Source organism: Erpetoichthys calabaricus, chromosome 1 (genome assembly GCF_900747795.2).
Source record: "Erpetoichthys calabaricus chromosome 1, fErpCal1.3, whole genome shotgun sequence".
Lineage (NCBI taxonomy): Eukaryota > Metazoa > Chordata > Cladistia > Polypteriformes > Polypteridae > Erpetoichthys > Erpetoichthys calabaricus.
Window position 1 is genome coordinate 65,414,065 of NC_041394.2, and position 144,179 is coordinate 65,558,243.

Here is a 144,179-nt window from a genome sequence, read left to right on the forward strand (position 1 = left end):
GTGGCTTGCACCTTGCAGTTCACCCTCTGTATTTACTTTCATGCAGTCTTCTCTTTATGGTAGACTTGGATATCGATACACTTACCCCCTGGAGAGTGTTGTTCACTTGGTTGGCTGTTGTGAAGGGGTTTCTCTTCACCATGGAAATGATTCTGCGATCATCCACCACTGTTGTCTTCCGTGGATGTCCAGGTCTTTTTGCGTTGCTGAGTTCACCAGTGCTTGCTTTCTTTCTCAGGATGTACCAAACTGTAGATTTTGCCACACGTAATATTATAGCAATTTCTCGGATGGGTTTTTTCTGTTTCAGCTTAAGGATGGCTTCTTTCACCTGCATGGAGAGCTCCTTTGACCGCATGTTGTCTGTTCACAGCAAAATCTTCCACATGCAAGCACCACACCTCAAATCAACTCCAGGCCTTTTATCTGCTTAATTGATAATGACATAACGATGGACTTGCCCACACCTGCCCATGAAATAGCATTTGAGTCAATTGTCCAATTACATTTGAGCCCCTGAAATGAAGGGATTGTGTTAAAAAAAATGCTTTAGTTGCCTCACATTTTTATGCAATCTTTTTGTTCACCCCACTGAATTAAAACTGAAAGTCTGTACTTCAACTGCATCTGAGTTGTTTCATTTAAAATTCATTGTGGTAATGTACAGAACCAAAATTAGAAAAAAGTTGTCTTCCAAGGAAAAATAGTTTTATTGTTGAACAGACAGGAACAGGCTTAAGACTTTCTTCAAAATAGGAGCTTTTACGTCAGCACACAAACACATACCATATGAGCAGCGTCAAGGGAAATCATCCTGCTTTAGCTCCTTTCTTCTGATTAACAGAACACAAAGCCTTCTCCCTCGTGAGGTTTCAGTGGCTGAGAAGCACTGACTGGGCAGATGCAGTCCAGAGAAGAGAGGAGAGACCCAAAACAGCAAGTGAGAACTCAGTTTCAATTGTTCTAAACATTGTGCGACAAGCACATTACACGGTAAATATGCAGCTGAGCTACAGAGGACAAGTTAAGAGGGTGCTTGTTTCCCATTGAATACTGTCTAAGAAGGAGTTTCCAAACAGCAGTTGTCGTAGTTTGCCGTTGGTTTACTATTTAACAGAGTGTCAGCATGCAGCTGCTGGCGGCAGCCAGGAGGAATGTGCAGCAGAACACCTAGCAAGCTTTCTTTGTGCAGCTGCCACTGTCAGAGACAGCAAATAGGTGGTGATATATGAGTAGACTGTATCTATGAGTACACTTTCATTAAGAGCTTGCTCAGATGTGATGTTTCTAGAAGGTCAGAACAGAAAAAATATCCTAAAAATAGAAGAAACTCATAAAGAACAAATGAATTTTGCTAGAGGTCATCTTAGTGTAGAACAATATGGAATAATGTGCTCAAGACAAAGTTGAATTAATCTACCAAAGTGTTTATTCTGAGGAATTCCCTGGAAATCTCAGACATAAACCCAGCGGGTTATTTACCAAGGGAGGCACCAAGTGGCATCCATACTATTATTTTAGAGAACTTTTGGTTCAATTCTGAACAGCTCCAAAAAGAGTAAGCTCATGGACTCTGTACAGGAACCACAATTTAGCCATTTGTATCTACCTTGAACCCTATTATTTTGGTCATTACAAAAACCTCATGAAAAGGTGAGGATGAGAAGTAAATTGATCAGTGAATCAAGAGCATTCTGCGGTGGGCTGGCGCCCTGCCCGGGGTTTGTTTCCTGCCTTGCACCCTGTGTTGGCTAGGACTGGCTCCAGCAGACCCCCATAACCCTGTAGTTAGGATATAGCGGGTTGGATAATGGATGGATGGATGGATCAGGAGCATTGCCTGAGGACTTTGCACCCTCTTCATCACTACTCTTCGGTACAAAACCAGAAGGGATTTCACTGTGCCCTGTTTATGTGACAATGAACTTTAAGATATATTTGAGCACTCTGACAGTTGTAGTGGTCAGTTGGTCACTTCTACCATCTTTCATGTAAAAGACCCTGAGGTTCTTGAATGCCTCAATTTGGAGATGTTGCTAATGCAACACCTTCAGGGGGCCAGTCAATCTTTTTTCTGAGAGGGGAACGTGACCTCAGATTTGAAGGTGTGCGGCTGGGATCACAAAAATGTAATTTGTAAATGAAAATGATTTCCATCATCATCATAACATTTTCACAGTCTGAATATATCTTCATTCATACAAAAATGACCAAAAATGCTTATGATGTAATCATCTGCCTACACTGGACATGTGTGCAGCATAGACATCTTAACCAAGCATAGGCTGTGCTATTTTAGCACAATTCTAAGCCTGAATGATTTTCTAAGCTGGCTTAAATTTCACCTTCATCAGCCATCATTTCATGTGCAGTATGAGAGTGGCTATGATATCCAATTGTCTGTCACGACTGGGATGTTGCATGACTGGAAGAATTTCAGTCAGCTCTCTTGTAGTGAGAGCAGTCTGAAAAGCCAATTTTTGATGTTGCCATCAAATTTCTCGAAATTCATTGTGCAGCGATCAGAGTGAGTGTGCATCATACATGTATAGTCTAAGCAACTAAGTCGTGGTGTGTCAATCAGGCTCAACATACTTGAGCAGTTTCAGCACATAAATGGCAGCTCTACCATGCAGCATGAGTACTTGCTTGACAACAATTTCTAAAAATTGCACAAAATACAATTTAGATGTATACAGGTAAGCAAATCAACAGGCACCATGAAAAGCAATTTTCTATGCCCGCTATGTTGGAATATGTTTTTCTTTCGTAAAGAGTGACCAATCAGTGAAGGAGACGCTGTAATAAAAAGGATCCAATCAGGGAAGAATCACATAATAAGCTCGGACCAATCAGAGCACAGCTTTTTCAGAAATATTTGCCTTATTCAGTTGAAAACTGTGGAGGAATGGCAAAAATAGAGACAAATATCTGCATCTTTAAATGAAAATATACTAGTGTGGGCAGGATTTTATATGCGTTAAATAGCTGTCTTTCCCTCTGCATCTTTTTTTAACTCCTTATTTATCTCCACTGTATAGTTCTCTTAATTTTTTAATGCTTCTAAAATTTGGGGTGAACTTGCCCGGCATTGCATGTAAATTGTTCTTAAACCTGTTCTGCTTCTCCTTGACTTTCCCCACATTTAGAAGTTTGTCCCATTTTTCTGTTTATAGACTTTGTCACGTCTTAATTTCTCCTATTAAAGTTTATATCAGTTACCAGTAGATGTCATCACCTGTTTTGCATCTCTGTCTGACGCACCTTCAATGGTGCCTTTTGTCCAGCTATGTAGTCATCAGTGGGCTATCATTGGTCATCGATGTTTCATCCTTAACCTAGTACATCTCCTGGTAGTGGAGCAGCTGGTCTTGTCCTGAGCCACAACCAAAAGCTGCGCTATATAAATGTAATGAATTATTATTATTATTACCCTTCTCTGTCTCTTCTGCCAGCTCTGTTCCTGCTCTCTGTTGCTTAACTCCAGTAGCTCCCATGACTTTGAACAGCAGCACATCGACATGCTGACAAATCCACAGCATCTGACCTCAACAGATGATGGATCTCCACCCAGCCTCCCTGCACTCAGCAGCCAGCTTACAGTACTTGGCCCTCTTCCTCTTATGGGTGGCATTGCCACATCTCAAAATTTCCCCTATTAAAGTTAAACTGAACACTGAAAAAACTATGACATGTATTCTTTTATGGCCACCAGATCATAATGTATTGGTCCTGTCTACCTTGTGAATTCTATACTGAATATTACAGAATTATACATCTGGACAGGTTCTGTGTGACACTAGCGTTCTGCCAGGGTTGTTTCCTGCATTGTGTCCAGTGCTACACTACTGCCCTGCAACCCTGAAAATATGATTCTGCATGTGTCTATTATCTATCAATCTTGTCAGTTTTTTAATACTTTTACATTTAAAGATGAATGTGGCCTTTCTCATCTTGAATGCAAACCTTTGAAGGATAAAAATATGGCAAGAATGTAGTGTGAACACAAGCACAAATGAAAAATGCGCACAAATATGGAATACATTTTTTCATTCACAGCTTAGTTTTAATATGCTTTTTTTTCAATAACAAACTCATAACTGCAGTGCGATTAGTAAAGAAAGACATTGAAGTTATTTATGTTTAAAAAATTCATAGTTTCTTTATAACAATATTAATCCGTGTTTTAAAAAAAAGGAAAAATAAGTCCAGCAAAGAAGAGGCATCACTCAAGATGGGAACTGAAACCATGAAATAAATGAAACAAAAAAGGTTCAGTTGGCATTTTCATTTTTGGTAAATTGGTTCAGTTTATACCTTTCAGATATCAGTAGTTTCTAGAAAAGAATTTAACTCTACTTCAAAAATATGAATATAATTTTTGTTTGAACTCATTCACACCTCATAGGAATCAAAATGGTGACCTCAGTCAAGACCCAAGTTAACAATCCTCTGTTAAACCTTGGTGACAACGGCCGCCATCATGGACCAGTCTGATGCACTTAGTAATGCCAGGCCTTTGCTGTGCACATCAAGCAGCATTGTTTATTGGAAGCAGAAAAGAGATGCTGGGACTCCATTACCCACATAAGGCACCCAACTCCCCCCAATTCTCACTCCATTCTACCCTACAATCATTTCAATTAAAATAGCCTAAGATTAAAAAAGAAGAATGTTAGAAAGTGTCAGGTTAATCACTTCACATAAATATACTGCACTGGGAACTTCTTTCAGCAGACTGTACTAGGCTCGGATCTACTGGAGTTGCTAACCTCATACACCATATCTCACACTTACACTATATTCAGATGAGTGCAGTATCTACTGTATGTATCTGTCACTTCATATGCAGGTCTGGGAGCAGGAGTGTAGTCCAGGAGCTAAGTGTAGCAGATGGCCTGGCTGACAAGAGGTTTCTAGAGCCAGAAGGGATGTGAAGTTGGAAGAAAATGAGTGAAAGATCTGACAAATACTAAAAAAAATGACACACACTAGCTATCGTAGAAAGATATCAGGGAGTGGCAGCATCCATAAATGTAAAGACCACTCCAAATCCTAATTCCCAAGGGCATTTGAAAGAGCTGTCATGGGGGAAATAGAAGAACACAACTTGAATTTGCTCCAACCTGCTTGGTGATAATAAGGAGGGGGTTCTCAGACTTCAAGGGCAGGAAGGCCATGAGTAGACCATTAAATGAGTACAAGAGACTGGGAAACAGGGACACCAGTGACCACCAAAAGTACCCTGACATCCACACTGAATGAGTTGTTTGTCCAGAAAGTAACCGCTTAAAGGCCGCTTCCTTCTAAAAATTGAAGTTATGAGGTGAATTTGGGGGAAAGGCTCACTGGGAAGGAAGAAGACAGACATACTTGGAAAGTGGATGCTATTGTATTTAGTCTGGTATTTTAGAAGTGTGAGGCAGGGTTACAATTTACACTTCACAGGTTGGACTACTGGCACCTATTGTCATGCCTCTAACCACCACCTCCTAGGACATCCCTGCCCCCCCCCCCCCCCTTTTTTTATTGGAGTACAAGGCTGAGACTTTTTCATCCTTCCACTGAATACAAAATTTTCAAAACAAGTTTGATGGAGTTGACTACAGTTCCAGCTTCCGATTGATAAGCAAAGAGCAGGAAGACAAAGTCCCTCCTAGCTTTGAGACCTCACTGCAGGCTGTGGGCACCAGGGTGTAGTCAGGCAGCTTTTGGAAAGCCTGCAAAAGAGGAAGAGAGTGCATTAAGTATTAAATTTTCATTAGGTAAGCACAAATAAAGCATGAACATGCTCTATCTGAAATCTTTAAGAGTGCTGAGCACTGAGACAGCAGCTTTGAAAAATGTTTCCAAATAAATGTCATTTCTGTCTCCCCATTAGCATCAGCTAATCCTAACATTCTTTAACTTACATTGACAGCTCCTGTATTGATACCCCATAATACAACAAAACAATTTTTTTGTAGTTCAACTTAATATTTGAGATGATTCAATAAACAAGACCCCTCATTGCCTGTGAATGTCTCCGGACTTACAGTTGCACTCTCTGGACACTCATCGGCACTTCTGTGCAACAGATAGTTGCTGTTTGATCCCACTTTGACGTAGATGCAGTTGGCTGCGGCATCATCTGGGACTGTTAGGATTTCATAGTGATGGTCCGTGAGTTGTTCCATCATCTGGTTATAAAAAGAAAAGCAAAACTACTGTACATAAAGGGGTATATTCAATATTTGCTGCTGGAGGTTTTTTATTTATACATTATGTGACCCTACAATGGATTGGTGCCTTGTCCAGGATATGTTACTGCCTTATGCTGGCTGGGATAGCCTCCATCTCCCCTCCAACAATCTGCATTAAACAGGTTAGAAAATAACATGACATGACTGTAATGGTCCACCAAATTATTAAGTTTAGATGTTTCAGCTGCATTTATTGTTAACCAGAGCATAAAATCAAGCACATAGTCATGCAATCCTCATTGACAAACACTTTAGGTAGAATGGGTCATACTGAAAAGCTCATTGAATTTAGACATGGCACTGACATGGGATGCCACCTTTGCCTCAAGTCAGTATATGAAATGCTCAAATGCTAGGTGTGCTCTGGTCAACTGTGAAGGCTATTATTCTGAAGTGGAAACATCAAAGAGCAACAACAGTTCAGCCTCAAAGTGGTAGACCATGGAAATTCACAGAGTATGACCACTGAGTGTAGAAGGACATATCATGCAAAAAAAAATCACCTACCCTCTGTTACATCACTCATAACAGAGTTCCAAACATTATCACAAGAACTGTGCAACAGGATCTTAATGATATGGGTATCCATGGCTGAGCTGCTGCACATAAGAGTAAGACCACAATGCCAAGTGACTGGAGTGGTGTAAAGCATTCAGCCATTGAACTTTGAAGCAGTGGAAATATGATCCCTGGAGTGATGAATCATGCTTCACTACCAGGCAGTCTGATGGATGAATCTGGGTTTGGTAGATGCCAGGTGAATGTTACCTGCTGGACGACATAGTGCTTACTGTGAAGTTTGGTGGAGGAACGATGGTCAAGGGTTGTTTTTCAGGGTGTAGGCCCCAGGTCCCAGGTGAGGGTATTGTTAATACTACAGCATGCAAAAACATTTTAGACAATTCTACCCTTCCAACTTTGTTATAACAGTTCAGGGAAGGCACCCTTCTGTTCCAACGGGAGTGTGCCCGCTGTACAAAGCTAGGTCCATAAAAACATGGAGGAACTTGAGTAACCTCCACATAGGTCTGCCCTCAGCAGAACACATTACACATTAACTGGAATGACGATTGTGAGCCAGGTTTTCTCATTCAACACCAACACCTGATCTCACAAATGCTTTTTTGGCTGAATGAGCACACATTCATACAGACACAGCCCAAAAACTTGTGGAGAGCCTAACAAGAAGAGTTGTGGTTGTTTTAGAAGCAGAGGCCAACTCCATATTAATGCCCATGGTTTTTGGAATGGGATGTTCAGCAAGTTCATATAACCGTCGTAGACCAGCTGTCCCCAATCTTCAGCCATATATTATATTAACCAATTAAGTCAAATTTTAAAAGCAAAAGTGTAAATTCCAAAATTAAAGTTTTATTAGATATGAAATTAAAAGAAAATGACATATATCGTATCGGGAAAAATCTGAGTTGTAACAAAAAAAAAAAAATACAGTCATGGTGCACCAAATCTACCTGACCTGAACTCTAAGGAACATGGCAAAGTTTGCCAGTTTTTGATCAATGCCAGTCTAAAGTAGGCTCTAATCAGTCAAACTCAGTAACATCAGGTTTACTTTATGAACCTTTGACCAGCCAGTTTATATTCATAGTTGCATCCAATTTTAAATGTGATATAATTGCTTATTCATTTATCAACCTGAAGAAGCTTGAGTGCAAGAACTGGGGTTGCTATAGATCAGAGGGCATTTTATACATTTGAGCAGATCAGAGAAGTTCAGAAAAAGAAGTATTGCTGCATAATAATGGCTTCACTTCTTAATAGTACAGCTATCTGAACAGACAGTGTCAAGTGCTTTTCTCACTACTCAAAGTACTTTTCATAGAGTGTGGGGAGCCACTTCAACCACCACTAATGTGTAGCATTCACTTCAATGATGCAACAGCAGCCATTTTTGAGCCGGTACGCTCACCAGACATGAGCTATTAGGTGGTGAAGTGGTGAGAGAGATAGCCAATTAGAGACAGGGGATGAATAGGGGGTGCAGAATGACTAGGCCATGGAGGGCAATTTAGCCTGGACATCAGGGACATCTGCTCTTTACAAAGGATGCCCAGGGATCTTTCATGACCACAGAGAGTCAAAACCTCAGTTTTATGCCTCTTCCAAAGGACAGAGCCATTTTACAGCACAGTGTCCCCGTCACTGCACTGGGGGATTTGGATTCAAATTCAGACCACAGGGTAAGTACTCCTGCTTGACTCACCAACATCTCTTCTAGCAGCAACCCAACTTTTTCCTAGATGGCTTCCTATCCAAGCACTGGCCAGGCCAGAAAACGCTTAGCCTTAGGAAGATGACCTCTTCTGAAGTGCATGTGGTATGGTTTCCATCAGAAGGGTAGCTGCTTGCAGCTGAATTGGCCACATAGCTTGGATTATTTGTTGTATTTTCAGCCCTGAACATTGCAAATGGCAGTAAGTACTTGTGTGAGTAAGGGCATCAGTATAGTTGAGAAGAAGCAGTAAATAATGCACTCAAATGGAAACTGTGCCATTTAAGAGAAAGTGCATGGAAGCATCAGGCACATTCAAGAATAAATTATGTGTGAGTCGTTTTAATTATGTGTAAGGCAGAAGCACAACCCCACGTTTAAATGCTATAAAAGAAACTCACAGAGTAACTCTATGTGTGCACAATAGTGAGCACTACTGGACAAGCATGGGTCTTTACGAAGCCTTAATTAAATAGTTGGTAAATGACAGTGTGGAGACACAACACCTATGGCTGGGCCTCACCAGAAAAATGCCTCTGGGGTTCAATGTAGATTGTCTATGCTAGCCCAAACTTGGAAGTGTAAGAGTACCTTGGGGTGTTAAGAATAACTTCTTATGGAAGACTCCAGGGCTTTCTTGCATTACTTGAGACCCAACAAGTAATATCCACAATGTATCTGGAAGAAATAATGGGCCAGGGTTTAAAGGCCTCTCTTAATCCACAGAAAATGAAGCATGGAGTTGAGAGGTAATTGATGACAAGGGCTCAAATGACAGGAGGATAGAGGGCCAGATTAGAGAAAAAGAGAGCAGTTATTAATGGAGGAAAGTGGAGACGTGTATATGACGGGGGATAAGAGGACTAGTCAATCCCACAGGGTATAGACCATTTATTAATTTTTAGTAGGACCATGAAGGTGTAGATTTTGTTGTTTTTACACAATTGTGTTCCCTCCAGTTATTACTCCTTCTTTAGTTAATAAACACACCTTTTTAATGTTACTTTGGTCTATTGAGATATCATATGGTTTAATATCAGCCCAAACATTGCACATGGATTGTAATAGACACTTCAGAGTATTCCCATTCATGCCATGCTGCAGGCTCTCATGGCATATCTTCTTCTCTAAGGATGTACACATAGAAGGGATTTTTATATTATCTCAAAAAATTTGAAAAAAACCTCATTCTCATTCAGACATTGGCAAACATGTATTATTGTAATTGTAAAATAAGCATGCCTAGCCTGAGCTGAATATTTTTATTTGTTTTTAATTGGATATGAAAAACCACTTTAGACAGGGTGTCAGGTTGGGGGTTGAATGTTGTGCTTTATGGACTGTTTTTAGAATATATTATTGCACACCATGGGTGTCAAACTCCAGGCATGGAGGGCCGCAGTGGCTGCAGGTTTTTATTTGAACCCTTTTTCTAATCAGTGACCAGGTTTCACTGGTAATTAACTTATTCTCCCTTCATTTTAATAGCCCCATTTTTAAGGATTCAGTCCTCTGAATTGATTCTTTTCTTCATTAAATGACAGCCAAGCAGAAATGAAATGTGAAATGAGCCAACAGATGACCAGCTAAATTGGGTCTTCAAACTCCAGCCAATTTCACTCCAACCAGTTTCTTAATGAGAAGTCGATTCTTGCAGTAAATTAAACCCGTTACCTAATTTCACGGCTTGTTGCTACTCTGATCTGCCACAGCAGACATTTCCCAAGCTGTTGGTTTTCTGTTTTTTCTAAGAACACCATCAAGATGTTTTAGTGACCTGAAAGATCAACCTTGCAGAGACCATCACCTTTCTTTATTGTCAGATATTGTGTGATGGGCACAGGTGAGCTGGTCATGTGGTGGCTTGTTTTTCGTCTCATTATTGTTTGGCTGCTAATTAAGGAAAAGGAAACAACTAAGGTGTCTGGGTCGAGTTAATTAAAACAAAGGCAAAAGAAGTTAATTGACAGAAAAAACTGGTCACTAATTAAGAAGATGGTTAGAATGAAAACCTGCAGCCACTGAAGCCCTCCAGGACTGGAGTTCTACACCCCTGTTGTACATGGAATATTTTTTATTGGACTGTGTGATGTGTTGTACTTCATGCTTAAAAAATAATAATTTAGGAGTAGCCATCCAGAACACCTTTACCATCATGTAAGAAGAACTTTATACACTCAGTGGACACTTCATTTGACCCATATGCTTGCTAACAGAAGTTGCTTGCTCCTCCAAATGGATCAATCATGTGGACATGACTCAATATACGTGCAGCATGCAGACATGCAGGTCAACAGGTTTAGTCACAATTCAACCAAATGTTAGCCTAGTCAAGACATATGACTTAAGTGACACTGAATGCGATATGACAACCACAGATAACAGCTCTTTACAGTGGTGGTGTGTAGAAGGGCAGTTCCTCACACACAATGTGTCAGACTTTGTGGAGGGGCTACAGTAGCAAAATAGTTATTTGTGTTATGAATAAGAAAATGAGGCTACAGAGAGTGTGATATACCAAAACCAGACCACAGAAGATGAGAAAATTGTCACTTGGTCAGATGAATAATGATTTCTGTTATGACATACAGATAGTAGAGTCATCATTTGGGGTAAACAGCACAACTCCTTGGATCATTCCTGCATTGTGTACAGGCTAGGGGAAATCGTGTAATGGTATGGGGATTGTTCTCTTGGTACATCACAATGCCTGGGCATCATTTGAATGTCATAATTTAACTAACCGTGTTTGGCAACCCATGTGCATCCCTTTAGCATCTACCCTTTTCCATACTGATCCCTCTAACAGTGTATTTCCCTGTGTCAGTTCAAGCTGGTTGTAAAGACATGAAGGTGACTTCAGTTTACTCCATTGACCAGCACAATGCCCAAATTTTAATCCAATAGAATTTGTGTTGCAAAAGGTGGGGAAGAAAGTTTGCAAAACAAAATTGCTGCCAAAGATTTGAAGGAACTAGATGATGTCATAAAGCCAGTGCACACCGATAAACACAAAGAATGCTTCCACCAACTTGCTGAATCCACACATAAGAAGAATTCAACCTGTTTTGGATGCAAAAAGGAGCTACACCAGGCACTAGAATGTTGTACCTGCTACCTTCTACCCCTACCCTTAAGAGCTGAAGTCTGATTTAAGTTTTGCCAATGTGTGAATGGTGAGCAAAGAGTGTAGATGCAGAAAAGGACTGAGCACGGGTAAGAACATTAATAAACCATTTAAAGACAAGGAATGAAGGACGCATTGTCTTTTAAGAAGACATTCATATTCATAATTTCAAGTTCTTTTGTGATACTGGGCTACAGAATGGAATTTCAGTCCAGAAATGTCTGGTTACCACTGACCATTGTTACTAAATACACAATGCTACATAATTTTCTTAGATAAAATGTGCTATTCTTTTACTTTACACTGTTTTATTCTTGTAGAATATCCTTAAACTACACAATGCCATTCATCCAGTCAATACAGAACTGCTGGACCTGATGGTATTAATCCTAAGGTACTGATGGAGTGCACCGGCAGCTAGCTGTGTGCAGTTTTTCATGTATCTTCAGTCTAATCCTAGAGGGTTCCAGCTGTATGGAAAACATCTTGTGGGGTACCAGTGCCCAAGATAGTGCAGTTAAAAAGTCTTAAATGACTATTGAAAGGCTCTGGCCTCACACATTATGAAGACCTTGGGAAGGCTAATATTGTCTCACTTGCAATCCCTGGTCAGAACAGCACTGCACTTTGCTTATCAGGACTACAAAGGGATGAATGACACTGTCATCTGTCTGCTGAATGGCACTTACTCTCCTCTGAGCAAACATGGTAGCATGGTACTGTTTGTGGACTTTCTAGTGCATTCAACATCATACATCCAGATTCATCTCACTTTGTGTAGATGTGCACAAAATTCATTCTCATATGCTCAGTGACTAATGAAGTGCAATCATATGAAGCAATTTAAAAGAATTTCTATTATAGTTTTCACTGGATCGTTATTCAGGCCTAAGAAAAAAATATAACTTTCACATTCAATTTCTATTCAAAACAAAGGCATTCAGTGTCAGGATACTTTCAGCTATCCTTGTCAGCTCTCTGCTTTAAGAGTGATTTTACAAAACAACTTCCATATGAAGGACAGGCACTCACCTTCAAAGCTTTTTTGGCACCATCACTGCTGCCAATAACAATGGTGTCCGAGCCTGCCATGCTGCAAAGGTTCTTGAGGTGTGTGGAGCCATGAACTGATACAGTTGAGACAGCAAAATCCTAAGTGGATCAATAAATAGAAGAGTTAGTCTCTGGTGTGATGGACCCATAGGAGTGCTTATAGGTTGCGTTGTCCAAAGGCGTAGCTATTTGCCTGATTATACTACTGTAAAACCCTCAGTTCAAGTATATAAATGTGATTATTAAGGAAGCTGAACATCTCACAGCTGAGATGCAGATAAACGACAGAAAATCACACAAGTAAATACAATTTCAAGTAAATTGAATAAAGGAAAATGTTCCTCCTGTTCTGAATTTTTCTAATATTATGAATCTGTAAGGTCCCTTGATATGGATGAATATTTTGGACATAATTAAATAAATACACAAATAAACAAAAGTACTGTGAAATGTGGTAATAAATAAATAATAATAACATGAAATGTGATTATAAATAATTTTGTATTGCTTATTTATGCATGTATTTAATTATTTCTTCATTTGTTTATTTTAGTGACACCAAATTAACATGAAATACACAATCAAATGTCACTTTCGCTCATCAAAGATGAGAGGGCAGGTTCCAGTGAGCACTCATTTTTTGATGGGCAAATCATCTGCAGAGAGGGCATATTGCGCTTTGTTTGACATTGAAAATCCTGTCGTCATGTGCATGCTCAAAGTTGTGGCAGTGCTCATTAGATACGAGTGTAAGAAAAAGTTGCCCACTACAATATAAAGCACCTACTTAAATTCAAGAAATTCCAAATTCTTGATTAGCAGCCTGCTGGAAATGTGGCTGAGATATAATAAAATATATCTTGTTGCACATTTAACTATTTATACTCACAATTCACATTATTATTTATTTATTGAGACATTCTACATTATTTATTCACTTGTGTATTTATCTTTTTAAATTTTGTCCAAATATACCTCCAACGCATATCTATCTATCTATCTATCTATCTATCTATCTATCTATCTATCTATCTATCTATCTATCTATCTCTTGAAAGTCAGAAACTTTAGAATTGAATTGGTTCTTAAAACAATATCAAATTTTGTCACACGAGGGAGCTAAAGTGCAAGAATGGCCGTCTTTTTTTGTTTGTTTTTAACAGCCAGCTGTCTTGCCCACAGATATTCTTTTTTATTATTCTTCCCAAACAGGAAAGGGCAAGTCCATATAATCCATATACAAAGTCCTTAAAGAATGAGAAAGGAATGAATCACAAAGGATAATTTAAACAAATTTTTATCGTACTCATTTCTTAGTATGATATCAAATTACAGGCGGCTTGGTTGTGCAGTGATTCATGTGGTTGGTTCACAGTTCCAGGAGATTGGGTTTGAATCTAAGAGGGTCAGAGAAGTGTTTGAATATCCCCCCCTGTGTCTGTTTTAATGTTACATCAACAGCTCAGACCTCCTCACATTTCAAAGCTGTCTGTTAGGGTAATGGTTACTCTGAATTTACATGAAATGAACAAGTGTGGCTGCACGTGTGAGTGTGCCTGGTGGTCCAGTTTTAGGTCATGCCTTCCACTCAATACTCCATGGCATAGGGTTTGTGACCTTAAAGCTGAAAATCAGTGGATAGATGATATTAAACTGAACGATTCAAGCTTTTCCATCTGACTATATTAATATCTGCTATGAATAATCAAAGAGTGAACAAAAGACCATTGTGAAAGTTAGCAAATGAACAAATCATCATTGTGCAAGTCTTTCCAAAGACTCAATGGAGTGCGGTTTATTGAGACCTACTGATAAAGAAACACTGCTTTACTACAAACATTACTTATCAATAGCCTCAGTTTGTGAAATGTCACTGCGTGACTTCCACTTAGACCCTCATTTAGTTTTTTGGCTAGTTAAAGAACTTTGGGTGTTATTCTGCGTTCATCTGGCCTTCTTCAGGCAGTTCCAATTCCCTAATGTTTCAACACACCGTCTTAGGTTGACTGCTGGCTCTAATTTGGAGCAGTGTGAGTTAGGGTGGGAGTGTATAAGCCTTGGGTGGGTCCTGTCTTGCTCACTGCTGGGATTTATTCTGCTCACCAGAAAAACTGATTAATCTGTAATGGAATATTTTGTATAAAATTGTCCAGATGGGTGTACAGCTGTAAAGACATCTAATTGTATTCCCACATTGCCTCACATAAGCTTATGATTATTCAGTTTGCAATGAGCATTTGTACAATAGAACAAGGCAATAATTCATAGTTATAATTATAAAATTATATAGGGGAAGAATTGTTTAATGAGCAGAATACAATTGGAATATTTTTTTTAGCAATAGATAAAGGAATTTGAGTGGAGCCGATATTTAATGTTGCTTGCTGCAGTATAAGCAGAGAACACTCTATTTATAATGTTCAGCTAGCCCTGACTTAGATGACAGCTACCCATTAATTTGGCACGACATCTGTGAGCCTTATCAGAACCTCTGTGTTAAGGCAGCTCCATTTTATACTCTAAGAAAGGCAACACAAGAATAAATGTTCTGATCCCAATTATTGGCTGAAAAGCTGGGATGCATTAAAAGTTTCCACTTACCAGTATGTGTCTTTAATGCAGACATATTTTAGGAGAAGAAAACAGGCCTGTGTTTCACTGTGCCATGTTAAAATCACAAGGGCAGAGCTCAATGATCATGGTTTAGAACATAAGAACATAAAAAAAATTGGAAACGAGAGGAGACCATTCAGTCCATTAAGATTGATTGCATAGCTAATAGTTAAGCTGTCCTAATATCTCATCTAGACACTTCTTAAAGGATGCCAAGGTTTCTGCTCCAACTTCATGTCTTGGTAGTTTGTTCCAGATTCCCAAAGTGCTTCCTGGCTTCAGTCCTAAATACAATTTCTGGTGATCTAAAAAAACCTAAGGTTTGATCCCCAAGTTGTTCACTATCTCTAAGGAGTTTACACCTGTTTCCATGCCCTCAGGTACTCCCCTTTTCATTGAAATCTCGCAGATGTGCAGGCTGGACAGCATGTGAGTGAGTGGGACTGAAAGTGTGTAAACACAGTATGTATATGAGAGTGGTTGGTGATGAGTGATGATTCATCCAGGGTTGCTTCCTGCCTGGTGTTCACTGATGCTAGGATAGGACCAATCTCTCTTTAACTCTTGTCATAGATGGCCGGGGCCTTGCCCGGCCAGGACACCTCTGCTATGGAGGGACCAGGGGAGATAGTGTGGACAGAACACTACCTCCCCCGAAACACTAGATGACAACCCCCCTGGATGGCAGCCGTACGTCAGACTCCCATAGGGCTTCATGGGAGACGGAGCCCTGTTGGGATCTGGGAGTGCCGCCAGGGGGCGCTGCAGCTGTTCCTGAACCAGTATGGGTGGTTCTTCCGCCACACCCAGAAGCACTTCTGGGTGCCTTATGTAAGGGACCAGTGGACAGTACTCAGTGAGCCAGAGTCAGGTGGAAGATGGACGAAGCTTGCCAAGGAGGAGTACAGGAGAAAGAGAAGAGAATTTATTATATTATGTGGTTTTGTGTTGGTGGGACTGAGTTGTGCCTGTGGGAAACAAGAAAGGCGTTTCCCACATGGTGAAGAAAAATAAAAAAACATCTTTGTTTTTATCAGTGTGCCTCTAGCGTCTGTCTGTGTCGGGTTGGGTGGCTGGCACGCCCCCTGCAGTTGTTACACCCTATGATGTAAAAATTGGGATGAGAAGGACGTGTGGAATAAAGAGGCATTTGTTCTAATAAAGTGATGTCAAACACCTTCATGAAATCACCCCTATTTACTCAAAATGATGTAAGTCAGGGTATGCAGCATCTAGGTCCTAAAAAGAAGTGCACAATAGCTAGAGATACCCAAAACAGAATATTACTGCTGGTTTGTCTGGTATGGAGCTGTATCAAATAAACATGAACAACAAATCATTTTATTATTATTGAAAGTCCTAAATGAAAGTAAAACTCTGTCCCCAAACTTCACTCACCCGGAATGTATCAGCTACCGCTTCCGCTCCTTTGTGATTGGTCCGCGATGACAGTCCCACGAAGAACTCCCTTCCTATTTATCAAAAAGAAAATTATACAGAATATCAGGGCACACATTTTATAGAGACAAATGAGGGAAGTGCTCTAAGTTGATCTATAACTAGGGAGTCCATCCGTTATTATCTGTCATAGCGATTTAATCATTCTTTAATATAGTCATTTATACATTAAAAATCTCTGTAAGGCAGTTAACAAAGCAAACAAGACTACAGCATGAACTTATATTTTGGGGAATTGATTTTTCCAACAACTTTAACGGCCATGTCATACTACGTGACTTTTTCAGCAATTTTCAGTCACAGACTTAATTGAAGGCTCTCATGCTGCCATGACCATCAGTCTTGTGGTGTGACATATCAAGAGTATCAATTCAAACAGTTTACGACTCACCCCACCACAATCAAATACGAGGGACGTTCAAAACGTTTCTGCACTTACATATTTTCATTGGAAGCGGTGAAGGTAGGAGGAGTGGTAATTGAGCATTAAAAAGTTGGTATGACGATAAGAAAATTGCATTGCAAATGAAGGTGACTACGGTATGTAGAAAAGTGGTGTCACTTGTTTTTGAAATTCTTAATGGAGTTAAAAGAAAATTGTGGAAACTTTTTGAACGTCCCTTGTAGATTTGATTTTGTCTTTAGCTGTAGAGGTGGGCTCTGTGTGCATGAGAGCTGACAATCAATGAGCACCCAGCTGGAAGTATGATGTATATAGTGCAGTTATGAAGAATGAGGAACAAGGGTGTTTTAGACCTGTCATACAGAAAAAAGTGACGTTTCTGTCTGATGTTGCATGTTTTACGTAACACAATAGAGGAAAAAAGAAAACATTGCTGAGATTGCACCTCAATTCACCATACCTGTAAAACCTTCATGCGGGTACTAGCGACGTCAGGCAGTACACCCTGTGATTTCTAGTGTAATCTGACAATCTTTGGTGACAAGATTAACAGCCACAGTTGTCTAATTTGACATTTCCTTCAACCACAAGTCATGTAAGGGCTGAAGTGTGTGCTCTTCTGCCAAAAAGAATAATTTACATTCTCTGTTGAGCTCCATGTGCACATATTGTCCATCACAGTATTTTATATAATGTCTGAACACTAAATCCTATAGTATAGAGAAGGCTTTAAAAAAACATGGAATTTGACAACAACATCATGATGCAATTAAAGCTGGATACACTACAAAAGGATCTGTTGCACATTGGTTGGACATCCAAGTAAGAATTCACTGCACTCTGTACATGTAACAATACTACTAGTATCAAGTGAGCAGAATTTAATGGGCATTTGTGAATCTGAAGTGGCAAAATGATGGGTCCAGATGTTTTGTTTTCGTTATACTCCAGTTGTCCTCTTACATCATGAAGATTGCTGTATGAGTTTAACTGACGACCATAAACTTGCCTTGCAAAAGAGAGTGTGAGTGTGTGAGTATGAGTGTACCCTGTGATGGACTAGCACCTCATTCACGTTTTGTGCTCAGTGTTGCTGTGGATGTCTTCAGCAGTCTTTGGGCATCAACGGGATAAAGTGGGCAATCAAAGAAAAATTTGAACATAGTGAACACTATAAAATGAAAAGTTGAGGAACAAGGCTGGAATCAAAATACTGAGCACTGCCTAGACTCTTCATTTTATCTTAACAGTAATCAGAGAGTAGATGTGTCCATTTTAATATGCTGTAATTCCTCACTACTCTAGACAAGGGATATCAGCAGTACTCAGTGTTATACCAGTCATTTACTTCTTTCTTTCTCAATCAGTTTTAGGGAAACTTCATTTAAAAATTGCATATCTCAGCCAGCTATTGTCGAGAACCAATGCTTGAGTATCAAACTATATTTTCAAACACATTACTTATTAAGTCCACATCTACAGTGGTGTGAAAAACTATTTGTCCCCTTCCTGATTTCTTATTCTTTTGCATGTTTGTCACACAAAATGTTTCTGATCATCAAACACATTTAACTATTAGTCAAATATAACACAAGTAAACACAAAATGCAGTTTTTAAATGATGGTGTTTATTATTTAGGGAGAAAAAAAAATCCAAACCTACATGGCCCTGTGTGAAAAAGTAATTGCCCCCTTATTAAAAAATAACCTAACTGTGGTGTATCACACCTGAGTTCAATTTCCGTAGCCACCCCCAGGCCTGATTACTGCCACACCTGTTTCAATCAAGAAATCACTTAAATAGGAGCTGCCTGACACAGAGAAGTAGACCAAAAGCACCTCAAAAGCTAGACATCATGCCAAGATCCAAAGAAATTCAGGAACAAATGAGAACAGAAGTAATTGAGATCTATCAGTCTGGTAAAGGTTATAAAGCCATTTCTAAAGCTTTGGGACTCCAGCGAACCACAGTGAGAGCCATTATCCACAAATGGCAAAAACATGGAACAGTGGTGAACCTTCCCAGGAGTGGCCGGCCGACCAAAATTACCCCAAGAGTGCAGAGACGACTCATCCGAGAGGTCACAAAAGACCCCAGGACAACGTCTAAAGAACTGCAGGCCTCACTTGCCTCAATTAAGGTCAGTGTTCACGACTCCACCATAAGAAAGAGACTGGGCAAAAACAGCCTGCATGGCAGATTTCCAAGACGCAAACCACTGTTAAGCAAAAAGAACATTAGGGCTCGTCTCAATTTTGCTAAGAAACATCTCAATGATTGCCAAGACTTTTGGGAAAATACCTTGTGGACTGATGAGTCAAAAGTTGAACTTTTTGGAAGGCAAATGTCCCGTTACATCTGGCGTAAAAGGAACACAGCATTTCAGAAAAAGAACATCATACCAACAGTAAAATATGGTGGTGGTAGTGTGATGGTCTGTGGTTGTTTTGCTGCTTCAGGACCTGGAAGGCTTGCTGTGATAGATGGAACCATGAATTCTACTGTCTACCAAAAAATCCTGAAGGAGAATGTCCGGCCATCTGTTCGTCAACTCAAGCTGAAGTGATCTTGGGTGCTGCAACAGGACAATGACCCAAAACTCACCAGCAAATCCACCTCTGAATGGCTGAAGAAAAACAAAATGAAGACTTTGGAGTGGCCTAGTCAAAGTCCTGACCTGAATCCAATTGAGATGCTATGGCATGACCTTAAAAAGGCGGTTCATGCTAGAAAACCCTCAAATAAAGCTGAATTACAACAATTTTGCAAAGATGAGTGGACCAAAATTCCTCCAGAGCGCTGTAAAAGACTCATTGCAAGTTATCGCAAACACTTGATTGCAGTTATTGCTGCTAAGGGTGGCCCAACAAGTTATTAGGTTCAGGGGGCAATTACTTTTTCACACAGGGCCATGTAGGTTTGGATTTTTTTTTCTCCCTAAATAATAAAAACCACCATTTACAAACTGCATTTTGTGTTTACTTGTGTTATATTTGACTAATGGTTAAATGTGTTTGATGATCAGAAACATTTTGTGTGACAAACATGCAAAAGAATAAGAAATCAGGAAGGGGGCAAATAGTTTTTCACACCACTGTATTTACATCATGGATGGAAGTTCTTATACATTAACCATCACTCCTTTCCATTTCTTGTACAGATTCTCACCTTGCCTACTTACTTTCCCATCTCCCAACACTTCACTTCATCTCATCACCTTACACTCTCAACTCCTGGACTTTTTCTCCCACCACAGCACCCTTTAAAATTACATCCTCAATTTGTTTTAAGGTTAACAATAACCAGGTCCGGGGTGCTCTGTACAACTCCAGGGATGTTCACTTATACTGGATTACAGTGACCCCATTAAGACCTAACTGGTCTTTGTGTTGCCATGTGGCCTGCGTCCTTGGTTCAACACTGCGCTGTCATTTGCCTTATCAGGGGATAATCTTGACTTGAAATGTCATGTTACTGTAAGTATGGCTATCCTGAGCAATCCTTATTTCCCTTAATGGGAAATTGTCACACTTCTTAATGATGAGCAGATGGATGAAAGTACAACTTAAGAAAATCCAGCTTTGATCTTTAAAACTTGATGGCTACTTTCATCCCCTTCTATAAATCAGTTGTGCAGTCACCTTTGTGATCTAAACATCATGTGCTCTTAATACTTCTTTATATCACCCACTTAACATTTTCAGAGATTAGCGTTATCTCTTCATTCCAGGCTTCAATGTTCACTGTCATGCCTTCATTGCATCCAAGATGGATTACTGTAAATCTCACTCAAATTAAGACGTATTAACAGATTATGACTGGCATGGCAAGCTACTGCTAATGTCCAGAAAGTATAAAATGCCATTACTTAATATCTTCTCTGTAGACTAGAATACACTAACGTCATGTCAGCATCATCTTCAAGAATGAAATACAGGCCTCTGGAACTAAAGCCCCTGGAAAAGCCCATCACATCAGTCTGCTTGAAAGCTGAGACCCTCTGAAGCTAGCATTATTGCTGATCCAAAGCTTTACTTTATTACTCTCTGGGAAAACTCTCTTAGCTTTGTGGAACTTCTGTCACTGGGCTGCTTTACATTTTCCACTTTTGTATTATTCTGACCTATATCTGTCTTTATAATTTTTCATTGTATCTACCAATCTAAGCACATCAGTTTTTTACATAAATGCCTGCTGCACTGCAGGACTTTGGGGTGGCAGAGCATTTTAAAGCAGTATTAATGGAAAAGTGCATTACAGCTCAGTAAGTTGCTAAAATACATTGATCATGATAAAAGATGCTATACAATGTTTAGATTGATTGACTGATTGAACGATTAATGGAGTGATGCAGAAGTGGTTAGGCTGCAATGTCACAGATCTGCTCTTCTGAGTTTAAACCTGTGTGTAGTCTGCACATCTTTATGGGGGTTTCTCTAGATTTCCTATGAGTGTGCCCCAGTGGCTCTATGATAGATTTTGGACCCAGGATTCTGAACTGGTACCCTGTCTTGCGTTCAAGTTCACATTCTAATTTGTTGTCATGCATACATAGCATGTAAAAATAATTTTCATTTGCATGTCCCTCAATAAAAGTTTACAATAATATAATGTCAACAAAATGAACACAAATGTGCAATGCTTGCATTTGAAGACCCAGAATTAGGGTTTAAAAATATTATTTGATTGATTGGTTAATGGACTAACAGTATGACAATAACGCTTAAACTCAAGTGGCAATGTGTCTGACCAACAGAATCACAAAGGCTGAAGTCACATCTCTCCAAAAAACTGAACCACATCTTTTAGGGAATTTGGAAGACTGACATTAAGAACAAATGTTGGCTGACACTCTGAGAATGTAGACAAAATGCTCAACAGTTCATAGAAACTAGAGTCTTTAAATCAGGGGTATCAAACTGAGATCCTGGGGGACCGCAGTGGCTGTAGATTTTTGTTCCTGCCACTTTAGCACAGTTAGAGCGGACAGAGATGCAAGTACCTGTGGTAAGCACAAAGGAGGAGGACTCGCTCTCTATGTTAATACACGGTGGTGTCACTCTGGACATGTTAACGTCAAAATCTCCACTTGCTGCAGGGATATCGAACTGTTGGCCATAAGTTTACGTCCCTACTATTTGCCCAGAGAGTTTGGACATGTCATTGTTGTTATTGTATACATTCCTCCTCGGGCAGACGTGGAGTCAGCGAGTGACATCATCCATTCCGCTGTTGCTAAGTTACAAACGCAGCACCCTGAGGCGCTTGTGCTAATCGCTGGAGACTTTAACCATGTGACGCTGGACAAAACATTACCTGCATTCTCCCAGTATGTGCACTGTAACACCCGGGGAAATAAGACTATTGATTTACTTTATGCAAACGTTAAAGATGCATACAGCGCCACCCCGCTGCCTGCGCTTGGGAAAGCAGATCATAACCTGGTTCTGCTTCAGCCTCACTATAAACCAAAAGTTAGAGTCCTACCTGAAACCACACGATCATTCAGGAAGTGGACTCCGGAGGCTGAGAATACTCTGAGAGAATGTTTTGGAACTACAGACTGGGATATCCTGCAGGGATCTCATAGTGAGAACATTGAGGAAGTTGTTGACTGCACTACTGACTACATCAACTTCTGTATGGACATTGTAGTTCCAGTAAGAACAGTACGCTGCTATGCTAACAACAAGCCATGGATTACAAGTGACATCAAGGGCCTTTTGAATCAGAAGAAAAGGGCTTTTAAAGACGGTGATCAGCATGAGCTCAAGCGCGTGCAGAAGGAACTCCGAGTCCAGCTCAGGGCGGCGAAGGAGCAGTACAGGAGAAAGCTGGAGCAGAAGTTGCAGAATAACAGCATGAAGGAAGTGTGGGATGGGATGAAGATCATCACTGGCTGCAGCTCGAAGCGGGGTACCACCATTGAGAGAGACGTGAAGAGAGCAAACCAAATGAACAACTTTTTTAACAGGTTTGACCACCCTAACCCACTCTCACTCTCACCTCGGAGTACTGCACCCTCCACACATCCTTCTGCTAATACCAGCATAGGAAAGACATCCCCACCCATAATTACAACAGCGCAAGTGAGCAGAGAGCTGAGGAGACTTCGTGCCAGCAAAACAGCGGGTCCAGATGGAGTATCGCCACGACTGCTGAAGGTCTGTGCATCGGAGCTGGGGGGTCCTCTACAGCGCATCTTCAACCTGAGCCTGGAACAGGGGAGAGTCCCGAGGCTTTGGAAAACATCTTGTATCACCCCAGTCCCAAAGGTATCACGTCCTAGTGAGCTGAATGACTTTCGGCCTGTTGCTCTGACATCACATGTGATGAAGACCATGGAGAGGCTGCTGCTTCACCACCTTAGGCCACAGGTTCAACACGCCCTTGACCCTCTTCAGTTTGCATATCAGGAGAAGGTGGGAGCGGAAGATGCCATCATCTATATGCTACACCGATCCCTCTCTCACTTGGACAGAGGCAGTGGTGCTGTAAGAATTATGTTTCTAGACTTCTCTAGCGCCTTCAACACAATCCAACCTCTGCTCCTTAGGGACAAGCTGACAGAGATGGGATTAGATTCATACCTAGTGGCATGGATCGTGGACTATCTTAAAGACAGACCTCAGTATGTGCGTCTTGGGAACTGCACGTCTGACATTGTGGTCAGCAACACAGGAGCGCCACAAGGGACTGTACTTTCTCCGGTCCTGTTCAGCCTATATACATCGGACTTCCAATACAACTCGGAGTCCTGCCATGTGCAAAAGTTCGCTGATGACACTGCTATCGTGGGCTGTATCAGGAATGGGCTGGAGGAGGAGTATAGGGACCTAATCAATGACTTTGTTAAATGGTCCGACTCAAACCACCTACACTTGAACACCAGCAAAACCAAGGAGCTGGTGGTGGATTTTAGGAGGCCCAGACCCCTCATAGACCCAGTGATCATCAAAGGTGACTGTGTGCAGATGGTGCAGACCTATAAATATCTGGGAGTGTAGCTGGATGATAAATTAGACTGGACTGCCAATACTGATGCGCTGTGCAAGAAAGGACAAAGCCGGTTATACTTCCTTAGAAGGCTGGCTTCCTTCAACATCTGCAATAAGATGCTGCAGATGTTCTATCAAACAGTTGTGGCGAGCGCCCTCTTCTACGCAGTGGTGTGCTGGGGAGGCAGCATTAAGAGGAAAGACGCCTCACGCCTGGACAAACTGGTGAGGAAGGCAGGCTCTATTGTTGGCATGGAGCTGGACAGTTTAACATCTGTGGCAGAGCGAAGGGCGCTCAGCAGGCTCCTATCAATTATGGAGAATCCACTGCATCCACTAAATAATGTCATCTCCAGACAGAAGAGCAGCTTGCTCCACAGACAGATTGAGGAGATCGTTCCTCCCCCAAACTATGCGACTCTTTAATTCCACCAGGGGGGGTAAACGTTAATATTTAACATTATACATAGTTATTGTCTGTTTTTTTTTCACCTGTATTATTATCATTCTTTAATTTAATATTATTTATTGTATCAGTATGCTGCTGCTGAAGAATGTGAATTTCCCATTGGGATTAATAAAGTATCTATCTATCTATCTATCTATCTATCTATCTATCTATCTATCTATCTATCTATCTATCTATCTATCTATCTATCTATCTATCTATCTATCTATCTTTCTCTATTAGTAACGTTACTGCTGCTAATTGGACAGACTGCTTTTGGTTGTTAAGACTTACATCTTTACATGCATGCTTGTCAAGAGGACCAACCTCCTGGTTTTTCGGAGGTAAATGATACCACCCCAGGTCAAGTGGGGGCACAATCACTAACATTCTTGTCTCTTCTGTCATCCACATCATCGAGAAGGCATCCACTGATGGCAATAGACTCTGCCCCTAATGGCTGGAAAACTATAAAAGAACGAATGCCCCGAAGAATGACACCTCAGATTGGACCCTCATTGCAATCAGCACGGAGCTCCTGAAGACGATTCCATTGATTTCTGATAATAGAAGATGAAGACCTTGAATCCAGCAGAGAGTGCTAGCTCCCTGGGAATTAATTCTTTCGTGATTGTGACATGTTACATAAATCTATACAGATATAAAATAAAAGGCAATACCCCTCCCTAGTGATACGGCAGTAAGAAATCACACAAGAGAAGTAACTTAGCTTTGTTTAATGTCTGCTTGCGCTGCATAACAGACGAAGGAAGCCAATGGCAAAAAACCCAGTTCGGGAGTGATATGTAGAGGCTGCCATTTTCGCTGTTGCAGTGGAAGGATTTTCAGGATCGGATGACGTTATCTCAGCTTCAAAGGTGTGCCTGGAAATGTTCCAAGGCTTTATACTCTTTCTTCACGTGCAGGCCCCCACTTAGGTGAATCATGTAATTCCAAACAAGGCAAAAGACGATACAATTTCATGCTGACTTTGACATACAAAAAACAGTATACAACAGTCCTCAGTCTGACTGCCCGTTTCCCAGTTGTCTCTATCTGTCTTGTCTTATGATGCTTGCCTTGCAGTTCTATATGCTGAGCCCCTGTGCTAAATCTGGCTCTGTGTCAACTGTGCACGTGAGTAGGAAAAGGCAGATTTATAAAATATATTTGCACAGAGCACAGTGACATATTAAACTTATACTTCTTATTACAGACTTCTTTTAGTGTATCTTGTTTTCTTGCTGCTATATAGGCCATCAAGCATTCATTTTGTTTGTCTTTACTTACATTTAGATTAAAAGGGGTGACCCAGCTGGTACCCCAATACTTTCTAGACGTGGCGAGTGTCCTTCCAATTGTCCACACCTCTATATTGTTTCTTTTTTTTATTAACTGAAAGCTATACAAAAATGAGATGCTATGCCAGCCAACATATGTCCAGCTAAGATGTGAAAATCGAAATTCAAACAATTTCTTAAATAGAAACTAATTCTTTTTGTAACTGAAACCAGTTATTTAAATTCCATGTCTTGTTGGTGCTCACATTCTGCCATACTAGACATTTTTCAAAACTGTTTATTTTCTTTTTCCTGAGGACACAACCAAAATGTTTTGTGGACCAAAACAGATACCAATTTCTCAGACTTTCACCCAATTGACAAACAGGTTCAAATCAGATCAGGTTAGTTCGCTGTGTTGGCTCAATTTGCATATCATTATTATTTGACTATTTATTAAGGAAAAATAATGAAGGGTATTGAGTCTTAAAAAGCAAGTCAATTAACATTAAGGTAAGAAGTGTTTTTGATGATGAATAGTAATTGGATAGTAGCTAGCACAGTGGCTGGAATTAAAACCTATAGCCACTGCGGCCCTCCAGGATCTGAGTTTGGCACCCCAGCTTTAAATGCTAAAGTAAAAGAAGCAAATTTTGCAAAGAATGTAGTTTACTGACAAGAAGGACTTCATACATCAAGTTGCTAAGTCCCCACATTGCAATTAAATCTACCTGTGAACAACACATCACTTCCATCCAAAGTAGCTTCTTGGTCCGTCACCTCCACTATTCTCAATTTCAACTCCTCCAGGACCTTCTTGACTGCATCCACCTGTCAAAAAATGAAAGAAACAAACAAATTTATGCGATATTGTGTCTTTCTTTAGTGAGAAACCACCACAAGGTGCTTCATTATTGTAGATATACATAACAAGTGATTATATGTATTTCTTTCTTTTTTTATAACTGGAGCACAATTAGATTAAACAACTTACTTGGGATAAAACACTGTAGTTAGACTCTTAAGCTACTATTTACAGTGGGAATAAATGAAGAGTGAGGCACTAGACAACGCTACTGTTCCCTGCCAGACTTGGAATCCATTCTTACTTATGTTTATAGATTTCCAGTCTTTGTTTTCTATATATGTAATATGTAAGTGCTCTAAGCCCTCTTCAGTGAGAATTGGATAAGACGATAGTGTTACCTATAATTAGGGTTACCAGTTGCCCTGAATTTGCTAGGGAATTTACATATTTCTTGCCCAGTTTTGGTGACCCGATTTATTTTTTAAAAATCTTCATTTGTCCCATATTTTAAAGACGACTCATTTCCAAGTTGATCAACAGAGTAGGATGTAAGTTGTTGTAGGAGGAGCATTTAGGAAAGTGCCTCCTTCAGTGCATTAAAAATCATTAATAAAACCAATTCTATTCAAATCAGGCAATTTAAGACTAGTCAGATATTTATATTTATGAAGTGAAGCTTACAAATTGAGAAATTTGCTAGTTTGATATCACAACACTTAATTATGAGATGGCTTAATTTAGTCAGATGCTTAAAATATAGGTTAGGTATTTTTCAAGTCAAAATTATTTCTTTACAAACATGGTATATATACACCTTGTGTTCTAAAATGAGCTTTCTATAAATTCTTCAGTTTTATAATGGAGGGAATGGGGCATGGAGGAAAAACTTAATTACATCCATTTTTCAAGCCAAGACAGCTGTTGAGCATTGATTTGTGTCTTTCGTGTTTCCGAAGTATGTCATTACAAACAGGACCTGGAAATAATCACTTTATCACATATCCCTGGTACTATTTTTCTCGTTTTCTATTCACTTGTGTGAATTCTCACGTAAATACAGAAGTAAATCAAAACAAATCTAAACACAATGCATACAAATTTTACTGTGGTTTGGTGTGTTGGGATGAAAAAACATGCCAGGGTGGGTGAAAAGTTGTGCCACATTAAGGCAAAATGTTTTCTTTTAAAATGGCTGAATCTCATAATATTGGTGGTTTTTTTTTGTTCAGAAATGACATGTATAAACTATTTTACACTGTGTATGTTATCACAAGATGCTGATCAATACTCGATAACTGTTTTGGCTTGAAAAATTGGCATATTTGGAACGTTTTTAAGCTTTCCTTCATAACCCATAGACTGCCATATAAAGTGCCAGTGTGGGCAAGATTTTTTTTTTTAATTTATAAAAATCAATTAACTTTAGAACACAGTTTGATGTGGCAAATGCATATATAGCATATCTGTGAAGAAACAACTTTGACTTGAAAAGTACTGAACTTATCCTTTAATTTGACGAAAAAAATTGTATTTGTAGTCATTTAACAAAGAATTTCAGTGAGGATTTGAATTTATGAATAAAGATGTATTTGTTTCCGATAACAACAAACTGATATACCAAACATGTGGAGATAGAGGTTCTATTTTTCTTAAAGGACACAGAGATGTTACTCAGCATATCAATACCAAAAATCTTCAAGGTGCCAAAAAAGAGTAAATGTGCCAGGTATGCCAAGACTTGAAGTACACACAATTTATCCAAACATAGAGCTGTCAGCATATCATTCATCAACATAAATAAAATACAATCTGAGTTGCTGTTTAGGGCTTTCTAATTCACATGAGTTTATATGTGAATTAGAAATGTAGGAATTACAAATGATTGCATGTCTGAGAAGTGACAAAGTGGTTGCACAAAAGCATTGTAACATAACAAATCCCTCCCAGTAATGAAAAGTGCACAAGTAATAAAGTACTGTACTTTATTACAGGAGTTCTTTGCAGGTTGCATTTGTTTTTCTTTATTCTTCAGGGATTTTGTGTGTATGACCAGTTTAAATGTGTTTGTATACAACATTGTACAACTGTGATAGCCTCCTGTCTAAGCTCCCCAATAACCCCCTCATTTCTCCAGAGATAACATCCCGTATTCTTTCAGGGAGTATTTGGTTGCCTTTCCTGTAATGCATCTATTAGTCACAAACTGTTACAAAGACTTCTTTTGGTATTAATCACACTTACAAAGTGGTTATTTGTCTCTGTGCGGTATGGTGTATTAAGAGCTTGTGATTTACTGGTAAAGTTACTTGTGAATATGACAGCTACATTTGGTCTTATTAAGCATTATTTAAGGATTCACAAGCCTTATTACTTGTAACTTCCTCTTATTATTACAGTACTTATTACTTATTATGTCCCACTTAAGCCACTTCACACCATTCCAAAGTGAAGTTATTTTTGTAGGCCACATTGCACTGAGACAAATAACCACTTTACTGCTGCTTTGTGTTAGTAAGATTGAAAGTAGCCTTCGATAAAGCATCAAAAATGTTATCAAGTAGGCTATATAACAACAAGCTGAACAGAGCTGAAACGAAGGCCAGCACTTGTAGGCCTGTAGGAGGTTACCTCCCAGACCTTGAATTAGTCTCATCCTCGATTCTCCCTGAGAGTTGCCACCCAGGAGGATTGAGCTTGCTGCTGTACTTCTCCACACCTGCCTTCTTGACAAATGTTGGCCTCTCATTGGCTTGTCTCATCCGCTGAATACACTGGTAGACCCTCCCTCTCAGTTCCCTCAAGGGCATTTCATTATCTCCCAAGGCTAAAGGGTAAAAAAAAAAAACCTTAAATTTGCATTTTCAAAATACCCAGCAAAGCAAACAGAATTGATGAACTGAATGTGAGTGAACTTTTTGGTATTAACGTTTCACTTACATTTACAATAACATATGATTTTTTTTCATCACTGATATGCAAATCCTGGAACTGTAGGAAATAAAATGTGTCAGATTCGAGCTGCATGCCTTATGTCACCAGCTGGGGGTGCTGCACACTGTTACTGGCTTTATGGAGAATGGACAGAGGGTGAGGAAAGGGTCATCTTCCATCTCATATAATCTATGCTTTGCAGCGGCAGGAGGTGCTGGCCAGGCCTACAGAGACTTCACCAGCTGCTGTCGGCTTGCAGCCTGCTAGTCCCACCCCCTTCCCTTTTCTCCGGCTTTAATCCACCAGGGGATTATGGGTTAAGTTTGACTAACCAATGAGAGTGATGCTCCAGCTGTTTCTACTATTTTTTATTTGGTAAGCTGCACATCACCCCTCTCCCTCTTCCTGTCAATCAACTTCTTGTTTCCTTGACAACAGGGAGCTAAGAAAGAATTGAATACATTTAGCTTGACTCTGAAGAATGGAAAGAAGCTGTGAGAGCGTTGGCTCATTGTCAGACCACACTGTTAGAAAGAATACATTAGGGTTACACAGTTTGACACCAATGGTCTAACTTTCTGCCACACTGTAAAGTTCGCTATGCACATCTCTGAATGTCTTAATGTGTGGATTAACAGCACTGGGCAGCAGTAAGACAGATCCAGCAAAGGGAAGTCCTAAAACTTTCCACTCTAAATCATAATTAAAGAACACACAAAGTGTAGCTGACCATGAATCACTTCTAGTGAAGCTTTGCACTCTCTAGATCAAAGCTTCTCAAGTTCAGCTTTGGAGACCCCTGTGGCTGCTGGCCTTTACTCCAAACAGTTTCACAATCAATGGATCAATTTACCTCCAACTGATGTCACTGATTAATCAGTTGGCCTATTCTGTTTTATTTTCTTTTGCTAAATGTCAAAAGGAACAGTAGAGAAATTTAGAAATGTGTATATTTTTGCTACAGCTTTAAATGCTTATCTCTCTTTTGTCATTTTTCTGTGGTGTTTGCACATTAATAATGACAATTAACAATGAGCGGAGTAAACACCCAGGCAAATAACACTGAATACTGAAAAGTCTGCAACTACTTCAGCCTCAGACCAGCTAGTGAGTTTAATAACAGTATACTGTAAATAACCAGAACACCTGGAAAATGGAATGAAGATCACAGTGATCTTACTTTAAAATGAGATCTTCAACAAGAACACGGGTTTACTGATTAAAAAAGTAGTCGGTAAAAGTGATGACCAGGAGAAAAGGACGTGCAGAGATTAATATCGGAAGTCAGAAGGAAAGTCTGCAAAGCCAAATCACTAACCAAAAATCAAAGTCAAAAGTACGTAGATAGTTCCTAGTGCCAGGAGCCAGAAAAAAATCAAAATCGCAGAATCACTCACTAAATTAATCTGACATTAGCTGGGGATTCAAGCAGAGATCTTTATACAGTCACAACTTGTCATGTATTCTCTGTGCATCATGGGAAAGATTGTCTCTGCAATAACCACGCAACACTCCCCAAGTGGCAATGAAAATGGCATTAAGTAATTATACATTTTTCAAAGAAGCCTCCAACAGCAAAATAAGTTGCATGATTTAATTCATTGTATCTGAGAAGTTCTAAAAATAAGTCAAAATGAATTGTATCTTTGGCAGGAGATTGAAAAAAAATTATAACAGGTGCCATCATAGCAACGGGGACACAGATGGAAATTTGTTAAGGTTAAACAACGCACAAACATTACGAAGTTTTTCTTCTCACAAAGAACCATAGACAATTGGAGTAAGTTACCATGTAGAGTGGTAGACAGTAGCACAGGGGGATCGCATCGGTGCACTGAATGGTCTGTTTTTGTCAAAATTGTTCTGATGATGATGACGAAAATCTTAAAAACCAACAAAGCACTACCTTATCCCCATGTAACACACATGTTTGTACAATGTTTCAATAATAAATTAGCAAAACCTGTTTCGTAATTTCTTAATTGACATCAAAACATAAAAGCTGGCAAATAACAGCTTGCCTTGTTAAGGTAGTAGTTCAGTTAAAAGAAGAAGTTGCTCATAATGAAATCCTGCAGCCACAAACGGTTCCAAGAAATGAACCTCAGAATCAGTGATCTAGATCAGTCAGACACCAAAAGCAAAGCAAGAACAAAGTGAACATGTTGTCTTTAATCATCCATCAGTTTATTATTCCTTTATTGTCCTCATTTTGGAAGCCAAAGGCAGGGTTCATCCCTGGATTGGATGCTGATCAGAAACAGCCACACTCAATCATGTTGAAGCCTCCAATTATCCTGGAAGCAAGTCTTTTTATGTGATGGGTGTCAAAATAGGAATTCTATAGCAACTCCACCCCACCTTTACTGTGTAGATTATATGATTTGGACAGCACAGTGTTGCTAAATCTGGACTAGTCACTACCACTGCTTAGTTTCAGGTCCTTCTTGTGTGTGAGCTTTCTTCCCATATCTGTGTGGAATGGCAGGTCCATGGCTTAACAATCAGGAGCCCGTTTTTGGGGTGATACACAACTGCACGTGAGGGTGTGGTCTGTCTCAATTGTTCCATCAGCCTTCTGTGGTACAAGACAGAATGAAGCAGGTAGATGGGAAGATGAGCCCCAGGAAGGAGCATGTGACTGGCGCTTAGGAGGAGACTGTGGGATCGCTACTGTTGAGCGACCATGTAGAAGGAATAACCATTGTGCTCAGGGTGTGGTCTCGCTGGGAGGAGCCAACGGTTGGCAATGGTGGGAGGACGGCTCGATCTCTCCGGAAGGACCCAGGTATCAGTAGTGGTGCGAGCAGAGCAGGGCTCAGTGGCACCGTAGGATTGGTGGTGGGGACATGGGCTGGAGCAAAAGGTTGTCTGCATGTGTCGGTTGATATCTCTCCGTGCTGCGAGGCCCAATCACGGCAAGATGGAGAGACATCAATTTTATTAAGGAAGGCACCAGGGCTCAGAATCGTAAAGGACAGTTTTCTGCCTGTGTTTTTAACTTCATTTTATTCTGATTATTTATGGACTTGTTTTTAAGCTCCACATGGACACTTTTCAAGATTGGAACCAAATCTTGAGTTGGTTACTGCCCCACACCCAGTTAGGAATTCATGGACCTTGGCTCCCCATAAATGACAATAAGCAGCTAAAAAATGGATGAATGGTTAATTTTGTAACATAATATTCTCAAACTTGCCTAATCCTAACCCTGACCCTGAAAGCATCAGATGCAAGGCAGGAATCAGCTTTGGACATAGTACCAGTCCATCACAGGGTCCACCCCTGAACACAGTTTAGAATATTCAATTAAACTAACGTGTGCCTGTGGGAAGATAGGAGGAAAACAGACGTACCGAGAAAAAAATCCATAAAGACACAAAGAGACCTGCAAACGTCACACAGAAAAGAACCTGGTGTAGCATTTGATCCCAAGATGTTATATCTTCGAGATGGCAGCACAAATATTTATTTAGATATGACTGTGCTAAAAACTGACATTTGTTTAACGCTTACCAGCTAGTCACTCCGTGTTTATATGCCTCAGTTTCTCTGTACTGCTAATCAATCTCCCATCTGTCACAATCGCCATTTCCCATGTCTCCCTCACTCAGACTGCACAGCCTCTCCTCTCCACCCCATGGTGCTTCACATCCACTCAGCATATATGGAGGACTAGCTAGCCGAGAGCTGCATGTCAGCACATCTCTTCATTTGTTTCTTTCTTGGCACACACACACGCACACATGCACGTACACACCCAACAGCACAGCAAGGCTCTGGAATCGCTGTTGCTGAGAGTTCCGAGTGACTTTTCAAACAGCAAGTTTATGAAAGCAGCTTTGTTACTCCTCGCAGTCGCTGAAGCAAAGGTCAAAAGTAACAAGCGTGTCCCATTTTTTTCTAGGGATTTGTAAAGGGACTTGGGATGATTTTTTCAAATGAGCAGCAGAGATTTACAGCAAAACCAGGCTGGTTAAATTTGACAAGTTTCTGTGCTACTGTGCCCCTCAGCACAAATGCCATCTCAGAATAAAATAGAACAGAATGAATCTTGATTGTGCAGGATCTAGGAAGTCAAAGGAGGATCCAGACCTGGACTGGACACCATTAAAGTCATTTTACATTCACACCCATGCATCTAGCCAATTTACATGTGCTGTTTGACAATAATAATAATGATGATGATGATTATTATTATCTTACTTGCTTTAGGCAGACAGTGATTATATTATTATTATTATTATTATTATTATTATTATCATCATACTTTAGGCAGACAGTGATTAGTGGGAGTGACTGTGGCAATGATTACTTCACAGTGTCAGGGAACTTACAGTTTCTAGCCTGGTCACAGTCAGATGGCACAAAGACTGTCTTCTTAAGTCAATGTCACTTGAAATCCATAAAATTAGAATCAGATACCATATATTATATATATTCACGGCATTCGTAGTCTGTGTCACAATCTGATTATTTGGGTGGTTACCTACCAGGTAACGCTTGTGGTTGGCCAGCAAGTCTGCTAACATCCGCCACAGTGCCCTCAGTTGTGAGAAGCAGATCATAGAATGTTTGAAATAGTTTACTGTCAAATAATGCAAAGAGTACGCGACACGTGTTTCACCCTAATTCTGGGCTCATCAGGCGTACACACTCTAATGCACTCCCTCATATATATATTGTGGGACATGGTCGGTCTTTTATCCCAGCCAATACCCCCAGGCCGCCAGGTGGAGCCCTGCCTGCAACATAGAGGTGCCCAGAGTTCCAGCAGAGCATCATGGACAATGGAGTTTTTCATCACAGCCCTGCTGGATACCATGGGAACCTCCAGGGGACGCTGCAGGAAGGCCCAGAGACTATTTTGTGCCCTATAGCCCGGAAGTACGTCATAGCGACAGGAAGAATGACATGCTTCCGGGGTGAAGAAGAAGAGTTTTTATCTGACCCAGAAGTGTTCCAGGTCACGTGGACAGAGAGGGTGAAACACTTCTGGGTCAAGGACTATAAAAGGACTATGGGAAATCCCAGACGGGGAGCTGAGCCGGGTGGAAGGGTGGCAACGCGTCTGGGAGTGTGGAGGATTGTATTAATTGATTATTGGTAATTTATGAGTATTGTGGAGTGGAGGGTGCTTTGTGCACGTTATTGTTCAAATAAAAATAATATTTGGACTTTTACCTGGTGTCTGGAGTCAAGTCAGAGGGTCCAAGAGGACGACAGTGCCCTCTGTCTGTCACAATATATATTATCATGGAAAATCACAGACTAGCAGGTCTCAGTTGCTGCCTATGTCACATTACATGACTGGCTTTATGGGAGTATGCTGCCAACTACTGTACCTCTGACTCACTAGGATAATGTAAATGACTGAAAATTACTGAAAAATCACCTAATGTGACATGGGCTTTAGGTAAATCTTTGGGTATTCCAGTTTCATCCCACCAACACGCACATTAGGGTAACTGGTATTGCTAACTTGGTCAAATTATTAGTAAGTATGCCTAGTGTTGGGCTGCCATACCACTCAGGGTTGGTTTCTGCCAGAAGCTAATATTTGTGAAGAGCCACCATAAATGACTCTATAATAGCAAAATCGATTTTATTACATGGATGGCCATTTTGTTTGGATGTTTTATTTCAGTTTCCCTTTTTTTTTTGTCTTGTCCTTCATTTACTAATTCCAAATCAGTTTATTCCGATACAGGGTGGCTTTCCTAAGTCAGAGGTATCACCAGAAGGACACCCTCAGTGTAAAGATGTGCATAGCACCTTGACCCTTACATGAGTTTAATTGCCAGGTGCATGTGGCCCCAGACATCAGCACATGTGGAAAGCTAAAAAAAATTTCAGTTAGCTGGGAAGTGAATGTAGATGACACTTCACTGATGGAAGGGGAGTGACAGGGATGACTTACTAGGAAAAGTAAGCTGATGTCCCAGGTCCAGATAATGAGTCAGCTAGGCCTTCACTATATGCCTTTCTACTTCTTCTATACCCTTAAAATAAAATATATTCACTGTTGGGAATAAGGTGGTCTGGTGCCATTTTATTCCAGTTCCTGGGCAGGACACAGGGGTACACCTAACAGCAGAGCAAATGCTTCTCATGAACACAATGAGACACAATCTTCTTACACCTGCCTCAACTAATTGAAGGTATGGGGACACAGGCAGTTAAGGCTGGGGTGAGATTTAAAGTCACAGCCTTAGTTATCAGTCTAGACCCCTCACCATTAGACCACAATGCCTGCCAAGGTGAACAATGAAGACAGCCATTCACTCTGATGAGGAATGAAAAGTCTCACATGGACTGTCTGCCCATCCTCCATTTACATTTAACATCCTGAGGTCTTTACTTTCTCTCATTTATTTTGGCCATCTGTCAACAGCATCAATGCAACTCTATGGCCAATAAAAATTTTTCCAAGAGTTCATATATATGTAAGTGCATTTTTCATCTGACAAATAATTTTTAAAAATTGTATTACTTTTTCATTTAATTTTCATATAATTTCAATTGTTTACTGTGAAGTATGCTATATAACAATGTGTGATTAGTTAATTTGTTAACCCACCTAATAGAAATCCCAGCAGCACTATGAGCAAGTCAGGACCCAACATGGGCTGAGCCATTACAGGGCCCACTCATAGTCACACCCACAAACACATTCAGAGTCACTAAGTAACTTAATACAGATATCATTGGGGATTCTGGAGAACAGCTAGAGGACCTGGAGGAAAACCCACACAGACACAGGGACAACATGCAAACTCCACATGGACAACAACCATGTCACCAACCACTCACAGGAGCAGAACCTATGACAATGGATCTGTAAAGCAGTAGTGCTAACCAGTGTACAATCCTGACACTTTGGTTGTTTTAGATTATATTATGGTAAAACATAACATTCTCAAATCCACTCAATCCAATTCAGGGTGCTAGAGCTTATCATTGTAAAGATATTTTTGGGCCCACATACACAAATCCATACACTATCACATGTCTACAGGGGTTACAAGGATATTAATGTCACACGGACAAAGTACAGTGAAATTCTTACTCACATGAGCTAATCAACATGTTTTTGGGGAAGATAAACTTGAAAGATAGAAAGAGAACATGCATACCCCTCACAGACAACAACTATGTGAAGGATGTAAACCTAGGAAGGCAAATCCATGAATACATCCATTATGTAATAAAATACTAAAGTCTATATGTCCAGTCTCTCTGAGCAATCTCATTGGTCAGTTTGGTTTTGGTTTGATTAGTCAGTTTGGCTTTGGTGACGCAACAAAAGAGGAAGTGCAAGTGTGAGAAACAGTAGGAAGAGAACCAGCATGCAAGGCATGCAAAGATTCACCTTTAACACTAGAAGTACTAGAACCTACGAAAAAACTCGTAGATCCATCCCACCTTAAATCATGTCGCACCTCTCCATCAGCATCTTTTGTCCTGTAAACGTGTCGATAAGCAGCAAGCAACCTACTATCACATCCCCACACTGCCGCACATGCATTTTGAACACATGCATTTCATGTGTGTTCCATGTCTACAACAATCTATATAAACACATTGTTAAAACAGAAACGTTTTTCATGTTTTAGTAATAATTGACAAAATGTAGACATGGCGTGTTTAATGTGTGAAGCCTGAAGTCCAAATATCAAATTAACTTTCACAAAAGGTTCAAGGAGGATAGAACAGCTTCCGTGGCGTAGCAGTAAGATTTGCTACAGGGTACCAGTCCATTGCAGATATATTATATTATATTATATTATATTATATTATATTATATTATATTATATTATATTATATTATATTATATTATATTATATTATATTATATTATATGTGCACATTCAACCAAAACTAGAGACAATGAAACTCATGCGGGTCTTTTTCTGCTCCAAAAAAAGAAGCAAATGAATTATTGAATAGCTGAATAAATGAAATAATGAGTCTGGATGAAATACACTTTGTGTGCTTGCACTGAAAAATGCCTTTAATTAGCATATAAAGAGTCTAAGGTGATGTGAAAAGACCTCAAATAAACAAAGGACAACCTTCTGTCCCACTTGGTTTTCTCACACCCACATTGACTGTGGACAACAGTTCTAAGGATTCGGACTGGCAACCACATGCTTGCAGATTCAAATCCTGTTGTTGGTCTCCTTGGTCAACCTGAGTATATCACCTGATCTGCTTTTACTTCAGCCGTGTCTATGGCAGAACATGGCATTGTGATTTGGGATGCACTTCAAGTTGAAAGGTGTTCAGTACAACAAAGAGTGGCTGTAGAGTGACTTTATAAAAATTGTCACAAAATGATTCTGTTAATACTTTTTTGCACACACTTTTTCTTCTGGTTAGTGTATATTCAGATAAGGCAGGCTCAACAGCTTTACATCAGACTAGCAGGGGTACCCAGCACTTTCCAGACTGGAATAAACCTATTATGTAGAGCACCCTTGCATACCTTTTGACCAGGTTTAGTCAAAATTTAAAATGAAACACAGCCTGTGCTCTTTACCTGTATAAATGAGAAATCTGTACAAAATGTGGATACCAGACATATAAAGATATATCCATCCATCCATCCATTTTCCAACCCGCTGAATCCTAACTACAGGGTCACGGGGGTCTACTGGAGCCAATCCCAGCCAACACAGGGCACAAGGCAGGAACCAATCCTGGGCAGGGTGCCAACCCACCACAGTATAAAGATATATTTAGTTTCATATTAGAATAAGGAGTAGTGATAAAGAGGAGGGTGGTCTGTTGGGCATTTTATATTTTGCCTGCTCAGTTTCCAGCTGATGTGATTTTTGTGAGTCTGCTTGTTCTTTCTGCCAGGAGATGCAGTCAGGACATCTCAGAAATGACCTAGTGTGAGTAATTCTGATTGAGAGGGGGACTGGGAGAAAAACAGCCGTAGAAATAAATCAGTCTGATATTCACTTAGAGGGCAAAAAGACACTAAATCAGTAGCAGGTACAATTAAGACTCTTGTTGATATAATCTGCATTTTATATTGGATTGCCGAATACAGTGAAATAAAATAGAAATACTTTTTAAAACCAGAATTCTTCACATACAGAATAATAATGCGAATGAGTTTCTGTCTCTTTGAAATGTTTTTTAGTATTCACTTCCAACGTTGAGGCCAGGACTACAAATGGTTGGTGCATAACAGAACTCAAACCATAAAATGTCCAACTCATGTCAGTGTTACTAAGCTGTTAGCAAAAGGAGAGACAATGCTCCTTGTACATTTTAGATGGTTTGGAGTTAGACAATCTCAAAGTAATTCTATGACAGAAGGACTTTGGGGACACTGGGTAATACAAAAGGAGTCCCCCAGCACAGAAAGTGTCAGAATGGAGGCCCATTGTGTTTCACATAGCTCTGTGCCAATCGTTACAATGGGTAGGTTTTCAGGGATTTCCATGGCTCACTGAGGGAAGGCTGCAGGGATATCTGGTGGAAATTTTTGAAGATGGCCCCAGGGGTTCCAAAATCCTGTCCAAACTCCAGGAATCGCTCTCAGGTTTGACTCAGAAGTAGCTTCTAACTGGGCTATACCTGGAGTCAGGATAAGATTAGGACGAGAGACCAGTTACTGTGTGAAAGAGGGATTGAAGAGGGTTATTGTGTCTTTTAAGGGTACATGTCATGTGTCAGAGAAAGAGCAATATCAGTGTTAGTTGAAGCCCATGTCACATTCAACAATTTGTCTAGCGATTTTCAGATGTTGCCTTCATTTACATAATCTTAGCTAGAGGGAGGTAGTTGGCGATGCACTCACATGAAGCCGACCATCATACCTAACAACTGAGACCACCTTAGTCTGTGTCTGGCTAGAATAAAATTAAACATGTCTGATTTTCTCACGAGGTACGTGCTGTGTACATAGAAGAATTGACAATCAAATTAACCAATGCATGCTCATCTGTACTGTGCTGAGAATGTAGTGACAAGGAATAAGGAACACGTGTTTTATGAACCTCACAAACAGAAGAGAAGCTTATCTGTTTGATGTCTAGTATTTTACATACAGTAACATAAAAGAATGGAAAAAAGAATTCAAGGGCAGAGATTGCTGCTGAACTTACTGCAGCTGTCAACCCTTCGTAAAGTGCTGCTCCGTTAGGCAACACACTATTGGCTGTTAATAAATGGGTTGAGAACAACTGCGCTGGAAGATCAGTGCCCAGTCGGTAAATCAGACATGGGCTGAGATTTTCAGTCATGTAATTTAACATGGTGCAGCAATGAGATGGGTGACTGCGATCAACAAATCTCACATGCCCATTGACAAAAATGGCTTTAGGCTCAGAAGGTGAGACCAAACTTTATTTCACCTGTTTTGCTTTGATATTTATCCCCCCATGTGTTTTTCACCTTCCTTATGTGTTAAGTCTGCAAATAAAACACCTTTTCTGACACTCTGGACTCCTTGGAATTGTTTCCCAGTATTACCCACAACACCCAAAAATATGAGAGAAGGAAAGAGAGAGATGCACAAATCGAGGTCTCCAGGAACCAAAGTACTCAATCACACAGAGATTCTGCTGTCCACAGGGCTGTCTTCTGTCAGGTGAAGTGCCTTTCCCACTTACCCACATCCCTGGTACAACCAAAAACATTCTCCCTTCATACCTCCCACCTCTCTTACATGACCATGGCTTCTTTTCCGCATGACAGGAAACCTTTCCCCTCAGCTCTACACTCTTTTTCTCTCTGACCTAAGGCATTATCCACTCCCAACAGTGTTCACGTTCAGTAAAAACTCAATTTTTCCATTAGTTTCTTCTTATTTTATGCAGGGGGCACTTAACCTGTTGTCTGTGTATGGGTCCCAATGCACCAGTGCAATGGTTGAAACACTGTGCTGTAAAAATTGGTGTTGTCCTTCAGATGAGATGTGAAATTGATGTTCTGACTCTCTGTGGTCATAAAAGATCTTGCATCTTCTGAAAAGAGTGGAATGTTCCCTAATGTCCTAGCTAAATTGCCCACCACAGCATCATCCATTCCGGCCTCTTAATCAATTCATGTCTTTTTATTGGCTAACTATCTCTCTCACTCCTTCAGTGCCTAATAGCTAATGTGTGGTGAGCAGATTGGTACAGGAATGGCTGCCATCACATCATGCAGGTGGAGGCTGAATATCGGTAGTGTTTGAAGTGGTTCCCAACTGACTATGTAAAACACTCTGAGTAGCTGTAAAAGTCCAAAATAAATGTATTTAATTAATGATTAATTAAATATTATAGCTGTGCATTATCCATAACGGAGACACAGACTCCCTTGTGCTTTTTGAATACATGAGAGAAACGTGTCAAGGAGGCAGTATTTAAAATCTGAAGCCCTGTGGCTCCTCTTCCAACCATTCAGCTCCCAGGCTGAGGCTTCAGGCATGACTACAATTCAAAAAATGAAACTCCCATTCCTGACTCATTGCGTGATCAAGTTATTGAAATTACAAACGCCTAAAATTGCTACAATATGTCTTTCCATGATTATGATGTAGTGTAGGTGGTGAAAGGTGCTTCATAAAAGAGGCGTTTTGAACTTTAAGAAAATAGAAAAAAAATCAATCAGTGAAAGATAATGACCTCTCACATTTTTTAGGAAGCCCCCTAATGTTCCACCAAACAATCAGGGGTTCTCAAGATCAAATAAATTGCAGTAAGCAGAAAGAATGATTCATGGGGAAGTTTTTGGCTTATTTTGGCAGAGATGACCCAAAAAGCTGTCAATGTGGCGGCCACGTGCAAACTTAAGTGCTACTCAGTGTCACAGGAATTCAGCCTGGAGTGTAAGCTGCTCACATCCGAGCAGATGTTTGTCTCTGGGGCAAAGGACATGAGAAGAAGGAGAGGAGCCTCTCGTGACAAACTGCTGCCGCCACTGTTTGTAGCTCATCTGCTCTAGAGATTTCGTTCCTGCCCATACAAAGCACTTTCTATAACAGGCAACTCCATGCTTGAAAAGGGAAAAAAAATTCCCTCCACTGTGTCACAGCTCGGAGTTATTTGTATTCTTTAAAGATAAATCGAGCCAGGACAACACCCATCGACTGCCGATCAACAGGCCTTTTCTCAGCATGTCACCCACGCTGTGGTAAAAGAGAAGCCCAGCCTTCGGGGCCTTTTGTGCATTTGCATGTCGCTGACGCGCTCAAAGAGACTTTGTCTGGGCAATACTGACTGTCTTTTTTTTTACAGCTTAAGAGCAGTGACGCTGCCATCGCTCATTTTCTCTTCTCTCTCTCTCTCTCTCTCTCTGGCACAATTCCAGAGCCACCCTGCTTGCATTTACAGCTGATTCTGTGCGCTCAATTTACTCCTGGAATACAACAGGAAGGGGGAGGGGAGGGGCAGAGCATGACCCCGGGTTCTGGAGGGAAGCCAGGATGTCCAAATCACATTACTACTCACTGAGCTGGGACTCGCTAGGCCCCCTGACTTTGTTATTTTAATGAGAACAAAATTCTAACTAGATATGCATTCTTAAAAATAGTAAATTACACACACTTTAAAATGCAAATTGAAGATAAGTTCTTTTTGGGGGGGGGGGGGTTAGATGATGGTAACTGCTAAAGGATGATGTATGTGTTTTTCATTCCACATCCATGAAAGGCAATAAATTGTCATTGGGCAGAGATTGGTGCAAATATTTCTTCAGACCTAATGGTGTAGGGGTGAGTGACAGAGACATTAGGGAAGAGACAAACAGCGAGAGTAGAGTGAAAAAGCAGTAACACTTAAGAACAGGAGTGACAAACCAATCCATCTGTCACATGCTACTTTGCTATAAGACCAGAAGGCTTTGCTAAGGGGTAGGGTAGGGTTAGGGCTGTTTAGTAGCCATACATGACTATAACATTATGTATGAGCAGCAGACAGCAACACAAAGGGCACGTACCTTCTTTTCTCTTTTAAACAAGATTACACTTTGCAAAAAGATAACATTGCACCTATTGTCATAACATAACATGGTGACACTCACTTAATCCAGTTCAGGGTCATCAGGGACAGAGGCTATTCCAACAGTTCTATGAGCAAAGCAGGAAACACCCCTGCATAAGGCACCTATGTATGGCAGGGAACACTCGTGCATATACTCACACAAGGACCAATTTAGTGATGCCTGTGATGCCCCAGGTGCCTACAGCCTGGAGCTCCTTCTCTTTCAACAGTCACATCAAAGACGGACTAGAGCAAATAAGGACACAAACAACAAGTCTGGTGCATAACTGCATAATGTATTTTTTAAAAGCAAAACAAACAGTTTGAAAAGTGCAGTACAGTTCCAGTTCTTTCAATAAACAATCCATAAAATAGTGATGTGATGATAAAAACCAATAAATAAATAGTTCCATTAAATAGTGTAAACCAGGAATAAAATCAATGGCAGGATTTTCTTCTGCTTTTCATTCCCACGGTCCTCTCTCTCTTACTCTTCCCCACCACACACCCACCAGGCATGTTCAGCAGGGTTAAGATGCCAGCAAATGCAGCCAACCTTCTGGCTCTCATTCCAGCCATGTACGTCGATACCCGCTGGGACACTCAGAGCCTGAGTTTACCCTCCTGCTGCCTCTTTCAGCATCTGAAGGTCTTTACGAGCCCATGGTCGCTCCTGTTCCTCAGTTTAAAAGAGGCAATCTGCCCCTTGAGTGTTATTCTGTAAGGAATCCCAAACGCCTCACCTCCACTCCTTTCCTCAGCACTTGATCAAATGCTCAAATCTGCACAGTCTCTTTGTCTTCACCTACTTTATTCTGACTTCCTCAAACTCTTTATACTTTTATGAGTGTAGATGCCTCCTCAACAATCCATGAACTTTTGATGAGGGATAGCTGAGCTGATTGTACTCTTGCATTTGTAGGTCATTCCCCCATTAAGTTCTCCGCGGCTACACCCTTAATCCACACATACATATACTCAAGATGTCTGTGCTATACTATTTTAAACAATATCCTGCACATATGAACCCAGACATGATCCACCATAATCTTTGTAGATGTGAGAGGAAAACCAACACAGACTAAGGAAAATTGTGCAACGTCTAAATGGAAAATAACCCTGGATGCTGGATGCATGAAGCAAAAATGCTAACAGCTGTAGCACCATGCCACCCACCTCACATCCACTATATGGACAAAAGTTCGTGGACACCTGACCATCACATCTATATGAGCTTGTTTGACAACCCATTCCAAAACCATGGACATTAATATGGTGTTGCCACCCCCCACCATTGCAGCTATAAAAACCTCCACTATTCTGAGAAAAGCTTTTCACAACATGTTGGAGTATGTCTGTGAGAATTTGTGCCCATTCAATCAAAAGAGCATTCAGGAGGTCAGGTACTGATGTTGGACAAGAAGACCTGGCTTACATTCAGCATTCCAGTTCTCCCCAAAGGTTTTCATCATCAGTAGAAAACATCATGTTAATTTTCACTCCTATGTAGATGACACCCAGTTATACCTTTCTTTTAGACCAAATCAAGTTTCTCTGATGTTGTCTTTAATTAGTTGTGTTAGTGAATTACGGGAGTGGATGGATGAGAACTACTTGTGTTTAAACACCGTTAGAACAGAGACTTTCATTTTTGGAGGGAATGATTTTGATCGCAACAATATTTTGTCATCATTTAAGTTGGAATCACCATTAATTTTATTGAATCAGCCCGTAATCTAGGAGTTATCTTTGAATATAGCATTTAATTTAAAACACACATTACAAAGTTGTCTAAATCATGTTTCTTCCATCTTAAAAATGTTGGGATATTAAGGCGTTTTCTAAATAAGTGGGATTCTGAAGAATTATTTCATACATTTATTTCTAGTAAGACTGACAAATGCAATGCAGTGTTCACAGGATGTTCAAACTGTTCTTTATACAGCACCCAGTTAATCCAAAATGCTGCTGCAAGAATTATTAAAAGAACAAGAAAATACAAACACATAACTCCAGTTCTTAAATCCTTGCAATGGCTCCCGGTTAAGTTTAGGGAAGATTTCAAAATCCTTCTTTTAACATATTAAGCCTTAAATGGCCAGGGTCTGGCTTACCCATCTGAACTTATCATGACTTACAGACCAGAATGTACATTAAGATCTCAAGATGCCAGTCTGCTTATGATTCCAAGAATTAATAAAATAACCGTGGGAGATCGAGCTTTTAGTTACAAGGCACCTAAACTGTGGAATGGTCTGCCTGCTACTATAAGAGATGCCCCTTCAGTCTCAGCTTTCAAATCCCGGCTGAAGACTCACTACTTCAGTTTAGCATATCCTGACTAGAGCTGCTGATTAACTGTACAGACTGCATCTCTGTTGTTAGTCATTAGCACTAAAACATATATACTATGATAGTTATAGTAATAGTTATAATTTGTTACTAACCCTCACCTATTCTGTTTCTCTTCTCGGCACTCAAATGTGGCACTAGGTGCCACTGCCCACCTGCCAGGTTGTTTTGCCTGCCTAAGGTAAAGTCATCTCTGATGGAGGATCGCAGGAATCACTGGGTAGAGGGGTTCTTTCATCGGATTGGCTGGCCCAGCGCTGACTCAGCTGTGGAATGGCCTACAGGGGGAGGCAGCTTGATGGCTGAGGTCCTCCAGGACTCTAAACAAATCCAAATAATATTATGAGACATCATCTACTGTTAAATTCCACTCCGTACTTGTAATACTACTATTGCACTATTATATTGTATTGAGGAGTGCTTGTGCTCTGTTCTGTGTATTGTATTGTATTGACCCTCTTTTTTTGACACCCACTGCACGTCCAGCCTACCTGTAAAGGGGTCTCTCTTTGAACTGCCTTTCCGAAGGTTTCTTCCATTTTTTCCCCACAAGGGTTTTTTTTGGGAGTTTTTCCTTGTCTTCATAGAGAGTCAAGGCTGGGGGGGGCAGTCAAGAGGCAGGGCCTGTTAAAGCCCATTGCGGCACTTCTTGTGTGATTTTGGGCTATACAAAAATAAAGTGCATTGTATTGATTGAATTGATTTCAGTAGGGTTGAGGTCAGGGTTCTGTGCAGGCCACTGGAGTTCCTACATGCCCTTATGATTTTGGCTTTGTGCTTCAGTCATGTTGGAACAGAAAAGGGAAAAAGCACACAATTATCTACCATGGCTTTGCATGCTGTAGCATTAAAAGTATCTTTCACTGGAAACAAAGTGCCCAACCCAAACCCTAACAAACAGCTCCAGACCATTATCTTTCCTCCTCCAAACTTTACAGTAGGCACTATACAGTCTAGAAGGTAGCAGTCTCCTGGCATCCACAAAACCAAGGTTCATCCATCGGATTGCCGGATAGTGAAGTGTGATTTAACATTCCAGAGAGCATATTTTTACAGCTGCATAGTTCAATGATGCATTACATGACTCCAGCCAAACTCTTAGCATTGCACATAGTGATCATAGCCTTGTGTGTAGCTGCTTGGTCAAGGAAGCCCATTTCATGAATCTCACAATGAACATTTCTTGTGCTGATGTTGCTTCCAGAGGCAAATCAGAAATCTGTTGTGAGTGATGCTAGAGAGGATCAGTGAATTTTATACACTTTTTGTGTTTCATCACTTTACTTACTTACAGTACATCCTCCTTATTGATTAAGGTAATTGCAGTCTGTTGGGACTAATCAAAATTCATGATCAGAAAGTGCTACCACCTGAACCTTAAAACAGAACCATTAGCAGGTCAGTCTGCAGTGTTCAAGGCTTTGCTAACAAACAGCTCTGTAATGACCTCAGAGAAGCACATGACAAAATTTAAGGGACCATGTGCCATTTGCAAAACACAGAGGGTTAACAGGGTTCAGCCTGTCCAGAAAAAAAACAGAGGGCAACTTGAGAAAAATCACCATAGATGTACATTGAGTAGATATTCAAGTTTTGAATTGTCCCAGAAGCCAAAAATGTAATAAATAATCTCATATGTGTAAGCAGTGTGCCCTTAGCCATTGAACAGTGCTTTATATCAGCAGCTTTCATTCAGATTTATGTTTTGACAAGATCAGATAAAGCCTGCTCTTGGATTACATTAGGAAGTGAGGTTGGTAAGAGGTGTGTAACAATTCACAAAGACAACAGCAGAAAACTTCACAAACATGACAGTGTCAATCACACGCTGATCCATGTCTCTAGGTAGTGCAATGACAGGACAGAGGGGGCAACAACAGCAACTGAACTGAGCTGATTCGAGCTGAGACTCAGACTCAATGCTACACGCAACATCGAGGTGTCAACATACCTTCTGGGGAAGTTTCCTCTTGTTTTATTTATTTTTTAATTTTATTTTATTTCACTTGTGTTAGTCCTGTATTTGTGTTTTATCTTCATCCACATATATATCTCTCTCATACGTTTTTGGAGGGCTGGATATTCAAGTGTTTAAAACACCTACTCTAGTGGAGGTGTTTTTTTGTGTGGCAAGATACTTTTAGAGTTGTTTGAAACTATAATTACGATATTTTTTCTACATGGCTTTCTCTTTTCTCTTGTGTGAAGTAAAATTACCAATGGATACAGGGACAGATCTTCTATGAAACTAATCCCAGAGGAGACACAGAAGTAACTTTAGTCCCCATTGCTTAAAAATTATGGGTGTCTACTGTATGAGACAGGGTTTTAAAAAAATATTAATATTAATCATATAGTGTAATTCAATACAAAATAATAGTTCAAATAAAAGTTAAAAGAGAATAAAAGTATTAGGTAGGTCACAAATTAAAAAAACATTAAAATTAAGGATGTTTCATTCTAAGTATATTAATAAAAAAAACAATTTAAACAATTTATGACAGAAATTACTATTCATATCAAAATTATTTATCTTAGACTACCATAATTTGTTGCTTGTGGTCATTATAAAGGACAACATTTCGGTAACTTTTTATTTACATAAATAATTTTATAAAACTTTAAAATATACTAAACATATGAGGTCTGATAATTAGTTTCACGAACTTGCCACCGTGCGCTTATGCTGGCAGCACTGTACAAACAGCTCGATAAGGTTTCATAACCTTGGTATATCAGTGTCTCACAGCTGTGTTCGTGACGACATGTGGCGGTGTCTTACTGAGTGGCATTTATTATTGTTGTTGTGTGTTCTTGTGTGCCATTGCGAGAATGTCAGAGCTTGCATTGGAGCAACAAACAAACACCAGCTCACACGGCACTCTCTTTGAGGGAGTTTTTAGCCAGTAAACAAATAATTGTATTGGAACACTCTCCCTACTAACCTTCTCTGGGCCCCAATGACTTTTTTCTTTACTTGAAGATAAAAGAAATACTGAAAGGAAGACATTTTGATAACATTTAGGACATCAAGCGTAATACGATGACAGCTCCGATGGCCATTCCAGAAAAAGAGTTCCGAAAATGCTTTGAAGAGTGGACTAGGCACTGGCATCGGTGCATAGCTTCCCAAGGGGAGTACTTTGAAGGTGACTGTAGTGATATTCAGCAATGACGTATGTAGCACTTTTTTAACCCTAACCCTAACCCTAATTGTCAGACCTTGTATAATACAATTACAATAAATAATTACAATTTCACCTGTAGATACTGTAGATAGATAGATAGATAGATAGATAGATAGATAGATAGATAGATAGATAGATAGATAGATAGATAGATAGATAGATAGATAGATAGATAGATAGATAGATAGATAGATAGATAGATAGATAGATAGATAATTTATTAATCCCAAGGGGAAATTCACATACTCCAGCAGCAGCATACTGATAAAGAAAATATTAAATTAAACAGTGATACCAATGCAGGTATACAGACAGACAATAACTTTGAATAATGTTAACGTTTATCCCCCCAGGTAGAACTGAAGATTTGCATAGCGTGGGGGAGGAATGATCTCCTCAGTCTGTCAGTGGAGCAGGACAGGGACAGCAGTCTGTCGCTGAAGCTGCTCCTCTGTCTGCAGATGATACTGTTTAGTGGATGCAGTGGATTCTCCATGATTGACAGGAGCCTGCTGAGCGCCCGTCACTCTGCCATGGATGTCAAGCTGTCCAGCTCCGTGCATACAATAGAGCCTGCCTTCCTCACCAGTTTGTCCAGGCGTGAGACGTCCCTCTTCTTTATGCCACTGCGTAGAAGAGGGCGCTCGCCACAACCGTCTGATAGAACATCTGCAGCATCTTATTGTACTGTATACAATTAAAATAGAGTAAAAATTAAAAGGTAATAAAAATATCTTCTTTGGTTGATACAAATAGTAGTTGATGTATTGTAAAAAAAAAAAATCATGCTAGCAATAGAGACATGAATTTTTTATCAATAAAGTGTTCATAAAGGACAAAATATTTTAATTACCTTCACTCAAAAATAAATGTTATATTTAGAAAAGTAGGGTAACTAATAAAGGTAAAATATATTAGATTAGCCTAAGCCTATTGTATTGTGAACTGAAGGCAGGCTATGACCACATAATATGCTTAATCATAAATTGAGATGTAGTGGTTTAATTTAAAAAAAATTGTGGTGATCTGTCCTGCAGCGACCCCAATGAAAAAAATAACTGTGGTTACCCACACCTCGTTTCTGGTTGCGAAGGGGCCCCCATAACAGGAACCCAAAAATGTAGGTGCACACTGAATAGATAAAGAAATTATTAATCTGAGTGGAAATGCAGAAATACATTTCAAACATGTCATCAGTTTTTGACTTCAGTTTCAAATGGAAATGCTATTAAAAGTTAGACTTTTTTGGCAGTAAGCACTGTTTAAGGTCTCTTCTTAAAATCAAGTCTGAGCAGCCGCTATTGGGCACAGCCAGTAAGACTCTTAGACACACATTACTTGCTGATTACAGATCAAAGCAATAGAGGGAAGAACATTTTTTACTAAATCCTGAAAGAAAAGCTGCTGTCAGTTCAATTATCCACAAATCAGAATAACACTGAACACTCAATATACAAGGCAAGAAGACAGGCCAGCAAGAAATTACTTCAGTAAGGCAACGGCACACGGAGTAGAAAAAAGGCAAAGAGTTAACATCTCAGAAAGATCTCTTGAAGTCTAAGTTGAAGAAATGTGATCAGGCAGTGAAATTCCCAAAAGGAACAGGCTAGGGCAGAAATTTTCAAGTTGAGTGCTTGTACTGACTGCATGAGATGGAATTGGAATCAGGAGATGTGGCTAAGTCAAAAATTTCTGTTCAAGTTTTAGAACCAAAAAGTCTATTTGTTAAGCAAACAATGATGAGGAGAATCATCATCATGAAACAATATGTAAAGTCTGATAAGCAAAAATAAAAAGGAACACACAATCAGAGTTACGTTGTAAATTGTAAACATTAAATATGGCAAAACTATTTATAAACAGTATTAAAAACAAAAAACGCAAAGATCTTTAGAGAAATTTTAGCAGGACCAGGAAGTTGACTTTTACACTTTTGGCCAGACCTTCATCCAAGGTAACTTAAAACATTTACAATACAATTGGTTACATTTCTTTTGGTTTTCCAAATGGAGCACAGCCAGGTCAAGTGACTTTCTCATAGTGTCAGTAATTGGATTTGATCCCATAACCACAGGGTTTGCAGTCCAAAGCCTTAACCACTACACCACACTGCCTGCCTACAGGGTTAACCCAGTGATGTTATGTGCCTCACAGTTACAGCTGATTTTACCTATCAACATAGCATTGTGGAAGATCGTTACTTCTTTTCCATATTGTTTATAACTTAACAAATACAAAAACAATTTTGATCATAAGATTCCATTCATTCATTTTCTAAACTTGGTATATCCTGCGTAGGGGAAGCTGGAGCCTATACCAGTAAGCATAGGGAGCAAAGGAGTAACAATCCCTGGACAGGATGCCAGTCCACCGTAGGCTGACTAAGAGATTTCTTGACCTCTAAAACTTCTGAAAATAAGGAGTTTAATTTTTGAGGCCAGTGAGAGTAAAAGTAAGTATGTATTCAAATATATTTAGGCTAAATATTCTGGATGCTGCCTATAAATTTATACTATTTTATATTTCTTAGTATTTTTACTTTTTTGTTCACAGTGCATCTGCAAAATATGACGTGTGTATGTCTTATGCACAGGTGGAAACTGCAGCCTTCAAACAAATCTGAAACTGAAAAGCATAGTCCTTCACAAAAACAGGATTCTCTGTGTGCACAAAGTTACATCTCTCTATTGTATATAAAGATCCTGGGACGAGACAAGACTTTTTAGCCTGGGACGAGATGTGACTTTTTCAGAGGGACACTTTCAAGTCCCATGAGACAAGACTTTGTGCCAAGAGATTTAACCACGCCTAGGGCCGTAAAATAAATGACAAAGTAGAATGTCATAAAGAGGTTCAAAAACGTTGGCGTGATATACATGCAGAGCAGGTTAGAGATTATGAAAGTACTAAAATTTGAAAGTCTCAATAAATGATAGTAAAGATTGCATTAGCACAAACAAACGGAAATTATTACTCTGTGAAATAATGGAACAGCGAAAAGAGATTGAATATATTGTTTGGATTTAAACTTTAAGTTGGAGACTTGCAGATCGTCTAATTCGTGTTGCCATCAGAGAGAAGTAGTGTTTCTTCCCAAATAAGAGGCGTATCTGCGAGAATTAAAAGATTTTTTTGTTTGGTGAAAGTGAAACCCACATATGCGAGTGGCAGAGACGCAAAGTGGCTGATGCGTAGCGCATGATGGGGGGGTTGACGAGTGAAGCGAGTAGGGGGTGAAGCCCCCTAGTGATGAAAGAAAAAGGGAAACGGAACACAGTTAACACATGCAGACACAAATACGTGATTTTGTTTGTGCTTTTTTAGTTTAACACTAATTTTGATTTGATTCTTGTTTCACCCCTTTCCTGACGAAACATTAGTTGGTTTCCTGATTTTTGATCCTTGAGTGCCTCTCATTTACGTCTTTCTCCTAGTCCTTTACAAAAAACGTTTCCCCAAATGTCTTTAAGACAGAACAGCTGACACATCACATCATGTGATTTCTTCATGTGACCAGCAACAGGGATAGTTGCTATAAATAACATGGCTGTAGCCATACAATGATAGATGCAAAACGGACATTACCATATAAAAAAACAAAACACAAAATGGCATCACCAGGATAACAATATGATATATAAACACGGCAAAAATAAACATTAAAAATTCAACAAGTAGAATGAAAAAGCTCAGGGGTGTTCACAACACATATTCACAACACAAAGAACATGACTGTCTCAAAAAAAGTGAAAAAGAGTCATTCAACAATGTAAAACATACCTCTTTACGTCGACTGGCACTCCAGGGCCTTGTGATGAGCGCCGTGTCTCCCTGGACTATAGCAATGTCTTCCACACGCCAACTGTCAGGTAGCCCACTGTCTGCCGGTATTTCAATCAGCTGTAGCCCCAGCTTCTGCCGTAGGATTCCGGTGTAGACACCATACTGGCGCTGTGCTTTGGCCAAGTCAAGTTCAGCTCCCTGCTCATCCTTGTCACCATCCTTTTTGCCAAAGGTATCAGGGACGGCTCGCACCACTGCATGAGTATACTTCCCAAATGCAAACGTTGTAGCCATTTTGCAATGTTTCACTTTTGAAGTATTCTTATAAAGAGCACAGTTGACTTTTTACTTCCAATTTGACTGCTTGTGTTGACTGAATTCTCATTAAACCTGCAGTGCAGAGGGTAATGTTTAAAGCATTGAGGAATTAGTTACCAGTCAAAGAATTGCATAGGCATAAAAAGGAAGAGTATGATGTTAGAAAATAATTGCAATAATTATTTCCACTTGAGGCAGTTATTGAAATGTCTGGCAAATTAAATAACCTGTTAAAAATATCTGATTGTTGACTCAGCAATGAATCCCTGAGTTGGTTATATTAAGGCCCATTCCCTTGTTTCCTCTCTTTGGAATGCTGTCTTTTCTATTCTTTATAACGATTTCCCAAAAACAGACCTGAAAAAGAGAGAAAAAAAAATCAGCTCAGCCACAAATGTTCAGTGTGTGATTGGCAGCTCTGAGTTAAACAGTAAATAATAAAAGTTAATATTGCAGCATTCTGGTGAAGCAGTTAAACAACCCCAGAGAAAGCTGACAAGACACTGCATTAGGAAATCTGATCATGGCAAGACAAGAACTAACAGTGAATGGCAAACACAAGCCACAGTTCTTGACATAAGTGTAAAGGTGAAAAAACATGCAAAGCAAAATAATTCAACAGTAAAAGGGAGACACTGGGAATCTGAAACAAAAGAACATCAAGTCTGAGCAAAGGTCCGTTGTACACTGCTTCCCTAAATCTTAATATGATTACCTAAACAGCTGCCGGTGAGCACTGACTACATGAACTACTTAATAGTAACAAAAGACACAACATTCTGGAAATGTGCAAGTCTTCATGGAAAATTGGAATTTCGTAATAAAATACATTACAGGATATAAAGCTACCCCCATCTTAAAGTAGTAGTAGTATGAGTAGCATTGAGAAGAACACAAAAGGACACTAGCATAAAAATCCAAACTGTGAGGTTTCAGGGTCAGCAAAATACATTATTTCACATCAAGTTTGATTTTTAATTTGTTTAATTTTGCCTTACATTTTATGTCAATTTTTCTTTTGGTTTTGTTGTTTTAATTTTGGCAACACAGCCATGACATCCACATGCTGACATATTATACAGCCAAAAGATTGATTGCCAGATTGATTATGAAAGGAAATGGACTAGAAGATGATAAAAAATGGAGTTTGAGATGGGCTAAAGTCAAATGCAAAAAGAACCAACTGATCAAAACATAACCATAAAATACAAAAATAAAAATTGCTACAGTCAAAATACCAAAGAAAAATTCTAACTAGCACTAGTGAAATTTGGGTTAGTTTTATTGACAAACTTTGACAGCAGTGCACTGCCATCTTAAACACCAGCAACCTCATGATGTCACATGATGTCACTCCTAAAAACGACCTGATTGCAACTGGCAGCACTGCCAACAATACAAAATGATAAAATGGTGGCACCCATGGAAAACAAAATACAGAACACCAAAACAAAATAATGACATGAAAGAAATTAATTACAGAGAACAAAACCAAATTCAAAAAATAACAACAGGAATGTGTTCATTGTTGTTCTAAACATAAAACGTCAATAAAAACATACAGTAAAAATAAGGTCAGTAAAAACAAGAAAAAAAATCAATAAATCCTAAGATTATGTATGTGTACTCTTTGAGGATTTAGTACACAAGAATTGGTGTGTGTTAGATGATGACACCAACATTTTTTAAAAAATTTACCAAAGGTGTCTCAGTAACCTTTTAACTTTTGTTGATCTCTTTGGAGTCTTCATGATATAGAAATATAAAATTGTTTAGTGATAAACTTTCTAACTGAATTTTGTCAACTTCTGGAATCACAGATTTCTGCCTAAAGTACTCAGCAGCTATTATTGTTTAGGCCCCTAGTATTGCACAAGTAGAAGGATTTTGACTAAATAATTAACTATTTTAGAACTTTTCATAATACTTATTAAGAGAGGGTGTTTCTAGAATATACCATTTATCTATATGCTGATTGATATAACTGTAATACTTCCTTACATGTTGTGACAGATGGGGGCGCTCTCGCTCCCTTGAACCCTCGGATCAGACGCCAGACACCAGGTAAAAGTCCAAATGTTAAAATTATTATTATAATAAGTGCACAAAGCACCCTCCACTCCACAATTCTCAATAAAAAACAATACAGTTCTCAATAAACAATCCTCCACTCTCCCAGATGCGTTGCCACACTTCCACCCAGCTCAGCTCGTTTGTCTGGGATTTCCCACAGTCCTTTTATAGTCCTTGACCTGGAAGTGCTTCTGAACCCTCAGTCCATGTGACTTCTTAGCACTTCCGGGTCAGATCAAAACTCTTCTTTTTCATCCCGGAAGTACGTCATTTCTTCTATCCATGTGCCTGGGACATACTTCCGGAGTGTAGGGAAAATAGTTCTTACTCCTCCATGCAGTGTCCTCTGACAGCCCCCATGGTATCCAGCAGGGCTGTGAATTAAAAGTCCACTGTCCATAATTCCCTGCTGGCATTCAGGGCACTTCCACGCTACAGGGAGGGCTCCACCTGGCAGCCTGGGGGTATTGGCCGGGATGAGTGGCCGGCCATATCCCACAATGTAAATAAACCTAGCTGGTTAAAGGAAGCTATTTTGTTAGATTTTCTCGGTCTGCCATGTTGCATTAAAACAAGAACACAGGGACTCCACCAATTGGTTTAAATAAAGAATGTCAATTTTGAAGGTCATTTATATTGATGGCTCAAGACTCATTCTTTATCTACTAAGTGTTTTCCACAACATTAGCTTTAATTCTAGTATGTGGGGTTAATCAGGGTGGTACTCCAACACTTTATGACGATTCTTGTCTTTTTGTTCACACATTTGCAATGCATAAATGTAAAGAACATAAACAACTCAGAAACTGCTGAAAAAGTTGGTACTAAAGGCAACGCTTGATTAAATAAAAAGACAAACTCAATCTTAAGCACAAAGGCAAATCATTCTCATTTAGTGACAAAGATTAATATAAGAAATGAAGACAACAGCATATAAAAAAGCTAGAATCATGATCCTAAGACACCATCGAGATCAAAGATGAGTAAGGACAGTAAGCATATCTTGTTTCAGTAAGTGTTTAATGAGCTGAATGGTTACAGATGTGTAAATCATATAAACCACAGCATGGAGAAAAAAAATGCTAAATTAATATCTAGAAGTAATTTAGTTAGAAACATTCATAACTTAATAAAAATGGGCAAAGGGCATCACATCTAATCATATCATTATACCAAGACGTGTATCCTTGGAACACAGGCAATCCTCCGTGTTAACATTACAGCATGCATTTTTAATTAACAGTAGGCTTTATCAAAAGGAAAATCAAATTACCAGTTAATATACAGTACCGTAGAACCAACTTTTACACGTGTGTGTCATTATCAATTATGATCCTGCCATGACTATGATCATATGTTCACTCTGGTAAAGCAGATTTATAAGGAAATGCAATGAGAAAAGTCTCTAACGGTAAAATTACACAGTTGTTTGTTCTGACAACAACAAAAATGAAACCTGCCCACTTTAGAAACAGAGCACCATCTAAGGCATCTTTAAAAGACTGTTGTCCATAATGCAGAACAAATACCTAATAACCAGGGAGAGAGAAAACATGACACACTATGTGCTAAGTAACAAGAGAGATAAACAAGAAGCATCTTTCTTTGTGATGCATGAAATCCACCAAATAATAAAGACGTCATGGATTATCAAATTATCAAGTTAAACATTACATCTTATGTATTCATTACAAAACCTGTCAATAAATGAGACATTAGTGTTTGTCAAATGTTTTGTTGTCTCAGTAAGTAAACTTTTAAACAGACAGGGCCCTATAAATTGAACCTTTCTGTTAATTTATACCTAGAATCATTCACAAGACAGTAAAATTGCAACAAATGGGATATAAACTGAACTTTTGGATTAAAAGACAGTTCTTTTCTACCTTTTAGATTGGACACAAACTTGGCCGTGCATGGACACACCTCAGCCTTTATTCATTGAATGTACACAGTATGTTTATCAAAAATGACCATACTGTATGGTTTTATCAGTTACTCCACCTAAAAAAATAGTTTTAAAAACAAAGCTATAGTCAAATTCTATATAAAAGGAAAAAAAATGGGAGATGAATAAAATGTGTTGCTGGCCAGAATGCCGACTACCAGCATAATCCTGTAGAGAAATTACCTTAATGATTTCTATGACCTATTGGTTTGAAGGCAATTAGATATTTGGTAAAAATTCCTCTGTGATTCCTTTCTGCTCATAAAAAATTTAAAGCACAATCTAGCATCTTTTTAAAGGCCATACTTGTTGTTACACAGAGAAGCTCCTGAAGCACTGCAATGTTTGTTCGAGATCAGAGTAGTATGGAGAGGAGAGGACTTAATTCACTTAGCAATTTGAGCAAATAACAGTAGAGTATTGAGCTTACACAGAAGAAATTCGGTAACCCACAGTCTGTGTCTAGCATGAAAGTCTTAACTACACTTGTATGTAGTTCATGTTGTGTTTAGTTGAGTTGAAAATTTATTGTCATGTGCACAGTAAACAGTCAGTCACACCATACAATGAAAATCTTACTCTGCATGCTCTTCCAGCCGCTAGTTTACACAAGTTAAACACAATTAATGTGCAAATAGTCAATTGACAATACATAAGAAACTTCCACAGTACATACAGCAGTGCAATTTTTTTTGTTCTTTATTTCACCTTATACAATTTCTTGTATTAGGAATTTGTTAGTTTTTGCATACTGCGGTGGGTTGGCACCCTGCCCAGGATTGGTTCCTACCTTGTGCCCTGTGTTGGCTCCAGCAGACCCCCGTGACCCTGTGTTTGGATTCAGCGGGTTGGACAATGGATGGATGGATGGATAGTTTTTGCATACCCCTTGGGGTCAGAGCGCAGGGTCAGCCATTAGACAGTGTCCCTGGAGCAATTACAGGTTAAGGGTCTTGCTCAAGGGCCCAGCAGAGTAGGATCTCTTTTGGCAGTGACAAGGATTCGAACCAGCAACCTTCTGGATACCAGCACAGATCCTTAGCCTCAGAGCCACCACTCCACCCCAATTTAAGCATACAGTATACAGTGCATGTAGTGCTAGGGAGATGTAGCATGTTAGCCATTACGAATGTATTGAGAAGTCAAGCAAAATGACACCTTTTATTAGCTAACTAAAAAGATTACAATATGCAAGTTTTCGAGGCAACTCAGGCCCCTTGTTCAGCCAGGATGTTATAAATACTGTGAGCATTATGTAAACAAATAGATCATTTTGACAAATTGAAACATATACAGTAATCTAAAAAAGATGTAGTACATTTTCATAATACAATGTCATAATTCAAAAGATGAGTAGAGCATATACATTACTAGCTGGACCTACAGTAGATAGATAGATAGATAGATAGATAGATAGATAGATAGATAGATAGATAGATAGATAGATAGATAGATAGATAGATAGATAGATAGATAGATAGATAGATAGATAGATAGATAGATAGATAGATAGATAGATAGATAGATAGATACTTTATTATTCCCAAGGGGAAATTCACAGTATGTGCCAACAAAGCCAGACATTTTGAGGGGGAGAGGTAATGGATGGTGAATGGGAATCATTCACAAGACTAATTACCTATGGATAAGATAATATCTGCCTGATGGCAGGAGTGTGATATTTTCGTTGTTTTTGGGGTGAGCTCTGTCCTTTATAAAGCTGTGGGCTCTGCTAATGACTCATGGTAAATGTTCTTCAGAAGATCTTCCTGAAATGGTTTGGGCAGTTCTGACCACCTGCTATAGGGCCTTGCAGTTCTGTGTAGATCAGCTATCAAACAATACTCTGATGGCATTGATAAGAATGCTCTCAATAGCATTATTACCACTAAAAAAGCCACTAAGGATTCTGGGGGTCATGGCAAATATCTTTAGCCTTCTAATGATATACAAACACTGTTGAGTTTTTTTTAGCAATTAAATAGTGTTGTAGGACCAGGTAGGATCTTTCACTCTTCTCCTCTACTTCACCGATATTTGTGCTGCTCCATCCTTTTCCATAGTTCCGCAATCATCTCCTTTGTTTTACTAACATTTAAGGAGAGATTGTTGTCCTGGCACCACATTACCAACTTTTTCACCTCACTCTTGTAGGCTGTGTCATCTCTACCAGCAATCAGTCCAATGGCTGTGGTATCATCAGCAAATTTGATGACACTACTTTTTTTCTGGACGGCAACATAGCCACTCATGATGAAGTTATAAAGTTGTGGCCTTAAGGTTTTAGTTTATAATTAATGCAGATAAAATTAATTAAACTATAATTAACTAATTGATGAAGCTAAAATTAACAGGAGAATATTGAAAAAATTTCATGGCAGTCAGGCAATGTCCATTTTAAAATCTGAACTAAGTTAATTTGAGAAATGTTCATCAGGATCTTGCATGACACACAATAAATGCAGTAGCACATGTACTTATTTGAAAGTTTTGTTTTCTTGTACAGGCATTTGTTTGTCACACACTGATGATATGCCCTACTTATTGTGGTCAGATTGCCACCACTAGGGACCCAGAAGGTGAGGATGGTTGCTTTGATATGGTGACCAACTTGAAGACCCACCATCATATAAACACAACAATACCCTTGTTGCCTTCTATAATTTTGTCAAAAACTAACCACTTATCATAATACTTCTGTGCATTTGTTGAATTGATGTTGTAATTTTGTTTTGCTTTTTGTATAGTACATTAGAAAAATAGGTGGCACAGTGGTAGTGCTGCTGCTTTGCAGTAAGGAGACTGTGGAAGATTGTGAGTTCGCTTCCCAGTTCCTCCCTGTGTAGATAGCGCTTTGAGTACTAAGAAAAGTGCTATATAAATGTAATGAATTATTATTATTATTATTGACAATTCAGCACAACAGAGCTCATCAATCCTTTTCAAGTAAACTTCAGTCTTCACATTTTGATCTTGAATTTGCTTTGTTGTATTAATTTTGCTTTTATTGTGTTTAATGTAGGGGTGTTTGTCAACTCATGTTTTTATAGTCTGCAATCTGCAATCAGAATAAAAATCCTTAGAATAAATGCAATAAAAAATGTCAGAATTAGCGTAAGCCACCAAAATTCAGTGTGTTCTTAAGAAATGTAATGATTTACTTCATGATGTTTAAACGCATGCCCGTCAAAGGGTCACCATCCAGGTTCCTCCCAGGTATGTAATACCACCCTGAGCCAAGAGGGTGTGCTGCTGCTAACTGTGTCATCTTCCTTTGCCTCGGAACTTGGCCAAGTGAGGGCAACTGACTCCACCCCTTCCAGCCCCAGGACCATAAAAGCTCAGCGGCTCGGAATGAGGCATCACATGTTGACGAGAGAGGAGAAGGGTTGGATTTCCTACAAGCCTTAATAAGAAGTCTTACTAGAAGCCACGATAGGCTGCAGTTTTCTGTTACAACACCAGAGGGTAACATTTCTGTTTGTAATTGTGCCATCGAGGGTAATTTTCTTTTGTTGTGGAGGGAAACAGGGACAGTAGGGTTAGCACCCTAACATTTATCATAGTTATCAACTTGTTATTAGATCAGATGAACATAAGTCTCAATATTATTGATTATAATCAAAATTTGTCATTTTTTCACCTTCTAAGTGAGGTCCATAGAGGGTTATGTTCCAATTAAAGCATCAAAAATGAAAAACAACATCATATTTGTAATCACTGAACTTAGAATAGTCTAAAACAATACCCCATATGCTTATGTTTGAAATTAGTCATTATATATCCTTCTGGGAGTGGCTCCATGAGGGTAAGGAGTAAGGACCACCAGTAAATAATTAAATATCAAAAATATTATCATATTTGTGATCTGCAACTTCAATACAGCATAAAGCGACACTCCACTTGCCTATATTACCAATCCCCATTTTTTTAAAGTTTTGTGAAAAAGAGTATTTTTGACCCCTCATATCTCACTAGGGGGTGATCCCCTGGAGCTGATTGACATGGCATGCACAACTTCAAGTCCTTCCGATCATTTTTGCTGAAGTCACCTCTTGGTTTACTGTTTATCCTAAGGATGTAATTTCCAGCACAAAATATGGTCCAAAAATTGCCTAAAAATTAGGGGGTTCCAGGTCTAGAAGTACAAAAATTGGGAAAAGGTCCCAAGATGCTCACAGTCATGCATAAGTAGACATCATGATGCATCAAACGGTATATCATATGTGGAGGTTTTCTCATACTGGGAGGAAAAAAGAACTAAAGTGATTTCAAAGCAATTATAAGTCATTCTTATCAACACAAAACTGGTGCCTCCAAGGGCTGACAGCACCACTTTATTTCAGTTTACCTAACTGCCATCTATGCCATTCATTTTTATTGTAGCAAATTCTGTATTTGTTAAATAGGATGTGAATTAAGCAGATTTGTGCTCAAATTAAAAAGGTGTCAGGAAAGGTAATAGGAATAGAACCCAAGACAACCAAGTGTAGGATTACACTTCAAATCCAAGTGCCATGAGGTAGGCATGTCCTTAATGTAAAAGTGAACACCAGAATATAAAGATGGAAAGATTCAACTAGCTAGCTAATGAAAGGTAGCAAACAACGAGGCATCAGTCACTCAAGAATACATATGATAACAGCAGAGTTAAACTGTTAAGAGCAACTGACATATGTTGACAGAGAAAATGGATTCAAACTCAAGCTGTCACAGCAGCCCAAGCAGTTATCTTTAAACAGAGATGACAGCTTCAAAGCAAAACTGTGACAGCAGAGCAGGAGCCAAGCCATCAAGTGCCAGAGAATCAGCTGAAGACAGTGACACCCAAGACAAAATTTGAATCCTACATTTGGAGGGAAGCATTGAGTCTCACTGGTACTGTATGAGAAGAAAATGCCAAAAATTATGACACTCTTAAAAATAAATAAATACACACACATTATGAGTAGCATTAGAATTGCAAAACAGTAGAGGTTGAGAAAAACATAGAACTGCTCAAAAAACAAACAAGTCAAATGGGCAGCAACAAAATCACTTACAAAAGCAAACACAAAAGTAATGATTTATTGCAAAGTTGTGATAACAAGCACATTGAACAGCCATCCTAAATAAGGCGACACCATAATGTCACACACAGCAATTATACTGGTTATACAGTAGCAATGCTGTTGTTTCTCTTTATTATATTAAAAACGTTTTCTGTTGTGTCCACGTTATTCAGACGTGACCACTCCTCTCCACACCACTCACCCAATCATTACTCCTACATCCTCTCTCCATTCCACCCCGTGACACTCTCAGTACTCACTCGCCCTTCAACAGAGTCGGTTATAACGGAAAGGCAGAAAAGCAAATTATCTATTCAAGAACGTTGAATTTTAGACCACAATAGAAAAAGAGTGTCAAGAGCTGATAATGAACTTTGAAAAAAAGAAAATAAACAAAAAAGAGCTGCATAAAATAAAATTCAAGGAAAAGAGAATCATCCAATAAATGAAAAAGAGAAAAACATCCCGAAGAATATGCAAACAGAAATGCGAAAAAAAAGCATTGTTTATAGAATGTAAGTTAGAAGATAAAGTAATTCATAATATTGTAACATTGTTTTGTAAATGTAGATCAAATTACAGATTTATTCATACATTTTCTAACCCGATTATCCAGTTCAAAATTGTGGTGAGCTGGTGATAATCCTGGTAGAATTAGTTGCAAAGCATGAATCAACCCTGGACCCCATACTGGTCAACAACACTTCTAAATCTGATGTCTTTAGTACGCACTTGCATTTGTGGCCACACTGGTGTGGTGGTTTACCAGGATCAAGTGGCTAAAAAAGTCAGACAAATGGATGGTGACAAGTGAGAATCGATTGTAAAGCTGGTCGATCAATAGCTGCAAGACACTCAACATCATAAGGCCCAGACAAATTCACCACACAAAGTGCAATCGTGGCAAAAGGGTTCTATTAAGATAACATAAAAGAATAATCAAGAAAGGCATAAAAATGATAAAATGCACATGCTTGGAATTAGAAATTCAAGGAGAAAACTATGGGGAAGAAAAATGAAAAAGCAACTATCAGTTAATTCACCTCTTTTAACATAGCAACGTTCATAATAGCACAACACTATTTGAGTTAATATAAGAAAATAAAAAGAAAAAAAGTGACAAATATACATTAACATGAAAACCAGGAAACACAGATTCAGGCAAAGCTAAAAGCAGAACATTAAATACTAAATATTTTTTTGAAATGAAAGAATGCTTATTAGGAGGTGTCTGTCCATACCGATTAACAACAAGGGAAAGAGAACACTCTAATAGTTCAGACTTTAAATATTTAAGGGGGTTATTCACTAGGGTGTAGAGGATAATGCTGTGCACTTTAAGGTTTCAGGTTTAACTCCTACCATATGGAAAGCAGTGAGCCAAATGCTGGGGATTTGTAAGTCACTCTTTGGAGAAGACAAGTAAACAGATGAATCAATTGCTAATATCATGGCCTTTGGCTACGGTAGTGGACTGTAACACGAAGTCCAATCCCCCCAAACACATACAGTACTTAGCCTACAGTGAACCAAATTTACAACGCTGGGAACAATTCAAAGCAAGTAATATGAAAGTTGCTTCTGATAAATAAATCTATAACTTAAAAGAAGGTACCTTGATGATGAATCTAGGCAAACTGAGAGGTGGTGTGATGTCTAAGCAATTGATGAGTACTGAGGGTTTAACATTAAGTCAGTATGGCTATGCTTTCATCAATTGGCAGATTAATTTTTCATTAGTGGTGGGTGTGCAATTATACATTTTCCTCTTAGAAGGAAATGGAATTATAATTAACATGATAAAAACTAACTATATGCAAGCCAACGTGCACACAGTGTTTATACCAAGGGACAGCGTTCAGGCTGGCAAAGCAGTGCCAGAGATAAAAGGGGCAGGAAACGGGCAGAAAATAGGAGGTGGACTCAGTATGGTGTGTAGAATATACTGGAAATGTGGAAGTCAGCTCAGCTCTGTGTGTTGCTACCATGACCCTCAACCAGGTAAGGCAGCAAGAAAATGTTAGCATGAAAAGACAAAATACTCATCCTTTAAGAATAATTGTTGCATATTGTACAAGTGACACTAATAATGCCATATATAAACTTATTTCATGTGCAGAGGCTCCAACAGTATAGACAATTCAAGCAAACAGTCAACAAGGGGCACCATACCTCACAAATATATAAAAATAAAGACCCTTGTGTATTGTAATTCGACTTGGCCGCCTTCACTCCAAATAATGCAGGAAGAAGAATTGATAATGTATGCAGGCAACTACTAGATGGTTGTATGCCACAGTCATTTACAGCATACCCCAAAGGTAATTACTTCTTGGGGAGTTATTTAATAGAAGGGTTATGGGCAGGGGCAGATATACCATCAGGGCATTCTGGGTGCCTTATGACCCCCCTCCTTCCACCCGATGATATGATTAAGTATCTGTGAGTCGAAATGACCAAGGGGTACCCTTCCCTCTTAATGAAACGATTTTTGGGTTAAATAAAAGAGAGGAATTCAATGAAGCAATCACGTCTAGTGCCAAAATCAAGAGTGCGAAATTGGTGACTGTGCACTGCATTGTTTAAAATATGATAAGCTTTCTATTAAGGCGCTAAGTCACCCTGGTTTTAATCCAGCCTTGGTTATGGGTGATGAGGGAAGGCAAGTTCTGTGATTTTCTTCTAACTGCACTTTTTATAGGCTATAGGGTGTTTATTGTCAAATGTACAAAGTGCAGTGAAGTTTTTACTTTTGTGCACTAATCAATATTCAACACGTCTCCTCTTTTGAATGATGTGAGTGGGAAATGAAGAAATAAAACAGAGCAGATTGGATCAGAGTTGTTATATCAGTCTTATGTTTATTTTCCTTTCCTGTATTTTCTTTATTTAAAAGTATTATTTTTCATGTGGTTATTATATTTATATATTTTTGTAACCATCATCCTATTTAATTATTATTAACTATCTATATATTACTTATCCTGTGTTCCTTGTGTTTTGTGGGTGAAACCCCAGGAGGCAGGGCCACCCTAACCTCACAGGTGAAGTATTGCCCTCAGTCTCTATATTGCAAGGTAGAGTAGCAGACTCTTCAGTGGTTCAATGATTAATTTGTTTGCCTTTATATGTAAACACTTTTTGGGCTAATTTTTGCCCTTTTGCTCTTTTTGATCTTTTAAAATAATAACTTCATTTGTAAATATATGGAATTGGACTAGCTCCATACCGTTGGGATGCATTTTGACATGTTTTACACATTTAAGGTATTCTTGAACTTAAAAATCCTTTTCTGCATTTTTGAGGTATGTGGAGTAGAGATTGGGATCAGGCTGCCTGGGGTGATACTAAGGAAGGCCCTGTCTGGCTTATGGGTGTTTTTTGAGACTTCACAGACTTTTGCTATGTTTTCTACACTAATTCAAAGCAAATCAGTAGAGGTCAAGAAAGACATAGAATTGCTCGAAAAAAAAGCTGGAGACAGTGACACCCAAGACAAAATTTGAATCCTACATTTGGAGGAAAGCATTGAGTCTCACTGTTATGAGAAGAAAATGCCAAAAATTATGACACTCTTAAAATTAAATAAATATACACTCATTATGAGGAGTGTTAAGAGTGCAAAACAGCAGAAGTTGAGAAAAACACAGAACTGCTCAAAAAACAAACAAGTCAAATGGGCCATAACAAAATTGCTTACAAGAGCAAACACAAAAGTAGTGAATTCTTCCAAAGTTGTGATAACAAGCACATTGAACTGCCATCCTAATGAACTGCGGCACCATAATGTCACACACAGCACATATACTAGTCATACAGTAGCAATGCTGTTGTTTGTCTTTATTATATTAAAAACGTTTTCTGTTGTGTCCACGTTATTCAGACGTGACCACTCCTCTCCACACCACTCACCCAATCATTACTCCTACATCCTCTCTCCATACCACCCCGTGACACTCTCAATGCTAACTCGCCCTTGAACGTAGTCGGCTATAATGGCAAGGCAGAAAAGCAAATTATCTATTCAAGAACTTTGAATTTTAGATCACAATGGAAAAAGAGTGGCAAGAGCTGATAATGAATTTCGAAATAAAAGAAAATGAACAAAAAACAGCTGCATATAATACAAATCAAGAAAAAGAGAATCATCCAATAAAGGAAAAGGAGAAAAATATCCCGAAGAATATGCAAACAGAAATGCGAGAAAAAGCATTGTTTATAGAATGTAAGTTAGAGGATAAAGTAGTTCATAATATTGTAACAGTCAGGAAAAGAAATTACCACCAAGGCAGTGTGTCCTAAAAAGCCATACAAATGGAGAGGGTTGGGCAGAGGAGCCACATCTGCCACTCTTAAATAAAGCAACCACTGCTATTCTGGGGGGTTGGAAATTTTTAAGGAAAAAAAAAAGATATACGGTGAGGGTAAAAAACAACATTGGGAGGTTTTTGACATGTGGTTGTTCTTCGTCTGGTTTTTTTGTTTTAGTTTGCATTGTCCAGTGAAGGCGGAAGAGCAATAAAATCTTTGTTTTTGGACTGCTACAATCACTTGCCTGTGTGGTTTATTTCTCTCACCTGGAAAGAGATATTGTAATATTGTTTTTGACAAAGTGTTAATGTAATTTAATTTTTTATTTACTTTTTATTACTTTTTATTATGTTTTACTTTTTTCCTTCTACTTTGACTTTTTTACTTTTACTTTTTAATACATTTTATTATTCATTGGTGTTTAAAATAGACAGTTGTAGTAAAGAACTCAAGTAACTGCTTTTCTTTCTATAATAACTAACGACCAAACTAGTCTTCGTCCCACGCCACGCATACTCTTCTAAATACCATCTCTTTAAATACAATCGCTTTCTCTAATGGAGGAGCGCCCTGACGCACTTCGAGTGGCTCAGCTGCGAGATAGGTGCCTGCCTAGCCTAATAAGAAATAGTCATCTTATTAACATAATACAAAATGGTGGTAGCCACAAGTTAAAAACAGCATGAAATGGCAACACATGATACTACCCTCATAATGGTAAAAAATAAACAAAAATATAAGAACAATTTCTAATGAAGGGAAAACATCCTAAAGTTAAATAGCCACATGAAAATTCTCAGTTATGACAGCCAGGAGTTTTCCCCGAACCGCACAATGGCAGCACAGAGTACCTTTATGAAACAGGAACAGCATCTTGGTGAATGGTCATTGCCAGGAGAACTAAGGCTGTCTGGCTCTTTAACTGTGCACTGGGAGCTCTGGGATGCAAGACGATCTGGGGTCACCTGAAGAAATTCTGTGAAGAAGGTCACATGACTTTCCAGGGCATTGTTGGCCCTACCAAGTTGGCCATGGAAGCAGCATAACCTCAATGTGGCTGTAGGCCTTCAGAACTTAGCATTGGGAGGCAAGTTAGACAAGGGTTCAAACTGGCAGGGAAGGTAGTGCTGTCAGAGGAAGGAGAGAAAGAAAGGGAGTTTGGGAGGGAGACCTCATTGTTGCTTGTGGTACAAAAATTACATTACATTTATTAATTTGGCTGACACTTTTATCCAAAGTGACTTACAATATTTGAGATACAACTGGTTACATTTTTTACCTGGTGCACAAGCAGATGCAGTGACTTGCTCTAGGTCACATAGTATCAGTGGGGGGATTTGAACCCACAACCACATGGTTTGAGGTCCAAAGCTTTAACCACTGAACCACACTGCCTGTGGCCTTTGGACAAGTACACTCACTGAGCAGATAATGTACAAGGGGTTTCTTCCATTTGTTACTTTGTTTTCTCCCCTTGATTATCCCTGCTTTATGTTCATATCTTATAAATCAGGATTTTTAATTAAGAGACTTGATTTTGAATTGCATGGTACTAAGTCGTAAAAGATTCGTAAACAGCTCACAGCTACACTCTTGCACATGTTGGTTTTTATTCCAAACAAGTTCTTAATCAGGGTTTCAATCTCTTTGAATGATTTGGTTACTTAAGAACTGTAGGCTTCCTGCTTCTGTATTTCATTAAAGCAAATGAATGTACTTTAACATGTATGCTTTAAATTTCTGCAGCCTTTCTATACATTTTAAAGCACAAAATTTAGGAGGTAAATGCACTAAGCCAATCACATGGAAAAAGAAGGCCATGTCACCTAGAGATTAAGGAGCTTGAACTGTACTGTAATTGTAAGGGGACAGAATTACATTCTACTATGGGTTCACTTATCATCTGTTCAAATTCTGAGCCTGCTTTTCCATTTCAGATTTGGGGGAGCCAGAGTTTATCTTGGCAGCAATGGGAACAAAGCATGGGCCAAGCATGGGTAAAACACCAGTCTATCATCATTTAAACTGGTCCATTTTACAGTAACTACCTGATGTCAGATTAAGCACTAAGCAGGATCTAACATACACACTTACTCATAACTGGCTGATTTATATATAGTCCATCACGGGTCACATAAACCCACTAGTCTGCTCATACTCATTTACGCAAGGCCAGTTCATTTATCATTTAGTCTAACTTCAGGTGCAAAGAACCAACAATGAATGAAAGACTAGGCAGGGTCATCTTAATAACATCATAAGCCCCTGGACAAAGTAGTGCGATGGGACCCTGTTTTGATAGCAAAACAGAAACATACAGAGGCATCAGAAACATCGTAGGATCCTATGCTTCTGGGCCAGTGACCATTGTGACAATACATTAAGACAGCCCTGGGTCAGTCCATCACAGGGTCACTCATTCCCTTCAGGTAGTCACTTAACCTGCATATATCATAGAGTTATGGAAATAAGCCAAAATACCTGTAAGATCTCCCATGGAAAAAAAATATAAAAATTCCAAAATGGACCTTGCCCAGGTAAGAAAATGAATCTGTATGCTGATAGAAGAAATGGCATGCATGGTAATACTAACCACTGTCATCCATTACTTTCCTTGATTATGCATTAATCTCATCTCATCCTCCAACCAGCTTAATAGCATTCAGGGTTGCAGGGGACCAGAGTCTATCACAGTGGCAATGGGCACAAGTCTGATCTGGGCACCAGTCCATCACATGGCACTATGCATTTATATTGAAAACAGAAATCATGGCACTATGCATTTATATTGAAAACAGAAATCATGGCACTATGCATTTATATTGAAAATAGAGATGGTGTGTAATAAAATCTCTGAAAAGCCTTTAGAATGGAAGGAAAGTGCAACAAGAAAGAGAAACGTCTGCTGCTCTGCCATTCCTACCATGAGCTCTTCAGCAGAACTAAATAAGGAGAGAAGTGTTTAAAACCAAGTAACTAAAACTAAAAGGAAAGAAGAGGGTAAGCCCCTTGCGTGCACACTTGTGTAGAAAATCAGAATATGCGGCGTACATGGCCGTCTGATGCAATGATGAGCTCCATTAAAGGTGGGGACTCATCTCTGGCGGAGATCCTGCCTGGAAAGAAAAAGCCGAAGTCGCAAGAGTCCCAGTCAAAGCAAGACAGAGTGGTGGGCTGAACATTCTGTACAGACAAATATTCAGGGTCCACAACAACTCGCGTGCAAACAGTCCAGTCTGACAGTAGCTACACATCATCCGGGCTGTTTCTATCAAACGATAGTGAAGAATATATAAAAAAGATCGACAGAGATGCCTAAGTAGGTGATGTCTTTACTTAAATGATCGTTTGATCAGCTGGTTAAAGTGATGAAGCAGAGCAATGTGATCACTGAAAGGTCAGAAAGTAACGGATAGATAGATAGATAGATAGATAGATAGATAGATAGATAGATAGATAGATAGATAGATAGATAGATAGATAGATAGATAGATAGATAGATATCTTTTATTTTTAACCTCCGCCCCTCAATTACCGGCACAACCACCAAACTTATATTAATGAGAAATATCGATCCCGAGAAGAATGGCACGCATGAAGACAACATTACGAATGAGACCGAAGTCTTGTGTTTCCGAGGTTAATAAGATCAGTTTCGTGTTCTTTTACTAGGAGAAACGCCCACATGCACCACAGTCCGCTGACCGAGGCCAGCAAAGTACACGGTGCGCGAAAAGGACGACGAGCTTGTGGACCGCAGGCACCAGTGCCTTCGTGCATCCATGGCTTAAATAAGACAATGAAAAACCTTTGTTACCTTGCTACGAAGAGAGATCCTTTCGCCTGCCACCTTTCTTTTTCTTGTTGCTTACTTCTTATAGCCTATCCGGCCGTGCCCCCGCTTCTGGCACACTGTATTTCCTTTCTTTTCTCTCCTTCTGTTCTTCAGTCAACCTCTCCCAGTTCTTTTTTCTCCCTCGTGTTCCCTCTTCTCTCCACCCAGTAGCCACCAACACTCCCCCTACACACACACACACGCACGCACGCACACACACACACACACACACACGCACTCCCCGTCCACCCTCTCTCACTTTCCCTCTCCCAGCTGCTTTTTTCCTAACGCACACCCTCGTCACGTCTCCTCCTATGTCTGAACTGAGCCCAAAAAAAATAAACTTATTGATTGTTGTATTTCGCAACTCAAAAGCCCAAGTATTTCGCATCCCCGCTCTCTGCACTAAAACCGATCGCAACACAACCGGCCTGACTTTTGACTCTCATTTACTCCCATTCATTAAAATCGCCGTGGAAACTTTAATTCATGAAGAAGCAGCAAACTGAAAGAAATGAGTACCAAAGAAAGGCGTGGCACTGGCCACAAAGACGTGTTTATCTTATTCGAGTTTAAACATGATAATTCATACGCGGCGACAGTTGAAGAATACTAGTTTGATTAATCTATAAATATTTAGACATGGAAATCGTATCTTAGGCAACTGCACGCTTTACTAAACAGGCTGCGTTTATGAATGAACTGAGGGCTGCAAATCGCCACACATCTCATATCCGGAGCCAGGGAGCTTTCGCAATGCGTACTTTATTTTTCCATCCGAATTGTAGACGACAGATGCACGAACGTCACTGGGCAACTGGCACTGCGCGTTCTCGTAAAGAGACGTCGGCAAATGACGTCACAATCTGTGCAGCTCGGTCCTGGGATCAAACTGTGACAGGGACCTGTAATTACAAAGACTGCACAAGATCTGCGTGAAGGACCAGGACCTACCTACCACCAGGACGCCTACACTTATTTATTCGTCTTATTTAAAAGAAACCAGATGTTGTCATGTCCCCTCTGTGCTTCTTTTTAGGATGCCTGAACCGTTAAGTTCAGATTGTTTCGTCATCTCACTGTGCAAACAGATGTTTCTTTGCAAAAGGCGAAAGAAAAACAAGACTGTTTCCCAAGAGGGTTAAAAGCATTATGGTTTTGTTTTCATCCTTTCAAACTGTTAGGTAATAGTTAACTTATTTTCTTCGACACTTTCTATTGCAAAATCAACGTGTTGCTCGTGCCTCGGTGTTCATCGTAATTTGTGAAAACTAAGAATTGCGAGTGAGTGAGTGAGTGAGTGAGTGAGTGAGTGAGTGAGTGAGTGAGTGAGTGAGTGAGTGAGTGAGTGAGTGAGTGAGTGAGTGATGGAGGGAGGGAAGGAGGGAGTGAGTGCAGGTGTGGCTTGCGGTGGAGTGGCGCCAAGTCCAGCACCGCCACGGGACACTCGATGGCTCTGCCAGGATGGGCTGTGGAACTCCGCATCCAATTAATGGAAAACGGAACTTTCAGAACTGGGTTGATGGATTTACAAAACAAAGCACGCAAAGGAAAATGTGGTTAGATCGTTCCTGTGGCTGTGGCAGCAAGAGTGGTTGGGGTTACATATTAACGTAACCTTTGGACAGAGCTTGTCTTAACTGGGGTGGTCGCCAGTTTAAATTCTAGCACATTGATTACAGGAAAAAATAATGGGGGCACTCAAAGTCCAAGCAGGATGAAATCGAACCGGAGTGCAAACTCCATGAGGCGACATTAGGATTTAAAAATTAAACAATTGATAAAGTTGCATACGTCACATTACATTCTGCTATCAGCAGGCCAGATTCACAAGAGGGGTGGATTTACGTATTTCGTTAAGATAGAGACGCGATATTGATAGTGTTTAAATCTTAACCCAAAATGAAGCTTGGCCAATCTATTACGCTGAGTCGTTTTGTAGAGTTCAGTCCCGCGCTCGATCGTAATACTTCCGCAAGAAATTCCAGTCTATCCTGTACACCATCTTCACCAAAAATCTACTGGTTCGTTTAATTAATGATTTCAAAAAGACTACAAAGTGTGTGTGCGTTGGTATACATAGTTTAACTTGACAAAATGTCTGACGTTACATCGACACTCTGGGGATTTTGAATGAAAAGAATATTTCTAAAGTCCACTAAATTGGGCTGTATTTTTGCAGTGCCTTCAAGAAGAGCCCAACCGCACGTTTTATCCTAGTCGGTATTAACCAGAAAGACCTGATTTTGTGAGTACAGTATTAGAAAGAGAGACAGAGAGAGAGAAACAGAGACAGAGAGAGAGAGAGAGAGAAGTTGAGAACATGCACTAATACCCACCACACAACAAACCACCACAGGATCCCAAATTAGGACCGGAGAGCAGCCGTGTAACAGGTAACACCTTAGCACCACACACTAATTAGAAAGGAATGGCACAGTGTAAGTGGTTTTTTTTTCTTTTTACGGTGGGTTGAGTGCCAGTCATTCCACCAAACCCCGAGTTTTCCATGCATGTCTGTGGACCTGCTTGAAGGTTAACTTCGTACCCAGGACGGACCTATTGCAGGTTAAGGGCTTTACTCAAGAGCCCAAAAGAGTGGAATCATTTCTGCCATTTACGGGCTGCGAACCATCAACCACTGTCGGCGTTGATCCCTTGCCTGAGTGAGTCCTGTGATATGACTGTCTGTCCCGGCCTGTTGCCTGCCTTGTGCCCTGTGCTGCTGTGATAGGCTTCGGCCAGCGACTCTCAATTAGATTAGGCGACTTTGCAAATGTTATGTAATGTTATGACTACCAACTGTAACAACCATAGCAAAATAAATTATTGATCAAAACTTTATGCGGCCAGTTTGGCCCCGTATCTGAATAAGCACATCTGACAGCTGAAGGACGGCCGAATTCAAGAACGTATCGTATTTCAAAATGCAGCTGCATGATAACACTTGATATGCTAAGAAAGAATAACTTTTGACACATTTTACAGTTCTTGCCCATATCTTAAAGGTATATTATTTTTTATTTGCAGTCTTTCAAAATTAGCAACCGTTAGTTCCACTGCACGTAAAATTGTTTGTTTTCTCATTAACATTTTTGCAATCATAATAATTTTAAAAAATACCCTGTAATGGTACGGTGACCAAGGCACTTGTTTAAAAAGGAATAGCGACCCTGAACTTGAAGAAAGCGGAATCAGATAAAGGATACAATCATGCATCTTCCTCCTCCTCCTCATCATTGTTACTGTTTACCTGGTTTAGGAAGTTCTCAACGTAAATACCTCAAAACATCAAAAATGTATGAATGCATACAGCGTAACCTGCATTTGGTGTAAGTGTTTAAAACCGATGGACAGGAAACCTCGCCCAGCCCCGCTCACATCAGCCTCTCAGCGTCGCCTCCCCGTTCTTTTCTTCTTTTGTGCGTCTTACCTTTCGCAGACAGGCTCCACTATTTTTCCCTCGCTCTCTGCTTTCTTTTTATTTCACGCGACTTTTGTAAATCTTCCTTGACGTGTGATAAGCTGGAGCGAGTTGTAATTTTTCGCCGCTTTATGATTTTTTTCTCTTTGTCCTTTATTTGTCTGCCCTTTTGGGCTCTTTGAAAGCATAAAGCGCTCTTCTTCTAACAAAGTAAATCTCTGACGCTTCACCAAAAAAAGAATCACAGAGGCGCCCCCTGGTGTTGATATCGGTAAATTACAATTGTTTGGAAATACCTTGTAACCGCCGTGCCGGATATATAATAAGGAAAGAAAATGTAGAATTAGGCTTACTAAATATTCATATTCAGAGAGAAATTGTCTTAATATGTTTGTCTGTTATATTATTTTTTAAATCCGTTACCATCGAGAATTGTAACATGGCGGCTAACAAGATAAATCTATTATGTAGTAACAGCTGCTGTATATTAAGACTTAAAACACTTTTTGAGTCTCACTAAAATTTCCAAAATGTCAATGGCAACATTATATAACAGTATATCTATTAGTCCGTAACTGCTAAGTAACAAGACTTTAACAAAGACTTTGTGTTATGTAGCAGTAAGTGACTCACGCATGACTTATAGCAAGCCATTATACATAGTTTCAGTCATGAAGGATTACTGTATTATGACCAGCATTTATGCACAATGATAATGTTAAGAGATGTCGTTGAGCAAAGCCAATCTTTAAAAGCCAAAGTGAACAATCAATGCAAAAGCCATCAGCATTTCAAACTCCCACAAAACAGACGCCTTGAATGCAACTCCAGCCATTGTTAAGCCTGAATAATCTATATGGAAAATGCAATGGGGGAAAATCCTCTTGGTATCAAGCCTAGCGACAGATCTAATGCGTCTTTATTTCCACCACTTGTTTTGTAGGCTGACAGCTTCAATTGGAGCAAACTATGGGTCATTCCAGGACTCCATGTTTTATTGCCAAGAAATGCCGGAATGATAAAATGAACGTTATTTTTCAAAGCCTGAGGATTAGGTTATGACCATCTGTTCTTCTCTCCCCTTCCCCCCCCCCCCCCCCCATGCCCCCCTTTTTATCCTGGCCAGTTTTTCACAGAGTAAAAAGCATGCTAGTTATTTCCATAAACCACAAAGCAAGATAACAGTCCCTTCCTCAGACCTACAATGGCTGCCAGCCTACTATCAGGCACAATCCACTGTCATAAGTGATTTGCCTACAAGTATGTCGAGGTATCACTTATACTGCTTGGATGTCACTTTTTTCATTTTGACTTCATGTCAGCTTGTTTGATTTCAAATTATGCCTATAAATACTCAGAGAAGTCCAGCACACACTGACAAACAAACTTTCATGGGCTCTCTTCCTACGTATCTCTGTTTGACACATGGATGTTTGATTTGAGGACTACACATTCCACCCTGGATCACTATGCGACCCGGTCAATGTCACACAGCCTGCCTGACAAATAAAGAAACAAAGGAATAAATAGCCCTTCTGTCTGTCTTTCATTTTTTTAACTGTTAAGGTGCTACTCTTTGTTGTTGCTCAGTATCCTGACCAGACATATTCAGATCAAAGAGCACAAAAGAATGGGCTTATATTACAACCAGGCGAGAGTCACAAAAGGAAAATAAAGAAAACAAAAGCCACCTGCCGGCCTCATTTGGCATCCTCTGCTAGATCTTGCAGCTCAGCCACTTCTTAAATTATCCATCCATCCATTTTCCAACCCGCTGAATCCGAACACAGGGTCACGGGGGTCTGCTGGAGCCAATCCCATCCAACACAGGGCACAAGGCAGGAACCAATCCCGGGCAGGGTGCCAACCCACCGCAGGACACACACAAACACACACGCTAGGGCCAATTTAGAATCGCCAATCCACCTAACCTGCATGTCTTTGGACTGTGGGAGGAAACTGGAGCGCCTGGAGGAAACCCACGCAGACACGGGGAGAACATGCAAATTCCATGCAGGGAGGACCCGGGAAACGAACCCAGGTCCCCAGGTCTCCCAACTGCGAGGCAGCAGCGCTACCCACTGCGCCACCGTGCCGCCCCTTCTTAAACTAATGATTTCTTAATAAACTTTTATCTGAATGCTGAGTTCATTTCTCCAAGAATCATTTGTTTCAGATTAATGTTTTATTTTCTATATGTAAACATCCCTCAATTCATTTTCTCAACCAAACCACCTGCACTTCAGAACAGGTAATCTACCTGAAGCAGAGGATGTTCAGGACCAGCCAGCACTTACGTAGATGGGAGACCAACCAGGAAAGGTTGGGCTGCTATTGGAAGAGGTGTTGATGAAGCCAGAAGGGGATGCTCAGCCTGTGGTTTGTGTATAGATCCCAATTCCCCAGTGCAGTGATGGGGACACTGTGCTGAAAAAATTTGGTGCCATCTAACGGATGAGAAGTAAAAGTGAAGTCCTGACTGTCTGAGGTCTTAAAAGATCCCTGGACATCTTTCTAATAGAGATGGATGTACCCCAATGTCCGGGCTAAACTGCCCACCACAGCATGGTCATTTTGGCTCCTAATCATATCCTGTCTCTAATTAGCTAACTATCTCACACTTTCACAACCTAATAGCTAATGTGTGGTTAGCATACTGATGCAAGATTGGCTGCTGTTGCATTCATCCATGTGGATGTTACACATTGGTGGTTGTTGAAATGGCTACCCATTGTTTATGTAATTGCTTTGAGTAGTTACCAGCATGAAAAGGTGGGTGCTACTAGAGAATGGTAAGCTTTTTACATGTTATGGATGTCCTGCATGGGCAACACTCAGGGCTACCAGCATAGACAAGAAGGGCAAGATAGATAGATAGATAGATAGATAGATAGATAGATAGATAGATAGATAGATAGATAGATAGATAGATAGATAGATAGATAGATAGATAGATAGATAGATAGATAGATAGATAGATAGATAGATAGATAGATAGATAGATAGATAGATAGATAGATAGATAGATAGATAGATTCTTAGCTGGCTTTACAAAGTAATAAAATGTCTTTTTTAATTTTTCATTCATTTCATTCAGGTCCTTGTGGGAGTACAAGCCCGTCTGGATGTATTCCAACAAACCTACTTTGAGTAAGTGAAGTCCTTTTGCACTTGAACATTAAACACATTTCCTGGGGTTGCCTTATTAGTTAATAATTGATGTACTGGTAAGGTAAGCATGTTTAATAAAATGAAAGTATAATGGTATGTATAAAAGTTGATCACAATTCCAAAAATTAGGTTTCAAAATGGTAATTTAAAAGAAACTCAGTTCACTCCAAAAGCCCTTTCATTAAGTTTTTAAATGCCGTATGTACTTTCTATACATTAAAGCAGCTCCTTTCCTGGGTAATGTGTTGGCGAACACCTTCCTATTAAAAAATTGTTCATTGTCAGTTTAACTTGTGTTTTATCTTCCAGAGTCACAAATAAAGTCAGTGTGAAGAATACAGAAAATGTAAATCATACTGTATCAAAGAAAACAAGTTCTAGGTTAGTTTGCACAGATAGATTCCCTTCATGTGAAGATAATATGTGCTGAAATGTAAATCTGACAAATGCTGGAAACAAAGCAGCAAAGATGGTGAAAGAAGATGTTTAGGCAAATCCACTGGGTCAAATTTGCCTCTGCTCTGATATTATCTTGTTGTTGAAGCTCTGCGCTGTGCAGGAGGATTCAATCCTCATCAAAAATTAAATGTGGTAACCTAACATAACCTAACTTTTGTAAAATATTATTGAGTCAAAATTTGACGATCCACAAAATAAATCTGCCTATTACATTGTTTAATAACTAACTTAATTTGTTTGCAGTTCTCTCTTTGCAGTTCTCTGTGTGGAGAGAGGTAAGGTTGTAAGGTTAGCGTGAACTTTATCCTTAACCACTTTTCATCTGTGCCCTGTGTTCTAGATCATTTTAAAGTAACAGTTAGCATCCCCCATATCATTTCTCTTCATAATGCTGAGCACTTCTGCAATATCTCCTGCTAATCTCTGTTTTCTTGATTGAGAAGGTTCATGTCCTTCAATCTTTTCTCTTAATTCTTCCCTCGGAAACTTGCAATCAGCTTACTGTCTTCTATGGACTTTCTCTGGTGTTGTTAAATCTCCTTTGTAAGATGTAGAACAAAACTGCACATGATATCCCAAGCATCGTATAAGGAATAAATCATTCTATTAGCCTTCTTAGTCATGTCTGTGTTTTGTCTGGATGTGGACAGTCCATCACAGCTTTCTGATAAGGTGAACTTTGAAGTTTCAGATGCCCTGTTGTGTAATCATATCTCACATTTTCACTACCTACATGTGTTACTTTACATTTATTTACTCTAAACTTTATCTGCCACATATCTTCCAAAGTGTGAATTTAATCCAGGTCCTTCTATAATGCTTTTACTGATTCTATAATATCTGCCAGTCAACCCAGTTTAGTGTTATAACTTGGTATATATATTTTTTTATTGCGATCATCTATATAAATTAAACAGAGCTTAGGACCCAGCACTGATCCTCAGGGACACAACATTTATCCTAATCTGATCGGGAAAATGTTCCTCACGACACAGCTCACTGCTTCCTGTGTTTAAGCTAATTTCACACTGCTGTGCACAAGGCTCCTTGAATTCCCTCTTCCTTTAGTTCGATCACTAGGCTCTCAAGTGGTTCCTTATCAAAATCTTTTTGAAAAAGCAAGATAAGTAATATTGTATGTGCCCCACTGCTCGTAAGCTTATGTTGCTTTCATTTATACAATAATTAAAGCATAAAAGTGAAACACAATCTACTCATCCAAATCCATCTTGACTCTTCACTAATACACCTGTACTTGATATGCTGCTTGATCTTTTGTCTGATAAGATTACTTCCATTAATTTACCCATGAAATGTGCTCAGCTTGTTGCCCTATAGTTACTACAGTGAGCCTGATCTCCTTTTTTGTGAATAATGGACTATGTTGGACTATGTTTGCTCACTTTTCATCTTTATGGACTTCTCCAGGGTTCTGTAACTTCTGACAAATGAGCATTAGTGATTTCTATATGTAATTGATACATTTTGTAAGTACTCTCAGATAAATGTTATGTAGCCCTAGTGCTTTATTTGATTTCAGTCTTTTGAATCCTGGTAGCATTTCTCTTTTTGTTATCTCCAAATTTCTGAGCACCTCCTAAACAGCTACTAGTAAGTTATTAACTTCTTTATATGTTAAGAAAGATGAAGTGAGACCATTTGCTGCTTCTTTTCCTTAAATTTCATTTCACATTACTGTTCTGTTACTATTAAAAAATGGAAAGAACCCCACTGTGCCTACTCTAGAATTTTCTCCAATATTGATAACTATTTTGTCATTTCATTTTCTACCCTACTTACAGTAATTTAGACCAGGGTCAGGAGAGGTGCTGGAGCCTATCCTAGCTAGAATGGGGCACAAGACACAAACAAACCCCAGACAGGGCATCAGTGCGTGACAGGGCAAACACACACACACTAGGGCCCCAATTTAACATTGCCAGTTCACCTAACCTGCATGTCTTTTTGGCCAGTGGGAGGAAACCAGAGCAGCTGGAGGAAACCCACACAGACAAGGGGAGAACATGCAAACTCCACACAGCGAGAACCTGGGACACAATCCCAGCTCTCTTTACTGCAAAGAGTGTGCCATGGTGCCACCCAACTACTGTGTGGCATTTCAAATATATGTTTTTAAGGATTCTTTCATGTGCTTACATATAGCGTCTGAGTTATTTGTTTTATACAGATTATCCATTAATCCATTATCCAATGCTCTATATCCTAACACAGGGTCACAGGGGTCTGCTGGAGCCAATCCCAGCCAACACAGGGCGCCAGCCCACTGTCTTATACAGATTATACCTCTGCTTTTTATTTTTGCAATATTTTTCTTTGCTGCTTATTTATCCACTTTGTATATCTTTAACATTTTTAAATGCTTGTAAATTTTGGGATGAACTTGTTCTATATTGGATGTAATGCACCATTTAAATGCATGCCCTGCTTCTTAATCACCTTATAATTAAATGTTCCTTTCAGTATGTCCTTTTGCCTTAATAAAATTAGATTGAACTGTTTTAGTTTAAGTGTGCATTCTCTGCAAAACACTTCAAAACTGACCATTACATAATATTACATTTTTGATAAAGGAAGTTTAACTTTCATGTTGTGATTATTTAATAAAGTGGGTTCTCACAGTAATGTCAGGCTTACAGCTTAGATTCTTGAAGCAGTTTGCATGTGACAGAGACAAATACCTTATGTACAATGCCATTTTTAAGGAAATCCACAGTAGTATTCTGGAGAGCAAATCAAATGACGATTTTGTGTTAAAAGTGTTTATCGGTAAAATCACAGCTAGCTCTGTTAAACTGTCTTAATACGCAGGTAACTGGAGCCAAAAACAAACACAAACAATAGCAAAATACGGAAGATAAGACCACCGCAGGGAATAAACAGTGTGCTGTGGGATATCAGGGAAGTGATAAATTGTCTCAAGCTGTACCTACATTAGCCAAGGACAGCTGTACTCTTGTGATGGAGATGATTTAAAACAGAAATTGAGGGATGTGACCGTGACCTAGCTTCATTCAACACAACTTGCTGTCACTCTCAAGGACAAGTTGCATGAGTTAAAGTAAAGACAAAGCACTACCCATCCCAACCCCAGGCTCTCAGGTAACCAGAAACTTAAATAATCAGGTTAAGAAAAAGGATGTATGAACAAGGTACAGTACTAACACTGTTTTCCACATTTAATGGATTCTGTTATTCTGCTTAAATCAAGTTTTATATTTTCAACAGACATCCTCAATGTTCTCCATACTAGTATATATGGTTGCTCTGATTACTTTTCTCTTCTGCCTTACAGTCACAGGAATTAATCACATGCTATCTATTAGGAGCAAAATCAATGATTTCCATTAAGATCTAACGTAATTAGCCTTTAGACAAATACATGTGATCCTCTGAGCAGAGCACAATGCACTCATCTCAGATTTTTTACCTTAGATTAGCTGTAGAAACAGGCCCACATTTTCATGTCAATTTGCACGCTAATGGAATATGTGTAGCATGTCCTGCGTGATGTCCCAAGGGCAGCTGTGAGGGGAGAGTTGTCTGGTTTTGGAAACCCTGAAGCTAATGTGAAGGCTCGGCATAGTCCCATTTTCATTTGCTGAAAGGTAAAAAAAATCCCCTGGTGAGCAAAGAAAAAGCTCAAGGAGCATCAACACAAAGCAATTTAGGGGTCTCTGGAAGAAAACGGCATATGGGAAGTTGAGAGAGGAGTGGTGAAATGTATTTTATATTTAAATTAAGTGAAGTGCTCCCTCACTGAATGGACTAGCCTCATCTGAACGTAACTTGACAAAGCACTTTCTCTTATGTGTCTGTTTTGTTATTGTTTATAATTTGACAATTTAGGGTTGGGGGGCCAAAATGAGTCATAAAAAATTATTTTGTTTAGAGTTACAACCATACTGCTACATATTAACAACATATCCCATGTCAAATACAGTAAATTGTTTGTAATGTAAAGTTACAATATGTAGTCTCACTTACATTAACACATTTAAAATGTCCAAATTATGAAAAAGTACACAAATACCATTAAAGATATTTAAATAGCAGAAAACTTTGCCCTGTTTAAGTTTGTTTGTCTACTTATTGTAGTTGTAGCAAAATGAGGACCAATGGGACTTAGTTAACTGGTTAATAGTTGGGGCTTTTTTCAACTATTTATTTGTGTAATCAAAAAGACAGAGATCGCATTTTTGTTTTTTAAATATTTTGTCACAGTGGAATCCATCCATCCATTATCCAACCCGCTATATCCTAACTACAGGGTCACGGGGGTCTGCCGGAGCCAATCCCAGCCAACACAGGGCACAAGGCAAGAAACAAACCCCGGGCAGGGAGCCAGCCCACCGCAGGGCACACACACACACCCACACACCAAGCACACACTAGGGACAATTTAGAATCGCCAATACACCTAACCTGCATGTCTTTGGACTGTGGGAGGAAACCCACGCAGACATGGGGAGAACATGCAAACTTCCATGCAGGGAGGACCCGGGAAGCTAACCCAGGTCTCCTAACTGCAAGGCAGCAGTGCCACCACTGCGCCATCGTGCCGCCCACAGTGGAATCCCGTAAACGCCAAAAGTAACTCTACTTCATTGGGCCCTTGAGCAAGGCCCTTAACCTGTAATTGCTCCGTCCTGGGTATGACGTTAACCTGCATCCAGCCCTGTAAGTAGGCCCTCCAACCTGCAGGGAAAACCTGAGGGTTAGTGGCAGAATTGGCACTCCAGCCACTGCAAAAAACCTCACACTTGTTCCATTCCATCTGAACTTGTGTGGTGCTGAGGTGTCACCTGTTGCATGGCTACACTCGGGTCCCTTTCTGGGATCCTGAGTTGGTTTGTCATGTGGTGGGTGCGGCAATGCGTTGTATCAGCGCATGCTCCTAACTATGGACATGGACATGGGTGTGTAAAATCTACCATTTTAATTTGGGACTCATGTCGACTACTGAAGATCTGTTTTGCCAATAGAAAATGCTATTGAATGTGTAACAAAGGAAAAAACTCAATACAAAATATGTAAGTTGAATGGACCTCTCTCAAGCTAAATCTGAAACAGTAAACTTATCCATAATTAAAATTGTTCACAATGAGTCTCTGTCTGTTCTAAGGAAAAGCAATATGAAAGATAGAGTTGCTTTCAGCCGAATGGATTATAGTATTCATTGATGCCTCCATCCATTTTCTAAACCTGCTTATCCAGAGCAGGGTCACAGGGCAGCTGGAGGCATCCCAGCCAACAATGGGTGCCAGCCCATCACAAGATAAACACACACTAGGGCCAATTTAGCATCACCAGTTCACTTAACCTGCATGCCTTTAGGAAGAAACCAAAATTAATTCATTCTGGCCCATATGCAAACTCCCCTCAGGGAGTACCTAGGACGTGAAATCGTGGATTCCATATACTGTAAGTCAAAAGTGCTAACACAGCCTCACCATGCCACATATTCTTTGATTATTAAAATGATATTGATTTGTTCTCTGTTATTTTTGATGCATGCACCTTCTAAACATTCTTGCACACATTATAACTTGCTTTCTAAATCTCTTTACATTAAGACTGTCCGCTAATTAAATAATAATAATGTTTACATTAGTTATGGCCTTAAAAAAATTAGGAAATAAACTTATTTTACTAACATAGTGTATCTGTTGGGGGACACCAGCCTCTTGGCCACCCCTTAAACACAGCCAATGTCAGCCACTGACCTCTAGTCAAATCTGATGGATAGAACAAAGCACATACTTATGAGCTCTGAACAAAGCTCCTAGATGGACTTTAATCCAATCAGCAAAAGTTGTCAGTTTCCTTTAAAAATTGGTGCAAGCCAACATATGTATGTGCACACTTAGTTCTAGTCGTCAGGTTTTGGTTTTTTTCTGAGATGCAACCAAAAAAGAGAATGAGAGAAAATTCAAAAGAATAATATTACCATCAGAATCGATTATTTCTTTATAAATAATAATTTCTTGCCCAAGATTAAATCTTGTAAATACGACACAATTGTTATCTCCGACCATGCACCTCTAGTTTTGGAGCTAAAATCATTAAGCCCCCCACACTCACCTCACAGATGCCGTTTTAACCCTCCTCTATTAGCAGACGAGAACTGTACAGAATTTATATCCAAACAAATTAGCTTCTTCCTAGAGACAAACACACCCTCAGAGGTCTCTGCAGGAACACTCTGGGAAACTCTAAAGGCCTTCTTAAGAGGACAGATTATTTCATATCTTTCCCACAGAAATAAATTAGAAACCAATAAAGTGTCAGAGCTAAGAAGCGAAATTACTAGAATAGATGAAGAACAAGCCAGGCATCCAAGTGAGGCTCTTCATAGGAAAAGGCAGGCTCTGCATACAGAACTCAACATCTTGACAACTAAAGAAACTGAACAACTTATTTATAAATCAAGACATCATTACTATGAACAAAGAGAAAGCTAATAAGCTTTTAGCTCAACAAATCCACAAGCAAGAAGTTCACAATGCAATCCCAGTAATCACCAACACTAATGGAGATGAAATCATTGACCATAAAAATATAATGCACACATTTAGAGACTACTATAAAACCTTATATTTTACTGAGTTTAAAGAAGACAACACACAATCTAATGCATTTCTGGATACATTACAGATACCACAAATAGATACTTTTAGTGCTGAGGAACTGGATAAACCTCTGACCCTATCAGAATTATAAGATGCTATAAAGTCACTTCAAGGCGAGAAATCAGCAGGCCCTGACGGCAACCCTATAGAATTTTATAAGAAATTCTCTACTCAGCTAGCTCCCCTCTTATTGGCAACATTTACAGAAGCTAGAGACAATCAAATTCTACCTAAAACCTTTCGTCAAGCATTAATCGCCATCTTTCCTAAACAAAATAAGGACTTGTTACAATGTGTATCATACAGACCAATTTCACTTCTGAATAATGATGTTAAGATACTCTCAAAAATCATAGCTAGAAGGATGGAGAAAGTGCTGCCTTCGGTAATATCACAGGGTCAAACTAGATTTATTAAAGGACGACACTTATCTTCCAATCTTCGACACCTGTTTAATGCAATATATTCACCAGCAAAGTCAAACACCCCAGAGATATTATTATCATTAGATGTAGAAAAAGCATTTGATATGATTGAATGGAACTACCTTTTCACTGCATTGGAGAAATTTGGGTTTGGCCCGAATATTTGTGCATGGATCAAACTACTGTACACCAGTACAGAAGCCTCAGTCTGTATTAAAAACATCTGTTCAGACTACTTTAAACTAGAACGTGGCACCAGACAAGGATGCCCTTTGTCACCACTGCTGTTTGCAATCACCATTGAACCACTGGCGGTCCACTGTCGAAATTCTTATCAGATAGAGGGGATTATCCGAGAAGGACTGGAACAGAAAATTTCTCTATATGCAGTTGATATGGTTTTATATATATCAGACCCAGAAAACACTGTGCCTGCAGTTTTAACAGCACTTTCAGATTTTCAAAAGATCTCTGGTCTCAGAATTAATTTGAATAAAAGTATACTCTTTCCAGTGAATTCACAAGCATATAATATTAGATTGGACACCCTACCTTTTACCATAGCAGATCAGTTTAAATACCTAGGGGTAAATATCAGAAGTAAACATAAAGCTCTTTATCAACAAAATTTTGGCGTCTGTATGAAAAAAATTAAGCAAGACTTACATAGATGGTCAACCCTTCTTCTCACTCTAGCCAGAAGAATTAACGTTGTTAAGATGAATATCCTTCCTAAGCTTCTTCTTTTATTTCAAAACATCCCAATATATATCAATAAATCATTTTTTAAGCAATTAGATTCAACCAAAACCTCATTTATTTGGAACTCAAAACATTCACATATCTGAAGAGCGACCCTGCAAAGACATCAGGCAGAAGGTGGCATGGCTCTACTTAATTTTCAGTTTTATTACTGGGCAGCAAACATACAAGCCATAAAAACCTGGACAGAAATAAATGAACATACACAGGCCTGGTCCACAATAGAAGTAAAATCCTGCACCACTTCTTTATATTCCCTGCTTTGCGCTCCAATAAATGCAAGTTATCGCAGATATACTAATAACCCAATTGTGCTTCACTCACTCAGAAAATGGAACCAATTTAGAAAGCAATTTAAGATGGAAAATCTTCTATCTGTGGCACCCCTGCAAGAGAACCACCTCTTTCAACCCTCACAAACATATCCAGTTTTTAATATCTGGAAAAGATTTGGGATTAAATTGCTCAGAGATCTTTATATAAACAATATCTTTGCATCCTTTGAACAATTACATTCCAAATTTAACCTTCCAGCTACACATTTCTTTCACTATCTTCAAATTAGAAACTTTGTCAAACAGAACCTGCCTGATTTTCCTCATCTCGTACCCTCCACCATGCTGGACTCCTTTGGCCATGCTCTCCTTCTCAGGGGTGGGGTTTGATTTGCCTTCAATCCTATTTTTCATAAAAATTTATCTATATGTACGGAATGATTACAATAAAATTAATAATAAAAAAAAAATATTACCATCAGACCTCTGCAGGACAATTACTGTATATCTGGCATTAAGTGGGTGCCGTAGGATGAGGCCTGTTTTTACAAAGAAGGCGAAGAACACAACAAATAAGGCAAGCTGAGGAATCAGACTGTCTGTACCATCTTGAATACATATTGTATGTGAAGGGAAAAAGGCCAAAAACAAGCCTTTGTGTTCAGTTATGAGTACACTGTCCACAAAGTCTTTACTGAGACCAGGATCAAAGGCAATGGCTTCTGTCCACAAAACATCAAATATTGTATCAGAAACTCACATATTGTTAATTGCTGTGCTTGCATCAGATTATTTAAGGTTGTTAAACTGTACCAGTAAGCAAAACTCTATCTTATTCATTGCAAACATCTTAGGAAGAAATCAAGAGATTCTTTCTCTTGATATAATTTTACTCTATTACTCCCCTGAAATTGTGTTCTAGAGGAAGAAGAATTAAAGGAAGTTATTTGCCTGTGACATATCACAGATGCGGACAAGACAGCTATTTTAAACCTTTGTGAAATCAACTATGAATTGTAAACCATTTGTTAAATCTGGGAAACTAAAACATCTGTGCACATATATAGAACAGTCAGCTTGTTATTTGGTCTTTCACATTTAAACACAATTATTTTTCCTATTTCTATGATCATTCTCTTTTTTGTAATTAGTGTCAAGCGAATATGCTTGAATCCTGAACCGCAGAGAAAGGTATGGAAAAGTCAGAGCCCTCCCAAAAGTGAAATTAATTATTGGCTTTTGCCTAAACTGGAGAACAGAGTTAACTAAATTACTGTGTAATTATATAAACTTTTATTACAGAATCCATTTATCTTTGTAGTCGCTCACACTAATAAATGTGAGCATCCTGAACAGATTGAAAACATAATATAATATCTAAAGTTGAAATGAATCATCTATGCAGTAGTGGTAGTGCACCTCACAGATTCAGCATCCTGGGTTTGACTTGTGTTTCCAATCACTGCATGTGTTGAGAAGTTCTGCTCATGTTCTGTATATGTAGGTTTTCCTCTGTGTAGGCCATTTTTCACCTTCAAAGACAGCTTTGGTAACTGACAATTCTAATTTAGCTCTGTAGCTTTGAATCTTGATGTCCCCACAATCTCCTGGATCATGGACTACCTAACCAGCAGATAGCAGTTTGTGAGGCTTAGGAACTGTGTGTCAGAAATGGTGATGTGTAATACTAGAGTACCTCAGGGAACTGTCCAGTCTTTTTTCCTGTTTACCCTCCACACAACAGACACAATACCAGTGCTTGCCATCTATGGAAATTTTCAGATAGCTTGTCCATCATACACTAATGGAGACAAGTCATAATCCAGGAAGGTTATGGAGGAATTTGTCTTGAGGTGCAGGGACAACAACCTGCAACTCAACATCAGCAAGACAAGAGAGCTGGTGGAAGACTTCCATCATGCCAAAAAGCTTCTGAGATCAGTCACCATTCACGGGGAGGACATGGAAGTGTTGCAGAGCTATAAGTACCTGGGGGTTCACATAAACAAGAAACTGGAGTAATCTGACAACACAATGGTGTTACACAAGAAGAGCCACAGCAGGCTATAGTTCTTGATAAGACTCAGGTCTTTTGATGTATGCAGCAAGCTACTGGAAATGCTTCATCAGTCCATAGTAGCCAATGTGGTGTTCTATGCTGCAGTCTCCTGGGCAACCAACTTGACCTCAAAAGATGCACAATGCCTGAAGAAACTTATCAGGAAAGCCTGCTTCATCTCAGAGCGAACTTTGGACACACTGGAAGGTGTTGTGGAAAAGAGAATGGTGGCAAAGTTGAATGTCATCATGGAAAATCTCCTCCATCCCGTCCAAGGGGTGCTCTCTTGGAGCATTTGTAGCCACAGGCTTATTCCACCACATTGTGCTAAGAAGCACTTCTGGAGTTTTTTTCTGCCCACTGTTATCAGGCAATTCAATACTTCCTCCTGATGTACTGGTTAAGTTTATATTGAAATATCTGTTCAATATATGTTTATTTTTTATTTATTGATTTATTGACTGATTGATTGGCTTTATTATTTGTCATGTGATTCTGTATTCTTCTTTTTTTCATGTTTCTGCTGATGTATTTCCCTTTGGGATTAGCAAAGTTTATCTAATCTAATATAATCATTGTGTGTGTGTGCGTGTGTTTGCTGTAATGGATTGTCACACCATTAGGCTTTTTTCCCAATGTGTACCTTATGTTACCAGTCTCAATGCAGAAGTTACCAGTCTTACAACAATTTAAAACAAATTCTAAATGTATTATACAGTGCATTCAGAAAGTATTCAGACCCATTCAGTTTTTTTGTTGCAGCCTTGTGCTAAAATCTTTGAAACTATTTTTTTTTTAATTTCAAGCAACACTCATTATGCCAGAATGCTGAAGGAAAAACTTGTTTGGGAACTTTTTTGTGAATTTATTAAAAATCGAAAATTGAAATATTACATTGATGCAAGTATTCAGACTATTTGCTGTGACACTTGAAACGTGCTTCATCAGTATCTCATCCTATTGATCATCATTGAAATGTTTCTACACCTTGTTTGTCTACCTGTACTCAATTCAATTGATTGGACATGATTAGGAAAGGCACACATCTGTCTATGGAGGGTCCAACATTTGACAAAATTGCCTGTAGAGTTTAGAGACAGGATTTTGACATGACATAGATCACTGGAATTCTACAAAATATTCATTCAGCATTAAAAGTTTCCAAGAGCTCAGTGGTTTCCATAATTTTTAAATGGAAGAAGTTTAGGTAAAACCACGATTAATACTGGAACTGTTTACCTAGTTAAACTGAGCAAACTGTGGGAAAGGGGCCATGATTTAACAAGTTACCATGAACCCCATGGTCATTTTGGCCAATCTGTGTGGGGATGGAAGAAACTTCCAGAAGGACAACCATCAGCCCTATCTGGGCTTTATGACAGAATGGCCAGGCAGAATCCTCTCCTCAGTAAAAGGCATATGGAAGCCTGTTCGGAGTTTGCAAAAAGGCACCTAAAGTACCCTCAGACTGTGAGAGACAAGATTCTCTGATTAGTATCATGTCTGGAGGAAACTAGGCACCAATCATCACCTGCACAATACCATTCCATATCAATACCAAAGGTGAAACAAGGTGGGGACAGCTTTATGTTGTGTTGTTATTTTTTGGCAGCAGGGACTGAGTGACTAGACAGAGCTGAGGTAAAGTTGAACGGAGCAAAGTACAGAGATATCGTTAATGAAAACCTACTCCAGAGCACTCTGGACCTCTGACTGGGCTGAAGGGTCACCTTCCAACAGGAAAATGACCATAAGTATAAAGCAAAGACAACACAGGAGTGGCTTAGACTCAACTCTGTGAATGTTCTTGAGTGGCGCACCCAGAGCCCAGACTTGAACCCAATCAAACATCTCTGGAGAGCCCTAAAATAGCAGTCCACCAATAGTCTCCATACACCCTGACTGAGCCTGAGAAGATCTGCACAAAAGAATGGGAGAAAAGGTCCAAATACAGGTGTGCAAAGTTTGTCATATCTTACCTAAGAAGACTTCAGGTCAGGGTGCCAAAGGTGCTTCAACTAAGTACCGAGTAAAGGGCTTGAATGTTTGCATTCATGTGATATTTCAGTTTTTAATTTTCAATAAATATGCAAAAAATTATATACTCCTGCTTTTGTTTTGCCACTCAGGGGTATTGAGTGTTGGTTGATGAGGAGATAAAATGAATTTCAATAATTTTAGCACATGGCTACACCATAACAAAATATGAAAAAAGACAAGTGGTCTGACTACTTTCTAAATCCACTATATATTGTTTAAATGCACTTTTAAAATCTATTGTTTGAATTTTATAGACACCTGTGTTAACTTTTTAATATGCTCTTTGGTAAAGTGAAAGTCCAGGAGTCAAAGCTAATCTTCATGTTTGACTTGTAATTCTTACTGATCATGGCACTAGTGAGTGACAATGTATTACATGTTTGTTACATGTGCAAATAAGAACTTTAAAATACTTTGCACAAGTGACAATAATTTTGAAACTGAACATGATAGGCTCCAGCCCATAATTACCCTGAATTGGATGAAGCAGGTGTTTATTATGTGAATTGGATTAAGCAGATGTTTATTATGTAAACAAAAAACTCAAGGCCAAATAGATTCTAAGGAGGATCTTGAATGTATTCTAAGTAAAAAAATGGCTAAGTATGTAAGAACACTACGAAGAAGGTTTAGATAAATGTATATCTCTCTATTATAAAGGAAAATCTTCAGACGAGACAAGACTACTGCCAAGAGATTTTTTCAAGTCCCGCCCACCTCTCAGCCATTTACAGTTAACTGCCCACTCCCACGGTCCTCTCACCTCTCATTTGTGTTAATGCTTTTGTCAGACACAGTCCCTGCACTCTTATAAATTTTTACGTTTACCTCACTTTAAGTTTCCAATAAAAGAAGACTAATTATGTCCAAATCTTAAAGAAGAATTTTATCCCAAAAGGTTTTCAACAAAAGAGATGAGTACACGGGCAATCCTAGCACCGAGAAATGATAAAGTCAAACAAATTAACGCAAAAATGAATGATCAGTTACACGGCAAATTGGTTAAATGCGTATGAATAGACTATGCAGAAACAGTGGGTGGTGATTGTGCGGAAGATGAAAACATCAACTTACAATATCACGAAGAATATTGACAACCATTAACACCGTCCGGTCTTCGAATTACTCTTGAAATAAGGATGTATCATAATGTCAGTCGGTCATTTTCCGGCCCGCTATATCCTAACACAGGGTCACGGGATCTGCTGGAGCCAATCTCAGCCAGCACAGGGCACAAGGCAGGAACAAACCCCAGGCAGGGCGCCAGCCCACCACAGTGTATCATAATGTTATTGTGTAATTTATGTATAGTGATGGGCTAAGCAATAGAACAAGATTAGTTGTATTCAAAATTAGTCAAACAATTCTGACATTACATAACTTTAACAGGTGACAAGAAAGGTAATGGTAGTACATCTTCCTCAGAAAACATTAGACACCAAAGGAGATCTTGATATGCCATTCATATTAAAAAGTTTACAGTTTCCCATTAGAATAGCTTTTGCTATGACAATTAACAAATCACAGGAACAAACATTCAAAAAAGTCGGTTTATTTATTAGAGAGAAAGAAACGATATTCACTCACGGGCAATTACATGTTGCGTTGTCATGATGTAACTCCAAACACAGAATCAAAATTCAAAGCAATATTGATGAAAAGTTAATTCCAAATATTGTTTTTACTGAAGTTTTACAGCAAAAGTGTAAGTTTAAAAAGTATTTGCATGCTAATTTCAAAGCCAAACAGAACGAAAACATATAACGCAACGAATACCTTCAAACGCAACATGAAACATAATTTTCTTTCAATTTATTATGTTTTTACTATTTTTTATTATGGTTAATTACTCACTGTAATGTAAAATATTTAGGTCTATTAAGCATATGTAACAATTCCCATGAACATAACAATCTGTTTAAATTGTACATCCACATCCCCATACGCTAGTGGAAGAGCCATGAAGTGGCTAGTGCGTAGCGCCCACACGGGGGTTGGCGAGTGAAGCGAGCAGGGGGCAGGGCCCCCTAGTATTATACATAGAACTCTCAAAATCGGCAGACTGAGATGATGTACAGTATGGGGACCTCTCTGCCATCTCAGTGACAAGCTGAAACTTACAGCAAGTGACATGAGAAGGGTCGTCTGACTTTAGTTGCATTTACCTCATCAGGGCTCTCAAGTTTCGTTGTTTTTCACCTTGAATGTCATGAGTGTACAAATTAGGCATTCCATAAACATTTACTTCTGCTTGAGTCACTCCTCAACAGTTCAGCTTTAAAACTGTTTCCCCAACTTAGTTTCTGTTACACGCACACCTAAGTGCTTAAAATTTTTTGTTAAAGATTGCTTTCAGTGACAGAATAATAAGTCTGTTGAGGTGGCATGCGGCAGCACCATAGACATTTACGTCATTCAGATACTCTGTGCCTTAATTTATGGTCTTATCAAGTTAATTCAGCTTGTTTCTGCTCATTTACTGAAAACATTTGGCTACAACACATGTTTTTGTAAGCTTCACAGCACAAGATCAGTGCTGGTTACTCATGGTGTCTCTTAATGGAGGACTGAAACAGGTGTTTGTTCACAGTTCACCGGAGATGCAGTATTTAGTTATGAGATTGTGCCCCTCTATTTTAGGCCTGTTATGACGAGTTTTGTCAGGAAGTAATTATTGATCACATAATTCCATACATTTAGCTCAACAATTATCACTGCAGGGAGTTGTAAGCTGCCATTCATCTGTATTGATCTGAACAAACAAACAAGCAAGTAGTCTTGACTTGTCAAAGGTTCCTTTGGCATGACTAAGTGATCAAATTTAGATTTTTGTCTTCAGTCACCAGTGATGTGGTTATGATTGGAAAAAGCTGCTGGGCAAAAAAAGATAGGCCATTCTTCCCAAAAAAAGCTCACCACTCCTATTCATCTTCACTACACGACCAGGGAGGCTATGGCAGCAAAAATGGACACATAACTTGACTGCAGACCACAGGATCAGTTCAGAGTCACTAATTCACCAGAGCATCCAGAGAAAACCCATACAAACACCACAAGACTATGCAAACTCCACACAGGTATGGGATTCAAACCCAGCACTCTAAAGCTGCAAGACAGCAATACTCACCACCATACCATTAAATGATAATATCCTACAAAGTGAAAAAGACTGAACCATTTAATTTAGAACTGCTTCAAAAACACACCATCATAGAAACTGAAAAAATGCAGGATATTTGTAAACTGTACAATTATCTAACCAAATGGATTGACGAGAAACACCACCTGCTCCACCAAAGAAGGAGTTGGGGAAAATACATTGGCTTAAGATCAGCCATAAACGCAAATCCATCAATCCTTTTCCAAACCTGCTTAAGCCAATGTCACATTACATGACTTCTCGTTGGAGGGGATATCAAATGTGACGACTGCTGTTGCCGATCTCACTTGAGCATCCACCTTAATAAAAGGTTAAATGTCCTTGTGTTTGTCTGGGTGTCTGTCCAGTTGTTATGTCTCTGTCATTCCAATAGATGGCGCATCACAAACATTAACACTGAAGCCTATACTGATTATTTAGATTTTAACCAATCTTAGATGGGTAGCAGCAGGTCGTGTCATATAAAATGACTAGAAATCGCAAGGTATGTTAAGTTAGAAGACTGCGTAAAAATCTTCCAGCAAAGTCTCACATCTCCAAAGTATTGGTAACTGACATGTGATCTCACTCTTTTTCCTGACTGATGGAGCTGGTGTTCCATGTGAAGTTTTCACAAGTACAGTGAGTTTAGCCACAAGTTTGGCTCATTCTGTTAGGGTACATAAAAAAATGAGACATCAGACAGATGAGCATGTCTTCTGTTTGAAAGGACCAAAACAACCACTTTGCTTATGCTTCACAGTTACATTATGTACATTGTACTGCCGAGTGGGCGCTCATTGATTATCAGCTCTCATGCACACAGAGCCTCTCCTTGCAACTGAAGACAAAGACAAATCTGTTTCATTTGTTTGGATGAGTTGTGGACTAGTTGGACTGAGTAACTGGGTATGTCAGATTACACAGCCAAAAGTCATGGGAGCGTGCCACAACGGTCTCAGATTCTTTAAGATTATGTAAGTGAAGTATGTGAATTCAAATCGCTGCAAAAGTCTTGGAATGTGACATGGCCTTCAATCCAAAGAAGGGTTGTGGTCAGCTGGAAGCAGATGGGCTATAGAAATAGAAGACTATTCTGGGTTACAAGTATGGCAGTACTGAACATAAAGTAGGAATAAGCCAGTTCACCACAGAGGACATTAACAGCTCACTCAGTCTAAATCTAATATAAATCATCTTGATCCAAACATTTATGGAGTGTGCGAGATAAACTGAAGAGGAGAAGATCAACACAGCCAGAGTCCAGGCCAGCATTTGAACCTAGTCTGCCAGAACTGTGAGGTAGCAGCACTGACAGATACTCCACCATGTTAGGTTTTGATGAACTTCTTAATGGAAATGCTTAGCTGCTTTCCACTTAATGGATTGGAAACAAATGGAAATACTTAACCATTAAGGTAGAATGATTCTGGACAGACACCTATAGAACACTATAGTGAGGGTCATATGTTGTGGTCAGCAACACAGGAGCGCCACAGGGGACTGTACTTTCTCCGGTCCTGTTCAGCCTATATACATCAGACTTCCAATACAACTCGGAGTCCTGCCATGTGCAAAAGTTCGCTGATGACACTGCTATCGTGGGCTGCATCAGGAATGGGCTGGAGGATGAGTATAGGGACTTTGTTAAATGGTGCAACTCAAACCACCTACACCTGAACACCAGCAAAACCAAGGAGCTGGTGGTGGATTTTTGTAGGCCCAGACCCCTCATAGACCCAGTGATCATCAAAGGTGACTGTATGCAGATGATGCAGACCTATAAATATCTGGGAGTGCAGCTGGATGATAAATTAGACTGGACTGCCAATACTGATGCGCTGTGCAAGAAAGGACAGAGCCGGTTATACTACCTTAGAAGGCTGGCATCCTTCAACATCTGCAATAATATGCTGAAGATGTTCTATCAGACAGTTGTGGCGAGCGCCCTCTTCTACGCAGTGGTGTGCTGGGGAGGCAGCATTAAGAGGAAAGATGCCTCACGCCTGGACAAACTGGTGAGGAAGGCAGGCTCTATTGTTGGCATGGAGCTGGACAGTTTAACATCTGTGGCAGAGCGAAGGGCGCTCAGCAGGCTCCTATCAATTATGGAGAATCCACTGCATCCACTTAATAGTATCATCTCCAGACAGAAGAGCAGCTTCAGCGACAGACTGCTGTCACTGTCCTGCTCCACTGACAGATTGAGGAGATCGTTCCTCCCCCAAACTATGCGACTCTTTAATTCCACCCGGGGGGGTAAACGTTAACATTTAACATTATACATAGTTATTGTCTGTTTTTCACCTACTTATTGTATCAGTATGCTGCTGCTGAAGAATGTGAATTTCCCATTGGGATTAATAAAGTATCTATCTATCTATCTATCTATCTATCTATCTATCTATCTATCTATCTATCTATCTATCTATCTATCTATCTATCTATCTATCTATCTATCTATCTATCTATCTATCTATCTATCTATCTATCTATCTATGTGGTGCACAAGTAATTACAGAAAATAGTTAGAAATATAAAAATACTAAAAAAAGGAAGGAGGAATCCTAACTAATTCTGGTCACATAACATGTAAAAAGTAAAAAAAAAAAAAAAAACAGAGAATGACATTCTGTTGCTGCCGTTTCGATCCAGTACCCTGGGTTTGAGTTCTCGAACATTGTATGCATGAGGTTTGCATGTTCTTCCTGTGTCTGTAAGGGCTTTTCTCCCACATTCCTAAAGACATTTATGTTAGGTTCCATATTAGACTTGTGTGATTCTGCACATGAGATTGTCCAGTGATAGACTGGCACCCTGTCAGGGCTGGTCCACATCCTGTGTCTCATGCTGCTTGGATAGGCTGTGGCCACCCACAACCCTGAAATGGATTTAGTGGGTTAATGAATGTCATATTGTTGTTGAGTTGCAAAAAGTCAAATTTATAAGCTGTAGCATGTGTAGTTTAACCTAGGTTTAGTTCTGAGTGCTCTTATCTCATTTAATTGGCAACATCCTCCTCAAAGTTAGCAGCCTGCTGTACTCGATACAACTTGGGTAGCGCATCTAATAAAATTACACATTATGAATGTGTGTGTGTGTGTGTCTATACTCTATATAAGGGTTCAGTGTAACACTGCTCATCTGACAGTTGGTCTGTATTGTTCATCTGGAATAAAGAAGGCAGGCAGGAAAGCAAACCAGCAGGCCATCTGAGTCTTCATGCCAGGAATTTGGACTCTAGTATTGGTCAGCCTCTTTGCAATTTCAGGTAGGTTTCTTCACTTCTTTATGTATGTCATATCTTGCCTTCATGACTGAGTGCAGTCTAATTTTTATTGATATTTTATATACTGCAGATCTTTACATTTTTAATGTATCTGTCTATCCATCTAGTCATTTTCTAACCTGCTTATCTAGTTCAACATCACAAAGAACAAATGCTTAGTTATCATGACACCCTTGGGCATAAGGCAGCATACAGGTTTACACACGATGCAGGCCCTTTTTTTTTGTTTGTGGCAACAGAAAAATCAAAATAATAAAATTATAGACAAAAAGTTGAATACAAGAAAGAATAAAAAGTTTCAGAATGCAGGAAGTAGTCTGGCAGCAAGGGAAATGGCAGCCTGTTGTCAAGAAATGTTTTCCTTCCGGGAAAGAATTGAAAGACTAAAACTTCTACAAAAATGACCTGAAATCGATTTACTATGGGCTTTGATGTGCAACCTGCTATTATGTAGTAGTATTAATAATAAAAAATGATTTTGAATTTCAGTATTATGTATTAGAAATACCTGCATTATGTCTTTGCTACCAGGATATGTAAGATGTTAAGATGCGAGTACAGAAAAAGATAATAATGGAATGTAAGACTATAAAGTGCTGTGATTGGTTTTGGTGTTTGATTGGTCTTCTCTAAAGAAATACATTTATTTAATAAGGTTTACCAGATTATCCACAAAGGATTGTTCTGTTTTTCCTGTCATGATATTCTAGATAATTGTATATCTACTTTCAACATAAGAATCAGTTGAGGGTATTCTTCAATAACCTTATTACTGCATTGAATGAAAAAATACAGACTTGAGTGTCAGTAGGCTTTGCGCCCTAGGAACCAAGTTTCCCAAACTATTCTATAACATTTCAGTAATTATGTACCGCTCTGATGCTGGTCTTTCTGATCATAAAATTGATCATTATGATAGCAGTTAATGAGAAGAATTCATAACTAATTGCAGCATTACAGAATTTGAGGGTTCCTCTAGAGCAGGGGTCTCAAAGTCCAGTCCAGGGCCGCAGTGGCTGCAGGTTTTCATTCTAACCCTTTTCTTAATTAGTGACCTGTTTTTGCTACTAATTAACTTGTTTTGAATTATTTTAATTGACTTGGTTTTTAAGATTTGTTCCCCGGAATTTCTTCATCGTTCCTCTGAATTACTTCATTTCTTTCCTTATACAGAAATGAAATGTGAAGTGAGTGAGCTAACAGAAGACCAACTAAGTCAGGGCCTCAAACTCCAACCAATTTCACTCCAACCAGTTGCTTAATTAGTTTGTTAATCTTGTTGTTAATTAAACCCGTTTTTTAATTCCATGGCTTGTTGCTGCTCTTATTGTGCAATGGCATACATTTTCAAAATTGTTGATATTTTCTTTACTTTTCTAAGAGCACCGTTATAATGTTTTGTGGAACTGAGCAGATCAACATTCCTGAGACCTCCACCCTTTTTATTTTCAGATATTGTATGATGGTCACAGTTTGCTGGTCATGTTTTGGTACATTTTGTATCTCATTATTGTTTGGCTGCTAATTAAGAACAAAGAAACAATTATTGGATCTGCGTCTTCAAGAGCAAGTCAACTAAAATGAATTCAACAGAAGTTAATTAGCAGCAAAAAAAGGTCACTAATTAAGAAAAGGGTTAGAATGAATACCTGCAGCCACTCTGGCCATCCAGGACTGGAGTTTGAGATCCCTGCTCTAGACTGCCTCTTTCTCTTGAAAAATTTGGCTCAAAATGTTTTCCATCCAGGCGTTTTAGCTCTAGATAGTCCTCAAGAAACTGTGACCCACAGATACAGACACAGGCAGAGACGCACCCATCATCAAGATATCAATGTTTTCAGTATCAGGGGACCCTAAAACATCGGGATCCGAGAAAATTTTGATGAATCTAAAGCTTTCGCTCCTCCCCCATTGATGATAGGTTATGATGGGAGATGGCGCAAAGGAAAAATCCAATCTGATTATTTTCATATTATTTCTGGATGACTTTGGAAAAACTAACATCAGGTTATAATGCTGGGTATAGAATTTAAAGACACTAGCACCCCTGCCATGACCTTGAGCTGGATTTAGTGAAGTAAGACCTACCATACCGTACCATTTTCTAACCCCATTTTGTGGAGAAACTGGAGTCTATCTAAGCAAGCATACGGCACAAGGCAGGAACAAGACCCTGGACTGGCTGCCAGTCTGTTACAGGGTGTGAAAAAGTTTATTTGAAGTGCATTATGGACAGCAGAACATGCATGAAAAAATCAGCTTAATTCTTAGGTGTTTGTGTTTTGTTGATAACAACTTTCATGTCACTTTACAAAGTAGTGAAAAATCCTTTTTGAAAATAAAAACGCTCATTGACGTGCAATATGGTGATCCTCTAGAGCAGGGGTACTCAACTCTGGTCCTGGAGGTTTACAGTGGGTGCAAGTTTTCATTTCAACCAGGCCTAGCAGGTCATGAAACTGGATATTTAATTATATGGCTTGTTAGTGCTTTCATTCTTCCAAGACAAGTCTTTATGACATTGTAGATTTTATGTTTTTTAAGAACATTATCCATATGTTTTGTCATCCAGGACAGATTTGTACCTCTTGGTCCTCCCCTCCTCTCTCATTTCTAAACATTGCATTAACACAGATACTGCATGTACAAAGGTTTAAATGGAAGTACGTTAGCCAAAGAGCTTGTGGTTCCTTTGTCATTTGCACCTCATTATTAACTGACGGCTGCTTTAGGAAACAGGCAACAATTGAAACAGTGGTGAGCAACATCTGTCCTGGAGGGTCGTAGTGCTGCAGATTAGAAACCAATCCTTGCTAATAACAGATCTTATTTGATTTCATGGCTTGTTAGTGTTTTAACTCTGCAACGCCAGGTCATTCTTATTAGATTAGAATTTTTTTTCCTGTCCGAGGTTATCATCCAAATGATTAGAAGCCTAAAATAGATAAATTATTTTCTGTCCTTCACTTTTTTTCTTTTCAGTTCCCTTCTAATAGACACAGGTATAAATGGAAACAAGATACATGGAGAACTGCAGGTCTGTTTGACATCTGCTTATACATTCCAATAAGGAATAATTACTGTAAAAACATTGAATGTGGCTTTTTAAGACTAAAATAAGCAATTAAGGGTTCACAATCTTAACAAGTGACACAACTAAAATGAAGCAGAAAAATGTCACTTGACGAATAAGTGCTTCATCAGCAAAAGCGTAAATGAATTTTCATTAAGCAATTGAGTGGGAACAAAAACCTGCAGCCACTGCGGCCTTCCAGGACTGATGTTGCTCACCACTGAATTAAAACCTTAATGAAGCAGTTTAAAAGTGAAATGGGTAATTAAAGGTTTTGGATTATAACAAACAAGTTAACCAAAAAATCATACTGCTTTAGTAGTAAATAAATGGATTCTAGTAAAAAATTGAGTTAAAGTAAAAACCTGCAGCCACTGCAGAGTTGAGTACCCCTGCTGTAGAGTTTATAAACCTGAACAAAATGTTGATACTGACAAATATGGAGGGATGAATAAATAATTTCAATATCTGAGTAAAAATTATTTATTTTACATACATAAAGCATTTACTGCCCAGTTAAGTATACTTAATCCACATCAAGATCACAGGGTGCTGGAGTCTGTCCTGGCAGAACAGTGGCTGTGGTGCCAGCCCATTGCAGGACACATACACACCCAGATCAACCAGGCTAACACAGAGAAAAACTCACAGTTTATTACAGGATACATTCACATACAGAGTCTAATATGGAGTGTAAAAGAAGAATTAGACTTCTTAGGGGTCACATAGTCATTTAGGATAAAGTGTTTTGATATGCTTTCCATATTAAAATATAACATCCATCTTAGAAGTATAAGAGGATTAATAAATGTCAGAAACCTGTTCAGGCTTATCAGGAAACCAGATAAAGGCCAAGTGAGCAACAGAGAAAAGAATGTACCAGGAGCAGGTTGATGTAATACATCAAATGTATGATTAAGAAATCAGAAGATATCCTAGAAACAATAAAACTGGACAGTTGTTACATACACTGAAATTTCAAGGGTAATATCTAAATGAAGAGATACTGAAGAACAAGGAATATAATGGAGAAAGACTTTTATTTAGTCTGGTTGTGCTCAGCTAAACACCTCAGGGGAACAGCCCGACACAGACAGGTAGACACCGATGGTTCCACAACTAACACACGTTTATTCATATTTCTATAATAAAAGTCCATGCCTTTCCATTGCCTCTCTCTCTCTTCTGGTCTGCCTCCACTCCTATCCTCCGAGCTCGGTCCTTTTCCACCCGACTCCAGCCATCGAATGGAGGGAGATGGCTCCTTTTAAGCTCACCCGGACGTGCTCCAGGTGCCTCCCAATAACCTTCCGCCGGCACTCCCAGGTGTGGTGGAAGTGCCAGCTGTGCAGCCAGAAGCACTCCGGGTGTCCCTGGTCTTCTTCCCCCCAGCAGTTCCAGGTGTGGTGGAAGTGCTGAGGGCCAGGGATTCATAGGCATCGGGGCGCCCCCTGGCAGAGACCATGGGCCTCTATTGGGTTGAGCTTCTAAGCTCTGTTCCCATGGTCCCCAAAGCCACCAGGGCGGTCGCCCCCTCGTGGTCTGGAGGAGGTGTAAGCCCTCCACCGGTCCTTCTGGGCGTCCCGGCTGGGTACCACCCCCAGCCGCTTGCCACATCTTTTAACCAATCAGAACATAAAATATATGCATTGATTGACACTGCATGCAAATTCAATAGTTTATAAAACTATCCTTTGTTTTTGGGACCTTTCTCATCTTGCTGTAGCAGACTTCTGTGAGAGATGCTCCCTCCTCAGCTTGGTGCTGCAGATGTAATAAATGACAGAGTTGGACAAGCTTTTCTCCTGCCTGAGTACTGACTATAAGGTTTTATCAGATTTGTCCTGTTTGAGGATAAGTTTCTTTCTTTAAGATGTCGATTTCTACCACAGGAGCAAATACAAAGGCAGCAGACAGCAACACATACAGAAATTTTGATATGGGAGTAAACCAATAAACCTGGAAGAAGGAAAGATCCTGTAACCTCTACAGGGACAGTACTAGTAGGAGTGATACTGTCAACTGGCCAGAGTATAGTGACTGATCAAGAAATTGAGCCCAGGTTTCCTTAAACCGTGAGGCAGCAGTGCTATTAATAGGAGACACCGAAAGGGGCAAAAGGCCATCTGATGAGAATATATTTATATGATCATGTCAAAGTCACTGTGGCAGATGGAGCCTGACTTATCAGCATCACACACAAGCCCTGGATGGCATGCCAGTCCATTACAAGGCTCACTTTTGCACACAGAGCTAATCTAAGGTTACCAGTCAGCCTGGCATGAATGTCTTTACAATGTGGGAAGAAACCTACAGGGACAGAGGAAGAAGGTTCAAACACCCTACATACCATAATAGAGTTGGGGATTGAACCCAAGAGTTGTGAGGCAGCAGTGCTAAACTTCAAAAGGACAACTTGGCTTCTTAAAGAATATACACATGAATATTTTGGCTCAATCTTTACTGGTAAGAGATTTAGTCATGAGGTACACTAATGGTCTTTAATTTAGGATATCAAATACCTTGTGACTCTAATGCAATAAGCCGACTTTTATAAACAGAAACATCTTTTGTGGGTTATTGAATCAAGTTCTTTTATGACGTTTTAGATGAAAACTGGTCCGAATGTCTTAATTTTTCATCATTTTCAATTGTGTACTGGTCTAATTAAGTCTACTAGAAGAACAAGTCTATCTTCAGACTTAAAGTAGATTTTTCTAGTGATCTACAATAACTCTAGAATACACCAAGAAATCAATATTTCTGTGTTGCCACACATGACTAGTCAGAAGGAGAGCTTGCATTGCTTCAAAGCTCCATTTCTGTTGAATGAAAAATACATTTTGGAGCTCTGTCATGCCTCCTCTATTATATGCTTCAATGCTCAGCTTTTATATTCAGTCTGTCTAAAGAGATGGCAACATTAGGCTCAACAAGATTTTATAAGAGTCTGAACTCACAAGCAAGATTATGCTAAAAATTCTTTTAACTATTGTTTATTTATGGATATACAAACATATTTCTAAATTTCAAACTCAAAATCAGAGTTCACATTAATAGTGCAGCCTCACAACCCCAAAGACCTAACGAAGTTCATTGCTTGACATAACCGCTCTTACTCTGGGTTCTCTGGTTCCCTCACAGATCTCAGTTTGGGACTTTAAATTGTCTCATTATGGGGGATTCTGGAAGTGTGCCTCCCATCAATGCATGCATTTATTGCCTCTGTTTAATGGCAAAAGCGATTTCAGGAAATGAATAGACAGATGTACTGTGAATTGCAAAAACTTTGTGAACACCTGAATACCACACCTATAAGACCTTGTTGGACATCTCATCCCAAAATTATGAGAATTTAAAAAGAGTTGGCCCCTCTTTGTGGTTGTAACAGCCTCCACTCTACTAGGAAGGCTTTCCAAAAGATTTTGGAATGTGTCTGTGGGAATGTGTGCCCATTTAGCCAAAGGAGCATTTGTAAGATCAGGTACTGATGTTGGACAAGAAAACTGGCTCACAATGGTTGTTCCAATTCATCCCCAGGGTATTCATTAGGGTTAGGGTCAGGGTTCTGTCCAGATCACGCAAGCTCCTCAATACCAAATTGTTCAAACCTTGTCTTTATGGACCTGGCTTTGTGCACAAGGGTGTATAGTTGCTGGTACAGAAAAGGACCATCCAGAAACTGCTGCCACAATTTTGGGAATGTATAAGATGTCTTTATATGCTGGAGAATTAACAGTGCCCTTCCCTGGAACAAAGACAACTAGCCCAAATCCTGAAAAACAGCCCCTGACCATTATACCTCCTCCACCAAACTTTACAGTAGGCACTATGCAGTCCAGAAGGTAGCATTCTCCAAACACAGATTTGTCCACCAGACTGCCAGATAGTGAAGTGTGAATAATTACTCCAGAAACCATGATTCCACAGTTCCAGAGTTCAATGGTAGCGTGCTTTAAATAATGCCAGCCATCGCTTGGCATTGCACATAGAGATCTTAGGCTTGTGTGTGCCACTGCTCATCCGTGGAAAACCATTTCATGAAACCCACAATGGACAGGTCTTGTGCTGATGTTGCTTCCAGAAGCAATTTGGAACTCTTTTGTGAGTGATGTAACAGAAGATGAGTAATTTTTATGCACTATGTGCTTCAGCCCTCAGCTCTGTAAGTTTATGTGCTCTACCACTTAGTGGCAAATTGTTGTTGCTCCTCAACACTTCCACTACACAATAATAGCACTAAACAATTGTCCTGGGCATATCTAGTAGAGCAGAAATTTTGCATCCTGAGTTGAAGCCAACATCACATCCTATGACAATGCCACATTTAAAGTCACTGAACTCTTCAGTACGAATTCCTGCCAGTGTTTTTTCATTGGAGATTGCATGGCTGTATGCTTGCTTTTTTGTTATTGTTAGCAATGGGTGCAGCTGAAACACCTGATCCCATTAATTTTGTGCAGTGTCCATGTACTTTTGGTCATACAGTATTTAGAAATTGACACTCAAATACACCCATCCATCCATCCATTTTCCAACCCGCTGAATCCGAACACAGGGTCACGGGGGTCTGCTGGAGCCAATCCCAGCCAACACAGGGCACAAGGCAGGAAACAATCCTGGGCAGGGAGCCAACCCACCGCAGGACACACACAAACACACCCACACACTAAGGCCAATTTAGAATCGCCAATCCACCTAACCTGCATGTCTTTGGACTGTGGGAGGAAACCCACGCAGACACGGGGAGAACATGCAAACTCCACGCAGGGAGGACCCGGGAATCGAACCCAGGTCCCCAGATCTCCCAACTGCGAGGCAGCAGCGCTACCCACTGCGCCACCGTGCCGCCCCTCAAATACATCAAGACATCATTTGTTAAAATAAAACAAAATGTGAACTATGTGTCTGTCTTAGTAGGGACTGTTTGTTCTTCCATTGTTTGCTTCTGTTAACTTTGCCAAGAAACTGTTGACAGTTTGAATATTTCCACTAGTATACAGTTTGCTACAAAGAGAGGATTGTCCTGTATTTTACTGCATTCACTTTACCCTCATAAATCTTCCAGGGCCTGCTTCAGAAAAGCTTCCCACAACATGATGCTGCAACTCCCATGTTTCAAGGTGGCGATGGTGTTTTTGATAATGTGAAGTGTTCAAACACGGCACTTAGTCTGATGGGCAAAACACTTGATTTTGGTCTTACCAGACCATAGAACCTTCTTCCTGCTGAATTTAGAATCACCTATGTGTCTTCTGGCAGACTCTAGCCAAGATGCCATGTGATTTTTTAACATTGGTTTTCTCTTTGCCACTTCCCCATAAAGCTGTGACAGTGAACATTTGTTGTGTGGGTAGTCTTTCCAGTCTAAATCGCCATAGCTTGTAAGTCCTTCAGTGTTCTCATAGGTCTCTTCATGGTCTTCCTCACTAGTCGTATTCTTGCCTGATCACTTACTTTTTGCAGATGCCCTGCTCTTCACAGATTCAGAGCTGTGCCATATTATTTCCTATTTCTTAAAAAACAATTTAAGTGGACTCCAAGGAATGTTCACTGACTTAAATATTTTCTTCTCTCCATCTCTTCCATCACCTTTTAACAGAGTTGCTTGGAGTGTACGTTTTGTCTTCATTGTGTGAGTTAGGCAAAGTTGGACCTTCCAGATAAGATGCATTTATTCTAAAATTAGTTAAAACTCCTAAACTCCATTGAACCAATTATGTGAATTTTAAACTCAGTTTGTTGCACCAGTTATGATTTAGGTTTTTCATTTTAAATGGGGTGAATACTTATGTGTTAAATTGTTTTCTGCATACTACTTTGTAGAGATGTGTTTTCACTTTAACATTAAAGAGTCTTTTCTTCTGTTAATCAGTCTAAAAAAATAAATATACTGTGACTCAATGTTATATAAAATGTGAAAACTTCTAAATGGGTGAACATCTTTTATAGTCACTGTATCTATGTATCATTTAGAGCCTTTCATTTCTATCTGTTGTGAAGAAAGAATTAGAGACAGCACACTCATAAAATGGGCGGCATGGTGGTGCAGTGGGTAGCGCTGCTGCCTCGCAGTTGGGCGATCTGGGGACCTGGGTTTGCTTCCCGGGTCCTCCCTGCGTGGAGTTTGCATGTTCTCCCCGTGTCTGCGTGGGTTTCCTCCGGGCGCTCCGGTTTCCTCCCACAGTCCAAAGACATGCAGGTTAGGTGGATTGGCGATTCTAAATTGGCCCTAGTGTGTGCTTGGTGTGTGGGTGTGTTTGTGTGTGTCCTGCGGTGGGTTGGCACCCTGCCCAGGATTGGTTCCCTGCCTTGTGCCCTGTGTTGGCTGGGATTGGCTCCAGCAGACCCCCGTGACCCTGTGTTTGGATTCAGCGGGTTGGAAAATGGATGGATGGATGGATGTATCTATGTATCATTTAGAGCCTTTCATTTCTATCTGTTGTGAAGAAAGAATTAGAGACAGCACACTCATAAAATGGGCGGCATGGTGGTGCAGTGGGTAGCGCTGCTGCCTCGCAGTTAGGAGACCCGGGTTGGCTTCCCGGGTCCTCCCTGTGTGGAGTTTGCATGTTCTCCCTGTGTCTGTGTGGGTTTCGTCCGGGTACTCCGGTTTCCTCCCAAAGTCCAAAGAGATGCAGGTTAGGTGCATTGTCGATTCTAAATTGTCCCTAGTGTCTGCTTGGTATGTGGGTGTGTGTGTGCCCTGTGGTGGGCTGGCACCCTGCCAGGGGTTTGTTTCCTGCCTTGCGCCCTGTGTTGGCAGGGTTTGGCTCCAGCAGACCCCTGTGACCCTATAGTTAGGATATAGCGGGTTGGATGATAAATTCTTATTATTCTTTGCATTATCATGCTTTGTTGAGCCCGTCAGCTGCTCCCTCAGTGTGCGTGTGTGACACTGTACACATCCTTTAAAATTCCACTGAAACTAGGAACACATCATGCTGAATAAACATAAGGAGGTTTACAACATAGTTTACTTCCTTCTCTTAACCACTAATAAATGGCAACAGGAGAAACTAGAATAAAAGCAAGTCTTTTGTGAGCTTTGCAAGACTCCATTAAAGCCTTTCTTCTGAAGGCCACTTATATCCTCTTCATATTGTGTAATGATATTTTTGATCTGCGCTCATCCCTATTTGTTTCTTGAACTCCCTTAAAAATAAATTTTCAGCACTTTCAGCTACTATGCATTCATAGCGCCTATCTCTACTAGAAGCAAAATGTTATCATTGGCTTCAGACACTCTTCTTTTTTCCCATACCAAATAAAAACCATTAGAGAAAGGCCAAAAGTGGAAGCTTTCATCTAGCATATGTAACATTATGTATGGAGGAAGTCTAAAATTGCATTTTATAGTGAGTACCTGCCATCAGCAGTTAAATTTAAAAACATGAATTTGAGATCCTTGGGCACATCAGGACCTGACCAGCATGCCATCACTAGAGGAGCCATAAATTCTGCTCCAAATCTTTATGAGAATACCAGGCCAGAACTCCATGAGCTGAAGTGCAGCTGTCTCTTGAAGCAAGATAACAGCTCAAAACGCACACACATTTCTTAATCAGAAAGAAAAAAAAATTCAAATTTTTCTGTCAAAATCCAGAGATAAAAATCCCAATTAGAGGTTGTGACAGCACCTGAAACAAGAAGTGCATGTTTGAAAACCCAGAAAGGTCACAGAGTTGAAAACTGAGTCAAAATTAAAAACAGGCAACAATCGCTGCCACCACTATGAGAGGCCGATCGATACTTACAGGGAACATCTGGCAGATGCATTACTGATGAAGGTGGCTCAGCCAGTGCAAGAGGAAAATTAGCATTTGTATAAACAACTGAAAATCATATAACTTTTTAATAAATAAATTAATTAAGATTAAAACATTGTTGTATTCTTTCCATGTTACTTTTATCTAATACTAGCAAAATACCCGCGCTTCGCAGCGGAGAAGTAGTGTGTTAAAGAGGTTATGTAAACATATATATACATATACATATATATACAATACATATCTACATATACACATATCTACATATACATATATATACATACATATACACATCCACATATATATACATATACATATATACACATATCAACATATATATACACATACATATACACACATACATAAACACACACATATACATCCATCCATCCATCCATCCTCTTCATATATACATATATACATACATACATAGTGCGTTGTAACACGGGCTGTGATTGTTACATGGGAGGGAGACAACAAATCACAGCTTCCCGCTTTCTAATCGGGCCTGTGATTGGTGCTTTGATGGATGCCCAGATCCCACAGTATCTCCCCTTAGGAGTGGCGTTAGGCAAGTGTAATTGAATAGCGGTGCTGCAAGTTTAGCTTTACACCTGTTTTTAAGGCTTATTGACTGAAAGGGGCTTTCATGAAAAAACTTAGGGCTTTGCTACAGGATACACCCTCCACAAGTTAAGGAAGTAAAAATAAAGGTATATATTTCTGTTTTATTTAAACCTTTTAAGTTTGTATGCGGGTGGCATGGTGGCGCAGTGAAAGCCCGTTTCAGTCAATAAGTTTTAAAAACAGGTGTAAAGATATTGACAATAAGCTACGCAAACCCACCAAGACATGGAATCGTTTAAATCAAGGCGCGAGTCAAAAAACACCATCCCATACTATTAGTTATCGATTAACACATTTCTATGTGTATTGTAAGCATACAATACAACTGATAATATGTTGCGCTTATTTATCTGGTGTACCGACATTTTTGCGCGTTTAACGGCTGAAATCTAATGTGGTTTGTGCCCTTCAGAATGAAAACAGTTAGCATTTACCTTTTTAATAAAAGGTGAGCTTTTAAGCCTGAGAAATCACCCCGTAAATGCACATGTTTAATTGCACATGTGTTAATATGTATGCTTACACAGTATTAAAAGACACTCAAAAATTAACGTCATTTACCTTCGTTCGCGCGTTTGACTCGTGCTGTAAATCTCTTCCTTGTTTTTAGTTCACGTGATTATGTAGGAGGCGTGATGACGCGATACGTGACTCCGCCTCCTCCATTAGAGTATATGGACAAAAAACAGGTTCCAGTTATGACCATTATGCGTAGAATTTCGAAATGAAACCTGCCTAACTTTTGTAAGTAAGCTGTAAGGAATGAGCCTGCCAAATTTCAGCCTTCTACCTACACGGGAAGTTGGAGAATTAGTGATGAGTGAGTCAGTGAGTCAGTGAGTCAGTCAGTGAGGGCTTTGCCTTTTATTAGTATAGATTAGGTTAAGATCGATAACATTCAGAGTGAACAGTATGCAGTAATGCAGGTATTCCTTCCTTCATTCATGTATGTTAATTCTGCTTTTCCTCTTTAAAGTCACAGTGGCAACACGCCAAGTTCAACAGTCCAACCCACCTCACCCCTCTGAACTTTTCAATTCTCAGCCACTTCCAAGCCCTTCAGGACATATAAGCCACTCCGGCATGCCCTGAGTCTGCCGCTAGTAATTTCTTTTTCATGGCTGCTGAAGCAGACAATAATAACGAAATGGATGATTATGCCCATTGTACACGTGGGTTCAATATCTGGTTAATATGTGCTATTACTGTATTATATGATACAATGCTTTTCCATCCATCCATCCATTATCCAACCCGCTATATCCTAACTATAGGGTCACGGGGGTCTGCTGGAGCCAATCCCAGCCAACACAGGGCACAAGGCAGGAAACAAACCCCGGGCAGGGTGCCAGCCCACTGCAGTGCTTTTCCTCATTGACTTTTTCTTTTTTACTATTATTATTTTGTTTTACTGTAATGTGTTTAATCTGTCTTATTTTGACAATCCATATGCTGTTTTACTCATAAGAGTGATATAAGTGAATATTATTTGAAACAAATTCTACAGTCTCCAGGCAAGGTCTTTTAAATTAGCCATCATTTTCATCTCCACATTACAACAACAACAACAACATTTATTTATATAGCACATTTTCATACAAAAAGTAGCTCAAAGTGCTTTACATAATGAAGAAAAGCAAAATAAAAGACAAAATAAGAAATTAAAATAAGGCAACATTAGTTAACATAGAAAAGGAGTAAGGTCCAATGACCAGGGTGGACAGAAAAAACAAAAAAAACTCCAGAAAGCTGGAGAAAAAAATAAAATCTGTAGGGGTTCCAGGCCACTAGACCGCCCAGTCCCCGCTGGGCATTCTACCTAACATAAATGAAATAGTCCTCTTTGTAGTTAGGGTTCTCATGGAGTCACTTGATGCTGATGGTCATACAGACTTCTGGCTTTTAATCCATCCATCATTTTTGGAACATCATGGTACTTAGAGTTGTGCCACCACCAAAAGGACACCGGAAAAGGAAACAGAAGAGAAAGTTACGAAAGTCAGGGTATTTGGATATGGATAAGGCAGGAGTGAAATATGGGCAGGACACTGGTGTATCACAAGGTACACTCATGTACACCAAAGTGACCAATCAGTTATCAGAAAGACTGGACTGTGGGAGGAAACCAAAGGCCCTGAAGCTCTATATGGAGGATGCGCTGAAGCTCGTACAACATCAAAGATTTGCATTTTTCTTTTGCACTGTATGGTTTTGCCCAGTTCACGTTCTCTTTAAGTATTATTTGTTAACTATTACTTTTATGGTAATCCTTTTCATTTTCTCCATATTTCAGTACTCTCCAAGTTACTTTAATATGTGTCTTGTACCTACATAAATATATTGTGTAATACAAGCAGGCGAGGCTCTAGAATAATTTCTTTATTGTAGGAAAACCTTTTAGCAGAGTCTAAGATTTCAGACTAAAGTACCATTTTGTCTGAAAACTACCACTAAAACCACCGAACTGTGGAATTGGTTTAACTGCAGCTGTGCTATAAAATGAATTTAGATTCTGTACTGATACTATAAGCATTATCAACATAATGACATTACCTCTTTGCACACCAGCTCATTTTTTCTTTGTCAGTGTTTTAGATTTGAAGATTACCATCAAAATGTCACACATGCATCCATATTTACCAGAGGCACAGAATTGTTAGTCTAATTGTTGTTACACATTTTTGTAAAATCTTGCCTGTCAATTTACTGATATGCATTTTCACATTTAGGGCCCTCCAGGCTAAACTGCATTAAAGTAAAGATTTGTAACAAACGCTCAGAGGCCAGGAGATCTGTGTTTTGTATTTTCTAGTCACTGATCCTGAATCCTCCTCACCTTAGAGGGTGTTAATTGGAAGGGTCTAAAGCTGTGCCCACTACCCTACCTATAAAAAAATAAAAACACAAACACTCTGATGTCTTGAACAGGACAGGTGTTAAAAAATGATAAGAAGACAGAAAAAGTCAAAGGTCCCAAATCCTCCAAGGTTTAAAGATTTTATGTTTTCTGTTATATAACTTTGTATCTACCGGTATATTTCTTGGATTTCTGATACTGTTGCATTTTGCATGTTTATTTCAGCATGTTTATTCTTTTTATTGTTATACTGTAATGGTAATGATACAGTACCTTGGACACCATTTTATGCTATCATTTGCTGTGGATCCCTCCATTTTTCTAATCTCTCTTTGCATGGCTGTGGCCATGTTCTCTTATTCCTACTGTAGTCACAATGGTTAAACTCAGTCTCTTTTAAACTCTTCCTAAATGATGTTTTTATTATAAGGACTTACTACAGGGCAGTAGTGCAATTCTGATTTGCTGTACTATTTTGCATATTTGTGTTTTATGCATTTCATTGTTCACTACTGCATATAATGTTGAGGTGATGTCATTTATTGTATATTGTGTTGTTTAATTGATATTAAATGTGTTATGTGTATGGATGCAACGCCAAGAGAAATTCCTAGCAAATTTGTTGGTTGGCAATAAAGTTCAAAGTTGTAAGTTGTAAATAGATAGATAGATAGATAGATAGATAGATAGATAGATAGATAGATAGATAGATAGATAGATAGATAGATAGATAGATAGATAGATAGATAGATAGATAGATAGATAGATAGATAGATAGATAGATAGATAGATAGATTGGTCAAATCCTAATATAAAATAATATCTCATTCATAATATTGAAGATGACGTCAGTCTTTAAAGTCAGCAGACAGTAAACTTGCAGCTCACAACTGTGTGTCATTTTAATTTGAGAGCAGGACGCAAAGGTTAAAGCAGCGCATGAGTAATCAGGTCTGTTATATAAACCAGAGCACAGGGGTTTAAATCTCTGAATACTAAAGGCGTTTCAAATTAAATGGAAGCCTTGTAGAAGGTGATGCAGAGGCTATAATTTATATGCAATAAATGATTAATCACTACTGATACCCAAATAGGTTTAATATTTACAGACATGGAATGCTGTTCATTTTGTTACTGAACAATGTTATATATAATGAATATAAAAGATATCCTCTTACTGCTTGCAAGGTTGATAATATATAGATTACTAAGTTTGATCACATACAGTTCTATTAAACTGTATTTTCCCCTTCTTGATTATCTTCATTATAGATTTCTGACACTGAATGTTGGCAGGTCTAATATTAGATAAAGGGCAATTAACTGAACAAATAAAATGTTTTTTGGTGTTTTTTTTATATGTATTTATTGAACAAAGTTACCCAACACCATCCAACATTGTGTGAAAAAGTAATTGCCTCCTAGTTAATTTAACCCCATTAAAATAATTGAGTTAACTGAGTGAACAGAGCCAGGCTTGATTACTGTCAGTCCTGCTCACTATAAAGTTCTGCTATTTTACACTCACCATCAAATTCAAGTTTCCTGAATAAAAAAAAAATAATAATAACGTAAGGTCACATATAAAAAAAATAATTTTAAAGGGATTAAAACAGCTTTTTGATGTTGATGAGTCTGGAAAAGACTGACTATTATATTCTGTACCAATCCAGGAGAGGGACTGAAATGCTACACGTGCATCTTTCCTACAATTTCGCCCATCGACTGCTTCAAATTCCCTCAGCAGTGTCCTCCAGGTAACCGCTGCCTGTCCAGTACTGCAATGGGAAAAAGAGGTGAGTATTTTTAAATGCTGTTTTTAAGGAAAAGGTTTTGACATTTGAATAATAAAATTCTGCAATACTGGAGATGTCTTCCAAATTTTTCAACAATCCATTCTTGTTGAGGGACAAGCATTGGCAAGCAATATGGTGTTGAGGGTAATGAGAGGGTCTGGAAACCACAAGGCTGACAGTTGAATTCTTTCTTCACCACACTGGCACTACAACAGTGTTTATGTATATGTGTATGTAATATATATCATTCGTATATACTGTTTAAACAATTATTTTATACATCTGTACCTTGTAAAATGCTTTCAGATGGTGTTCACCACAACAAATTGCCATATGCAAGTAAGTACAAAAATTGGTTGAGCCCAATTTGCACACATGCCACAATGCTCCTCCAAGCAAAAAGTCTGTGGTAAATGAAACTTGCATAAAAAATGCAAAAGCAAATAGTATAATAAATATGAATTAGAAATGTCAAAAGTATCAAACTATTTTATAATTTACCATTTATGACTGTAGTTGTAATTTAGCCCATAAATTGTGCCAAATTCATAAGTAGCGTATGCTTTAATGCTCACCAATGGTTTACTGGACTGAGTGACCCTCTGCTAGCCCACTTGCAGAAATACTTACAAGGAATAAGTGAGATTGAGAAAAGGGCTACATGAATTATGCTATGTATACAGACTATGTTTTAATAAAGGAAGAAGTAAATATAAATAGAAGCTTGTGGACACCCGAACATCACAGCTATATGAGCTTGTAGGAATTTTATTCCTAAGCCATGGATATGAATACTGCATTGCAATGAACCTCCAATCTTTGTGGCTATAAAAGCCTCCACTCTTCTGAGAAGGCTTTCCACAAGCTTTTCGACTGTGTCTGTAGGAATTTGTGGCCAATTTTCCATATTTGTGAGGTCAAGTACTGCTGCTAGATAAGAAGACCTGGCTCGCAATTGGCATTCAGGTTCATCCCAAAGGTGTTCAATAGGGTTAAGGTTAGGGCTCTGTGCAGGCCGCTCAAGTTCCTGTACACTTAACTCATCACACCATGTCTTCATAGACCTGACTTTGGGCAACAGGGACACAGTTTTGCTGGAACAGATAAGGACCTTCCATAAACTGTTGCTACAAAGGTAGAAGTACATAATTGTCTAAAATGTCTTTGTGTGCTGTAGCATTAACAGTACCCTTCAATGGAACAGAGGGTCTCAGCCAAAACCCTCAAAACATCCCCAGACCATTCTCCCTCCTTCACCAAACTTTACAGTGGGCACTTTGCAGTCCAGAATTTAGCATTCTCCCGACATCTGTCAAACCTATGCCACCAGACCTCCTTGTAAGATTCAAATTTCTCAGAAATACATTGGAGATAAAGCTCCACACAACAAAATATGTTGTTTTTTGTTTCTTGGGGTCACAAAAATACATCATACATCATGAGAAGGAATAGCCGAGGAGAATGACATGGAGAATTCCTGCAGCTGATTTCTTTTTATTTTAAGTCCTCATGAAAGCTCTTTGAAGTCACTATGTGACACCACATAAATGACTACAGTACAACAGTAAGCCCTCATTAGCACATTTAAAGAAGCTCTTGTTTACGACTCACTAACGTCTCTCTCGGAGGCATTGGTCAAAGCTTTTAATAATTTGCATCACCTTTATCATTCTGTAACCATACCTAAGTTCTCTGAAGATTAAAGAAAATGCCTTCAAAGTAAAGGTTTAAAATAAATAAATAAATGAACAAGGAGACAGCATGAAAAAACATTCTGTTAGAAATTATAATGATCCCAAGTAAAGGACAGATGTTGATAAAAAGACTTCTGTAACAGTGACTCAAATCACCATTAGGCTATGCAGTTTGACAGCTTTATATCAAAAAAGAAATAAGCTGGTGTTCACTTTTTACATGAATACATATTCCTTCTCACCAGTTTATATATTTCCAGAAGACCACTGGTGCCACAATTAATGAATAAGTACAAGCAGTCAGATCCGACTTTATTGTAACTTGTCTATAAAATATTTATGGAAGAATAAGACTGAAAAATGTAACAAGGTGTGTATCTTAATGGTGTTGTGGTGTTGCCCCCACAGGAAGCTTTCATCTGGTGGTGTACGAGAAGAGCTGTGCTGCTGCCCAGATGTGTGGACTGACTGGACAGAAATCCGCCATGGGCATGAACTTCACCTACACCAATACATGCTGTGATTTTGACCTGTGCAACAGTGCCACCAGCTGGCCAGTTTGGGTGGTGGTCCCTATAACTACTGTCTTCTTTGTCATAGAAATACTTGCTTCAGCTTAAAAAAGTAGGAGAAAATACAAAAATAAAAACAGACAATGAAGATAAATATTTTCTAACTATTCATCCTTATTGCTGCATTTCAAATGTTTTAAGTAGTTAAGATAATGCCAGCTTACTTTGCACTGTATGTAAACGATGCCCCTTTCAAGCTGCTAACTGGCCTTCTTTACAAATTTATTTATATTCAGTTCACTTTATTCTTAGATTTTTACTTTAACATGTTCCAAAAATCATACATTAAGGAATGTTTTAGCACACAAATGAAAAAGCCAGGAATGAAAGACTCTGAGAACTATAAAACAATGATAGTCAAATATTTTATTTATATAGTGCCTGTACCCATGATCAAATTAACCACTGCTGTAGATGCAGTTTAATTTATTGTGGCTCAGATGAGAACATTATTGCCTCAGTTCCTGGATTTTATTCCCAGGTCAGATATCTTCTGTGCAATGTCAGCATGTTCTGGTTTTGCGAGTGCTCTAGCCAGGGCTCTGAATGACAATAAGACTCATAGGTAATACCCCATCATCTCCATCAATATGAAGGAGAAAATGGAGGATTCAACGTTTCTTAACCAAAAAGGTATTGGTCACAGAAAACATCCCAATACACTCTATCTCTTAAAACATTAATACTTTAAGAGTTTTCTCTTCCAGTAATTACACAGTATGTTGCTTCTTTCACCTAAAGGGCCTCTCCCCATCCTTTAGATCTTGTCCCCCACCATTTAGCTGCCCAGAGAATCTCATTTCCTCAAACAGTCCAGATAAGTTGCTCTTAGAATGATTGGTCATTTCATATCTTCCTGTTTTGAGTGAGCGTGTCGATGTGTGAGTTCATCCTGCCATTCTGTTCAGGGATGGAGTCATTGTTTCCTAATGGCCTAATGACATAGGACTATTGAGATTGTTTATTTCTGTGAATTGGTACATTAATTTCATTACACAGGGACATAGAAGCAAAAAAAAAATCAATGAATGGTATACATGTTAAAGATGAAAACGTGGAGTTTAAAGTTGTGATCTCAGTAAATTAGAGTCAGACTGATAAAATAATAACTGACAGTTGTTATAGTAGTTGGACAGTTTATTGTGAGGCGAGGTGCCAGTAATGTTATTGTCTGAGCGAGGCTGTCTGGCTTGGAAAAGGGAGATGAGGGCAGCTTTTTTTTTTTGTTTTTTTTTTGCAGTTGAAGGCAGAATGTAGGATTAGAAAGATGGCAAAGGGTAATCTCATTTGGATGATTATTTGCTTGCAGATGGCATTTCAGTTCATTTATTCCATTATTAAACAACCTCTGAACCAAGAGTAATTGGGTTTTCGGAAACACTGAGTATTTAATTTGTTTGCTTTAATTTGCCATCCACCGGTTATCTAAGTGCACTCAAGTCCCTACCTGCCATCAGTTACCCCTCCAAATGATCAGACCATGCTGAACACTGTGGAAGCCACAATGCATTATTTACAAACTAAATAACAATCAGCAATGCTAACAATACACAAAAAATGTCTGGAAGAACCCATCTCCACTCAACAAATTGCAACATTCCATTCCTTAGGGTGCTCTTAGCTGCTTCCCAACAGCTCTACCATCTTTCCATGGGTGAGTACATTGCCGCTTGAAAAACTCAACTCACCCTTTAAATTGTGTTCAGCCAGCAGTACATTTGGACCCTTTGCACACTCAGTATCCTTGCTGGGACTTTCAAGTATGAGGGAAGCCACAGACTCTCCATTTGTCCCACCTATTGATTAACTCCCAGAAACTTTATAAAACCTTCCTGCAACTTTTTATTGAAAATATCAATGGCTGTATCAGAAACTCCTATTTCCATATAAGGCACAACTGCACTGCCCACTGAAGCCATAAAAATAATCACTGCTTTATGTTAGGAGAACGGTGTATTAATATCATGAAAAAATATGTACATGGACAATAATAATACCAATAATAATAATAATACTTTACAGCTTACCATAGGTTAAAAATAGTAATGATAAACAAAATCTCAGAAACTGACTGGTCAGCTAGCCTGAGGGAATACAGGTAAACTGAGATGGAAGTACATTAACAGACTGACATAAACTAGAATGGAAAGAATGATTAAAACGTATGGCAAGCCTTCCCCCTCCAGGATGAAACCATGGGCGACTAAAAACTAAAACTACCTAAGCTGAGTCGTGCTGAAACAACACTGGTGTAATGTTTAATGTTGATGTTAAAATGCACATGAGGGTTTGCTTAATTTGTTTAGAATGGGAGTTTCTCATAACTACATAGATAACAGAAAATTCTGTTTAATTCCTAAAGCTAACTTGTAATGGACCATCCTTAGTGCTCAGTTTTATCTAAACCAGTGGTTCTCAAACTGTGGGGCGGGCCCCCCTAGGGGGGCACGATGTAACAAAAAGGGGGGCGCAAACAAGAATCAAAAATATGAAAAATACATCTATTGAAACCAAAACAAATTAACTTAAACTACATTTCTGATGCTAGAAAAATAAATATAGAGTTAGATAAATGTCGATAAAAGTTAAGGAGGTATAATAAAATATGCATCTATGATATATCATTAATTTAAAAAGAACAAATTGGTATTAGTGGGCTCCTTTCAAAAAAATGTTGGGAGGGGCGATTAAAACTGTTATGAAAACTCGAGTTGCAAATACTTAAAGGTTGAGAAACGCTGGACTAAACTCCGGTAATAGAATTTTAGTCAGTCTTTAGTTAAATGTAGTTAGAAATATACCTGTTTGATATGCTTTGTTTTCAATGGAGTAACTGCGGCATACAGTTTTCTGACCATTCATGTTTCATTTTGTATGTTTGACGTATGAATATAAGACAGTATGTTAGATAGAGCAGGGGTCGCCAATTCCAGTCCTGGATAACCACCATGGCTGCAGGTTTTTATTCGAACCCTTTTCTTAATGAGTGACCTTTTTTTGCTGCTAATTAACTTCTTTTGAACTAATTTTAATTGACTTGCTTTTGAAAACTCAGACCCTTTACTTGTTTCTTTTTCCTTAATTAGCAGCCAAACAATAATGAAATACAAAATGTGCCAAAACAGCTGGTGTCCTTTCACACAATACTTGAAAGTAAAGAAAGGCGAAGGTCTCAGGAATGCTGATCTGCTCAGGTCCCCAAAACATTTTATCAGTTACCTTCAACAAGCCACAGAATTAAAGAACGGGTTTAATTAACGACCAGAATCAGAATCTAATTAAGCAGCTGGTTGGAATGAAATTGGCTGGCGTTTGATGCCCTGACTTAGTTGGTCTTCTCTTGGCTCCCTCTCTTCATGTTTAATTTCTGTTTGGGTGCCATTTAAGGAAAGAAATGAAGCAATTCAGAGGAACCATGAATAAATTCAGGGGAACAAATCTTAAAAGAAAAATCGATTAAAATGAATTCACAAGAAGTTATTTAGCAGCACAAACAGGGCACTCATTAAAAAAAGGGTTAGAATGAAAACCTTCAGCTATGGTGGTCCTCCAGAACTGGAGTTGGCGACCCCTGAGATAGAGGATTTACAAGAGAAACTCAAAGAAACATATCAAGATATATAAGCATTGAACAGAATCATCTTATATGAGGATTTTTCTTTTGTATTACCCATTTTTCTGTTTATTTTTGTGTTGACTGCTTTTGTTTTGAATTTTTACGAAAACGTTTAAAACTAAGACACTTGAACTGTGGAATTACTTGCATGCATACATGTCAGTGAGTCACATTCATTGCCTGAACCCCATGAAAAAAAAATATACGCTATGGAATTTTTGGAAATCCAGCTACAACTGCAATGAAGCAAGAGTCAGCTTATCCCATTAGTCCGGGAGATAACATCAAGGTAGCTGGGCAAACATGACAGAGTAACAACACAAATCTCTTTCTCTCTCTCTTCAGAAGGTCATTCTGCCTGTCTTTCCATCCATGGGGCAGGTCAGACCACAGAGAATGATAAGACAGACAGCCACCTGGTAGTCTAAGCAGGATGACCAGATTATAAACTAGATTGTATTAATATTATTTTGCCAACACTTACATTGCTACTTTGTTTATTATTTTGGGTATAAAATACATGAATAAATAAATGGGTAACTTTTCTCCTTCCTGTCCTATTACTATTTGCATAGGGTTGCAGATGAAAGAGGAAGGAAGAACTGCTGAACTACAGCAGCAGTTAAACCTGACAGTGTGGGATACAGTTGGAGTTTAGATAATAATAGTCTAGATAATAAAGATTAGGAGGGGGAGAACAGAGGCACCCTAGAACCCTAACATTTAGTTTTTTTCCTTGATTTTTACAGTATTGTTTCACATTTTCCCTCCTCTTGGTAGCTCCTAGGCACCACACAAATTTAAACCTGGCCACAGGTTAAGTTATTCCCTTCTGCAGGAATTATAATCACTAAGGGTGAATATCACTTCTTGACTACTTTATTTAGTCACTGCTGCACTTCTACTCATTTCAGTTTTCTCTGTCCCCGCCAATGTTCCTTCTTTTTCCCAGCTGGTTGTCAAAGTTTTGTCCTACCCGTTCTGCTCGTAGTCCTTCTATAACCCCAGTAGATAAAGAAGTGAACCAGATCTTTTGTCACAACACTCCTGTAGACAGTGCAATGAAATGGAGACATGTGTCAAACAAGTAGACAAAAGGCACAAACCTTCATAATTTAGTTGCAATCTCAAGGCCCTATATATTTTCTAAAGACTTTTGATCTCCACTTACCCAGGGCCTTAATTTAACCATCTGTCTTAATCCTTCATGGCCGCCTCTGTGGACACCGCAATTCTAAATGAGTGGCAGCCACAGCACTTTGGGTCAAATCCAGCTGCCTTCAGAAACTTTTTTAGAATCTCCCTGAATCTGAAAATAGAAAACGCTATTCCATCCTTATGCCTTAGGAAAACCTTAACCTCTTTCAATGACAGTCATGACAGTTTCCCTTTCCAGACCATCTTTAACCTGTGAATACAGCATAGTACAACATCTTTAGACCAATTGACATGTTGATCTAAGAATACTCAAGACTGTAACTTTTCTACAAGATCTAATAATCTAAAGGCTCCTGCAAATGTCATCACAAATCAGGCCCTAAACAATCTTTACAAGTCCTTTTCATGCCATCTAGAGAAGTTTCCACAACAAGTGTGTTTGGGACATTTCATTTCAAACTCTGGAGCAATTTCCCATGTAGCCCTGTTAATTTAAGTAGATGAGAAAACACTAATCATACAATTGGACAAAGACCTTTTAGAAAGTATGGTCTCAATGTGGTACCAAACAAACCCTGGAGCGATTCGCCTCAGTTCTGAATGTGATTAGAGGCAGGATTGATCTAACTACAGGAAACACCGTGCATTATAAAAAATATTTCTGTCTGTAATTAGGCAATCTCATCATAAAAATAAAAAAAACATATACATGATAGGTTGAAAAAAGCCCCTCACATACGTACCAATCAAAGAGATCAATCCTAGTACCTGAGTCAAACTCAGTGCTTCTTTATTTCTCTCATAATTGGATGGCAGTTGACAACATTAAAAAAATAAATAAATAAATCAAACTACATGCAGAGTTGGCAAGAAACAAACTCCCTATGCAGCCAATGATTTAATCCGCTAATCTGCAACACAAGATTGATGTGTGCAACTGGGCTTCTCCACGCAATGCACTTTGGGCACAATGCAGACACTGGAGGCACATTAACTCTGATACTATGTAGTAATGTTAATTAGTCATTCCAAAGTGAACATTATGAGCACATCTCTACAAGCTGTAGACATATGTGATTAAAGATAAACTATATAGGGTGACATTCATATAGTAGATTACTGGAGTGTAAATACCCAACACAACATCTTGCAATGATTTTAAATACATATGATACTTTAACTGAATGAAATTGAAGCACATCCCTGCATGCCTTTATGATAGAATCCCATCTTCTATATACTTTGGCTGGATGAAATGTGTCCTTTCTGTACAATTCAAAGTAACTCATCATTGTCATGTACCCCTTACATTTTTTACTATTAATGTTTTAAAATGTAACTTTTGTTTTGCCCTTTCTTCATAATATACTGATGGATTCTCAAAGTTTGTTGCGTTCACTTATTCCAGGCTGTTGAGCTCTTACCATTTACCATTCTTTTCATGCTCTTTTATAAGCACTCCATGTGCGCTAAGGAGCATTGCACTGGGTCATCTAGAAGTAGATCAAGAGCGACCAAAAGTGCTTTGGCCAGTCAGTGCCTCTCCTATTAACATGGGAAGAAGTGGGGCAGCCTAAAGAATGTTTCTTTTTTACTTCTGGGGGGTGAATCTGTCAAGGTGTTATTGACTCCTGATACAACTTGAGCGCCTGTAAAGTAAATGTTATACTGCCTGCATTGGAGTACCATCTGTCACAAAAGATAAATTATTAGTTAGAGGCAGATTGTTAATAACATGGCCTACACTTACACTATCTGACCAAAAATTCATCTCTTTGTTATTGAGATTCTACCACCACAACAACAATGAAAAACAAGGTCAGATTCTTGGTGAGGCTTAAGATGGACCACTAATGCAACCAGTCTTCTGTATACCATTGCCCAACCAAAATTATCTAAAGCCAACAGATTCCAAAGCATCTGTAAAACATGCAGACTTTGTTTTGCTGTTGTGTACTACACTCATAAAAATACTGATTCTTTAATGGTGTTTTATGGTTCTTTTCTGGGTTGTATGGCTCCTCATAGAGGCATTGCTTGACAAAGCACCATTTCATTCTGGGGAGGGTTCTTTGCCAATGAAGTTCATTCTTTGTGATTTGAAAACCTTCCTAATATGCTGAAAGAACTGAAATCTTTAATGTATGGTAGGCTACCTTGCAGGACCCTGACAGATTAAGAAATCCTGGACATAGCCCATGTTATTGTATACAGCAAGAATCCTTTCAAAATCATGAGCCACTAATATTTTACAAATCTCTTTACTGTATGGATCCTGTTACGGATCAATATAAATGAAGGTTCTTTCTGGAACCTCCATGTGGATGGGTCATTTGGAAACCAAAAATGGTTCCCCTATAGCATTACTCTGAAGAACTATTGTGACACCTTTATTTTTAAGAGTGTACATCCAAACTCTAACTCAACTGAAGTCTTTAAAACAGTTGTCCCAAACATTAAAAACTTCCCTTTGCTGTCTGTTAACAATAATTTTATGATGTTCCATTTTGATGCCCTTTTAGCTAAACTCAAAAAATTTTCACCATATGGATAACTTTGTAAGGGAAGAGATAACCTCCTCTCTTAACACAATGACATTATCTAGATAGATAGATAGATAGATAGATAGATAGATAGATAGATAGATAGATAGATAGATAGATAGATAGATAGATAGATAGATAGATAGATAGATAGATAGATAGATAGATAGATAGATAGATAGATAGATAGATAGATAGATAGATAGATAGATACTTTATTAATCCCAAGGGGAAATTCACTTACTCCAGCAGCACCTTACTGATTCAAAAAAACAATCTTAAATTAAAGATTGATAATAATGCAGGTAAAAACAGACAATAACTTTATATAATGTTAACGTTTACCCCCCCGGGTGGAATTGAAAAATTGCATAGTTTGGGGGAGGAATGATCTCCTCAGTCTGTCAGTGGAGCAGGACAGTGACAGCAGTCTGTCGCTGAAGCTGCTCTTCTGTCTGGAGATGACACTGTTTAGTGGATGCAGTGGATTTTCCATAATTGATAGGAGCCTGCTGAGCGCCCGTCACTCTGCCACAGATGTCAAACTGTCCAGCTCCATGCCAACAATAGAGCCTGCCTTCCTCACCAGTTTGTCCAGGCGTGAGGTGTCTTTCTTCTTAATGCTGCCTCCACTGCACACCACCGCGTAGAAGAGGGCGCTCGCCACAACCATCTGATAGATCATCTGCAGCATCTTATTGCAGATGTTGAAGGATGCCAGCCTTCTAAGGAAGTATAACTGGCTCTGTCCTTTCTTACACAGAGCATCAGTATTGGCAGTCCAGTCTAATTTATCATCCAGCTGCACTCCCAGGTATTTATAGGTCTACACCATCTACACACAGTCACCTCTGATGATCACGGGATCCATGAGGGGTCTGGGCAAAAGACAATGGCGGATCTAATCTATTGACGGATGGCACAGACCAAGATCAGTGTCTGTCTCATTGTCCACAAATGAACTGGTTGAATGAACTATTTTGTCTTTTATCACAGGTACACCATATCAGTGACGTGCGGTGAGGTTCATGGCTGGTGAGGCACTGGGTCCTTCAGAGTCAGGGTTACAAATATATGAACCCAAAAGAGTAGATTATTCACTATTGAACTAGCAGTATGCACATTGACTACTGGTTATGTTTCATATGTCATCAGCAGTCTTTACACACACATAGGTAAGGTACATATTTGTCTAAGAAAGAATGTTACATTTATTGCGGCAAAAGACAGCGGAGAGAGCACATTTGTTTGTCATGCACCCTCCATGTGTTCTAAATTGCCATTCCAATTCCACAATTCATTCTCATTCAATACAAATGAAAGCATAGAGTGGTGTACAAAAAAAAAACGGATTTCAATTTTGACCTTAATTGAAATATTTGGGTTTTTTAAAAAGCTTTTAATTCTGATACTTTAATCAATTTTAATACAGACTGTTCAAAGTCAAAGTCAAAGTGAACTTTATTGTCATCTCAACCATATACAAGTATACAGCTCAGGGTCCACAGTGTAACAACATGACTTGCAAATAATAATTTAAAAATAGAATTAAAATTTTAAATTTAAATTAAAATTAAAACACAAACAAGACAAGACATTGTACAAAGACAAGACAAAAAAGTAGCAGCAATATTGATGTGTAAGATATGTAATATAATAAATAAATAATAAATAATAGATATAGATAATACAGAAATGATCAGTGTATGATAATAGTTGTACATAATAGTGATAATAGTTCAACAAAAGGATAACAAGAAAAACAAAATAATATTTTATTTAAGGTCAACATTTAGTTTTAAATATTGGATTGTTTTTTTCTTAGTCTGATCCCATTTTTTATAAAATTTAAAACCATTTATGGTCTTACCTTCAATTGTAAATGAAGTCCATGCGCCTATCCTTCTTCATGAAAATCTCCATCAATTTCTTGTAAAAGTCCTCCTTATTTTCCTTTAGTTTTAAAAATCTTAATCTTCCATTTTGGCAGTCAGTCAGAACCAAAAATAAAAATAAAGGGACCGCTGCAGTGCACTTTACTTCTGATATCACTAACTTATTGACGCCTACAGCTTCTGTGTAGAACAGCAGCAACAACCACCTGTTGGGCTCACATGCACCCCCTTCAGTGTGGCATGGTACTGTCTGCCTCGCCTTGTGCCTTCTCACTGCGGTTTTATGTCCCATCAGCAAGACTAAATATGTCACTCACATTCATTAAAGATATTAGCCAGACTGTTGGAAGTCAGGGTGTATAATAAACGTGTCTGCAAACATTGGCATCATTCAAAGAGACAGCAAGAGGCACGCGGCAATTACATGCATCAACCCAGTGTGTGAGGGATAGCGCAGTCCAAGGTGAGGTGAGGCTCATCGCTACTGCACCTGGTGTTTCTCCCCTGTATTTGATCAGGAAATTCACAAATTCAGCGATTTTGACTATAAAAATTATCAAAGTTATTGGAAACCAATTTATAGCACAGACCAGTGGACAAATTTATTTTATAGATAGATAGATAGATAGATAGATAGATAGATAGATAGATAGATAGATAGATAGATAGATAGATAGATAGATAGATAGATAGATACTTTATTAATCCCAAGGGGAAATTCACATTTATGATATCATTATTATTATAATAATTATTTATTATAATTATTATCATTATTAGTTTTTTTACTTTTCATGATGAGCCTCACCTGCTCCCTCCACCATATTCTTCCATACTACTGTTACCTCACCATGGTGAGCACAGCACAAAGCATGGGGGATGAAGGGTAGAAGCTCCACATCTTAACTTGTCTTGGGAAGATCTCTTCCTGTCACCATTTACTTTATGCCTAGCAAGGATAGCTGTGAGAATCAGCCCTGGGTGTGTTGCCAATATGTCACACATATAACCACATACTTAGCAATTCCAAACAATGCTGATAAATTAAAGTGACCAAATCACCAATCCATTCTTTTGCTGGAAGGCAGAGACTTTTTGGAAACCCACACAAACTCAGGGAGACCATGCCAGCTGAAGTACTTTGTGGTGGTACTATTCCCTGCTGACATTGATGTGTATTATTCTTTTCTTTAAGGATTAATCTTCTTGTTCGGAGCTGAGTCTAATGTGGTCTTTATTTAGAGCTTATAAGGGCAGGGGCTAATCAAACCCGTTGAGTGGCTTGATTTGAACAGCAAAACAGAAGTCGGAATGGCTGCTGTGATGAAAAAGCCATTGTACATGTTAATGAAGGTCTAAGCACATGCTATCCTTCGGCCTTGATTATTAGAGCACAATCTAATCAGCACTCCAGCAGCAGGTGTTTAATAACTCTTTATACCTTATTAGTTCTTCTAAGTGGTAGAAAGTGAAAATCTTTTAATGTGCAGCTCTGACCACCAATCCTGACACTGAACTCACTTTAGGCTTCTCAAGCGTCTAAACGATAGTATGTGATTTACATGCATCAGCTTATAAAAATTCCATTCAATATTTTTTAAAGGTTTATTGTAATTTATATTAAAGTGGTATTCCTAATGATTCCTATCTTATTAAGCATAAATGCTTTATTATTATTTTTTTACTTTTATGAAAATTACGACTGTACATGTGAAGCTATCCTGTATCATTTCAACTTCGATGTGTTGGAGCCAAGAGACAGCTGAGGTCTCTCACTGCAGAGATGTCAAATAAAACAAAGACTGTCTGGCTTAATGAAGCTCCATTCACCACTCATGTGACTCCATAACCATCAGCTGTAACGGTTACTGACCAATTAAATGATAGAGTCTCAGCAGTCCATTGAATGGGCGTGTCCTATTAAAATGGGTGTATTTTAATTAAATCAACTGTTTTTGTTTTATATTTGTAATTAATTTAGACCACTTTGCAGAGATCTGTTTCCACTTTGGAATTAAAGAGTCTTTGTTGTTGATTATTCTCAAAAAAGCCTAATTAAATCCACTGTGATTCAGTGTTTTATAAAGGTAAAATGTCAGAACATCTAAGGGGTGAATACTTTTTATAGGCATTGTAAAAAAATGTAACTTGATTTTAATTAAAAGATGAATTCAGAATTATCAGTCACTCTTTCCACATTTCCATTCACCTGTTTTCTAATTCCATTATACACTGTCACAGATGCCTGAGCCTACTGCTTGCGCATCACAATACGTGACTTTTAGTCGGAGAGCATATAATACTTCATGACTGCAGTTGCTGGATCTCATCATATTTTGAATATTAGATTATACAACTATGAGTTGCAGGGAATAAAGGGTTACACAAATACCTGATGATATCAGTTCAGCCACCAATTACTGTAAGCTCAAAGCCAATTCATATACTGGTGGTCAAGGCCGTTGGCTATTTTCCAGGTATGGTGAGTTCAGCTGTTGTCTCAGCCTTTTTTCCTTCTTCCATTCTGTTGCTTTAAAGCAAACATGAGATGTCAGACAGACAAGCCTATTTATTCAGCTCAAAAAACATCCACTTTCCTTCTTTCCTTACACCATTGTAATACTGGCTAAGTGCTCACTGGTTGTCATCTCTCACAAACACTAATGCCTGGCTCTGTGAGTAGTCAGCAGTATAACTAGAATTTGATGGTTCCTAGGACATAAACAATAAATTGGGTGCTCCTAATGTGAAATAAAATGAAATTAAGATTTAAAGGAGTTTATCTGTAGTCTTGTCATGAGTCTGTGTTGAAAAAATGTTGACTTTGAGATATTTTCACTCCTTAAAATTTGATTGTATGGCTTTTGAGGACAAAGAATCCATTTATCATGTCTGTTTCATGATCAGAAATAATTTCATGATGTTATAGTTATTTTGACTGTGTTTTGGCTGCTATTTTTTACTGGAAGTTGCTATTTTTGCCATTTTCTTTTGATTTACATTCATTCTAGGAATGATCCTTTGTTTATTGTCTTTTGACTATGATTCTTGTATTTAGTTCTGTGTTTGAGAAACGTACAGCTTGTCTTCCTGGTTTTTTGACTCCTGCATGTTTTGGTCTTTCTGTTTAAAAAAAAATACTAAATCTTCCATTCAGTAGCAGCACATGAATTGTGTAAACCATTAAAGTGTCTGGAGCACAGCCAGAGTGACCTTTGGGGTTCTTGGTCACCTCTTTTACCAAGGCCCTTCTCCCCGATTGCTCATTTTTGCTGTGCAACCACAGAGTTATGGTTGTTCCAAACTTTTCCATTTAAGAATTATGAAGGCCACTGTGCTCTTGGGAGCTTTAAATTCATTTGGAATTTTTGTCACCTTTCTCAGACCTGTGCTTTGACACAATTCTGTCTCTAAGCCCTGCAGACAATTCCTTTGACCCCTGGGTTTGGTTTTTGTTTGGAAACACATCATCAACTGTGGGACCTTCTATAGACAGGTGTGTCCCTTTCCTAATCATGTCCAATCAACTGAATTGCCCACAGGTGGACTCTAAACAAGGTATAGAAACATCTCAACAATGATCAATAAAATGAGATGCACCTAAGCTAGATTTCAAGTGTCACAGAAAAGGGTCTGAATATTTGTGTCATTGTGATATTTCAGGGCTTTTTTTAACTTTTAATTACTTTGCAAAAATATCTAAAATTCTGTTTTCACTTTGACAATCGTGGGTATTGAGTGTATTGCTTGATGAGGGAAAAATAATTTAAATGATTTTAAAATAAGGCTATCTACTCTATATATTTACGCTTTAAATCGGGCTTATTTTAAAACCTACATATATATGTTTAATATCATTCTTTTCAGAATTTATTGAACTTTAGATTTTCAGATTCTTATTCCATTTTTAAATTCTAAACTAAAATATCAAGAACTCACGTCCCGCCAGACGAGACTTTGTGCCAAGAGATTTAACCATGCCCGGGGCCGGAAATAAAAGACAAAGAGTAAGACAGCTGCTGTACAGGCTTAAAATGTTCAAAGTACCATGCAAGATGCAGATCACACGGCAGCAGCAGCAGCAGCAGCAGCTGTTTGAGAAAAGAGGAGGTAAAAAAACTGTATTTGTTTCCCATTGTATCACTGTTTAAGAGAAGGTTTCAGAGGAGTGACCGTGTCTCCTTGGGGTGTGTTCAGTGCCCCTCTTCACAACACGAGCAGCAGAGGCACGAAGTGGCTGGTGTGTAGCGTAGGTCAGGGGGGTTGCCGAGCAAAGTGAGCAGGGGGTAAGCCTCCTAGTAACACAATAAAATGTGAAAAAGTGCAGGGTCAGAATACTTTCCAAAGGCATTATAGGCCCAACAAACAATATTTATAAAGGAAGGAATTTATTATCATGAACAAAAGAAGTGCAAAAAATGGTAAAAGACAAAAATGAAACAATAAGGTTTCCCTAAAGAGGCTAACCCTAATCCAATAATTGAAATCCAAAAAATCCAGAAATCGTAATATGCAATTTTCACTATTATTCAACCACCGAGGGTCTATTTCCAGCCTGAAATATATAGGAGGAGGGTGGTCCCTCAGCGGGTAACATGATGGTGGTCCTGCTTCTTGGAAATTCCACCTACAAAAAACAAGGAACATAACAAAATCCACAGTACTTAAATACTAACTAATAAATAACAATATTAACAAAAGATAAATAATCACAATGAACACAATGAATAAACAAAAAAAAAAGGAAAGGAAACTACACCTAATCCTGGGAACTCACCCTGTGTGTAATATCAGAGTTGTGGATTTTGTGCATTCCTTTCATGTCTGCTTGGCCTTTCCTCCCACATCCCCAAAGATGTGCTGTTAAGTTGACTGGCATTTCCAAAGAGGTCCTGTGTGAGTGCACATGTGTGTCTGTGTTGGCTCAGTTACCGACTGGCACCCAGTCCTGGGTTGTTGCTGGGACAGATTATGTCCTCTGCAACCTGATTAGGTGGATTTGATGTAACATTCTGTTCACAACATGTATACAGTCTACACAAATAAAATTGATACAAAGGCATCTAATTACTTCTATGAAATAAAAACAAAGAAAAGATTTGTACAAACTCAGCACAATGAGGCAGCCTCTTGAGAACGGCTAGACTGTAAGAAGAGAATGAACAGAATGAATTAAAAAGAAGGATAAAGTAACAAAAACGGTGTAGAAATTCTTTTTGTATATCTCTTGTGGTTAAGGGTTGAAAGACTAATATGAAACAGTTATCTTGCAAATCCCTGACATAATTTTGAAAGAAAGGGTAGGATTTAACCTTAAAAGACTACAAGAAAGACATTGACTATCCTCTTCTTTATAATTTCTTCACTAGCTTACGTTTAGAGCAGCACTATTAATTAATCTCAATCTCTTTTTGCTTTAAAAATGTAATCATGAAGTCTTTTCCCAATGTAATTGAACTGCCAGGCACTTATACAAAGGCTCCTTAATTAAAGTTTCCTGATGCCTGCATTGCTTTATGGTAAAGTGCAAGTTAAGTGGCACATTGAGACTATTTAGGGTTTTGTCAAATTCTGCCCAATAAAATCTCTTGATGCGGCATTGATATAGAAAAAAAAAAATACAGAGCCCGTGGGAAAAATGTACTCTGGGTAGCCTCTTTCATAACAAGTCATTGTCCTCAGACAATAAAAAGAGTGTCTACAGTGCGCACTCTCACGCTGATTAACTCTCTCAAGGAAATCGTCATACACACAAATGGCCAGTAGTGAAGAGTTCACACTTACAATAGGAAGTACTATGCACATTTCAGTTGGACAGTTGAATCTTCTATTGTTTGAAAACAGTTGCAGTTCATTTTTAAATAGCACCCTACTGAGTAGGCACTGCTGTTATGACATTCCCTTTGTGGGCTGCCTGTATGATAGGTGCCCTCCTATCCCTGCGAATGTTCCTGTCATGTGTCTAACTCAGTAGTAGCAGTAGTTGAATGATTAACCCAAATGACTGAAGCATCTGCATAATAATTACTAAGTAATTCATTTGAACCAAAGGCTCCATCAACTCCTTTGAGATGAACAACTACAAAGCATGCAGTATCACAAGTCAAGAAAAACAAAATCTCATAATTTCAGATGGCATTATATTCTTCAAGTAAAGCAAATAATGAAGAATCTGTAGTGCCTTGCATGTATGTAGTTGACACTATTAAAATGTACAAAGCGATTAAGAACAATACTACAAATCAAAGAATCTAAACAGTAGACTGAGCGCAGAGACAAACGGACTTATAAAGAGGAGAGCACATCAACAAGATCAAAGGCAGATTTACATCAGGAAATGAAGGATTATAGAAGCAATTGATGAGGTGAATTTGAATGAGAACATCAAAAGGAGCGTCCCAGATGGAATGGAGGGAGTGAGCCCTCCGAGTGCACATGCACTCTTTCTTTATGTTTATATCAGACATTCTATCTTCTCAAAAAATGTGGCTGCTAAGCTTTCAGATTCAAACAGATTGATTTTTATTTTGTTACTATTTCTGTTTAATTAAGATTGGGGTCACGGTGAGCTCAAACCTGTCCAACTAACATTAGGTTCCAACCTAGTTGACAAACCCTGAACAAAAAGCCATCATGTTTGCACAAACAGAGCAGCATGGCTGTGGAAGCAAACTTCTCTCAAAGAGCTCAGGCCCAGGTTCATTCAGTTGTAGAAGGGGTGCTCAAATTCAGTCTTGGAGGGCCACAGTGGCTGCAGTTTTTGTTACAACCCAATGTCTTGACTACATGGCAATGATAGCTGCTGAAACAAGCTGGGTTATGGAGTCGTTGTAAAAAGTGTCCGACTCTGACTCAACAAAGCTTAAAAAATTTGGCTTGGACTCCAGTTTTGTAGATGTTTTAATATATAAAGCTCAAAAGTTGTGTGTGCAGGTTCTATATGTCTGTTATAGAAATCCACACTATTGGGCCAATCTCTGCCAAAACTTGCACAGCTCCCTTATATGATCAGAAGAAACCATACACTATGCCTCAATCTGCATTGTGGACCCGATACATCAATATTTTGGGGTACAAACTGTGGCTATGCTAATATGAATTGAATGTCCTGTGGTGGGAGGGGACTTTATGCAAATGAAGGATGCAGCAGAATCGATTGACAGCTCCACTGACTAATAACACAGGTCAAAAAAACAGCCTTATAAAGTGAGGTGTGAAATGTAACAAGAAAGTTTGGTGAAGCTCAATAAAGATGTGAAGCTCAATGGTCGTCAAGTGCTATGAAACTCTAAGGCTGGTGCCAGACACCGTCTGTTGGTGTGGCTTGCCAGAAGCAAAAACATAGTACAAATAGGGCTGGGAGTAATGTCCTCGAATCCAAGACAAGGGCAACAGATGGCATGATTTTAAACTTATCAGGTTCTCCATGATCTATTCCATTGTATTCCATTGTACGTTCACATCTACGGAATTTGAAATGGGACCCCTCCCCAACTCCGACCTCCAAACTCGATTATATTTACGGCTGCTTTCTTTGAACAGGGATGCCCCTCCCCTTCTCTCCTCTTTATATTACATTTACATCTGTGCACTATAAACCAGGACACCTCATTGTTTACTCGGCCTCTAAAACATTGTTATTTTCTTCTACATCTAGCACTACAGAAAACAACCCCAAAAATATAAAAAAAAAAAACATTCCATTCGTTACAGGGGCCACCAAAGTGTACACAGCTTGTAAATGTCATTGCTGTTTGTAATCAATTAAAGTAAAGTGTGATATGTTAGTAATTGATTGTCTGCCTATGACTATGGCAAAAACAAAGAAAAAATACAGCACTGAACATATAACTGATGACAAACACAAACTAGGAATACTTGAGTGGAAAACATGAACAACTACAAATCATGCAGATCAAATACTTATAACAATATATACTCACATTTCACATTATTCTTACTTATTACCCATTTCAATTCAAAAGGATACACTTTCCTGTAAAATTATATTTTGCAATGACCATCAACAAAAGCCAAGTCACTAGGTATAGCAGAAGTTAATCTATTTAACTCAATTGTATATGGTATGCTCAACAGTAGGCAGCTCCAGTGACCTCATAATATTCTCATTATTATTTCACTGATGCCTTTATCCAACATAACTGTTGTGGGGTACAAAATCTGTACATTTTGGTTTATATTTCTATTATATTTTGTTCAAGACAAGACAACAGATGAATTATATTCAGGACAAATCAAAGCAGGTTTTTTTCCCTTACACCTCACTTTTAAAACAGCTGTTCCAACATAGAAAGAAAGACATGCTAGTGGCTCAATTACTTCATAACTTGGGAAAGGAAGACTGGGCCGATGCCTAAGGATATTGATTACTTTATGGATGGACATCTAATTATTTTACAGCCTAAGAAATGAAGCTCTGCTGACACCTCAGAGAACATAAAAGGTTTTATTGTTTGGGAAAACAGACAGTGAATTACTTCTTCATATTGACAGCCAGCCAATCAGAATATCTATCAATCACATCTTGCAAAACCCCCTGGTACAATTTTAGAATAAATATGCCTCGTCTGAGGAGTGAGTAGGGAAGTAAGGACGTAAGGAAGGAGGGAGGAAGAAGAACGGACAAAGACGTCACTGGTCATCAGAAAAGCATCATGAACATCGATTGCTAAATCAGACGCCGCCCTGGAACATTCATCTTTGTCATCTCTACTTTTTTTCGTATGCTTTTTCTAAAGACTATATATATTCAGACTTTCCTATCAGTACCTATTTTCTATCATTCTTTGTTCCAGTGATATTATTATTATTCTTGTAATAAATACAATGCTCTTTTAACTTTGTATTCTTTGTCTTAATGTCTATAGAGTGATTGAAATAATAAGTTAGATTTCTTTGAGCACCTGGTGCAGCCGGAGATTTGCCATTACCTCTGTGCTGTGAGGTTTATTAAAGCTGAGAGTGAGAGCTCCACTCAATAGTAGGTAAAAGTAGATATTCTTGGCTGATAAATGGCCTATAGTCAAGAGTGCTGAGCCTTTGTATGTTTAAATGTATTCTTGCAGACCAAAAGTAATATTTAGGTCTGAGATATCATTAAAACATCGTATGTTGTTTGTGCCGATAATAAGTAAGTCTCTTGAAGTGCTGAGAGAGTGACAGGCTGTGTTATTCCTAAAGCACGTGTGTGGTTTAAAGTGCTAAAGGTTAATCAGCTGTGTGTGCATCATTCATGGGGCACTGTTGTGGTTAAGGTCTGTGTCTATGCATATAGCTATGTATGTGTGTGTTCATCTTAAAGTGCAACAGTAGACCAACCTGATAACGAACTTGATGAGTACACTTACACTTGAGGGAAAACAGGTAAAGGGTAAGTAGAGGGAAATACTACAATAATACAACAACTTTCAACATTTGAGCTACAATTGGTTACATTTTATTTGTTTCTCCAGTTGGTGAGCTGGCAGATGAAGTGACTTGCTCTTGGTCACTACAAATGTTATATAACGAAAATATAAAAGTGCAGAAAGTTTTTGAAAGTCCCTTGTATATTCAATTAACTGATGGCACTATTTTAAATTATTAAAATAAGAGTGTGTTATATTAAAGTCAGTTCTGAATGACATGGGTAACCAAAGTAATAACACTAAGACTGGTGAGATGTGCTCAAATTTTCTTTTTCTAGTTAAAATTCTGGCTACTGCATTCAGCTCTAAATTAAACCAACTGATGTCCTATTAGGAGTGCATTACAGTAATCTAGTTGAATAAAACCAAAAGTGTGAATTCATTTCTCAGTGTCTTAGTGTAAAGTTATAAGGGGTCTAACTTCTGCTATATTCCGCAAATGAAGAAAATGCAGTCCTAGTAATCTGGTCAATATGCAATTTAAAGTTTAAGTCAGAGCCAATGGTTGCCCCTAAATTCTTTACCTCCACCCTGACTTTTAAACCTAAGGAGCTGAGTTTATTTCTAATCCATGTTAAACTCTATCCAAATATATGCCAATCACTAAGATTTCTGATTTTTCCATTTTAAGCATGCAATCGGATATATTGCTAAGACACTGGATCAGAGTCCATCGTGGCGTCAAGCAAGGAACAATAACAGATTGTATTGAACTTGTGTTGCAGTACATTTGTCCCATAGATTTTGTAGCTGCTAAAAGCTTTGTGTAGCTTGCTCATTTGCATTGAAATGGCTGTGAAATGCAACAAAGTTGATATCTACATAAGAATAATGCTTGCAAATGCATTGGGAGGCCAACGTATAACAAGGAATACTCAGTTTGTGTCTCATTTAAATCTCAGCAGATGTTATAAGAGATGCTGTGATACATTTTTGATGCATGTGTATTGCTCATAAACACGGTTCTTGTTACATTTTCCATATCAACCCTAAAATCGGAACCTAGCATCTGGAGTCAAACGAGCACTGACAGTAAATGAAAATGTGGGTTTGTATCAAAAGCCTGTGTCTACATTTCAAATCTTAATTTTGTAATGGTTGACCCCAAGTAAAACCTAAGTGGGCTAGTGTGTCCCCCATGTACCAAAAAGTCACACTCCTTGCTATTTTTCAATAAAGCATTCTAACACCTTCCGTGGCTGTTTCTTTGTAAAGTCTAATTAGCTGTTTCACTAAAATAAAAATCTACATTTATTATTTGTTTATTTTGGGGTATTGGACTGAGTTCATTAGAAAACAGTGCAACACATGGCAGCAGTTGGAGTATCTGTGAGAATGTGACTAAAAAACAGTTTGACGTACAGTTCTGTTGTGTGCATAACACACATACACCCTGGAGCTGCACTGGCACTTCCTGTAACTTTACTTGCATGTCTTGCATGTGCCGGGTATATTACATGGCACACACTGTGCAACTGGCACAGCTCAGCTTGGTATGGGTGTCGGCATTCTTGAATTACAGTATGTTTAAAACAAACTAAATTTGCTGTTGGCTTATCAGTGTGTTTCTATCTGTGTGTTAACCACTACAAACTGACAGATGTCACAGTCAGAGCTGTTTATTAAAACACTTTAGAAGTGCTAGAGTTGGAGACAGAAAAACAAGTTGCAATTCCAATTCCACCTAAAAATGCCATCACCGCAGCTTTAATTCCAGTTTGTTCAAGTAAAAATTGTATTCTTCATTTTAATTAACCTACTCAATAAAATTCCAGGTCCTTAATTACTTCTTTTAGTTTTAGGCCATGTTATACTACCCAAATCAAAAATGGTGAAGGAATTTGATCTGCTGTCTGTAGGATTCATATTATTCAGAGGCCTGAATTCAGCTTGGGTGGAATGTAAACGGACATAGTAGTACTCCTTGTGTGATTTAGGGCTATACAAAGAAATCAGTTGTAATTGTTCTTATTGTATTGACTGTGTATGCTCTATGACAAGAGTAAAGAATCAACTTGGATCCCTGCACATTTTTTTGTGCTGATGCTTTCATTTGTCTAAGGTTTATAAAAAGAGTTTACTTTCTAAATATGGTGTGTCACCGCAGAAGACCTATGCCACTATGGCATTATCCTGTATGCTTCAACATTTTTCTGCAGTGATTTTGTCCACCTACAATAGATTCAGAAGGTGAGACCCTTTCACTTTTTGCATACTTTGTTAATTTTAAATGGATAAAATTACCATTTTTGACGTGCAGTGGGCTGGCACCTTGCAAAGCGTTTATTCCTGCCTTGCGCCCTGTGCTGGCTGAGATTGGCTCCAGCAGACCCCCGTAACTCTTTGTTAGGATATAGCGGGTTGGACAATGACTGACTGACTGACAATTTATGACCATCAGTCTACAATAACCCATAATGAAAAAGTAAGCACATGTTTTCAGGTTAACAAATATATTAAAAATCAAAAATTGAAGTCCACATATGTATTCAGACCTTTTCCTGTGGCACTCATAATTGTGGTAAGATAAATCCTGTTTGGGTTAATCCTCCTTGAGATGTGTCTAGAACTTGATTGGAGTCCTCCTGTGGCAAACTGAATTGACTGGACATTGTTTAGAAAGGCATACATTCAAACCGGATGTCAGGACAAAAACCAAGCCATAAACTCCAAGTGTCTCTTTCTGTAGCTTTGAGTGTTCATAGAAGAACAGTGGCCTCAATTATTGTGAAATGGAAGAAGTTTAAAACCACCAGGACTCTTTCTAGAGTTGGCTGTTCATCCAAACTGAGAGAAGAAGAAGGGCCTTGGTCAAGGAGGTGATCAAGAACACAGTAGTCACTCTAACAGAGTTTCATAAAGTCCTCTACTGAAATGGGAGAACCTGGAGGAAGGACAATCACCTCAGCAGCTCTCTATCAAGCAGGTGTTTATGGTAGAGCAGAAGGATGGAAGACATTGTTGAGTTAAATTAATATAACAACCTACTTGAAGTTTGCCAAATGACATTTAAAAGATTCATGAGACTAAAACTGAACTTTTCTAGCAGTACTACAAGCACTATGTCTTGTGAAGACTAGAATCTGCTCATCACCTGTCTAATACCATCAACATGTTAGATAGATAGATAGATAGATAGATAGATAGATAGATAGATAGATAGATAGATAGATAGATAGATAGATAGATAGATAGATAGATAGATAGATAGATAGATAGATAGATAGATAGATAGATAGATAGATAGATAGATAGATAGATAGATAGATAGATAGATACTTTAAAGCACAGTGGTGGCACCATCATGCTATCAGGGTGATTCACAGACTTTGGCATCATGAGACAAGAACTGAAGTCTTTGAGCAGAACTCCAAGCACTATCTGATGAAGACCAGACACTGCTAATCACTTTTCAAATACCATCTCTATGCTGAAGCATGGTGCTGACAGCATCACGCTATCAGGGTGCTTCTCAGTGGCAGGGACAAAGAGACTGGACAGTACTAAGTGAAGGATGAGAGCAGCCAAAAAAAGAGAGGTCATTAAATAAAACCTGCTCCAGAGTTCACACAGCCTCAGCTTGTGGTGGCAGTTCATCTTTCAGCATAACAATGACCTAAAGCATACAGCCAAGACAACAATGGAGTGGCTTCAGGACAAGTCTCTGACTGTTCTTGAGTGGCCCAGCCAACCTCCTAGAACTTAAACCCATCTAAAAAGTTTTAGGAGAAATCTGTAAATGGCAGCTTAAAGACACTTCCTGTCCACTCCAACATAGTTTGAGAGCAAAGCTTGTAGAGATTTACTGAAGAAGGCACAACTGTAATTGCTTCAAAAATACTTTATTACGGGTCTGAACATAAATGAGACATTTCAGTTTTTTATTTTTCATAAATTGGCAAACCCTTCTGAAAACATGGTTTATGGGTTAATGCGTGTAGATTGATGGGCAAAAAATGGCAAATGTATCCATTTACAATTAAATTTACAATACAATAAAGTGTGCAGAAAGCGATAAGGTCGGAATGTTTTCTTAAATCACTGCACATGCGCAGAGGAATTTGAATACACAGCAGGAACCAAGAGTGATGGGATGGTATTGTTAGCTGCTTTGACAAGTGCAAGAACTTTTGAATGATACCAGAAACAATTTAATATCTGTGGAGTAACCTGCCACTACACCACTCTCATCTTAATACACAAAAATGATGTAGTTAAGCCACATCCTTGAGTGGAAATCCAAACTGACTGTTAACACTCACACTGAATATGGACAATAACCAGAATTCAATAGCACATATAAAAGCAGCCTGCAGTCGATTCAGATAAATCACTAGTATAAACATGCCATTAAACAGCTACATTCACTCTTTTTAAGTGCTTCCTGTTTTCTCAGAACCAATTGTCAATTACCAATGAGATGCAAATGACAAAGCAACCCATAGTACATCATCTAACTTTTTACGCTCTCATTTCCATCTGTGTTTGTTTATCATGAACTACGCTCTTAAAAATAAAGATGCCAATGTGGTTCTTCAGAGTGATGCCATTTTTATTTCCCAAAAGAACCTTTTATTTAGATCCGTAACAGGTTACATAAAAATCCACGAACAGACGATAACAGATTAGGTGATACCATGGGATGCTCATTTTACAAAGGACTGTTACTGCAGTAACCAGTCTGTTGGATCAGTTGTATCCTGCTGTTTGGCTCCTATACATTAAAGATCTCTGCCCACCTATCTGGAACATTTTCAAAGCCCAAAGAATAAATTTCATACGTAAAGAACCCTTCCCAGATAGAAATATTTCTATGTCAAGAAATGGCACTACAAGAAACCACACAACCTAGTAAAGTGCCATTACAGAACCTGTATTATAAGAGAAAACAGTGAAAGACTGTGAAACACTTGGAAAGAAAGTGAAGCCATAAGGTTACAAATTCGCTCCAAGTCCGGGCCTTCTGAGAGGCATTTTACAAAGTGGTGCAAATATTTTCAGGGCCCCTTTCCTGCTCCATTAGCCATTGTGTTTTGAACCAATACAGTTTTAAGAATAAGATTAATAAAGGGTGTAAAAAGGGTGAGAAAAGAGTTTAATGGAGCATTTTATTGATTTTCTGCATTTTAGGCCTTTATATACTGTCACAAAAACAGTCACAAGACATTGAAAAGGTTTTGGGGCAGTCACCCATGTATTGTGCCCTGGCTGCAAATGGATAATTTTGTTTGAGTTCTTCACAGTTTTGAGTCCAAAACAGAACTGATTTGAGTGTGAGAATATAGTGGCTTTGAAGGCCAGGACAGGAAGTGACATAATTGGGACCAGAACCAGAAGTGATGTCATCGGGACTGGAAGTGACATCATCAATTGCGCTGGGACCTAGAGGGAATTCCCATTGATGGTCTGCAGGAAATTGAGAAAGAAAGTCAGTGCAGTTCGCCACCCCCTGGTCTGGCGTGGTACTACTATTGTTCAGGCCCTTTAGCTGCCTCCCAATCGGATGTGTGTGACAACACCTATATTTTTCTTACAGGATAAAAAGTGAAAAAGGGTTCAGTTTGAAGAACACACATTTGAACATCTTTATATGCTACAATGAACATGAGGAGAGGAAAAAAAAATCACATCTGAACGTCCTTTTATTTATACTATAAATTCTACAACACACAAAAAAATAAAAGTAATCAAAAGTAAAACATATGCTTAGTGTTTACTTAAAAGTGAGCTTTCCTTACTTTTTTGTAAAAAAAATATCCAATGAAAGAATCAAAATTAATTGTTCTGGCAAAGTTTGCCTTAATATTCTGCCTGGCCAAATGCACAAGATGTTCTTGAGACATTGTAGGCCTTACAAAATTCTTAATCAGCTAAATGATTTCTCACCAGATGCTGATGTTGCTGGAATTGTTTGAAATATTCATAAGCTGAAACAAACATTTGGAAGCATGTCCTCCAGTCTTGTATTCTGTTAATATGTTCAACCGATCAACTGGTTTTAACTGTGCATTTTCAAAATCTGCCTTATGTTCTGAGGGTAAATGTTGCATTTCTGTTACAAAATCCTTATCATTAAGGTCATCAGAGTATTGCTTTGATAAAGATAAAGCTTTTCCTTTCAAATCACTTTGAGATGTGGTGAGATATTTCTATAAGAAATCAAACTACACTTTCAGTCCAGCTTTTTTTTTCTTAATATAATACTTAGGAAACTGAATTTTATTTTGTACACATTATATGCATCCTAAGTTGCTTCATATCAATCAGCCTCGACCTCAAAACACCCTCAGCCCAAACTTACAAAGTTTTAAAATGAATAAATTACTGAAAATATACAACAACAACAACAACAACATTTATTTATATAGCACATTTTCATACAAAAAGTAGCTCAAAGTGCTTTACATAATGAAGAGAAGAAAAATAAAAGACAAAATAAGAAATTAAATTAAGACAACATTAATTAACATAGAAAGGAGTAAGGTCCGATGGCCAGGGTGGACAGAAAAAACAAAAAAAAAACTCCAGAAGGCTGGAGAAAAAAATAAAATCTGTAGGGGTTCCAGGCCACGAGACCGCCCAGTCCCCTTTGGGCATTCTACCTAACATAAATGAAATAGTCCTCTTTGTAGTTCGGGTTTTTCACGGAGTCACTTGATGCTGATGGTCATACAGACTTCTGGCTTTTAATCCATCCATCATTGTTGGAACATCATGGTGCTTTGGGTAGATGGTGGTGGCGCACGCCACCACCAACAGGACACCGGAAAAGGAAACAGAAGAGAGTGTAGGGGTTAGTACAGATTTTGAATGAATAGTTATTATAATGAATTAGATATACAGAGTATCAGGATTAAATTACAGTGAAGTTATGAGAAGGCCATGTTAAAGTAATGTGTTTTCAGTAGTTTTTTAAAGTGCTCCACTGTATTAGCCTGGCGAATTCCTACTGGCAGGCTATTCCAGATTTTAGGTGCATAACAGCAGAAGGCCGCCTCACCACTTCTTTTAAGTTTTGCTCTTGGAATTCTAAGGAGACACTCAGTTGAGGATCTGAGGTTACGATTTGGAATATAAGGTGTCAGACATTCCGATATATAAGCCGGGGCGAGATTATTTAAAGCTTTATAAACCATAAGCAGAATTTGAAAGTCAATTCTGAATGACACAGGTAACCAGTGTAGTGACATCAAAACTGGAGAAATGTGTTCGGATTTTCTTTTCCTGGTAAGGATTCTAGCAGCTGCATTCTGCACTAGTTGCAAACGATTGATGTCTTTTTTGGGTAGTCCTGAGTGGAATGCGTTACAGTAATCTAGCCGACTGAAAACAAACGCATGAACTAATTTCTCTGCATCTTTCGATGATATAAGAGGTCTAACTTTTGCTATGTTTCTTAGGTGAAAAAATGCTGTCCTAATGATCTGATTAATATGCGATTTAAAATTCAGATTACAATCAACGGTTACCCCTAAGCTTTTTACCTCCGATTTGACTTTTAATCCTAATGCATCCAGTTTATTTCTAATAGCCTCATTGTATCCATTATTGCCAATCACTAAGATTTCGGTTTTTTCTTTATTTAATTTGAGAAAGTTACTATTCATCCATTCTGAGATACAAGTTAGACATTGTGTTAGCGAATCAAAAGATTTGGGGTCATCAGGTGCTATTGATAAATACAGCTGTGTGTTATCAGCATAGCTGTGGTAGCTCACGTTGTGCCCTGAGATAATCTGACCTAATGGAAGCATGTAGATTGAGAAGAGCAGTGGACCCAGGATAGAGCCTTGTGGAACACCATATAGAATATTATGTGTCTTTGAGTTATAATTACCACAACTAACAAAGAATTTTCTCCCTGCCAGGTAGGATTCAAACCAATTTAAGACACTGCCAGAGAGGCCTGACTAAGGCGATTCTTAAGAATATTATGATCAATGGTGTCAAATGCGGCACTCAGATCTAAGAGGATGAGAACAGATAAATGGCCTCTGTCTGCATTTACCCGCAAGTCATTTACTACTTTAACGAGTGCAGTTTCTGTGCTGTAGCTTAATGTTGCAAGTGTAATTAGAGAAAAGGACTAGAGCATACCTTCAACTGATGTATCCAAAGTCAGAATTGCATTCAGGATTTACTAGCACACCAGTCCTTCTATTACAATGATGGCTGTTCTGTCTATCTGGAGAGTGGAGAGTAGTGATCTTCTAACTGGGACTTGCTTCCCTAGTGGAAGACCTTGAGAATGAAATGTGACAACACACTCCAGATGACATCTAGCTCATGAAAAAACAACTACAAATACTTACCAAATGAGTGATAAAATCTCATTATCATGGAGACTCGGCCCCCCAGGCCCTGGTGTGATGTACAGGATGATCTCGTAGATCCAGTCCAGGTCACAATTCATTTGCCATCCTCAGAAAGGAAACCTGCTGTGGGAGAATAAATGTGTTAAAAAAAACAAAATTAAATAGCAAGTTCATTTATTGGAAAGGATTGGCTTATAATTAAGAATTTGGGTTGGAATAGAAACCTATAGTCAATGTGGACGCCTAGGACCAAATCATTGGCATCCTGTGAGTGGTATCCAGTCTAGTGTTTAATCTTATGATTCCTGAGATAAGCTTCTTTCCTGCTGGAAAAATCAAGCACAGACATTAGATGGAAGCTGTCATTCATCACTCTGTGAGATTTATATAAATGTGAACAAACCAAATCCTGCTTGCTACTTTTTCCATTTCAGAGATGATTTCTGAATGGAAGCTTCCATCTTACAGCAACTTTATTCCCCAAGAGAAAATGTGAGTTTTTACAAAAGCTCTTTTAAAAAAATAAACAGATATACAGATAAATACATATATATGCGCACACACACACACACACTATGGTTTGAACGTACAATGGAATGACTAAAAAATAAAAATAAAAAGAGAAAACTTCTGACTGGCAGTCACAGTGAGGAATTATGCAGGGCGTATTGCTGTTGGTATAAAGAAGTCCCTGTAACATTTCATGACACACTTCTGCTTAATAATTTATTGGTTAAAAGTCCTCATTGTTAGTGTGTCAGAGAGAGGATGTGCAGAATTGTTCATAATGGCACTCAGTTCTGTTTTAACTCTCTCCTTTGCTCCCATCTCCAGGGGGTCCAGAGTGTGTCCCATAACTGAGCCTGCCTTTTTAATTAGCTTCTTAATATGGTGGGTCTCATTGGAACTGATGTTACAGGCCTTCATACCACAGCATGAAAAATCACTCTGGCCATCACAGAGTTGCAGAACAAGAGAATGGTGTCACTACCCTCTTTCTTATATTGTCATTTATGTGGACCCCCAGTACTTGCAGGAGTGCAACATTCACTCCTTGAATAGTGACCGAACATAGAGGCTCTTTGGTGTGGTGAAAGTCAACAACCAGTTCTCCACCTGACTCCTATACTCCAGCATCATCCCCATTATTAATACACCCCATAAGTGCAGAATCATCTGAGAACCTCTGCAAGTGACATGACCGGGTGTGCAGAGTGAAGAGAAGAGGAGACAGGACTGTTGTGCTACAGTGTTGCCCACATCTGTATCAGGCATATTGTCCTTGAGTCTCACAAATTGCTGTCTGCTCGACAGACAGGCCATTACTCAGGACACCATAGGCTCATCCATCTGCATATCTCTGAGTTTACCCGTTTATAGGTGTGGCTGGATGGTATTGAAGTCACTGGAGAAATCAACAAACATAATCCTCACAGAGCTGCCAGCTTTATTCAGGTGAGAATAGTCCTTATGGAATAGATACTGCATCCTCAACTACAGTCTTTGTCCTAAAAGCAAGCTGCAGTGGGTCCAGGTGGTCTACCACAAGAGGACTCATATAATCCAGGACCAACCTCTGGAAGGTCTTCATGATGTGAGACATAAGTGCCACTAGTCTGCAGTCATTAAGGGAAGAGACACTTGTCTTGTTTGGAAAAGGAACAATGTGTAGGACGATTTTCATAGCGGCTGCACTTTCTCTGGCCTTAGGGACAGATTGAACAGGTGCCAGAGGACACTACAAATTTGGTCTGCACCTGCTGCTTTTTCTTTGTGTAGCTTCCTCAGTTGTTTCCTAACTTGGTCTTCAGTTATGGACTGCCCATACTAATGGTAAGAAAATATGGGAAGGCAGCCATATACAGAATTCACTCGAGCTCCATATGTGTAAAGCATACAATTATTCAACTTAAAATTATATATCGAGCACATCTCTTTCGTTTAAAATTGTCCAAAATGTTTCCAGGGCACGATCCAACATGCGAACGTTGCAATCAAGTCCCAGCCTCATTGGGCCACATGTTTTGGGCCTGCACCAAATGAACATCATTCTGGACCAAAATCTGTAAATGCCTTTCAGACAGCCCTGGTGTCACAATCCCTCCTAATTCATTAACAGCTTTGTTTGGTGGACTCCCAGATGGGCTTAAAGTGGAGAAGGACAAACAAACTGTGATTGCCTTCACTACACTACTTGCTCAATTGGAAGAATCCTAACTCACCTATTGTAAGTCAGTGGGTGACTGATGTTATATGCTATTTGAAACTGGAAAAAATCAAATTCTCACTTAGAGGATCTGTGCAGAACTTTTTCAGAACCTGGCAGGATCTAATCAACAGCATTTTAGAATAAGCATTAAAATTGAGGAAACGGATTCTCTTTCCATTTTTTATTCTATTTATTTATTTTTCCTACTCTTAAAGTTTTAATCTGTTGGCCTAGCTCTCTTTCTCATGGGGTGGGTGGGGGGGGGGGGGGGTTGATTTGTTTCTAACCTAGTTTTGTAAAACTTCACTTGCTTGTATGGAATGTTATTTGGTTTTATAAATTCAATAAAAAAACAAGACAATATGTAAATAAATTACTCTGGCCCTGATTCTTCTTTTAGTGATTACTGTATATCTGATTGCAAACCTTAACTGGATAAGAAGGAAAAAAGTATGCCTAGATTAAGAAGTATGAAAGAATGAAAAAAAAACTTCCATTTAGCAATTTTATAAACCCACTTAATCCAACTTACAGATCAGACTTACACTCACCAGGACTGCACTGGGTATAAGGCATGAACCCATGTACGCTCACACTTGTGCCACTCTGGAGTCATCCAGTTACCTTAATACACTCACATTTGGCATATGGAAGGAAAAGCCCACCCAGTTATTGGGAGGACATGCAAGCTCCACATTTCTGAAGTGCTGTGAGATGGCAGCATCCACCACTGTGCCTCTCCGACTAAAAAAAATAAAGCAACACAAAAATCAAATGGCTTCACTGGTGTGTGTGTATGAATGAAATAAAGCAAAACATAACTTGAATTTACAGTAAGGTGCTTCAGTGAGACTGCTAGCCCTTGAAATGGCAAAGACAAGATAAAACACTTCAAGGATTCAATTACTGCACATAAATCAAAACAACGCTGTGACTGTAAGGACTGTCTGGCAACTGGTTTTATCGTACTGTCATCATCATTTCGTTCACAGCTCTGAATAGTTAGAGGACTTCATAAAACCCATCCTAATGTCCTCTAGAAAATGAAACAATCGCCACCTGTGCCCAGCAAGCAGTGTCTGTTGTCCATTAAAAACACTTGAATAGCTCAAGTCTGAGATATGGAATTCAGAGCCGATGCTCATTACAAAGCCTGTTTTTTCATTTTGTCTTGTCCTTCTGAAGGCTGGCTGCCCTCCAAGCATGCTGTGCAGTCATAATGCCAAGCCTTGCCATACTCTGGCACCCCCTGGGGAAGACAAGGCGCCAGGCACAATGTAATAAATGACCACAGGTGTGAAGTGTATGACAGGCCACCATTTTTTTAACATCTTGCTATTCTCCACAGCCAATCCAGTCAACTAGCTGTGAGCTGCAGCACAAGCTGCCATTTCGTCTTCAGTCCTCCAGCTCTGGTCTCCTTAATGCACCTACTTGCAGTCTGAAAGTCGAGTATTTGGTCCTAAATTATATAGGAGGTAAAGCAGAGAGCACA

General features: G+C 38.9%; 2 protein-coding genes across 3 annotated transcripts; one reads left to right on the forward strand and one right to left on the reverse strand.

Moving 5' to 3' along the window:
* Window positions 1-4,040: 4,040 nt before the first annotated feature.
* Window positions 4,041-73,088, reverse strand: ddah2 (dimethylarginine dimethylaminohydrolase 2). Of its 2 annotated transcripts, none has more exons than XM_028801154.2 (7): window positions 72,873-73,088; window positions 51,901-52,578; window positions 26,588-26,687; window positions 16,667-16,740; window positions 12,635-12,754; window positions 6,036-6,179; window positions 4,041-5,720 (listed from the first exon to the last, which is right to left on the reverse strand). In XM_028801154.2, exons 2-7 carry the CDS (start codon window positions 52,195-52,197, stop codon window positions 5,604-5,606), a joined length of 852 nt encoding a protein of 283 aa, XP_028656987.1. In that variant the 5' UTR covers window positions 52,198-52,578; window positions 72,873-73,088; the 3' UTR covers window positions 4,041-5,603. The 2 variants fall into 2 exon arrangements, with proteins under 2 accessions (XP_028656987.1, XP_028656982.1); XM_028801149.2 differs by lacking the exon at window positions 72,873-73,088 and adding an exon at window positions 69,422-69,659.
* Window positions 73,089-94,974: 21,886 nt separating this feature from the next.
* lypc (ly6 domain containing, pigment cell) lies at window positions 94,975-113,614 on the forward strand. The gene is made up of 3 exons (XM_051932870.1): window positions 94,975-95,114; window positions 111,132-111,254; window positions 113,357-113,614. The coding sequence occupies exons 1-3, from the start codon at window positions 95,066-95,068 to the stop codon at window positions 113,566-113,568; spliced, it is 384 nt and encodes a 127-aa protein (XP_051788830.1). The 5' UTR covers window positions 94,975-95,065; the 3' UTR covers window positions 113,569-113,614.
* The last annotated feature ends 30,565 nt before the right edge of the window (window positions 113,615-144,179 follow it).

Bases quoted from the DNA above. Each gene is read 5' to 3' on its own strand.
- lypc (XM_051932870.1), top strand. From the start codon at position 95,066: ATGCCAGGAATTTGGACTCTAGTATTGGTCAGCCTCTTTGCAATTTCA. The intron at 95,115-111,131 runs GTAGGTTTCTTC...GTACCAATCCAG, and splicing joins CAGCCTCTTTGCAATTTCAG to GAGAGGGACTGAAATGCTAC. The intron at 111,255-113,356 runs GTGAGTATTTTT...TTGCCCCCACAG, and splicing joins TACTGCAATGGGAAAAAGAG to GAAGCTTTCATCTGGTGGTG.
- ddah2 (XM_028801154.2), bottom strand. From the start codon at position 52,197: ATGGCTACAACGTTTGCATTTGGGAAGTATACTCATGCAGTGGTGCGA. The intron at 26,688-51,900 runs GTATGTTTTACA...ATTTTTTGACAG, and splicing joins GTGCCAGTCGACGTAAAGAG to GTGGATGCAGTCAAGAAGGT. The intron at 16,741-26,587 runs GTAGATTTAATT...TTTGATAAATAG, and splicing joins AAGTGATGTGTTGTTCACAG to GAAGGGAGTTCTTCGTGGGA.